At 41.9% G+C, this 144,179-nt stretch overlaps 1 protein-coding gene across 1 annotated transcript; it reads left to right on the forward strand.

Moving 5' to 3' along the window:
- Nucleotides 1-470: 470 nt before the first annotated feature.
- On the forward strand, nucleotides 471-69,435 carry LOC126252269 (lipase member H-like). The gene is made up of 7 exons (XM_049953142.1): nucleotides 471-572; nucleotides 50,111-50,268; nucleotides 52,301-52,434; nucleotides 62,682-62,930; nucleotides 65,720-65,908; nucleotides 66,576-66,732; nucleotides 69,378-69,435. Exons 1-7 carry the CDS (start codon nucleotides 471-473, stop codon nucleotides 69,433-69,435), a joined length of 1,047 nt encoding a protein of 348 aa, XP_049809099.1.
- The last annotated feature ends 74,744 nt before the right edge of the window (nucleotides 69,436-144,179 follow it).

Here is a 144,179-nt window from a genome sequence, read left to right on the forward strand (position 1 = left end):
ATCTCCGGATCTGTCCCCCATTGAGCATGTTTGGGGCTGGATTAAGCGTCGTCTCACGCGGTCTGCACGTCCAGCACGAACGCTGGTCCAACTGAGGCGCCAGGTGGAAATGGCATGGCAAGCCGTTCCACATGACTACATCCAGCATCTCTACGATCGTCTCCATGGGAGAATAGCAGCCTGAATTGCTGCGAAAGGTGGATATACACTGTACTAGTGCCGACATTGTGCATGCTCTGTTGCCTGTGTCTATGTGCCTGTGGTTCTGTCAGTGTGATCATGTGATGTATCTGACCCCAGGAATGTGTCAATAAAGTTTCCCCTTCCTGGGACAATGAATTCACGGTGTTCTTATTTCAATTTCCAGGAGTGTATAAACATGACTTATTTTGTAGACTTCATACAGTAGAAGTAATCTGTGTTCCAGTAGTGCAAATAAATCTAAGGTGGTGGTGCTCCCTTGGCTCAACATGTGGCAGCAGGTGATGGCCGCCATTGAAAAGACGCCAGTCGAGATAGGTGGCTACAGAAGGAGCCAATTTAGACCCTTGGATGTTGTGGAGCTGTGTCAGGTCTGTCAACATCAGAGAAGAAGTGGCAGCGAACTCCAGTGTAGGCCAGACATGCCGTTAGGCACAAATCCAGCGATTGGCCAGCAGCTCACAGTGAATATGGTCCAGGAGGCACGCAATCATGGATGATGAAACGAGAATCCCCAGAAGGTGCCCTGGAATATTTATGGCACTTGATCCAACTTTGTTATGATATGACTTCGCTTTTGGTCACGTAGATCACAGAAGCAGTGCAGCACTAGGCCCCAGCAGGGTGTAATTCAGGTCACTCCTATGACAGTCTGACACTCGCAACACACTTCATTATATATGTTCCAGCCCTCGTAGCAGGTGGCAGGGCCCAGTAATCATATTCACTTCTGAGCTGAATGAAGGCGTTCGTCATGTCAACTCAGCACTTTACAGCTTCTGGAGCAGAATGTGGCTGACAGCTTCTGGCTTGCCTGGCTACAGATTGTGGATGCCCATTTGGAAAGGTAGAAGCATAACACCGCGTGACACTTTGATAAACTAATGTACTGAACAGTAGTTTCAATATCTGGATTTAATAAACGTCAAAGCAATTAATCCAAACTAAACTGCTAGGCTGAACGAAATTGTAACAAATGGCCCCACATGTCACCATTTTATATTCGGCTGCAGATAATCGTCAATTTGCAGTTGTAGAGATATTTTAAACACTTTATCAGTCACATGAAGTTACGATTTTCACATGGCAGCACTTGCTCTGATATACAGAAAGGCTATGTCACCATTAAAAAATATTCAGACATAGAAAAATTAGAAACAGATGGAGAAACAACTTTTCCTTTCAAAGTCTATAATGACAGCCTGTCCTTCAGCGATTATCAGAAGAAAATTATTTTCAGATGCTACCATCTACTGGAAAGAAAGTGCATTTCTGCCAGTGGTTAATTCGAAATTTGCATGTAGTAAGTTGCTCCATGTAACAACTAGCCTGGTCTCTGAAAAGACACAAGTAGATTACCGTAAACAGATGTTTCGGGATTTTGGACAGGATAACGAATAAGAGAACGAACATTCTTTTATTAATTAATGCCTTTACATTTACACACACAAAACAACTCTTTATTTATTTTTGTTTGTTGATTACCCAGGTAGCAGCACCGCTGACCATATAACCATGACATCACTTCTGGTTATGCCTCCTACATTTACACAAGGCTACTGGGTGCTGACGATCAAGTGTGTCCTGATTTCTGCATCGCATAATCTGGGGCACCGTGTCACGTAAACCTGATACTGCATCATACTACCCTTTATGTACACCAGCATGTTTGCAATGGGGCCAAATATTAACTGGCGATGTTTGCGGAAATTTTTTACAATTTCGTTGGGGGTAGTGGTTATAGTATTTTACATTCAAACATTACAGTTAACGTTTTATTTCATCAAACCGTCATGTAGTCTCCACAGAGCAAAGCATAAGTTAGTATTATCAACAGAAGATGGCAAACATTTCCTACTGCAAGATAAAATTTTTACCCTGAGATAGGTCACTATAATGTTTGCCTGACTTTGAAAAGTAGGTGACAAGTGGGTAGTTGAAAGCAACCAAAATTAGTTTTTCCCCATATGTATGTGTAAGAAATTTAAATCTTAAAACTACTGTTCAGTATGTTATTTCATCAAAGTGTGATTCAGTTGCCACTGTGTGACAGCATACGTCAGCCAATCGTCTGTGTGTACACGTTGATACAGTCTCCAAGCATGTGATATTTTGTAAAGTCAACATACATGCATGTCTGCTTTCTCAGATAAGTCGAGACTTGCGCAGTTTCCAAACTATGTGTTACTTCGCTGAGTCAAGTGTGCTTTCTCAACTTGTAACTAGACTCTCATCTCAAAAGTGCCAATAAACGTGCCGTGTGGGTTTTGTACTCTTCTAGGACAAATATTCACGTATTTTTATAAATAATGCACACAATTTTGAGTTTATTTAAAGTCTGGTACAAATATCGAGCTATTGTTAGCAACACCTGTAGCATAACCTTCATGTCAAATCAGTAGTGCTATGTGTGTTTTGTACTGTTATAGGAGAAATATTTAGATATTTTGATAGATAATACAAATTATTTTAAGCGTTTTTTTTTGCTTTGGTGCGAAGATCGAATTTTTGTTCATGATCACAGGCTGAACTATCCTCTGTGTGGAACCTTGTCCATCATTGTCTTTGATGTATTCAAATCGAGGAGTTGCCATGTTCATCTAAGTTATTATGAAGCAAACATCTCGTATTGGTTGCTTTTCGAAGTTAAACTTGCGTATTACGAAAATATGCAGTTTAAGTGATACACTACATTAAAAACATATATCCAAAGCATAACATTTTTATACTGTCATTTTCCTAAAGTGTTGGAAATTGCGATGTCTGTGGATAAACTTGCTATGCATCTTGGTATTATTTAGTAGTTGAAAGGAGATATAGACTGTAAACTTTTTTTTTTTTTTAGAGAGCCTTCCTCGAAAGTTCATTTTTGTACAAATAGTGGAGGCATTAACCACATCTTAATATGCAAACTACACCAGTAGCATCAATATATTAATTTTGATACATAGTAAAACAATTTCCAGTAGTGGTAATAACACTGTGATACTTAAGCTGAGAGTACACAATCATGATTTGATGTCAAGTGAATCTTGATCTGTAGATTACACAATAATTGCAATCTTGTTGTACCACATCTGACACCCACTGTCATATTATGGCACATCATCTCTCACTTTATGGTTCATACACAGTCAGTCTCTGGTGTTAGAATACTTTCAGATCTGAACGCTCATTTGTTTGTTTGAAACTGTTAACTGTCATTGCCTTGCCTGATTAGAATATTACTGTAGGCAACATCTTTTTTGTACAGCTATCGAACAAAATATGTACTGACTCTTTGTTTGGAATTGTCAACTATAGCTGCTTGCCTGCTTAACATTTTATTTTAACCAACACGTGTTTTGTACAGTAATAGAACAATAATACAGAAAATTTAGATGTGGAAATGTTTACCTTGGGGGACCATTCTGCTTTCAACAACTTTCGCACAAAATGTAATGGGGTGTGAGCCGTTCTGCGGCTTGCGTTGGACCTGTTTGTAGGTTTCCGCCCTCTGTTGGCGGTCAGACCATATCCTTTAGTTGGCATGGTTGTTGTTGTTTGTCTTCTTATAGTCTTGACTGGCGCCACTCGTTTCGCAAGCATTGCCTGTCCGCTAGTGGCAGAAGCGGCGGTTATCGATATGTAGTAACTGTTGCCTACCTTTGGGGCGACGTCGTTGTTTTTCCGTGTCCTGTGAGGGTGGCAGTTCGTTTGGGGACCCAGGAGCAGCCAGGTCTGCGCAGTGGAGAACACGCCCTGACCGCTGGCGGCACGCATGAACTGCTGAATGGAAGGGCTGTGGTCACGAGGGTGCACGACCTCGTCGTGAACCAGATCCTGCAGGCTTTAAGATGAGTGCATTTCAGTTCAAGTAGATAAACCTCCACCACTGTGACATCTCGCGATTCTCCAGTGACGTGGGTTCGTGTTGCTGCTCGTGGTGTCGCCGAGGCTAAGAGCAGCGAGTGGAGTGCTTGGGGAAAGCGGATCTGATTAGCTTTCCTCAACTTCTTATTGCTATGTACTGCGTTCAGCTTTTTACTATTTAAGTTCAACCAGCGGTATTTTTCCTACCTGGTGGTCGCTAACGCCCCAGTTACCTACTGTGGGGGTTAGTGTATGTAACAGCAGTGTACGTTTCCTCGCCTTGCCACTGCTTTCAGGTAGGCGTGTAGTTTTGACAACTTTCTTTATTGTAGGCCGATTGTGATTCTTCTACTCTGGTGGTAGTGATTCCTTTCTCGTTCCGGGCGCTCTAAGCACAGTATTCTAGGGGCACAGTGCATTCCGCCGGTTCCGGCTTTGGCGTGTTGTTCCATTCTTGCATTTGGTTTATTGGACGTCAGGCACCTTCAGCAAGATTATCATTAGTCATTCGTTAGACTGCCACTAGTCTGAGTTAACATCTTGTGAAGTGAGTGCAACTCTTGGCTGCCTATCTCAGGGCTCGCGAAAGTGTTTGTTGTCGGACCTTCTCAAAGGTTGATTCCTGGAGCACCATCTGTGTGTGACTGGTCCTTGTGTTTTATTATTGTAATATTTATGACCATACCTTGTAATGCCTACATTAAAAGTTATGTATGTCTAGTTAATAGTTCCGGTCGCCTTCTGGAATAAATCTAGCAGTGTAAGGGTTGTGTTACAAGGTTACCATCTTATTTCATCCATTGAGTGGTCTGTTCCTTGTTTCTTTTAATTAATCTTTGCTTGTATTTGCTTTTTTATAAATTTTTTATATAATTTCCGTTCCTGGCGTGTAAGGCCTTCAGCCGTGATTGTGGTCATTTGTTTTGAAAAGAGTACTTTGATATTTCTATTTTAGCAGTAGGCCTTAAAACCCTATTTACTACCATTCCTGGCGTCTGATACCTTCTGCTGTGTTTGTGGCCACTTACTTTTTAATATTTTAATACCTGTAGCGAGTTCTTAAATATTTTTAATTTATTGCCAATCTTGGCGTATAAGGGCTTCAGCCATGACCACAATGGCTTGTTGTTTTTTAAACATTATCTATATCTGTATTTTATGTAACCCACTGAAAACACTATTATTTACACAGTTGTTTATTCCTTCATTAATAACGTGTGGTATTTTTTTATTTATTGTTGAGTCTGGAATTACTGTTTTAAAAATAGATGTGTGTAACTGTAAAAGGCAACCAATAGTAACCGATTATGGCCCCATCCATAATCGTAACCGAATCCTGCCTTCCTTTGACTAACAGGTATCAGGGTGGTGTTATGGCAGGGTGTGGGGAGAGGTTTTCTGCTGGATGTGGACGGAGGTGCAGACGATTTAGGCTGCCAATTTTTGCCAAAACTCTTTATTAACAATCATACAAGAACACAGAGCAGAGCGCTGTAGCAGGCTGACAGTAGACGGCACGAGGCGATGATCCAGGTGGTAGCCAGATGTAGGCGAGCCTAAGAGGTCTACCTGGCAATGAAAATGGACCTCCAGGCTGGAGAGCAGTGGCTCAATCTGAGAAATGGAGATGTGGCAGGTGTTGGCTGCCGTGAGACCGGGCAGTCAGACAGCAATCACTGCTTCATGGCCTGGAGATGGCAAACACAGTTGCATCATAAGTAAAGCGACGACTGACATCATGGTAGAACTCTATTGTGCCAACCAGGGGATTTAAATGCTGCGGCCCAGTGCTGAGTTTGCGGAAGATCTGTGTTTCTATGTCACCTGGAAACACTGGGAGTGGAGGCTGATGACTGGGATCCAGCTGTTGTTAATGTGTCAGTCGGTCAACTGCTGAAGCTTCCTGAAGACCCACTCCTAGGTCATTTGCACTCAAGTGCAGTGCAGTGGAGTACAGAAGTGTCGCTGTGTGCGAAACTGTAGTATTAGCAGGGGCACTGCGAGGCGGACTCACTAAGCCTGCGACCTGATTAGAGTTCTCGGCTGCTTTCCATGTTGCTAGATCTTTCAACTGCTGCAGATGATCGAACTTTGCTTGTTGCCAAAGGCAGTTTAACCTGTAAATTATGTCAGTAGTGCTACACATATTTCGATAAATAATAAAGACAACTCAGATGTGTAAATATTTAATTTGTGATTCTAATGTGCCTTGAACTTTGTTCATTGCCAAGTGCAGCGTAACCTGTAAGTAGTACAAATACGTGAGCCTTTGTACATTTTACTATTAAAGAACTTCAGACACGGAAATATTTAAACCGAGCATAAATTGTGCCTTGCATTTAGTGTTGTACAGTGATTGAATGTCGGTAGTTGCCAATTCGGAGGTACAGAGAACAAGGTAGGGTACATACTGGTTGAATGTTTCGTTTTAATGTCCTGTGGAATATGGGCTGTGATTGGCTGTTCACTTTAAATGACAGGTAAAATTGTGGGCTTTGATTAGGAAATCTAAATGTGTGTGGTGTGTGTGTGTGTGTGTGTGTGTGTGTGTGAGAGAGAGAGAGAGAGAGAGAGGGTGAGTGAGTGTATATGTGTGTGTGTGTGCGTGTGTGTGTGTGTGTGTGTGTGTGTGTGTGTATGTGTGTGTCTGTGTGCACGTGTGCTTGCATGTTAGCTGTAATAGGTTTTTGCAAGCTGTGTTAGTTTTTGTAAATTCAGCAAGATCGAGACAAGTCAAGACATGACTAGCCTGTGTGTTTTCTGCTGACCAAGCTGTATCAGGCTTCTGTAAAGTTAATCATATCAGAGTCAGGTTGACAGCTGACAAAGCTGACGTTCTGCTGATGAAGCTGTGTCAGATCGCTGACAAGACGGCAACTTTGGGGAACACAAATGGCAAGCAGTATACTAGGTTGTGGTTGACGCAAAAGGTCTCTGGTTGTAATATTTCCAAGAAAGTGGCGTGGTTTAAGAAGGAAATGAAAAATGTGACTTACTGACAAAAAACTAGACCGAGATTGGGAGATTAAAATGTGTGTGTGTGTGTGTGTGTGTTCTGTCTTGAAGCTCTCTGCTTGACCTACTTCCAGGAGAGGGATGTGGCTTTAGAAGGAGATGAAAAAATGACACCAAGTGACGCATACAGAACAAGATGGCGCCCTGGGGGCACATACCGATTGGCTCTCAGTGCCCGTAATAGCTGGTAAAATACAGGGTTTCGATCGGCTGTTTCGTTTTAATGCCTGATAAAATCCTGGTTTGTGATTGGATAATGGAGGAGGAATGGGTGGTGAGGAATGCATGTTAGAGGAGTGGACGAGTGAGTGGGGAGAGGAGGTAGGTGTGGATTAGAAAGGGGACTGGCTTAGAAAGGAGACATGGTTGCAACTCCTACAGTTTGAGGAACGGCCCATGTGCATATTGCGTGCAGAATGCCAACTGCTTTCCTACTGCTTACCCCTATTTTTCTCAGGATTTCGAACATCCTACGCCATCTTACATTGCCAACCACTTTTACTTGTTTGCTTTTGGAGTCATCAGTCTTCTGACTGGTTTGATGCAGCCCCCCACGAAATCCACTCCCGTGACAAACTCTTCAGCTCAGAGTAGCACTTGCAACCTACGACCTCAATTATTTACTGGATGTATTCCAATCTTCGTCATCCTCTACAGTTTTTATCCTCTACAGTTTCATCTACTACCATGGAAGTTATTCCCTGATGTCTTAACAGATGTCACACAATTCTGTCCCTTCTTCTTTTCAGTGTTTTCCGTATTTTCCATTACTCTCGATTTCTGCTGAGACCCTCCTTATAGCTTACCTTACCGGTCCACCCAATTTTCGAGATTCTTCTGTAGCACCACATCTCAAATGCTTCGATTCTCCTTTGTTCCAGTTTTCCCAAAGTCCAAGTTTCACTACGATACAATGCTGTGCTCAAAACATACATTCTTAGAATTTTCTTCCTCAAATTAAGGTGTATGTTTGATAGCATATGTTTGGTACTAGTAGACTTCTCTTGGTGAAGAATGCTGTTTTTGCCAGTGCTAATCTGCTTTTTATGTCCTCCTTGTTCCGTGAGTCATGGAGTACTATGCTGCCTAGGTAGAAGAATACCTCAACCTCATCTACTTCGTTATCACCAATTCCAATACTAAGTTTCTCGCTGTTCTTATTTCTGCCACGTCTCATTATTTTCACCTTCTTCGGTTTAGTCTCAATGCAAATTCATTAGACTGTTCACTCCATTCAGCAGATCATGTAATTCTTAACTTTCACTGAGGTTAGCAATGTCATCAGAGAATATCATCGTTCAGCTTGAATTTTAATTCCATTCTTGAATCTTCCGTTTACACCCGTATTTGCTTCTTCAGTGTATAAATTGAACAGTAAGGACGACTACATTCCTGTCTTACATCATTTTTAATCCGAGCTCTTCATTCTTGGCCTTTCACTCTTATTGCGTAGTATATTACCCTTCTTTCCCTGTAGCTTACCCTTATTTTTCTCAGAGTATCGAACATCTTGCATCATTTTATATTATCGAACGCTTTTTCTAGGTTGATGAGTCCTTTGAAGATGTCCCGATTTTTCTTTAGTCTTGCCTCCATTATCAACTGCAACGTCAGAACTGCTTCTCTGGTCCCTTTACTTTTCCTACAGTTAAATTGATTCTCGTATAACAGACTCTAAATTTTCTTTTCCTCTCTTCTGTAGAATATTCTTGTCGGTAACTTGGATGCGTGAGCTGTTAATCGGGCTGTGCAATAATTAACTCGCACTTCTCGGCTCTTGCAACCTAGGGAATTGTGTTGATAATGTTTTCCCGAAAGTTCGATGGTATATCGCCAGACTCACATTTTACACACCAAAGTGAACAGTCGTTTTGTTGCGACTTAACCAATAATCTTTGAGGTACCAATGGAATGTTATCTATCCCTTCTGCCTTATTCGATCTTAAGTCCTTCAAGCTTTCTTAAATTCTGATTCTAATACTGGATTCACTAGCTCTTCTAAATCGACTCCTGTTTCTTCTTCTATTGCATCAAACAAATCTTCCCACTTATAGAGGCCTTCAGTGTATGCTTTCCATCTATGCGCTGTCTCTTCTGCATTTAACAGTGGAATTCCCATTGCGCTCTTAAAGTTACCACCATTGCTCGTAATTTCACGAAAGGTTATTTTCACTTTCCTACATGCTGAGTCAGTCTCTCTGACAATCGTTTCGCTTTCTATTTCTTCATGTTTTTCATGCAACCATTTCACCTTTGTTTCTGTGATCGTCCTACTTGTTTCATTCCTAAGCAACTTCCATTTCTGTATACCTGAATTTTTTTTTAAATTCTAAATACCAATTTTTAATCACTCCTTCTAGTTTCACAAATTGTGATCCTGGCAGACCAATTGCCATCCGGACAGGGTCGCCATTTTTTTGACTCCATTCCTTTTTACATTCATTAGCCATCAGCAAAAAACACCCTGTGAGTACATTAGTGTCACTACAAGAAACAACAGGTTCTCTACAAGCTTTTTCTTACATATAGACAGTGAAGTACTGTCTGGGTTGTCCAATACTACATCAAATCATCTGATTCCAGGTTCTAAGTTTGGTACTATTTAGAACGACACTCAAATCTACAGAGGATGGTTAGTTTTTGTGACAAGATGTGCAAAAGATAAGGTTGCTCATGTTCACAGTGGATGCAGGCTGGTGATCCAATATTTTTACACCTCTGTGAGCGGCATTTACCTTTAGCTGCAATATGTTGTCAGCCGCCAGCTGGTGTGGCCGAGCGGTTCTAGGCGCTACAGTCTGGAACTGCGTGACGGTATGTTCGCAGTTTCGAATCCTGCCTCGGACATGGATGTGTGTGATGTCCTTAGGTTAGTTAGGTTTAAGTAGTTTTAGGTTCTAGGGGACTGATGACATCAGCAATTAAATCCCATAGTGCTCAGAGCCATTTGAACCATTTGTTGTCAGCTGTATGGCTGCCCTCGCCCTCTGAAAATCCTATAAAAAGCTAATCCAAGTCCTTACTGATTTTATCAGCTGAAAGAGCCCTAGGTTCCTCGTTAGGTGAGAAAACATGCACTCGTCCTTAGTCTGGAAAATATGGCGATACACATGCGCATGGATGGAGCTGCGTGTGTACCTCAATGCCCTCTCAGTTCTTGCAAGAACAATTAACTGTGTGGCCGTTTCGTTTCTCTACTATTAGAGCTAAATGACTCTTTAGCTAATTCCTAGCTGAATGTCAGCCAAAGTGAATGCAGTGTTCACACAAAATTTCTCTTTACGCATGCTGTTTGAGAGGAGAGTCCACGAAGTTTTCAGTATTCCGTCTTTCGTAGCAAACTGTCTCCCACCTGTGTTCTTTTGCACTTCGTGTCACGGCTTTTTAGAGCTATGGGATCGTTCCTTTCATCTCTTGGAAACTACTACGCCAATCGCAAAGGCCATACCTTCAAACTGCTCCATAATCTCGCCACCTCTACTCCTTCCAAGTTTATTTCAGCCAATTGGACATTTTGTGCCTGCCCCTGACACCTAAAAGTAACACACGTACATCACGATAGCACCACGGACCTTTCACGTGACCATAAAGGGCGACTCTATTCAAGTGCGTCTCAGGTCTGTTTGTATGCATCTGGAAATTCCTCAACGCAATTTCCTAAACAATTTCGCCATTGCAGGCAGCACTTGGTCGTCACCTGCTCCCTTCAGTGGACCGCGTGGTGTGTTCGCTGTCTCCTTCGATACAGGTCACACCAGGTTAAAAGTGTTTAACTGTATGCGGACTGTGGCTGGGCAACCCGAATCCGCCTCAGACTCGAGCGTCTCTTCCACCAGCTTTTTTTTTTCACCTTTTTCTCATTGACGTGCAGGATTTGGGTTTGGCGTGTTAATACAATCGAATCGAGTGCATTAGCTTTTTTCATTACGGACTGTATATTTTTACAGGCAAATCTGCTCACTATCACCGAAGTATGTCATGTGACATGTAAATCTACTCGTTGTGACATATAGAATCTCATGTAAGGTGCGAAATTAACATTTATTCAAGCTGTCACCCTACAATTGGACCAGTTATTATTCCAGAGTACCTTGACGGAGGAATGTACCTGGACTTCCTGCAGAGTATCTGCCTGGGTTGCTTGAGAATGTGTCTCTGGCAATGTGACAGGTTATGTGGTTTCTACACAATGGAGCACCACCCCACTTCCACATTACAGTTCACCGATAGCTCAATAACATCTTCCATGGATGTTGGATAGGATGCGGAGTCCCTGTAGCATGGCCTGCTAGATCACTGGACTTAGACCCCCTTAATTTTTACCTCTATGGAATCTGAAAAGCGTTGTGCATGGTGAATCAGTTTCTGATGTGCAAACCCTTCAACAGCCTGTTCACGAAGCCTGTGACACTATCTGGAGAGAAGCCAGAATGTGCGAAATAATGCGTCAATCCATGTCGCAACATGTGAACACATGGATTGCATCTCATGGACGCCACTTGATATCTGTTGCGACGTGCATGCGCTGCAGCTCTGTACTGTGTTCTAGGACGATTTGTTGTCGTTGCATTCACACTGTCCATTTCTGGACACATGTTTGTAAGACATTTTTTCCTCGATTTCCAGTTGGGAATCTATCCCTGCAGTTTGTTGGTTTTATTAATGATCACCCAGTACATAAAAACCTGACTGGATGTAGGAGAGTGTGGCGAAACAAGCGCTGTAACGTTTCAGAGATACAGAGGCGAGAAAGTGTGCCAGGACTTACCACAGTTCACTGCTAGTCGCGCCACGTCACCATAACGCGACTATGCGTAGCACACCAGTATTGCACCATAATTAAGAATGAAATTAAAAGTTAAAACTGCTTTTTCAAAGTTTGTCAACATATGCTTTAGTGTAATAATGTTTAAACTGTCAAGTCTCATATTGGTTAGGTCAATATTTTTAACTAAATGCATCGTTTCAAGAAAAAAAATAAGTGGCACTAAATAATAAAGCTAGGAAGCCAGACATAGGTCGTAATGTGCAGATGTATGTCAAAATTAATTGGTACAAGTCTCAACGTGGTTAAAGCAATATTTTAGTCAGAATCCACGTTTTTAAGAAAAATTAAAGGCGCTAAATATTAGAGTTAAAAATGTGAAAATTTATATGATGCTTCAGTTCAACATAAAAATAATAACTACATGACCCCATTAAGCTACCTCTAATAGTTTTCGAATAATTTAATGAAAATTAAATTTGGAACAAGAATGTCCTTATTTGTAGTAAAAAATGGTTCAAATGGCTCTGAACAGTATGGGACTCAACTTCTCAGGTCATTAGTCCCCTAGAACTTAGAACTAGTTAAACCTAACTAACCTAAGGACATCACACACATCCATGCTCGAGGCAGGATTCGAACCTGCGACCGTAGCGGTCTCGCGGTTCCAGACTTATTTGTAGTAGATTATGTATCTGTTATATTAGGACTATAAACGTTTGGTTACAACAAGTGGTGAAAGCTGGTAAATAATACAGCTATGACAAGATTTAGGACCTTGATGTTAATAACAACCAATACAAGGTCTCTTAAAGTTGTAGTTCAGAGATCATGTTCTACCGTCAGTTCCGTTCCAAAAATTCTAGTAGGCAAACTTTTAATGCTGCCGAGCTAAAACTTTTTCTGTGATTTTAACCAACTTACCTACATGCATGCAAAAATTATGGAGATTCTAAAATGATTCATAACATTGTTAGTAAATATTGTGTGTCCGAGAAAGCGGCCGATTAGAGAATGCTACCGTGTGCATAGGGCGGATGACAGCAGGTATTCCCTTGGCCGCTGCGCCACATGCATGAGTACAGCCCGAGAGGCAAGACTAAGCTTCACTTCGCTCCCAGCCACCGTAAGATGCACGTCAGTCAGACGCCGGAGTGCGCGCTGTCTCGGATGACGTCAGAGACAGGCTGTTACAAAACGCTTAGTTTCAGTTATAATAGAAAGTGAACTCGCGGGGACTGTAAACCGTCCTGGATCGCTTAGATTTCGCAAAAGTAACTGTTAGTGCGCCGCCCACAATGCCAACAAATCCGCGTGACAAGTGGTGACAGTTATTTTCCACTTTTGTGGTGGGCATTTATTTTGATTATCAGTAGTCAGGGCGAAAGACGATTTAGTAGGAACTTACCGTAGAGCTCGCCTCTGAACTGCTCACAATGCTGTTTAGGATAGAGAGGTTTACTGTCAGAATGGGCAGAATGAATATTATTTTGTTGTGCGTGTGAAACTTTGCTAAATAGATGTACCACTGAGAACTCAAAATCTTCATTTATAATCGTAGTTCTGATCCCGCAGAGGAAATAGAGAAGATGAACATTTCTTTCAGTTTGCTGGTCAAGAATGTGGACTTGCAGACTGGAAACTATGGGCAGTATGTTCTTAAATGTGTGTGAAATCTTATGGGACTTAACTGCTAAGGTCATCAGTCCCTAAGCTTACACACTACTTAACCTAAATTATCCTAAGGACAAACACATACACCCATGCCCAAGGGAGGACTCGAACCTCCGTCGGGACCAGCCGCACAGTCCATGACTGCCGCGCCTTAGACCGCTCGGCTAAACCCGCGCGTCGAGTATGTTCTCCATCGCTTTCTGGATGACCACGGAAATAGTTGCCAGGCTCTCGTAAAAGAGGCGAGCAATATTTACAACAATCCCAATTTCCTCTTATGACTATTATCATCATTATTCTCATCAATCCGCCGCCCCACAGAGGTACTGAGGGTATTAACCTGATCAGGTCAAATAAATACATAGAAAAATAAAAAGAAAACGTATATACATGCTCCATCACAAACATAAAAATAAATGTGTAACATACTTACCGTTATTGCTATAATGAACAATACTCAGTAGAGCCAAAATCGGATGGAAAGACACTGAGTCAAGAAAGCAGACTCACTGAGTGAGCTAAGAGCACAGCATGTGGAGTGACTTCTGAGTCGCTTCGTGATTCGCTCTGTGTGGGCTGTGGGGAGCAGAGTGGTTCCTAAGGCGCTTTGCGATATCTTCCATACAGTCTGGAACCGCGCGACCGCTACGGTCGCAGGTTCGAAACATGCCTCGGGCATGGATGTGTGTGATGTCCTTAGGTTAGTTAGGTTTAAGTAGTTCTAAGTTCTAGGGGACTGATGACCTCAGAAGTTAAGTCCCATAGTGCTGAGAGCCATTTGAACCATTTTTGATATCTTCCAGCCGGCCGCGGTTCTAGCCGCTTCAGTCCGGAACCGCGTGACTGCTACGGTCGCAGCTTCGAATCCTGCCTCGGGCATGGATGTGTGTGATGTCCTCAGGTTAGTTAGGTTTAAGTAGTTCTAAGTTCTAGGGGACTGATGATCTCATATGTTAAGTCCCATAGTGCCCAGAGCCATTTGAACCATTTGAACCATTTGATATCTTCCATGTGAGCAGTGGCTGTAGATTGTAGGTCGTCTGACTAATTTCTGCAACAAGATATTTCAAGTGTGACGCTACCTAAAAGGATAAGAAGTAACAACTCTATATGAATGCATGGAGTCTGTTCTTTCAGACATGTCCAAAAGAACATACATCACACGAAATCTGCAGCTGTCAAATTTGTCAAATACACACATCAAAAAAATGTTTTGCATCACCCAGAACTTCTGAAGACAGACGTGACTGTAGATAATGTATCACAGACACAGTCTCTTTGACTGTTCACAGATGTCACTAAACCCGCCCAGAAATGTAAACAACAATGCAGGAGTAGCGCCTATTAGACGGATGAGTCTGACAGCCGGTCAGTTCCAGTCATTCCACCAGGAAGGAGCGACACGGCTCGTGTCGTCTGGGGTTCAACCATGCCTAGATGGTCAATACCGCGGTTCGATCGCGTACGCATTGTTACATTTTACCAGGAAGGGCTCTGAACGAGGAAAGGGTCCAGGCGTCTCGGAGTGAACCGAAGCGATGTTGTTCGGACATGGAAGACATACAGAGGTACAGGAACTGTCAATGACATGCCTCGCTCAGACCGCCCAAGGACTACTACTGCAGTGGATGACCGCTACCTACGGATTACGGCTCGGAGGAACCCTGACAGCAACGCCACCATGTTGAATAATGCTTTTCGTGCAGCCACAGGACGTTCTGTTACGACTCAAACTGTGAGCAATGGGCTGCATGATGCGCAATTTCACTCCCGGAGTCCATGGCGAGGTCCATCGTTCAACCACGAAACCATTCAGTGCGGTACAGATGGGCCCAACAACAAGCCGAATGGACTGCTCAGGACTGGCATCACGTTCTCTTCATCGACGAGTGTCGCATATGCCTTCAACCGGACAATTGTCGGAGACGTGTTTGGAGGCAACCCGGTTAGGCTGAATGCCTTGCAGCGAGTGCGACTAGATGGAGGTTCCCTGCTGTTGTGGGGTGGCACTATGTAGGGCCGAGGTACGCCGCTGGTGGTCATGGAAGGCGCTGTAGCGGCTGGACGATACGTGAATGCCATCCTCCGATCGATAGCGCAACCATATCGGCAGCATATTGGCGAGGCATTCGTCTTCATGGACGACAATTCGCGCTCCCATCGTGCACATCTTGTGAATGACTTCCTTCAGGATAACGACATCGCTCGACTGCAGTAGCCAGCATGTTCTCCAGACGTGACTGAAAAGGGCAGTTTATGGACGACGTGACCCACCAACCACTCTGAGGGATCTACGCCGAATCGCCGTTGAGTATTGGGACAATCCGGACCAGCAGTGCCTTGATGAACTTGTGGACAGTATGCCACGACGAATACAGACATGCATCAGTACAAGAGGACGTGATACTGCGTATTAGAGGTACTGGTGTGTACAGAAACCTGGACCACCATCTCTGAAGGTCTCTCTGTACGGTGGTACAGCTTTCAATGTGTGGTTTTCAAGAGCAATAAAAAGAGCGGAAATGATGTTTATGTTGATCTCTATTCCAATTTTCTGCACAGATTCCGGAACTCTCGGAACTGAGGTGATGCAAAACTTTTTTGATGTGTGTATATTACGCAAATTGATGTAGGAGGGGGAGAGAGGAGAGGGAAGGGCTTATAGATATCTCTCTTATTAGGTAGCTGCGCGGACTATCTCGGCACTGTTTTTGGCCGATCCACATTCCCAGACAACATCCATTTATATAACTGATTCGCTGCAATGGGCAGTGGATTCACCAGATTCAGTGCGGATGCACACTTACGTGCGCCCTCCTTCGGGAATCTCTAGGTAGCAAGCATGGAGGACATGGAGAGGGACTGTATGTAAGTGGCGCTAGGTAGGAATGTAGCTCGGCCGAGAGTCATGCCGTTATGGTCCGCGCAGTTGCATTAAACATAGCGAATGGGTGGCGCTGTGGTTAACGCATCTGCATAGTAAGTGGGAAATCCCGGATCCGATTCCCAGACTAACACACATTTTTACTCCTCTCCACTGACGTTGCACAAATTCCTGATGCAGCTGATATCAATAATCCCTTCCCTTTTCTTTCCTTTCTCCTCCCTCCTTCTTCAACTTGCATAATAAGTAACTGAGCCATGTGTGGCTCACGCTCTTGCTGTTCATAAGTTGGCATCTTGTATTAGCGGTAGTGGCGTCTCGTAATAGTGGTAGTGGCGTCTTGTTTCCTCCTTGTGTTAATGACGCCACTGAGTTTACTAGTATTGTTTGTCCGCGAGTGGCAGCAGCAGCGGTTATCGATAGCCAGCACTGTGGTACTGTCTTTGGTACGACCGCTTGTATTCCCGGGTCGTCATGTGTGTCGGCTAGGTCGGTTCCAGACGGAGCAGGAAGGAGGTCCGCAGCGAGAGGGCAGGCTGGGACCGCTGGCGGCGTGCAGGCACTGTCGGACCGAGGGGCTGTAGCCGACGACCGAACCCAGGACGTTTGAAGTTGAGTGAACCATCTCCAGTACTGAAACCTCCACTGTTTGAGATCTCACTGTTGTTTGTGTATTGCTGCTCCCAGGGCCGGTGAGACCAACTGCAGCAAGTGGAGTCTGTCAGGTTGGAAGAAGCTATTAGCCGCCTTCTACTGCTTGATATTAGTTTGAATTTAGTGTTATTATTGGTGAAGTACAACCGGCGGTATCTTAGTGCCTAGTGGCTGCTAACGCCCCAGTTACCTGCCTTGGAGGTTAGCTTAATTTGCGGCAGTGTACTACCCTCATCTTGCCGATGCTCTCCGGCATGGCGTGTAATTTGACGCTTCCTTGATTGGGGTATGGATAATTGTTTTCCTTGTCTACCTTGGATATAGTGGTTCATTCTGCCTTTTAAAGTTTTAAACCTCCGATTCTGGAGGCGCGATGCTGTCTGTCACTTCACTCTCGCCTGAATTATTCCACCGTTGAACTGGTTATCTGGCGTTAGGTGGATTTGCTAAGAAGGCTGATCGGCGTTTAAACTGTGGTGACTTGGCAAGACAGCCAAGCCACTCGGAGGTAGCCGAAAGGCACGCGTTTAAGCTCACGCAGACTGGCGTGAGGTCTGGAACAGGACAATGTCTTGAGAATTGCAAATAAAGTACGAAGATCTTGGAATACTTAACTTTAATCCATAATTGGAGAACATCGCTCTTGATGATACATAATTTATAATCTCAATATAAACTGGTAATGGCGCCTTGCTAGGTCGTAGCAAATGACGTAGCTGAAGGCTATGCTAACTATCGTCTCGGCAACTGAGAGCGTATTTGTCAGTGAACCTTTCCTAGAAAAGTCGGCTGTACAACTGGGGCGAGTGCTAGGACGTCTCTCTAGACCTTCCGTGTGGCGGCGCTCGGTCTGCAATCACTGACAGTGGCGACACGCGGGTCCGACGTATACTACCGGACCGCGGCCGATTTAAAGGCTACCACCTAGCAAGTGTGGTGTCTGGCGGTGACACCACATAAACAGTCTCCAGTTTCAGCTGCCCTCCTTAGGTGAACATTACTCTTGGCTGCCTGTCTCACCGCTTACACAGCTTTAGTCACCTTCCTCATCTCGATCCAGGGAGCACTGTCTGTCCATCACTCCATCTTACTTGGTGAAGTTGTCACAATTGTTTAAAATTTACCCTACTGTTTTAACGTGTAATTGCCTTCCTCACTTGTAATTCAGGCCTTCAGCCGTTGAGTATTCTGAAATTGCTTGTGGCCTTCAGCCGACAGATAATTTTCAATACTGTCTGATAAGGTCTTCAGCCATTACTATAGCTTGTTACAGTTTTGATTGTTTAAGACGAAAATATCTTAGTATTTGTTAACGTGTAACTGCGTTCCTCACTTGTAATTCAGGCCTTCAGCTGTTGAGTATTCCGAAGTTGCTTGTGGCCGTCAGCCGACAAATAATTGTCAATTCTTTCTTAGTAAGGCCTTCAGCCGTCAGTGTAGTAAAATCTTGAAAATGATTGTTGGAAATTATTTCCTCAAATAAAGTGTATGTGTTTACTGTAACCAACGGTAGCTGATTACGGCTCCACCCTCAATCGTTGCCTTGTCCTGCCTCTCCCTGACTATCAGGTCACAGTAACAACCCACTTAAAAGTATGTAAAGTCTTATTGGGATTCCGCTATTTATTTATTTATTTCAAATCAAGATTAGAAGGAGGACGAGATTAATGTTTAATGTCCCATCGATAACGAGGTCATTAGAGACGGAGCACAGGATCGGATTAGGGAAGTATGGGGAAGGAAATCGGCCGTGCCCTTTGAAAGGAACCATCCCGGAATTTGCCTGAAATGACTTAGGGAAATCACGGAAAACCTAAATCAGAATGGTCGGAGACGGGTTTGAACCGTCGTCCTCCCGAATTCGAGTCCAGTGTGCTAACCACTGTGCCTCCTCGCTCGGTCAAGATTAGAAATACAGGGTCCAAACGATAACTGTTTACAGTGTACTACAGTGGGCTAGGAGAAGTCGAGACGAACAATTCTGTATAGGATATCTGTGGTCTATCAAATTGATAAACTACCTCAATTTGGCCAACAAAAACTACGTAGGTTGGAACTCAAATAGTGGCAACTACTTATTCGCAACCGATACAAAAGAGGTACATGTTTGCACCTGTTACTGTCCTTCAGAATAGTCACCAGCTTTGTGTAGAACCCCTTGCCAGCGATGGGGAAGGCTTAGTATACCATTAGCAGAGCCTATTCTGTTGATGGTGCGAATGGAGCGGTCTACTGCCTGTCGAATCTCTGGAACAGTTCTGAAGCGAATGTCACGAAGTGGTTCCTTCACCTTAGGAATCAAATCAAAGTCACAAGGACTTAAGTCCGGGGAGTATGGTGGATGGTACAGTACTTCTCAGTCCCATCGACCGAACAGAGTATCCATAGCTTGCGCTGTATTCGCCCGCGCATTGCCGTGCAAAATGATGAGTGGGTTGCGCAGAAAGTGTCGCCGCTTCTTTCGCAAAACTGGTCGCAGATGATGCTCCAAAACAGAACAGTAATACTATGCACTGACGGGCTGCCGCGGAGGAACGTAATGCGTTAGGATAACACCATCACAGTCGTACAAGAGAATCACCATAACTTTCACCATACTGGGGCTCCGACGCACTCTCGACTTTCGCGGCGACCCATAATGCTTCGAAAAAGAAGTGGCGACACTTACAGCGCAACCCATCCATCATTTTGCGCGACAATGCGCGGGCGCACACAGCACAAGCTGTGGCTGCTCTGTTCGGTCGATGGGACTGGGAAATACTGTACCATCCACCATACTCCCCAGACTTAAGTCCTTGTGACTTTGATTTGATTCCGAAGATGAAGGAACCACTTCGTGGCATTCGCTTCAGAACTGTTCCAGAGATTCGACAGGCAGTAGATCGCTCCTTACGCACCATTAATAGAACAGGCTCTGCTAACGGCATACTACGCCTTCCAATCGCTGGCAACGGGTTCTACACAACGCTGGTGACTACTTTGAAAGACAGCAACAGGTGCAAACATGTAACTCTTTTGAATCGGTTGTGTATAAGTTCCTACCCTCGTACATATGCCACAGCGCATGCGAGTCGTATGCGATTTTCAGTATCCTCACAATTAGCGGAATGTATTAGTCCTGGAGAAAAAATGAATAGTTCCTTTTTTGTCGGAAATTTAATGTAGTATAATTTTGTGCTAGGTTAAATTTTCGCTAATGACGCGTTTTTCGAGGTATTAAAGAAAATTGTAAATAAGGGATCTTCAAATTCACGTCCACTACCACGCCCCCTTGTCCCCCAACAGGTCGGGATCTCTCGTATGTTGTCCGTGGTAGTCCCCCCTATCACGGTACAAAAATATACGACTATACGAAAGTCTAATGCTATGTCTCCACTCACACAGGTCCTACACACTAACTTGAATAATTGGTTGGTTGCTCGTTCCACAAAGAAAGTCCAAACGAATGTTTTCTACCCCTTTTCGCTTCTTTGACCGAAAGTCTTCCAAAGTCCTGTTAAATACTGAGTCTAATGCTAGATCCCCTGCGTCTTCTATATCGACACTCATTTCTTTTTCTATCAGGTCATCAATCAAGTTACCCTCGCATTGTAGAGGACTTCATGTCCTCTTTTCATTCTGCCGCTCTCTCCTCTGCGGTTAACAGAGGAGATCCCATGGCAATCTTAATGTTGATATCCTCGCATTTACTTTCACTGAAGTTTGTTCGACTTTCCTGTAGGCTGAATCATCCCTTCCGACGCCGGTTTCTTTTTCGGTTTCTTCATATTTTTCTTGCAGCCATTTCGCCTTCGCTTCACTGCTCTTCCTGCTTCCAAGCGTAACAAAAAAAAAAAAAAAAAAAAAAAAAAAATAGAGTACACAAAAAAGTAGGGAAATCGGTCTATAATTAGAAGTCAGTTGCTTATCTCCATTTTGTGTATTGGTATCATCCCATATTCGACCTTTTTTTTGGTCTTCCTTCTCTGTCCCAATGGCTTTCAGGGAACCTTTCGAGTACGAGGTCGCAAGTTCAGTCTTCAGTAACGCTCACTTGAAAGTGTTGTGTTAACTTATGACAGGCAAAATATTAGTTGCCAATGGGGAGACAGAAAATGAATATCTGGAAGGTGCAGAGATCAACCTTCTACGAGATATATGTGTACACTTCTCAAAATGGACATAGTTGATAGTCAAGTAATGATCTAAACAAACTATTTACTTGTACCTTGAACACCGATTGAAAAGTGGTGTGCCATAGTGATCACAAATATTCGCACCATAAAGATCAAAAGTGAACTCCTTCGAAATTACAAAGGCGCGCATCCACTCTAGAAGAATGCATATAGAATCAAATCGGTGTAATTGGGTGATGAGAACTGATAGAATGTGATCGCACGCAACCGAATGCGAAACAGTCCGTCATAGAACTTATCGTGAAACTGGCTATCCTTTAAGAGAAAAACAAACACGCAGAGGCTTATTTTGTCCAGTGGTTACAGGTATATATTGCACAAGTTTCAGGAGGAATAGTTAGCTCCAAAGGAGTATGAATTTCACACACAGAGTAGGAATTAAGCTAAAGGAAGTAATTTTGACCAGATATTGGCCAAAAGTAGTGTTCATACCATAGTTCTAGTTCTCTTACGCGCATGTCCCCACACTTGATTGCTGTGAGGTAAACATTCCCTACTGCCCTTGCAAGATTACGCACACGTGAAAGAGTTGTAGTGACAGAGGTCCTCCAATTTCTCGCTGCACAATAAACAACTTTCCAGCCAATTTACCATTCAGATTAACAGTCGGCATAATTGTATACGAATGCGTTAAGCCATTGATGTTAGTTACAATTCTCTTCGTACCTCGAATTTCCAGGGTTCCTTTCACATACATTTCCTCTTCAAATCCCAATTTTCGAAGTTGAAAACAAATTCCTTACTGAACGATGGGATAAGTTTGTTTACCTCACATACAAATTTTCAGGTCTATTCCGCAGTATGCCGTGCGTCGTCAAGTTGACGTTTTGTTTGAAATTTTGTTATCTTACGGCTTCCAATTCTGTAGCACTGCTTGACGTTATGCAACCATTCACTGCTTCCCTTGAAATCGCTGTAATCTAGATGACGTGCAATATGATTTGCATAACGTAGTATGTCACTATCTTGCACATCTTGTATTATATCGAGAATCCTCGAAACGTGCAAACACGAGTTTTTGTAACAAGTGCGCCTTGCCCTCCCTTAAATATCCGTAGTTTTTTTCATACACTAAACGGTCACATAGCTGTGGACTTATTCGAAATCTCTTCACTACTGTTTTTTTACTATGCTGCGGATTATTTTACATATACGTAATTATGTTTAGTACCCGCTTCTTGGATAAGGATTGTCTTTCACTACGTTTCACTGGAGACAGGATTTGTGGCTCCATGTCCGGCAGTGTGATAAACTAAATGGTATCACTTTCACTTGTTAAGCACGTATCGTCATCATTGTTCTCCTCATGTACATTGTCCGCACAGGCGAGCGTATGTGACACCACGCATCCCGCTGACTCATCTTGCAGATACGCTAGTACTTCATCTGTCACTTCTTTCTCATTCTGCGAAATTCCTTGGATTCCTTTCGGCAACTGTTTTGTAGATGTAATGCAATGTTTGCTTTGTTTATCGTTGCCATTGCTCTGCTTTGTATCAATACTACTAGCACTACTCTAAAACTTTAATGTATTACTCTTCGACTAGGTAGTTAAACTACGATCCGTAGTCTCATACTGTGCTCACCATTGGATGCCTCCACTACCCCCCCCCCCCCCCCCCCCCCCTGCCACCCATGTTTGCTATTAGCAGTCAATATTGTGACTGCATGATAGACAATATGTCGTGCGCCGAATGCAGGAAACATCATTGACCTTTCGCGACCTCACACTCAAGGAGTTCCTTGTTAGGACTGTTTTGTTCACATTACTAATTTAAACGTTCCCGTGAGGCAAATAAAAGGAAAAAGACTTTTGTAAACATTACGAAAAAATTAATTACGTTAACAGTCCGATCTTAAGTTAACTCTTACAAGCACAGTAGCTTCGTAGTAAGAAGGCCAGAGAAACAAAACGATTTAATTTTTAGTTTTATGTTGTGAAATTCATAAAATTGTGAGGTAAAATTTACACAAACGTCAGTTTCACAATTTGAAAGTGTATGACTAAGCCAGTGGCATAATAGTCCAGTCAAAGAAGAACAAAAAGAATCGAATGTGGAAAATAATTCGTATTGTCACATATTTTCGTAGAATGGTAGGAGGGAGTGCCATGAGAAACATACTAGAAATTCTGATCGGCGGGATGATTGTGTGGGTGGGTTTGAAGTACATCAAATTTCCAAGGAAAAAGCTCCTATTCGTTTTTACTCTAGGACTGATAGTTTGTCTGCACAGAACGTGAGAATATTGAAATTCCCACACAAGTACTATAACTCTGGTAGTTTTTCTAGTCCAAATTGAGGTACTTTCACGACTTGATGGACCAAAAGTGTCCTATATCAAACGGTTTATCTACAATTTCTCTACACGATTGTGGAACGTTGTGAGCAGTTGTCGCTTGCACCCCGTACAAAGTGGCTAAGTACGTTCTGCATTAATCCAGCGATCTGATTTTTCTTCATTTCCCATTCCTTCTATGGCTGAGAAAAGCTGCACACACTTGTGAGACATGAAAATCCATATAATCACATGAATTTTTTTGCGTCTTTGAAAACGAGTGTTCCAGCATGAGGCGGGCGGCACTGTTGCAGCAGCCAGTCGCAGAATCTTTGTTACGTTCAATAATGTCAGCAGGGAGGCATGGAGACGTTTCGGATCTGCTGAGCTATCGCTCCAGAGTCACCAGTTGCTCATTCCTTAGGCTCCTTAGGATCTGGTCCTCAGAATCAGTTTAGGAGAAGATAGCCCATCTGTACTCCATACCACTAAATCATCAGTCTGGTCACAAGTTTTATTTCATATCCCATAAAGCCGCACTTTTATTAATAACTGTTGGTGTGGTAACGAGTCAAACAGTTTTAGGAAGTCAAGAAATATGGTTTCCGTCTGATTGCCATGATCTGTGCATGGCTTTCAGGAAGCCATGTGGGAAAAGCGAAAGTTGGGTTTAGCTTGACCTATGTTCTCAGATTCAGTGCTGATTGGCATGGGTGAGGTCAGTCTGTTCGAGATATCTAATTTTTTTGAGCTCAGAATATGTTCTAGGATTCTACATCAGATGAAATTTATTGAAATTGATGATGATGTTTGGTTGGTGGGACGCTCAACTGCGCGGTCATCTGCGCCCGTACAAAGTCCCAATTTTTTTACAGTCCAATTTTTTACACAGTCCAATCTAGCCAGTCACGAATGATGATGATGAAATGATGAGGACAACACAAAAACTATGATCCAGAGGCAGCAACGCTAGCCACTGGACCACGAGCTGCGGACTTTATTGAAATTGGTCGGTAGTAATGTAAGTCACTTCGGTTACTCTTTCTGTGTCTGGGTGTGGCTTGTGCTTTTTTTCTAAATAGCTGTTCACAGTTTCTTGTTCAAGGGCTCTATCTCAGAGGATAGCAGAGGATTTCTGGCAACGCGATGCACACACACCACGCGTTACCCAGAGCGTGGCGCTAAAAATCCTCACGAAATTCTATGAAACCGGCTCTGATGCAGGCAAACCGAAAGCTAGACGGTCGAAAATTGCTGTGGATGTAGTAACTGTGGTGTCACCGCCAGACACCACACTTGCTAGGTGGTAGCTTAAATCGGCCGCGGTCCATTAGTACATGTCGGACCCGCGTGTCGCCACTGTCAGGATCGCAGACCGAGCGCCACCACAAGGCAGGTCTCGAGAGACGTACTAGCACTCGCCCCAGTTGTACGACGAAGCCTTTCTCTCATTTGCCGAGAGACAGTTAGAATAGCCTTCAGCTAAGTTAATGGCTACGACCTAGCAAGGCGCCATTTGTACCATTGCATGTATCTCAAGATAGTCTCACTTGTATCATCAAGAATGCTGTATACCAAAGGACGATATAAAAGTTAAGTGTTCTAGTAGCTACGTTCTTTTCTTTATCACATTCATTACGAATCCTGTTCCAGACTTCGCGTGTGTGTACGTGTGCCCTTTCGGCTACCCGTCACTGTGGACTGGCTGCCTTGTCAGTCCACTACAGTAACATCAACAGCTATTTTGACATCGCTCATTAAAACTCCAAAGCGCTGTACCCGCCGCACTGTACAGGAACTGGGGTCAGCTGTACATCAACAATGAGAATTTTGAGCACAGGTAAATGGCATCCTTATAAAATTCCATCGTTTCCCCTATGACCTGCCGTTTACATATGAAGATAACTTCTATGGAAATGTAGAGGTTTACTAACTGAATCATAAATACTGGTCAGTTGTCATCCCTCACAACGTATGTCAATCAAAGGTAAATGGTGCACCGAAAGTTATGGAATTTGCAGAGTATGGAGTTCTTGTACAGTTGGGACTTTTTAATTCAGTGCACACTAATAGCAGCTTGTTATCTGCAGTTGTTAGTGGAGTATTTGCTGCCATTAACGCTGTCTGAAGACAGGACATGGCCAATTTTCTTCAGCACGGTGATGCTCCATCTTATTATGAGCCATCTGTCTGGATATACCTGTATATCCAATTTTCCCGGAGATGGATAGGTTTTAGATGTGTGGTGTGGCTGCAGTGTTCCCAAATTTTAAGTTCATTACATTTCTATCTGAGGGGCGTGTGAAGATCAAAACCATTGCACAACGTCAGGGAGAGGATTGTAGATGCTTGTGCTCGTGTTCAGGTACACGTATTGGTAACGACCATGAGGAATAGGTGAAGTGGATAATACGAACCGTACAACCTGCTAGACACCACTACGGGAACATCCTGTTTCCTTTACGTGTTACCATCAGCATATACTACGTTCTGTACAAAATGCGATATAGCTCGAGAACGAATAAAGTTATGCCCTAAAGAAGACACTATTGTGTTCCTCATGTAATTGTCTATCCATCTGACAGCTCTCATGAACACTTTTCCATTTCAAAATTTCGTGTTGCATCCAAGATGGCATATCCCAAAATGGTCACCATATTGCTAACATAGTCTCAAATGTCCCTTCTCGTACCAATTGGCTTTAAATTTCTGTTTATCTACATGTTTTTTGTTTTAGAAGGTTGTTCTAAGCCTACAGACCACCCTGTTTATTGCATTCATAGAAGAGCAGGAGAACCACTCACAGCTGAGTCTGTGAACTAAATAAATTAAGACACAAACTACTTCCAACGTTAGCTGCGAGTGGGCATTGATTTAAATCAATGGATAAAGTTGAAAATTTGTGCCTCCTGCTTTCTAGGCAGATGAGCTGACCAAGACACACTAGTCAGCGCAACTGTATGGAATGCCCAAGCACCCCTCGTGGCAGGTTCAAATTCTCAGGTTATCCACACACTACTAACGTAGTGCCTCTTGCCCATTATCCTCATTATTCGCGGAATTTCGCCAATTCCTGTAAGAATTCGAGCCTTGTGTGCATCTACACTGAAGAGATCGTTGGATATATATATATATATATATATATATATATATATATATATATATATATATATATATATAGTAGTGTAGTGACTTTTTGATTCAGTGTCCAGATTAAGTTTCCAAGAAATGGATCTATGGATTTACCGATCTATGGTACACGATTACTGAATGAATCACTCGTTGAAACAATGCAGAAGAGATTTTAACTGCTAATATACGAGTAGAATATATACATATTAAAAGCATGAGTTGTGCCTGTCTGTGAAATAAATGTAAAAGCACATAATAGATACATGTTTTTGCGCCAAAAAAGTCTTCCATAATATCCATACTATCCGAATAATAGTGAGAAATATCAGCCAATGAGGATTTGGTTACTTAAGCAACTCGCTGAAAAAAGTTACGGCGAACGGTGCCTGTTTGCTCCATAACTTGCTCATAAAAGTTACTTTCCAGGCAGATGCGTGACCACTTTGCCCCGTTGCTCGGTACAGGTCTTTGATAGACATAACTGGTCCTGATTTGCTGCCGAAGGTATGAAAACAGGTGATTTCTGAAACGTATCACAAAATTACTTCAGAACATGGAGACAGTTTGCATGTCAACTGCTCCATGGGTAACGTTGTTTTCACTTGTCCACATTACGTAAGTAGCTCCTCTCGTATGCGCCTACTATTAACTGTCCTTGTGTTAACGAGTCCATTACTAGCAGTAAAAATAGCTGTCTATGTAAGACGACATTAAAAACAAATTACCCGATATACAGAAAAAATTATTGATAATGAACCATCAACGATGTTGTTGATAACTACAATGAAATGACCCTGTTATCTTGCCATTAACCACGTATAGATTTTGTTGATAAGAATCCCTTTATATATATGTCGAACAACGGGGTGCAGGACAAGCCTAGGCAAGATGAAAGTCATTGCTTTGATTCTTATAGTTTCAGCAGCAGCCTCAGGTTGGTAATAACAATATTTTCATCTCTTTGCATCAAAATGTCAAATGCGTGTGAATTCCCAAGGGACCAAACTGCTGAGGTCATCGGTCCCTAGGCTTACACACTACTTAAACTAACTTATGCCAAGGACACACGCACCCATGCTCGAGGGAGGACTCGAACTTCTGGCGGGAGGGGCCGCGCAACCCGTGACATGGCGCCTCAAATAGCGAGGCCACTCCGCGCGGCTCTTTGCTTCAGTGACTTCTGAAAAAGAAACTGTCGTAATACCTGTTGTATTTATACTATTTGTTGCTGCAGTAACATAAAGTAAGTATATTTTTATTAAAAAGATTCTTGAAGCCAAATAAGAATGTTGCGTGTATAATCTGTCATGTCGTTGACCCGAGCACCAGCGCTCCGCACAGCGGTTAGACACTGGACTCGCATTCGGGAGGACGACGGTTCAATCCCGCGTCCGACCATCCTGATTTAGGTTTTCCGTGATTTCCCTAAATCACTCCAGGCAAATGCCGGGATGGTTCTTCTGAAAGGGCACGGCCGACTTCCTTCCCCATCCTTCCCTACTCCGATGAGACCGATGATCACGCTGTCTGGTCTCCTTCCCCAAAACAACCAACCAACCAGCGCTCCCATCTCTAAAAATGTACAGAGATCGATATTGTCATCAATCTGTGGCAATAGCGTCCAGACATCCACCTGAAAATCCTACATTTTGCTGTGTACTTTGACGTGAAAACAACAACTAGTAGAAACAGGTTTTGGAGCTTATTTATCAGTTGTTGTTGTGGTCTTCAGTCCAGAGACTGGTTTGATGCAGCTCTCCATGCTATTCTATACTGTGCAAGCTTCTGCATCTCCCAGTACCTACTGCAATACTAGTGCATTCATCTCTTGGTCTCCCTCTACGACTTCTACCCTCCACGCTGCCCTCCAATACTAAATTGGTAATCCCTTGATGCCTCAGAACATGTCCTACCAACCAATCCCTTCTTCTAGTCAAGTTGTGCCACAAATTTCTCTTTTCCCCAATTCTATTCAATACCTCCTCATTAGTTATGTGATCTACCCATCTAATCTTCAGCATTCTTCTGTAGCACCACATTTCGAAAGCTTCTATTCTCTTCTTGTCTAAACTATTTATCGTGCATGTTTCAATTCCATACATGGCTCCACTCAATACAAATAATTTCAGAAACGACTTACTGACACTTAAATCTAAACTCGATGTTTATAAATTTCTCTTCTTCAGAAATGCTTGCCTTGCCATTTCCTGTCTACATTCTATATCCTCTCTACTTCGACCATCATCAGTTGTTTTGCTCCCCAAATAGCAAAACTAATTTACTACTTTCAGTGTCTCATTTCCTAATCTTCAGCGTCACCCGATTTAATTCCATTGCATTGCATTATCCTCGTTTTACTTTTGTTGATGTTCATCTTATATCCTCCTTTCAAGACACTGTCCATTCCGTTCAGCTGCTCTTCCAGGTCCTTTGCTGTCTCTGACAGAATTACAATGTCATCGGCGATCCTCAAAGTTTTTATTTCTTCTCCATGGATTTTAATTCCTACTCCGAATTGATCAGTGTGGCTTTGAAATGAATCAAGTAGTTAACTTATTAGCTATATCCAACCATTGATGTCGCATGTAATACTCTGTAGCAAGTCGTCTATTATCTGAATGATATTTACTGGTGGTTTATAATCAGCACGTCTTCAAAGAGCTAGGCAGTACAACATGTGTTAATTTTACTGTAAATAATCTTTCAGTCTTGTAATTGACTAATAATATTGCAATTATGACACTATACGAATTTTATTTTCTCCATTATTCTTCATTAAAATTGAATTTTTACCGCATATGGGGCAATTACAGTACAATAAATATTGTTGACCGTAATATCAAAAAGGAAACATTTTCTTGATGTTCTGCAATTATTATTTCTTCTGCTTCCCGCGCCATTGACTTTTGACATAACCGATTTTTTATATTGTTCTCACGTTATGTAAAGCGCCGGCGGGAACTCAGTTGATTATAGTATTATTCACTTCATCAATGACGTAGCATGCCTGAGAGATGTTAAAATAAATTTAGAAAGCAACTTTTATGCAGTAATACACTCCTGGAAATGGAAAAAAGAACACATTGACACCGGTGTGTCAGACCCACCATACTTGCTCCGGACACTGCGAGAGGGCTGTACAATCAATGATCACACGCACGGCACAGCGGACACACCAGGACCCGCGGTGTTGGCCGTCGAATGGCGCTAGCTGCGCAGCATTTGTGCACCGCCGCCGTTAGTGTCAGCCAGTTTGCCGTGGCATACGGAGCTCCATCGCAGTCTTTAACACTGGTAGCATGCCGCGACAGCGTGGACGTGAGCCGTATGTGCAGTTGACGGACTTTGAGCGAGGGCGTATAGTGGGCATGCGGGAGGCCGGGTGGACGTACCGCCGAATTGCTCAACACGTGGGGCGTGAGGTCTCCACAGTACATCGATGTTGTCGTCAGTGGTCGGCGGAAGGTGCACGTGCCCGTCGACCTGGGACCGGACCGCAGCGACGCACGGATGCACGCCAAGACCGTACGATCCTACACAGTGCCGTAGGGGACCGCACCGCCACTTCCCAGCAAATTAGGGACACTGTTTCTCCTGGGGTATCGGCGAGGACCATTCGCAACCGTCTCCATGAAGCTGGGCTACGGTCCCGCACATCGTGCAGCCCGCCTCCAGTGGTGTCGCGACAGGCGTGAATGGAGGGACGAATGGAGACGTATCGTCTTCAGCGATGAGAGTCGCTTCTGCCTTGGTGCCAATGATGGTCGTATGCGTGTTTGGCGCCGTGCAGGTGAGCGCCACAATCAGGACTGCATACGACCGAGGCACACAGGGCCAACACCCGGCATCATGGTGTGGGGAGCGATCTCCTACACTGGCCGTACACCACTGGTGATCGTCGAGGGGACACTGAATAGTGCACGGTACATCCAAACCGTCATCGAACCCATCGTTCTACCATTCCTAGACCGGCAAGGGAACTTGCTGTTCCAACAGGACAATGCGCGTCCGCATGTATCCCGAGCCACCCAACGTGCTCTAGAAGGTGTAAGTCAACTACCCTGGCCAGCAAGATCACCGGATCTGTCCCCCATTGAGCATGTTTGGGACTGGATGAAGCGTCGTCTCACGCGGTCTGCACGTCCAGCACGAACGCTGGTCCAACTGAGGCGCCAGATGGAAATGGCATGGCAAGCCGTTCCACAGGACTACATCCAGCATCTCTACGATCGTCTCCATGGGAGAATAGCAGCCTGCATTGCTGCGAAAGGTGGATATACACTGTACTAGTGCCGACATTGTGCATGCTCTGTTGCCTGTGTCTATGTGCCTGTGGTTCTGTCAGTGTGATCATGTGATGTATCTGACCCCAGGAATGTGTCAATAAAGTTTCCCCTTCCTGGGACAATGAATTCACGGTGTTCTTATTTCAATTTCCAGGAGTGTATAAGACATATTTTGTGCATTAGCGTAGTGTCCATACTTCATATTTGAGATATTTTTCTTTGTTGTGTGTACTACTTTTTTTTCCTTTGTTTGTGAAGGCGATTCTAAGGCCATAGGTAATCCCTTCATAGACTGGGTTTCCATCTTCTCCCGTCAAAACGCATTCTCTTTTTCCTTCTTTTCACCTGCCCTTCTGCTGACGGTGTCTATTCTCTTGTCTGTTGCATTGCTTGTCCTTTATCGTGGTCCCTCATCATTCCCTATCGCTGATATCTTGCACATTAGTTAGTCTCGACTTATTTCTCCTTTTCTCATTTGCTTCCGTCTTGATTTACATCTCAGACCAGTCCTTCTTGGGTTCAGTAACCCATTTGATTCTTGACTTTTCTTCTCGTTTTACAAAGTTTCTCCCATTCTCTTCCACTGATTCTACTCAAGCTCATCCTGTTTACGTCTCGAGCAATATTGCCCTTTTTAGTTTGGTTTCTTCTATACATTACGTCAGATGTTTGAGTGTGAATAATTATTCTACACGTTCTCTTCCTTACTTAAATCCTTGGTTGTAGTTATGTGTTTTACACCATACTTGTTCTTCTATTCTCTTCAAGAGTAATTTCTACAGCACTTTGCAGCCAATATCTAGCAGTTCCTTCTTGTTCCCATTTTTTATGTATCACTACTAAGGTTGGATTTTTTTATCCTTCAGGTAGATTCCTCGTTCGTTCGACCTGATTAACAATCTATGTCATATTGTCTTGCACACTGCCACCTTCTCACTTTCTCATCCCAGAAACTATCTTTTTAACTTCCTATTCTTTAAGTCGCATATGCCCACTGGCATATCAACCTTGGTTATCGGTATGATTGTATCATTTCTATGACTATAGCTATGAGATACAGATCTTCTGCGGTTGGTTTGGAATTCTGTGGGTCATGGAAATACTCTGCCAGTATCCTATTGTTTTTATTTGAACTTACGGCTAAGTCCGCTTCGTTGTTTCTTATGTAAAGTTTTCTGCCTTCGTATCCTATCAGTTTCTCTTGGAATTTTTCTAAAAAGTCTCTGCTAATGTTACTTCTCAGATTATTCACGATCACATCCACTTTCTGCTTCATCCTTTGTATTTTACTTCATATTATAGTTCTCGCCGCTTTCTTCCTCTCTTCGTTAAAGATCCGTCATTTCTCTACATTCCTTTAATTCCTGCAACAGTTTCTACAAGCGTTTTTTCCTTTTCTCTGCTGCTACCTCATATTCCTTGTTGGCCTAGCAGCGCTCCTGTTTCTTTCTTACTTCCCTCATAACTCAGCCTGTTTCATGTATTGTATTCGCTTTGCTTTTCCATCTCTTCCTCATACTTTTTCCGATCGTATATTAGGTTGAACTTGGTCTGTCTTGGTGTCTCCAATTGCTATATTTGTCAATGATTGTTCCTCCAGTCCTTCCTGTTCTTGTCGCTACTCGCTACGTGTTTGGTTACTACCGTGAACGTTTTGTTCTCTGCTCCTTCATATCCTATCTGACTTACTCCTCACCTCGGTATGCGGCCATTGTATCGGTTGTCCGCAATAAACCTCCAAATACACGTAGGTATGCGGCTTTTCTTTCCCAGTCCGATTCCTGATTTTACTTTCAACATTTAGAACCTAAAGCGTATATTCCCCCATAAATGGCTATCTTCTACCAGCACATGAAAATTATTTATATTAATACCCTGTATACTGTTCCGTTTCACATCATTACTACAGAGCTATGCCATGTAAATAGCTTATGTAACATATACACTCCTGGAAATTGAAATAAGAACACCGTGAATTCATTGTCCCAGGAAGGGGAAACTTTATTGACACATTCCTGGGGTCAGATACATCACATGATCACACTGACAGAACCACAGGCACATAGACACAGGCAACAGAGCATGCACAATGTCGGCACTAGTACAGTGTATATCCACCTTTCGCAGCAATGCAGGCTGCTATTCTCCCATGGAGACGATCGTAGAGATGCTGGATGTAGTCCTGTGGAACGGCTTGCCATGCCATTTCCACCTGGCGCCTCAGTTGGACCAGCGTTCGTGCTGGACGTGCAGACTGCATGAGACGACGCTTCATCCAGTCCCAAACATGCTCAATGGGGGACAGATCCGGAGATCTTGCTGGCCAGGGTAGTTGACTTACCCCTTCTAGAGCACGTTGGGTGCACGGGATACATGCGGACGTGCATTGTCCTGTTGGAACAGCAAGTTCCCTTGCCGGTCTAGGAATGGTAGAACGATGGGTTCGATGACGGTTTGGATGTACCGTGCACTATTCAGTGTCCCCTCGACGATCACCAGTGGTGTACGGCCAGTGTAGGAGATCGCTCCCCACACCATGATGCCGGGTGTTGGCCCTGTGTGCCTCGGTCGTATGCAGTCCTGATTGTGGCGCTCACCTGCACGGCGCCAAACACGCATACGACCATCATTGGCACCAAGGCAGAAGCGACTCTCATCGCTGAAGACGACACGTCTCCATTCGTCCCTCCATTCACGCCTGTCGCGACACCACTGGAGGCGGGCTGCACGATGTTGGGGCGTGAGCGGAAGACGGCCTAACGGTGTGCGGGACCGTAGCCCAGCTTCATGGAGACGGTTGCGAATGGTCCTCGCCGATACCCCAGGAGCAACAGTGTCCCTAATTTGCTGGGAAGTGGCGGTGCGGTCCCCTACGGCACTGCGTAGGATCCTACGGTCTTGGCGTGCATCCGTGCGTCGCTGCGGTCCGGTCCCAGGTCGACGGGCACGTGCACCTTCCGCCGACCACTGGCGACAACATCGATGTACTGTGGAGACCTCACGCCCCACGTGTTGAGCAATTCGGCGGTACGTCCACCCGGCCTCCCGCATGCCCACTATACGCCCTCGCTCAAAGTCCGTCAACTGCACATACGGTTCACGTCCACGCTGTCGCGGCATGCTACCAGTGTTAAAGACTGCGATGGAGCTTCGTATGCCACGGCAAACTGGCTGACACTGACGGCGGCGGTGCACAAATGCTGCGCAGCTAGCGCCATTCGACGGCCAACACCGCGGTTCCTGGTGTGTCCGCTGTGCCGTGCGTGTGATCATTGCTTGTACAGCCCTCTCGCAGTGTCCGGAGCAAGTATGGTGGGTCTGACACACCGGTGTCAATGTGTTCTTTTTTCCATTTCCAGGAGTGTAATTACTTGGTGAACTAGCTGTTCGATCATGGAAGCAAAGTGCCGAACTGTCATGCTGCTACGAGAACATATTAATGAAATTTGGAAAGCTATGCATCTCCAAAGCCTAACTACCCCTTATTACTAGAGGCCATGCAGAGAGATATTAACGAAGTACAAAGTTTTTATTGTGACCAGCATACAGGGCAGTAAAACATCGAAGTTGAATGTGCAGGGACACTATGCTTTGACGACAAGGAAACGAGATGGTTTCTATCTGACAAAAAATTACTCATTTCCCCGCTTTGTAATAAGCAAACCACATTATTCGAAGCAGAAGCGCAGAAACTGTAATTAGGTAGAGATTTTCCGATACTGTGGAAAATAATACGAGGTTTTTGGGAAATTTATATTTTCTGAGATTCTTCAAGCATTCATTTATCTTCGAAGTTGTCATTGTTGAGTACGGATTTGGTGCGAGCGTGGTGGCGAAGCTGTCAGTACACTAAAGAAACGGATTTCAGATCCCGTTCCGTTATCCTGGTTTAGATTCTTCTCGATTTCCCTAAATCTATTCAGACAAATGTCACAGTATTTTCTTTGAAAAGTGCATTGTCGACTTAAGAGAATAAAGGTAATTTTTGTCCCATCTTATTATTACCAGCATTCTCTTCCAGCTTCGTATTACTTTGTAATGTTAGGCCCAAATACTTTACTGATGCGACATGAAACCACTAATGTTTGGTTACTGTTTAACTAACCTCTGTGATAGCGGTAATGCATCTGACGTGAACAGTTAATTTATTTTGAAAAAGGGAGCAACGTTGTGTACAGTAAATTCACAAATCTTACAATGGCGCCTTCAAAGATCTTGGAAATTTTCACTCATTTTTCTATGTATTTGCTTGTTAACAGTATTTGTGACTAGTAACAAAAGTCGCCTCCACGTGAATTCTGATTTGCATAATTACAAGCCAAAATGAAAATATGGCGCCCATGTAAAATTTGCTTTGCCTCCTTGTCTGGAGGTCAAAACTTTTTTCAGCATCCAGATGCTAAGGTCTGTATGTAACTGCCTGGAGAATGAAAGGGGCAAACGGGGAATGCTTGAAAATTCAAAAGAAATCAAAATGTTTGTTAGCAGCCATCCCTTCTACATCTTATCTGGCTATCTACACTGAAGAATTGAAAATTATTAATTCTAAATATCTTTCACTTCTTTTAGTTCATAGATAATTGTTGTCGTTTAACATTTACCAAGACATTATGTAAAAATTAACATATAAACAGTTACTATTCAATGTATGTGGGAAAAAACGTGATTTTTCTCAGATCTGCGTCCTTTCTATTAATTATATCGTGTCTAATTATAGCCTTTCTGAGCGTACAGTATAACGATCACAGTTAATGGATAAAGCTACGAAGAGAAGGAACTGGTGCGCAAAACTTAAGGACGAAAGTAACTTTCGCATGACGTGTCACTGTTAAGTAATATAGCTCAATGAAACTTGGGCCACACATAAAAAGAACATCTGCAGTATAGTAGAGAAGGTAACTGATAGAAATAAGCAATGAGACGAACAGAAATTACACTTTTATTCAAAAACAATGATTACACTGAAGTCACATCGATTTGTGATGGTCCTCGGGCAATTACAAAAGGCGGGACATGGTTCTTAAAAGAGTGTGTGATCACAACGAACAGCAGTGTATGTTCTGCAACGTGTTCCCGTGCTGGCCACAAGTTTTGTAAGGTCTTGTGCTGGTGTGTACCATTCGTCCATCAGCACTTGTGACAACTGCTGGATGGTCGTTGGTGCATGAAGACGTGTTACAATATGTCTCCCCAATGCTTTCTACACGTATCTGACGGGTTTTGTGTCTTGGAAATGGACAGGCCAGTATTCACAGAAAATCCTTTTGTTCCAAGAGCTCCTCAACCTGCGCTTCTAGAAGATGTCGCATATCGTTATCCTTAATAATGAAGTCAGAGCCGAATGCACCGCTGAAAAGACGCACATGGGGGAGGAGTACAATGGCACAATAATGTTGACCGGTGCGTACCTTATTCAAAGATATGGATGTACGACCATGACACATTATGACTCCCCATACCATGACACTGGGACCTCCAAAATGCGCATGTTAGACCATGTTCTTGGGTGCGTTACGTGTCTCCGCCTCTCGCCGTAAGGGGATACCTCCAGTATCACTACGAAGACTGAATCTGCTCTCATCCGAGAAGAACATGCGACCCTGCTACTCTTTAGTCCATCCCCCATGTTCTTGGCACCATCACAAACGGTGCCCCCGATGTCCGGGTATCAATGGAACACAGTGCACTGGTCCTCGGCCAAGGAGACCGCCCCTATGCAGTTGCCATGCCACTGTGGAGCATGAGATTACGAGCGTTGCATTTCTGTTAAATGTGACTGCAAATTTCACCCGCTGTTTGACGTGGGTCCCCCCTTTCCTGTTGCACATTATCTCGGACATCTGGTGTTGCAGTTGAGTGTTGTCGACCACCACCTCTCCAGCAGGCAGCTGTACCTATTGTTGGGAACGCTCCCCATGCACCTTGAACAATGCTGTGGGCAATACCAAACTCGTGGGCTCCAGTCTTCTTTCCAGTTTCCTGATGATTCTTCCCCATGTAAAATCATCCAGATGTTGTCTCTGGCCCATACTGTAATTAAAAACACAACCATAGTGCACAGTAACTGCACAATGTATGAAACTCGGTGTCTTTTGCTGTTCCTTCAACTGCCTCGTATTTTGGGGTGAGCCCCACTTGGTGCTGTAGTCACGCTGACTCCATACTACGTGACGTCCAGCTTTTTATGTACGACTGGGAGACCTCAGGCAACATGTTCTCGCACTTTCATTCTTTTCCAGTGTTGCTTTATCTCTCTCGTCCCCGAGTTTTACAGAGCAGTGTTATTTCCGATAGCTAGGTATTTCTGATAGCTATCTCTTTTTGTATATTTCCACCTTTAGTTGTCCTGCATAATATACGAGGGCGGTTCAGAAAGTAACCTCCGATTGGTCACAGTGCGGGTTGTGGGGGGAGTAGCGACGCCATCTGTGCGTTCGCGCGCTCAACAGGTCAGTCGGCATCAAGCCGTGGTCGAGTGAACGTCGTACCTGCGCTAGTTTAGTTTTTGTGGCAGTTTGAAATGTGTGCTGCAATAGAAAACCCCGCCAAATGTGAAGTGCGTGCTGTCATAAGGTTTTTTACAGCCAAAGGATATTCTGCAGCAGCTATTCATCGTGAGCTTTGTGCCGTGTACGGACCAAGAGTTATGAGTGAAGGAGTTGTCCGTGAATGGGTACGTTTATTTAAAAGTGGACGAGAAAACGTTCATGATGAAGAGAGGAGTGGTAGACCATCATTGGTGACTGACGAACTCGTTCAGACAGTTGATGCAAAAGTTCGTGAAAATCGACGTTTCTCAATGTCGGAGTTGTCTACTGGTTTTCCACAGATTTCTAAGACTCTCTTGTACGAGATAGTGACAGAAAGATTGGGTTACCGTAAGTTCTGTGCACGATGGGTGCCCAAAATTCTTACCGACCACCACAAAACTCAAAGAATGGCCTCTGCATTAGACTCTCTGTCACGTTATGAGGACGAAGGAGAACCATTGTTAAACAGAATCGTGACCGGTGACGAAACCTGGATTAAGTACGTGAACCCTGAGACAAAAGAACAATCAAAGATGTGGGCACATTCAAATTCGCCTACCAAACCAAGAAAAGCCTCGCAAGATTTTTCTGCCAGAAAACTGATGGCAACGGTGTTTTGGGATGCCAAAGGGGTGTTGTTGGTTGAATTCATGGAACGTGGTACGACCATTAATCAAGACGTGTACTGTGAAACAATAAAAAAGTTACGACGGGCTATACAGAACAAACGCCGTGGTATGCTGACTTCCGGTATCGTTTTTTTGCACGATAACGCCCGTCCTCACTCTGCTCGCAGAACAACGGCCCTTCTTGAGGCCTTCAAGTGGGACGTTATCAACCATCCACCTTACAGCCCAGACCTGGCGCCAAGTGATTATCACCTCTTCATGCATTTGAAGAAATGGCTCGGGTCACAGCGGTTTGATGACGACGAAGAGCTCAAAGATGCGGTCACAGGCTGGCTCCAGGCACAACCGGGTGATTTTTATGCAGAAGGAATTTCAAAGCTTGTGAAGAGATACGATAAGTGCCTCAATCGCTATGGAGACTATGTAGAAAAATAGCGCAAAGATGTAGTTGTAAGATGTATATATTAAAATATTTTTATTTAACTTGGTGTATTTTTTTAAATCAACCGGAGGTTACTTTCTGAACGGCCCTCGTAGAATGCAATCCTGTAAAAACTTTTCCCTCAAATGTGGATAATTTTGCGTCATAGAACGAAGTAGCTGTTATTCCACTCTATCTCTCACTAGATCGAGAAAATGACGCACTTGTACGTAATCCACTTAGTACCATCGTGGTGTGATGACGTTTACAGTAATTTTCTTGACACTGTAATTCTGTCAGAGACAGCAAAGGACTTAGAAGAGCAGTTGAACAGAATGGACAGTGTCTTTGAGAGGAGGATATAAGATGAACATCAACAGAAGCAAGACGAGGATAATGGAATGTAGTCGAATTAAGTCGGGTGATGCTGAGGGAATTGGATTAGGAAATGAGACACTTAAAGTAGTAAAGGAGTTTTGCTATTTGGGGAGCAAAATAACTGATGATGGTCGAAGTAGAGAGGACATAAAATGTAGACTGGCAATGGCAAGGAAAGCGTTTCTGAAGATGCGAAATTTGTTAACATCGAGTATAGATTTAAGTGTCAGGAAGTCGTTTCTGAAAGTATTTGCATGGAGTGTAGCTATGTATGGAAGTGAAACATGGACGATAAATAGTTTGGACAAGAAGAGAATAGAAGCTTTCGAAATGTGGTGCTACAGAAGAATGCTGAAGATAAGGTGGGTAGATCACATAACTAATAAGGAGGTATTGAATAGCATTGGGGAGAAGAGGAGTCTGTGGCACAACTTGACTAGAAGAAGGGATCGGTAGGTAGGACATGTTCTGAGGCATCAAGGGATCGCCAATTTAGTATTGGAGGGCAGGGTGGAGGGTAAAAATTGTAGAGGGAGACCAAGAGATGAATACACTAAGCAGATTCGGAAGGATGTAGGCTGCAGTACGTACTGGGAGATGAAGAAGCTTGCACAGGATAGGGTAGCATGGAGAGCTGAATCAAACAACAACAACAACAACAGTAATTTTCCACAACATACCTGTAAATTTACATTTTGTTGAAACATTCAGAGCCCATACACAGTTGTTTGCTGGCAGGTAGAGGGTGGTTATAGTTTAAGTGCAGCTACTCATGGTGGTTCAGTGTGAGCTGTAATTATCTTATGCCAGCGAAACTTGATCGATATGCTAATGCGTTAATGCGTGACCGATTCATGCTGGGAAACAAATTACTTTCGTTTTTGGCCACCCGTGGTCTAGGGGTAGCGTCTTTGATTCATAATCAAAACGTCTTCGGTCACGGGTTCGATCCCCGCCACTGCCTAAATTTTGATAAATAATCAGCATTGGCGGCCGAAGACTTCCGGCATAAAAGTCAGCCTCATTCTGCCAACGGCCTTGTCAAAGAGGGCGGAGGAGCGGATAGAGGTTCAGGACACTCTCTTGTCCTAGGGGTGGGAAATTGCCCCTAAAGGCGGAAGAATCAGCAATGATGAACGACATGAGGATGCAGAAGGCAATGGAAACCACTGCATTACAGACACGTAACGTGTATCCACAGGACATGTGGCCTGTAGTTGAAGAAGTGTCATGATGATCTCTCCATTGGCAAAAGATTCCGTAATAGTCCCCCATTCGGATCTCCGGGAAGAGACTGCCAAGGGGGAGGTTACCATGAGAAAAAGATTGAATAATCAACGAAAGGATAACGTTCTACGAGTCGGGGCGTGGAATGTCAGAAGCTTGAACGCGGTAGGGAAACTAGAAAATCTGAAAAGGGAAATGCAAAGGCTCAATCTAGATATAGTAGGGGTCAGTGAAGTGAAGTGGAAGGAAGACAAGAATTTCTGGTCAGATGAGATTCGGGTAATATCAACAGCAGCAGAAAATGGTATAACAGGTGTAGGATTCATTATGAATAGGAAGGTAGGGCAGAGGGTGTGTTACTGTGAACAGTTCAGTGACCGGGTTTTTCTAATCAGAATCGACAGCAGACCAACACCGACAACGATAGTTCAGGTATACATGCCGACGTCGCAAGCTGAAGATGAACAGATAGAGAAAGTGTATGAGGATATTGAAAGGGTAATGCAGTATGTAAAGGGGGACGAAAATCTAATAGTCATGGGCGACTGGAATGCAGTTGTAGGGGAAGGAGTAGAAGAAAATGTTACAGGAGAATATGGGCTTGGGACAAGGAATGACAGAGGAGAAAGACTAATCGAGTTCTGTAACAAGTTTCAGCTAGTAATAGCGAATACCCTGTTCAAGAATCGCAAGAGGAGAAGGTATACTTGGAAAAGGCCGGGAGATACGGGAAGATTTCAATTAGATTACATCATGGACAGACAGAGATTCCGAAATCAGATACTGGACTGTAAGGCGTACCCAGGAGCAGATATAGACTCAGATCACAATATAGTAGTGATGAAGAGTAGGCTGAAGTTCAAGACATTAGTCAGGAAGAATCAACACGCAAAGAAGTGGGATACGGAAGTACTAAGGAATGACGAGATACGTTTGAAGTTCTCTAACGCTATAGATACAGCAATAAGGAATAGCGCAGTAGGCAGTACAGTTGAAGAGGAATGGACATCTCTAAAAAGGGCCATCACAGAAGTTGGGAAGGAAAACATAGGCACAAAGAAGGTAGCTGCGAAGAAACCATGGGTAACAGAAGAAATACTTCAGTTGATTGATGAAAGGAGGAAGTACAAACATGTTCCGGGAAAATCAGGAATACAGAAATACAAGTCGCTGAGGAATGAAATAAATAGGAAGTGCAGGGAAGCTAAGACGAAATGGCTGCAGGAAAAATGTGAAGACATCGAAAAAGATATGATTGTCGGAAGGACAGACTCAGCATACAGGAAAGTCAAAACAACCTTTGGTGACATTAAAAGCAACGGTGGTAACATTAAGAGTGCAACGGGAATTCCACTGTTAAATGCAGAGGAGAGAGCAGATAGGTGGAAAGAATACATTGAAAGCCTCTATGAGGGTGAAGATTTGTCTGATGTGATAGAAGAAGAAACAGGAGTTGATTTAGAAGAGATAGGGGATCCAGTATTAGAATCGGAATTTAAAAGAGCTTTGGAGGACTTAGGGTCAAATAAGGTAGAATGGATAGATAACATTCCATCAGAATTTCTAAAATCATTGGGGAAAGTGGCAACAAAACGACTATTCACGTTGGTGTGAATAGGCGACATACCATCTGACTTTCGGAAAAGCATCATCCACACAATTCCGAAGACGGCAAGAGCTGACAAGTGCGAGAATTTCGCACAATCAGCTTCACAGCTCATGCATCGAAGCTGCTTACAAAAATAATATACAGAAGAATGGAAAAGAAAATTGAGAATGCGCTAGGTGATGATCAGTTTGGCTTTAGGAAAAGTAAAGGGACGAGAGAGGCAATTCTGACGTTACGGCTAATAATGGAAGCAAGGCTAAAGAAAAATCAAGACACTCTCATAGGATCTGTCGACCTGGAAAAAGCGTTCGACAATATAAAATGGTGCAAGCTGTTCGAGATTCTGAAAAAAGTAGGGGTAAGCTATAGGGAGAGACGGGTCATATACAATATGTGCAACAACCAAGAGCGATTAATAAGAGTGGACGACCAAGAACGAAGTGCTCGTATTAAGAAGGGTGTAAGACAAGGCTGTAGCCTTTCGCCCCTACTCTTCCCCAAGGTGAAAGGATATCAATGATACGATTCGCTGATGACATTGCTATCCTGAGTGAAAGTGAAGAAGAATAAAATGATCTGCTGAACGGAATGAACAGTCTAATGAGTACACAGTATGGTTTGAGAGTAAATCGGAGAAAGACGAAGGTAATGAGAAGTAGTAGAAATGAGAACAGCGAGAAACGTAACATCAGGATTGATGGTCACGAAGTCAATGAAGTTAAGGAATTCTGCTACCTAGGCAGTAAAATAACCAATGACGGACGGAGCAATGAGGACATCAAAAGCAGACTCGCTATCGCAAAAAAGGCATTTCTGGCCAAGAGAAGTCTACTAATATCAAATACCGGCCTTAATTTGAGGAAGAAATTTCTGAGGATGTACGTCTGGAGTACAGCATTGTATGGTAGTGAAACATGGACTGTGGGAAAACCGGAGCAGAAGAGAATCGAAGCATTTGAGATGTGGTGCTATAGACGAATGTCGAAAATTAGATGGACTGATAAGGTAAGGAATGAGGAGGTTCTATGCAGAATCGGAGAGGAAAGGAATATGTGGAAAACACTGATAAGGAGAAGGGACAGGATGATAGGACATCTGCTAAGACATGAGGGAATGACTTCCATGGTACTAGAGGGAGCTGTAGAGGGCAAAAACTGTAGAGGAAGACAGAGATTGGAATACGTCAAGCAAATAATTGAGGACGTAGGTTGCAAGTGCTACTCTGAGATGAAGAGGTTAGCACAGGAAAGGAATTCGTGGGCCGGCCGAAGTGGCCGCGCGGTTCTGGCGCTGCAGTCCGGAACCGCGAGACCGCTACGGTCGCAGGTTCGAATCCTGCCTCGGGCATGGATGTGTGTGATGTCCTTAGGTTAGTTAGGTTTAACTAGTTCTAAGTTCTAGGGGACTAATGACCTCAGCAGTTGAGTCCCATAGTGCTCAGAGCCATTTGAACCATTTGAAGGAATTCGTGGCGGGCCGCATCAAACCAGTCAGTAGACTGATGACCAAAAAAAAGCTGCAAATTTGGCGCTGTACTCTGTTTGTATGACGGAATGACATCCACGTTGTTATTTGACAATGGGACCTCGAAGAGGAAGGCGTCCTATCCTGTTGGAAGCTGTTGACAGGGTTGCCACTGCTGTAACTGAACATGCAGCACATGCCATGGGTAGTGCTAGGGCTCCTGCTATGTCATGGGAACTGTTCCTCCCACGGTCAACAGTACGGAATGCTTTGCGATATGTTTTACACTGACACCTGTATAAGATACAGGCGGTGCAGCAAGTGAAACCTCATGATCCGCAGCAACGTTCTGAATTTTCCTTTCAGTGTCTGGCATTGTCTGGCATTGATGTTATATGATCAGACGTGTGGAACATGTCAGCTGCTAGTGACTTGTAAAATCCTTTCAAGGGATATCATAGCAGCTAAAACGAATTCGAAAATCTTATTGGCTTTGACAAGTTGGCTCCAGATCAAATTTTCTGTATTCCCAGATTATCTGGATTTTCGATAGTTTGAACACCTTAGCTTCCAGCTAGTCCAGACCAGTGCAAAACCACTCTATCCCATATTGTCTCCTCATGTTTTATGTCTGTAGATCAAATAATCGCACGCCTCATTTAAGCAGACATTTCTTTTTTTTTTCTCACAGCCCGTCCCCGTCGTTGGGAGCTGATTCCCACGAAGGATGGCGGAGTCGAGCTTTTCGACCTGACCCAGCCTCTGCCAGAAGTACGCGTCGACGCGAGCGATGTCGTCTTCCAGCTCTACACCAAGTGAGGCAACTAACTAACTGCAGTGCGCATTCTAGTGCTGATATTTTATTCTTGCGTCTCGTCTGGGCAAATGATACGTCTAATACTGAAATCAGTGTGATATTTAACGTCTGAAACATATGCAGGGACTTGTTGAACAGTTCCCTTGGGTGTGTACATCCTATTTCTTTTCTAGTACTAGAATTGTAATATTGCTTCCTCTTTTAGGTCCTCATCACATGTAAAGGGGAGCCCTAGAATATTTTATATCTGCTTTTATTCATCCACTTGCTTCTAGTTTTAATGAGTCAACTTCTTTGGCCACATTGATATGTAACTGGAACTCTGGACTGTTACAAGTAGCAACTTTCATATTAACAGTCATCATTCTCCCAAGTGGTTTCTTATCGTCCTCCACGTATTCTTGTTCTATGGCATCTTTTCATCTAAGCATATCATCGTATATCTACAATACTCCGTGTTGCCTAATCTCTTCTTGTTTCCATTGCCCTCTAACCTTTACCTGCCGGCCGCTGTGGCCGAGCGGTTCTAGGCGATTCAGTCCGGAACCGCGCTGCTGCTACGGTCGCAGGTTCGAATCCTGCCTCGCGCACGGATGTGTGTGATGTCCTTAGGTTAGTTAGGTTTAAGTAGTTCTAAGTCTAGGGGACTGATGACCTCAGATGTTGAGTCCCATAGTGCTTAGAGCCATTTGAACCATTTGAACCTTCACCGATCCTCACCATATCTCCCGTTTGCTCCAGTGCCCATGTTGCGTTGACACCTAGAACCCGTGCCATCAGTTTAAACATTAACCTTCTAATTTCTCACATATTGCTTTCTTCATTCTCAAACTATTTTCACTTTACCTTCATTTAGTTCATAATTTTAAACACACAAAGAGTTAAACGACTCAAATATCCAAGCTTTTGAGAAGAATGGAAAATAAAATAAAGGGTATGTTATAATAGGAACAGTTTGGCTTTAGGAGAGGTAAAGAAGCCAGAGATTTAGTTCTGACGAAGAAAAAAATCCAGAATCTTACATGACGTTTATCGACTTATAACAATCTTTCGACAATGTAAAATAATGTACGATATTTGAAATTATCACAAAACAGGCGTAAGCCATAGAGATGAACAGGTATTATACAAATTGTATGGGGAAGAATCTTCGGGAAACTGAAAAGAAGACGAAGTGTGATGAGTGGAGCCCAGGAGTTTGGTCATGCTCACAGCAATGTTTCAGGTGCATGGGGAGCGTTCCCAACAATAGGCACTGCTGCCCGAATGGGAGGTGGTGATCGATCACAGTCGGAAACAACAGCAGATGACCCCGGCATTGTGCAACAGGGTATCCATGTCAAACAACATTGTTCTCCTCAGTGAAAATTCAGAAGAATTACATTACCAGTTAACTGGAATGGACTGTCTAATGAGCACATAACATTTACTGAGAGTAAATTAAAAGAAGGCAGTAGTAGGGGATAGTGTTTTACCTTTAACTTAGATATTTCCCTATCAATGGACTGTTAGAGAGTAGGGTGGTCAGTGACTTACCCAGTACGGTCGTCAGATATAATTCCCTTTGATTATTTATTTTGGCGCTGCAACAAAGACATTGAAATTCTGCAATACTATATGACATGAAATAGTTTGTGAATCATGCCAGTTGCAGGGATATTATGGACTACTCAAAATGAGTGTGCAGTCGTTCATGTGATTCTAAAATCAATCACTAGACTGAATTGCCGACCAAAAAACATCATATGTTCCTGGGTACACTATCCCTTAGATACGACAGTCTCCACTCATGAATAATATCATAAATGAGATTAATGATAAAATTATCATCAAAATGGAGGATCAAACAGTAGACAAAATGAAAGGATTCTACTGCCTTGGAATCAAAATAATGCAGGACAGATGTAGCATGCATTATACAAGAAGCAGACTATGCAATCAAAGACGGCAATCCTCACTAAAATAAGGTTGCTTATATCGAACATAAAGAAAATTCTGTGAATGTACTGCTGTAGCAGACCATTGTATGGAAGTAAGTCATGGACTGTGGGAAATCCGGAAAAGAAGTGATTCGAAACGTTTTAGTTGAAATTCTGGGAGTTAACTGAACTGATGAGGAATGAGAATGTTCTTTGCAGAATCGGTAAGGAAAGAGATATGTGGAGAACAACGGTCCGAATAAGGGACAGGATGGTGGTACATGTGGTTACGACATGAGAGGATGGTACATGTGGTTACGACATTAGAGGATAGCTTTCAGTCTACTAGAGAGAGCCACAGAAGGCAAAAATTGTAGGAAAGACAGGGATTGGAATATATCCAACAAGTACTTGAGGACAATGGGTGTAAGTGCTGCTCTGAGACAAAGAGGCTGGCACAGGATAGAGATCAGGACGGGCCTCTTCAAACTACCCAGGAGACTAGTATGGAGAAAGGTCACCTTGACCATATACAGTAAGAATGGGTTCATTTATTTAGTCCTTTGATCATATGTAATACAATGTACCATATGACACTAGACTTAACCCCAGTCATTACGAACAACAATTATCAAGATTATATGTACCTATATTTCTTACAAAGTACGAAAGTTATGGATCAATGGAGAGACGTCTACAGACGTTAAGGTAACCTCTGGCGTGCCACAGGGGAGTGTTATGGGACCATTGCTTTTCACAATATATATAAATGACCTAGTAGATAGTGTCGGAAGTTCCATGCGGCTTTTCGCGGATGATGCTGTAGTATACAGAGAAGTTGCAGCATTAGAAAATTGTAGCGAAATGCAGGAAGATCTGCAGCGGATAGGCACTTGGTGCAGGGAGTGGCAACTGTCCCTTAACATAGACAAATGTAATGTATTGCGAATACATAGAAGGAAGGATCCTTTATTTTATGATTATATGATAGCGGAACAAACACTGGTAGCAGTTACTTCTGTAAAATATCTGGGAGTATGCGTGCGGAACGATTTGAAGTGGAATGATCATATAAAATTAATTGTTGGTAAGGCGGGTACCAGGTTGAGATTCATTGGGAGAGTGCTTAGAAAATGTAGTCCAGCAACAAAGGAGGTGGCTTACAAAACACTCGTTCGACCTATACTTGAGTATTGCTCATCAGTGTGGGATCCGTACCAGATCGGGTTGACGGAGGAGATAGAGAAGATCCAAAGGAGAGCGGCGCGTTTCGTCACAGGGTTATTTGGTAAGCGTGATAGCGTTACGGAGATGTTTAATAAACTCAAGTGGCAGACCCTGCAAGAGAGGCGCTCTGCATCGCGGTGTAGCTTGCTCGCCAGGTTTCGAGAGGGTGCGTTTCTGGATGAGGTATCGAGTATATTGCTTCCCCCTACTTATACCTCCCGAGGAGATCACGAATGTAAAATTAGAGAGATTAGAGCGCGCACGGAGGCTTTCAGACAGTCGTTCTTCCCGCGAACCATACGCGACTGGAACAGGAAAGGGAGGTAATGACAGTGGCACGTAGGGTGCCCTCCGCCAAATACAGTTGGGTGGCTTGCGGAGTATGAATGTAGATGTAGATGTAGATGTAGATTTATACATCTATTATAGTTCAAGTACTCACTTATTGAATAGAAGCAGACCTACTGTAGACATTATCTAACACATCTTTCAAAAGCTTTAATATTTAGTATACATTTTACATCATTTGGTAACTTCTTAAATAGTTTTATTCCCATTTAGTATGTTGCTTTCTGAAACAAACTTGTACTTTTTAATTTAATGTTGTGAAAGTGTTAGTAATATTTTTTCTAATAGTATTATCATTTACAATTACATTTTTTAAAGTACACATTAATCTCAAGAATAAACCTGTATATTAAAAATTAGTTTACGAGACTGTCTAGCACTGGTCGCTGTAATAATCCTACTGGCTCTTTTTTGGATTCTGAATGTCCCTGGAGCTACTGGGGTATTTAGCCAGAATGTGAATCCACATTTTAAATGTGCTTTAAAATATGTATAGTAACCACACTTTAGTGCCTGCACATTTATGCATCCTTTTAGAGCCCTTAAAAAATAAAAGCCCGAATGCAGCTTGGCATTAATGGACTATATATATATGCCCCATATTCACTATGGATTGTTGGTTATATCTGGATAATGCAAGATTTTGTCTTTACAGTTATGGAAATTTAATCTTGTAGTTTTGCTGCTGATTATTATATGCTGATTATTGTTGACCATTTACATAGTTGATTTGCAATGTTTACTTCATGTTGAATCGTCATTTTTTGCTGCTTTTGATATTACTGTGTCATCAACAAAGAGAATTATGTTGTTGAATAAACATGCACATCTGGTTCATTGATATAATCAGGAGAAGAAGAGGTCCCATTACTGACCCTTGAGGTACTCCATAGGTCATTCACATTCTTCTGACAGGTGTTCTGTGACTATTTGTGCATTTTCACATGTTTGTCTGATGCCTATTTTTTGCTTGTAGTCACTGAGAAAAGAACGAATTCATTCATTTCACAATCCCCAAATGCCACAGTATTCAACCATGTGTAGAAGGCCTCTGTGGTTTACCATGTCTAAAGCTTTAGGTGAAACTAAAAATGTACCTGCTGTTTTATGTGTTTCAACAATGGCATTTAAAACAGCGACTGTGCAGTGATGAACTATCTATTCAGCTGATTTACTGCTTTGGAAAACATACTGAGAATTCGTTAATACTTCATTTTTGTTTATAAACTTTATGAAGTTACTTTACATTATGTTACAATCCTTTTGAAAAACACAGTTTTATTGTAGTGGGGCGATAGCTTACCACCTTATCTTTGGATGGTTTTAGCTAATCTGTAAAGAGCTTGTCTCTAATGAGCCGTTGCTTACATGAATGAAGGGGTCTATTAGACTTTGGAGGTTGAGCTGTAAGATTCTCGCGGGTAAACCATTAACTCCTGCTGAGTATGTTGTTTTTAGACCTGTAACACCTTTGACTGTTTCCCCCCAGTTTACATGATCCACAAACTCGGATAATCCACAGTTGTTGATCTTGTTTTATGACATTTTTTAAAATTTTTTTTTTTTTAATGAGAGTGCATATCTGCCGTGACATTATTTTCCTTGCAGATTTGGTGTAGTTCTCTTTTTTTCTGGAAAGAAGTTCTAATTCCTTTAGTAATCCAGCCATTACCTCTTGCATTATTTCTGATATTTACCATTTTTAGAGGGGAGGCTGTGGCAATATCTGTATTAGTTTTTAAAGAAATTTGTTGAATTTAGTTTCCAGGCCTTGCCTTTCATAGAAAGCAGACCAATCTTCGTTGTGTAGTAATGAATTAAAGAGGTTTATGCGTTCCTGAGGGAAGATGCTATGTTAAAACTGACATGTGTTGTTATTTGCCTGTCCTCCTTCAGTAGTGATGGTTATTATTAAAGCTTTATGGTCACTGAATCATTTATTGAATACTTTTAGAGACCACTTAAATTTGTCTTCATCAGTGAGGATTTGATCCAAGGCTGTGTGACTGGTTGGTGTTTTTCTCACTGCAAGGTTGACTGTGACAGTAAGATTATGTGATTTCGTGACGTTGTCTAGAGCAGCTCTCTGTTTACAGTTACTGAGAAAATCAACATTAAGGTCACCACAAAGTACAACATGTTCTTACATTTACTTTATTTGGGAACCATTTTATTTTGTCTAGAAATATCTCAACGTTTTCTAATAGGGAGCAGTACACTGTGACTATTATCAAATTTAATTGTAGAACTTTCATCGCTGCCCTCTCGAAGTCTATTTTCACAACTTTGTTGGGTAATGTTAGCTACATTAGTAACTTTTATGCCATTGTTGAAGAATGTGGCTACTCCCATGTAGTGACCAACAGATCTACAATAGTAGTAAACCAGATTCCAAGAGTGTTCGGAGAGGCAAATTATAGAGTCATCTTCTACTTCATGCATTATTAGTGTATTTAAATCTTCTACTTTTTTGAATAGGGACTGAACATTTGGTTGAAAGATCTTCATTACAGACAGTGAGATACCACTTATCTTCAGTTTAAATACTACTAATTGATTGGCATGTTTTGGTCTTCAAATTGTGCAGCTTACGTATTCCTTAGTGTTCCTTCTATTTCTGTTGTAGCTGCTGCTCTTGACAGTAAAACATCGTTCAGGCGACTTGGGTGTCTCATGTTCCTTCTATGCGGGCGTCGTGAATGTTCTTCAGCTGCTGGAGTGGTTGGTTCTGATGCTGAAGTGGTTGCAGCTCCTGTTGCTGGGATTGATGATGATGCTGGTGAGGTTGTTGCAGATACTGTTGAAATTTATTTTGCTGTCAGACTGATTAGTGCTGATGCTTCGGTGGTTGTTCCTATTCAGATTACAGGTCTTGCAACAGCTTAAGATTCTTCAGTCAAATGAAATAGGTTCACAGTTGCAGTGATTGACATATTGATATCTTGTTTCTTCTGTGTAGTTTGTTTGCTACAAATAATTGTTAATACCTGAGATACCTCTTTCTTTTTTTCTGTTGCTCTGAACCACATTCTGTTACCTTAAATCATAGCCAAATTGTACTTTGCATTGGTTTGATTATTTTATTTCCGAAGTCTTCCGCCTTTTTCTTTAAAATCCATTGATCAGTGGTAGTTTGTAATGTTTTAGTCATTTCTTTCTTATGCGTCGTGCTTTCCTCTTTCTTATGTCACTTTCAGAAGTTTTCTGAAGCTTAAAATTACTACTTGGTATTTTTACTCTGCTCTTGCTTAAGAGAAAAGACTGTCTTTCAGTACTCTGCTTAAGTGGAATAATTGCAAAGTAAATTTGTTTCGATTTACTCTTTCAGTTCCAAAATTAACGGCAAGAATTTAGATGTTGTACATAATGTAATTTTGGAATGCCATAGATTATTGTATGCATTTTATGAAGTGTTCTTTAACCACCTGAATGGGACTTTTAGTGTCATTTGTACTTCCTATTCCCACTAATGCATCGTCTTTTGTGAAAGTTTTTGCTAGGCTTAGCGCGTTTTTTATGATTACCTTCGAAGCTCCTCCTGGTTTGCTGGTCGTCTCTAGATCTCACTTCTACTGTAGAAGTGATCCTCACCATCGTCCCTGGGTGTCTGCTAAAATAAGTACCTCGTTTTTCTTGTGTTTCCATTGTAATAAACAAGCTCTTGGTCATTGTCACTTCACTTATTTTTGTAATCATTTCACTTTCGTTTTAACCGTTTGTTTTTGCGCGTTGTTTGTCAGATTTTTGAATGCTGTTGGATTCAAGATAGTAAGCAAACTTCTATTTTCGAATGTTTCCCATTTCCTTAGTATTTTTCTTAAGCCCAATGATATATTTTTCTGAAGATTTTTTCCCTGTCAATTCAGCTTTCTTTTTTGCAAAGAGTGTTTACAATGTCTCCTTTTTCTTTTTAATTCACTATCAAAATTCACACCATGGGTGAAAGTTAATACTTGAGTCGTTGCACGTTCACAGTCACTGTGTCTGTTGCTTCCCTTGTAACTGGCTTGGTCTCGAACTTGTTGTTACAGGACTCGTAGTTTTTACCTCTATTTCACATTTGCTACACACGCAAAAGCCTTATAAAATTATGTGGCTGCGCTTTTTGCACAGAATACTATTAAATACAGTACGTTATTTTTCTAAGCACAAGTTAAACCTAGAGATGTTTAACGCATTATGCTGGTGCATTCTGCTTCTGTGTATATCCCACAGTTATTTTACTATGAAGTGTTTTAGAAAATGAGTTATAACATGGAGAAACAGTTTTGCAGGTGTATGTCAAAACTTTCTCCTTTTCTGTGTGTGAGATATGTGTCCTCAATGTAGGGTGATAACTTTTTTTTACACTCCGTAAAGATATCGACAAATGGGCGGAAGAGGGAAGAAAACGCCAGAAGCATTGTTATGTGTACCATTAATGATATCGAACCTGCAGCAACTGTCGCTTTTGTTTTCCCATTAAGCATGACAAAACTTCATAATATTTGAGCCTTTCTTGGGAGAAATAGTGACATGGGCACATTTGAAATAATTGTTCGAAAAATCAGTTGTCATGAATTAGTAACTATCTACAATTCATGCACATGTATTTGTAGTGTGAACGAACATTGTCCATGCTGTATGATATAACAACTAATCAATTTTCAAACATTTTACAATAATAACAGCTGACTACTAAGATTACCTGTTCAAGGCGACCATTTCCATGGAAATCATGATGAGGTCTCAAATTACAATTTCAGATAACTCAACACAAAGATTTAATTGATCGGGCGGAGATATAATGTCAACAGTGACTTCTGTTTGTCAACAGAGCAAATCCAAGCGGTCCTCAAATTTTGACAGCTGGTGGTTCTTATGTTGGAAACTTCGTTGCCTCGAAACAAACAAAATTTGTTACTCATGGATGGATGAATCAAGGAGATCACATGAGTGCAATCCGTGATGGTAAGTGGTATTCTTTAAAACAATAAAGCCTGTATCTCACTCATTAAAATTTACAAAGTGATTGCACACCATGACATACATCTTTCCAGTCATTGAAAGTGAATGTTGACTGCATGTAACAAAATCTTGCCACCTACTATTATAGAATTATTTTAACATCTCACACATGTATTAATGGTGAAAGAAGACCTTCAGTTTATTCTGTAGAGGTACTACAGTGCAAAGGAATACAGTACAATCATTCAATACATTAGTAAGCAGAATCAAACATGTTAATGGAATTACCACTGCATTTATGCAGCTTATTGGGTAAACCGATTTTCAGGCGATATGTTTAACAAGCCTAAATAACACTCACTTCGTACAAACTTAGATTCATCAGTTTTATATATCAAGCAAACGAGTGAACTACACTCAGAAATATAAGGTCGTGATGTGACATACTTATTGTTTGCTTTTTTTCTATATTACATCCAATTAATCCCAGCTACAAATTTTTTATAGCAGGGAAAAGTCGCCAGATTTGTATCCCAGAGGGAAAGCGCTTCACTGCAGCAAGTCCTTGATGTAGCAGCAAATTTTCGAAATTACCCAAACACGACAAAAACTGTTATTAACTCTGATCAAACAGGTATTAAACATAAAAGTACCTGATTAATTTACATCAATTGCGCTACTATTCTTATAGACCATAAGACGCTAGTTTGTGGATGGTTGTCCTAGAGTGCCACTATCAATCACGTGATGACCAAATGCTCGCCGAACGCGAACATAGGTGGTTACTGTGCAGAGAAAGGATATGCACAAGGTGACACACTCGTACCCTGCACAGAATGCTGTCACCTTATCTGGAAAGTTACTACCAACGGTTTTCGTTTGCTTACGAGAGACCCACTGTCTTATTTGGACAGAGGGTGCAAAAAGTGGCTGATGAGTACGCACAAAAATAAGTGAGAGAACAACAATTTATTTCGCTTCTCCATTCATGGGGAGGGCAAACGAACGAAATTTGTCAAGCTAGAGAGTGACTTCCAACGTATTAAATAAATTCCTTCAAAATGTACTCCGTTGGTGCAACCCTGCGACGTTTATTTTTATAGGTAGGCGAAGAACGTTATAACGTGGCTACAAAATTGCTGGTACATCATCCAGCACAATAGAGAGAGAGATTCAAGAGAAGACTTGCATAAAAATTTAATCAATCGTACGCCAATAGTTGTCTGTAGCAATATTCTGTAATATGATTACAGGTTTCGAGAGGGTGCGTTTCTGGATGAGGTATCGAATATATTGCTTCCCCCTACTTATACCTCCCGAGGAGATCACGAATGTAAAATTAGAGAGATTAGAGCGCGCACGGAGGCTTTCAGACAGTCGTTCTTCCCGCGAACCATACGCGACTGGAACAGGAAAGGGAGGTAATGACAGTGGCACGTAAAGTGCCCTCCGCCACACACCGTTGGGTGGCTTGCGGAGTATAAATGTAGGTGTAGATTAGATATGCGTGCTACGCTGCGAAATTACGTGATGGCGTAGACCCGGAAACGATGAACCGTCTAGAATCTGAGTGAGGCTATATGAATGGCGACATAATCTACGGAACGTTTTTGCTTTGCATAGTCATCCTCTTGTCTGCCACTTAAAAATAAATGGTATATATAGCAAAACTGAAATTGCTAACGTTTAATTCAGATTTTATTGGAAAATTGTTTGTAACGTGAAACTGAGGGATGATATTCATATCGGGTCTCCAGACGGAACATAACGTCATCTTGACACAACATTTCAGCGCTCCACCTGGCTGCCATCTTCAGGTGAGTAAACCGTCGCACTAACTAGCTGGAAGTGGAATCAAACACGCCGCGGCCGCACGTTTATGCACCACCTTTTGGTCAACCGCGCGTGCGTGAAAATAAAAACTGCCCTCTCGCGCAAAGCCTAACAGCGCGCCGGTGGTGAAAACTCGCGGAAGCGATAAATCGATATCAAACACTAATGACACTTTTTGATGACCGAAACAAAGACCGTTGTTTTTTAATATCTAAGAAAATAGGGTTCCAACTCTTACTTAAAGGATACCCCTTATCTCTGTTTATAATATTGTCAGATAGCCGGATTTAAATGGCTTCTTTCACTTCACAGTCCCAATAACGCGACGCAGGGGCAACCACTCGTGTCTCATCGTACAACATTTTATGTTCTTCAGTACGGCAATGCTCCGCAACTGCAGATTTTTGTGAGTGAGATAATCGAATGTGCTCCACGCATCGATCCTACACCGTACGAATCGTTTGTCCAATATAGGATTTCACGCAGTGGCAGAGAACTCTATAGACACCGGGCTTGCTCAATGCCATATCATCTTTTACTGAGACCAATAGCGCTCTAGTCTTAACGGATGAACGGAATACACTTTTAATATCAAATCTATTTAAAATGCTTCCTATTATTGAATATACGCTTCTGGCGGAAGGTAGGAACGCCACCAATTTGCTTGTCTCTTTTTCGTTCCCGAGTAGGTCCATACTATAGAGCACGACAGATCAGATTGTCAGTATAACCATTCTGCTTAACACAGCTTTTAGATGATACAGTTCTTGTGTCAAACTATCTGCATCTGAGATGGCATAAGCTCTTTTTACCAATACACCCAGAATCTCATTGCGTTGGTACGATGGAAGACAACTTGATGCATGAATATATCAGTCCGTATGCGTGGGGTTCGATAAACATCTAAAAAAGATGATGTTTTCCATCCTTTTCAACTTCCACCATGAACTTAATTTTGCGGATGCAGACAATTGAAATGATCTCGGAAACGATACAGAGCTCCCCCCCCCCCCCCTCCCCTATGTGACCATACCATAAACGTATCGTCGACGTATCTCCAAAAATAAGCTAGTTTTAGGAACCCCATCTTCAGTGTGCCGTGTTCTCAAGATCTTCCATAAGCAAATTGGGCACTATGGGTGGTAATGGTTGGTTGGTTGGTTTGGGGAAGGAGACCAGACAGCGAGGTCATCGGTCTCATCGGATTAGGGAAGGATGGGGAAGGAAGTCGGCCGTGCCCTTTGAAAGGAACCATCCCGGCATTTGCCTGGAGCGATTTAGGGAAATCACGGAAAACCTAAATCAGGATGGCCGGACGCGGGATTGAACCGTCGTCCTCCCGAATGCGAGTCCAGTGTCTAACCACTGCGCCACCTCGCTCGGTATGGGTGGTAATGGACTCCCCATAGCCACTCCGTCAGTTTTTCAAAGTATTTCCCATTAAGTAAAAATTCGTCGACGTCAACTCATAGCGACAAAGCGTAGTTGTTTCCTCGTCCAATTTTTCACCAATTAACTGCAAAGACTCTTCAAGAGGAACTCTGGTAAAAAGAGACACAACATCAAAACTACGGGCACGTCCGTGGTATTGAAACACAAAGACTTCAAACGCTGAATAAAAACCAGAGAATTGGAAATATGATTCTCGCATTTTCCTGAATGGGGACTGAGAGTGGGTAATAAATACTTGGCTATGTTCTAAGTAGGAGCGCCCAAATTACTAACAATACACTGAGGAGGAATCCCTTGCTTGTGTGCCTTAGGCAAACGTATAATCTCGGCTGCACTGCAACACCAGGTCGAAGTTTTTTAAGAAGATCGTTAGATAATGAACGCTTCTTCAAAAGTGAAAGCGTCTTGCGTTTAACACGTTCAGTTGGGTCGATCTGTAATCTTCGGTATGCCGAGTCTGCTAGTGAAATATCCATTTTAGTAAAAAGATCCATTTTACCCAAATAATCGTATTGCGAAAGAAGACCGTTGCATTGCCCTTGTCCGCTGATAATGACTACTAAATCCTGATCTTCCCTGATGGGCCAGATCGCGGCTCTTTAAAGCGAGATGTTGCTTCGCGGGGGTGGCTCCGGACGCAATGCGTGCGAGACCTCTTGCCTAACTTCACCAGCTAGTTCGTCGGGAGACCTGGACATCGCTTATTCAATAGCGGAAATTAATTCAGTACTGGGAACATTCGTGGGTGTAGGGGCAAAATTTAATCACTTTTCCAATACTGCCAGCGTAGCATCGTCCAGTTGTTTGGTTATGAGATTAATCATAACATGTCGATGGGTGTCATCATCCATATTGCAGACTGAGAAGAAAGCCGTTGAAACTCACTACCAAACAACTGGACGTTGTGAATATCTTTATTTGATGGACCAGGAATATGTTCTGTATTACGATCGTGTTCTGTATTACGATCATATTTCTCCTTTTCTATCACCACTCTTTCCTCTTTCTCTACTCTCTCGTTAGAGAGCAATCCTGTATCATCTTTAACAGGTGACTCATCTACTAGTGGAATTTGTTAAGACTGGACATTGGTGGTAAATATATCAGGACTGAAAGGACATACCCCGAAATTGCCTTTTCCATAGTAGCCACTTTCATAAAACATTTGATACAGAGCTCTGCCAGTCCGAATGCAGAGATCTTTCGACCAATTTAGTGTGATGTATGTGGCGGAATGGTTACTAATACAGTTCCCATATTTTAGCAGTAGTTATAAATGTATAAATGTTAAGCGATAAGTGATTCATGTGGTTACCAAGAATTAGCAACAGTGGATCTTCTTTTGAAGGTTTCACGTGTTTAGCAAAATGACGAACCCATTCAAAAAGGTGTTGTTCATAACTCCAGGCGTTTTAGAACAATCGTTGATAGCTCCCAATGGTCCACCTCTAGTTAACGGAAGAGACATTCTTTGATGGTACAAGCAAACATTGGAGGAACATATATTCCTGTAGCACTGGATTCCGTAGAAATGTTGGAACACTTGAGGCAATACTAACCTTACGACTTACCTTAGAAGAAAGATTAAGAAAAGGCAAACCTACGTTTCTAGCATTTGTAGACTTAGAGAAAGCTTTTGACAACGTTAACTGGAATACTCTCTTTCAAATTCTGAAGGTGGCAGGGGTAAAATACAAGGAGCGAAAGGCTATTTACAATTTGTACAGAAACCAGATGGCAGTTATGAGAGTCGAGGGGCATGAAAGGGAAGCAGTGGTTGCGAAAGGAGTGAGACAGGGTTGTAGCCTCTCCCCGATGTTATTCAATCTGTATATTGAGCAAGCAGTAAAGGAAACAAAAGAAAAATTCGGAATAGGTATTAAAATTTATGGAGAAGATGTAAAAACATTGAGGTTCGCCGATGACATTGTAATTCTGTCAGAGACAGCAAAGGACTTGGAAGAGCAGTTGAACGGAATGGACAGTGTCTTGAAAGGAGGATATAAGATGAACATCAACAAAAGCAAAACGAGAATAATGGAATGTAGTCAAATTAAATCGGGTGATGCTGAGGGGATCAGATTAGGAAATGAGACACTTAAAGTAGTAAAGGAGTTTTGCTATTTGAGGAGCAAAATAACTGATGATGGTCGAAGTAGAGAGGATATAAAATGTAGACTGGCAATGGCAAGGAAATCGTTTCTGAAGAAGAGAAATTTGTTAACATCTAGTGTAGATTTAGGTGTCAGGAAGTCGTTTCTGAAAGTATTTGTATGGAGTGTAGCCATGTATGGAAGTGAAACATGGACGATAACCAGTTTGGACAAGAAGAGAATAGAAGCTTTCGAAATGTGGTGCTACAGAAGAATGCTGAAGATAAGGTGGGTAGATCACGTAACTAATGAGGAGGTATTGAATAGGATTGGGGAGAAGAGAAGTTTGTGGCACAACTTGACTAGAAGAAGGGATCGGTTGGTAGGACACGTTTTGAGGCATCAAGGGATCACAAATTTAGCATTGGAGGGCAGCGTGGAGGGTAAAAATCGTAGAGGGAGACCAAGAGATGAATACACTAAGCAGATTCAGAAGGATGTAGGTTGCAGTAGGTACTGGGAGATGAAGCAGCTTGCACAGGACAGAGTAGCATGGAGAGCTGCATCAAACCAGTCTCAGGACTGAAGACCACAACAACAACAACAACACTGAAAAAACAAATTATAGTGGCGGTTTTACTCCTTTCCCGTGATATTGTTACATCCAGCTGATTCCTATTGGGGCTAAGATTCTACCAGGATTATATACGGTCGGTATACCGCTGTCAACAACATTGAAAATTCCGTTTTCTGAGACGTTATATTGTTCCATAATTTGTTGCAGACTTCAAAAGTATACTTTTACATCTTTTTCGCTGAAAGCTATTATTCTATTAAATTAGTCCCTTCTGATTTTTTGCCTTGATTTCTGGATGTCCTTTAATCTTTTCCAACTAATCAAGTTGATGAGGTACGTTATTAGCCTCAGCGAACTCATAAGCGAATCTACGCAGCTCTGTGGGGGGACATACCATAGAATAATTAGCTAACTTTATTGTATGTTCAGCCAATTCGAGTTGTTGAGTAAATAAAAATGTTCCCCTTTTAACCAGTCTCGGAGGACCGAAAACGGCAGTCTTCATTTCTGTTCTGTGGGTCGCCTCATGTATTGCAAGCATCCTTGAAACTTGTCGAATTTTTCACCCTCCTTTAATGACTTTTAAAGCATTTATTAAAGTTTCTTGCGCCCACTTGCATTTTTTGGTAGTTCTTACATAGTTCTGCAGTGTCTATCAATTACTTATCGAGTAAAGAAATTAATGAAGATTGGTCGCCAGTTCTGAGGGACAATGAGCCCATGAAAGAGTAATCGCACACAGTCAACAAAAATGCGTATGATTACCCCAAACTATACTGAAATAAATTATCTATCCACAGATAATCAATGTATCTGAAAATACGATCAGTAATGTTTCAGATTTCGAGGTAGAATGGGATAGGAATGATGATGGAAATAGGATCACATTTGAGGAAGTGGAGAAAATGGTCAATAGATTGCAGTGCAATAAAGCAGCTGGGGTGGATGAAATTAAGTCGGAACTCATCAAATACGGTGGAATGTCAGGTCTTAAATGGCTACATAGGATAATTGAAATGGCCTGGGAGTCGGGACAGGTTCCATCAGACTGGACAAAAGCAGTAATCACACCAATCTTTAAACATGGAAACAGAAAAGATTGTAACAACTACAGAGGTATCTCTTTAATCAGCGTTGTGGGTAAAATCTTCTGAGGTGTTGTTGAAAGGAAAGTGCGAGTATTAGTTGAGGACCAATTGGATGAAAATCAGTGTGGGTTTAGGCCTCTTAGAGGTTGTCAGGACCAGATCTTTAGCTTACGGCAAATAATGGAGAAGTGTTATGAGTGGAACAGGGAAGATTATGGAATAGGAGGCAAACTATTGCAAGCAATTAAAGGTCTTTACATGGATAGTCAGGCAGCAGTTAGAGTTGACGGTAAATTGAGTTCATGGTTCAGAGTAGTTTCAGGGGTAAGACAAGGCTGCAACCTGTCTCCACTGTTGTTCATATTATTTATGGATCATATGTTGAAACCAATAGACTGGCTGGGTGAGATTAAGATATGAGAACACAAAATAAACAGTCTTGCATATGCGGATGACTTAGTTGTGATGGCAGATTCGATTGAAAGTTTGCGGAGTAATATTTCAGAGCTAGATCAGAAATGTAAGGACTATGGTATGAAGATTAGCATCTCCAAAACGAAAGTAATGTCAGTGGGAAAGAAATATAAACGGATTGAGTGCCAAATAGGAGGAACAAAGTTAGAACAGGTGGACGGTTTCAAGTACTTAGGATGCATATTCTCACAGGATGGCAACATAGTGAAAGAACTGGAAGCGAGGTGTAGCAAAGCTAATGCAGTGAGCGCTCAGCTACGATCTACTCTCTTCTGAAAGAAGGAAGTCAGTACCAAGACTACGTTATCTGTGCACCGTTCAATCTTTCGACCAACTTTGCTGTATGGGAGCGAAAGCTGGGTGGATTCAGGTTACCTTATCAACAAGGTTGAGGTTACGGATATGAAAGTAGCTAGGATGATTGCAGGTACTAGTAGATGGGAACAATGGCAGGAGGGTGTCCACAATGAGGAAATCAAAGAAAAACTGGGAATGAACTCTATAGATGTAGCAGTCAGGGCCGGCCGCGGTGGTCTCGCGGTTCTAGGCGCGCAGTCCGGAACCGTGCGACTGCTACGGTCGCAGGTTCGAATCCTGCCTCGGGCATGGATGTGTGTGATGTCCTTAGGTTAGTTAGGTTTAAGTAGTTCCAAGTTCTAGGGGACTGATAACCACAGCAGTTGAGTCCCATAGTGCTCAGAGCCATTTGAACCATTTTTAGCAGTCAGGGCGAACAGGCTTAGATGGTGGGGTCATGTTACACGCATGGGAGAAGCAAGGCTACCCAAGAGACTCATGGGTTCAGCAGTAGAGGGTAGGAGGAGTCGGGTCAGACCAAGAAGAAGGTACCTGGATTCGGTTAAGAATGATTTTCAAGTAATAGGTTTAACATCAGAAGAGGCACCAATGTTAGCACTGAATAGGGGATCATGGAGGTATTTTATAAGGGGGCTATGCTCCAGACTGAACGCTGAAAGGCATAATCAGTCTTAAATGATGATGATGACGATGATGATGACAAGAAAACCATGTAATCTAGCTGCCCTGAAACTCTACAAAAAGATAAACAAAATCACTGGTACACATGTGCCAGGTTAACAAGATAGATAAACTATGTAAACCAACCTTACCTTGTTCTGAATGCCCTCTCAAAATAAGAATAAAAGTAGCGAAAATTCAAACCGTTCTTTGCAAGCTTGTGAAGCAGCCTATAATGGGGAACGGTAATGCAGCGATAACTCGTGTTAGTAGTACTAGACCGCAGCACATCCTGGAGCAGCTATGACGACATTCTTACCAACAAACTGCAATGCGTGCGATTACCCGACGTGTGCCCTCCACCTTCCCACGTAGTTACAGAAATTATAAAAGTACGCTAACTGCCCAAACTGATAAGAACATTGAAATGATAACAAGAAAGCACAAGTGTGTATAAGTAATTTTATGTTCAGAGTATGGAGAATGGTTGATGTCGAAGCTGGAGTATCAAATGAGTAATGTTATAGTTAGAAGACTATGAAAGTAACCTGAACGAAGTTAAGAAGCGAAAGTATATTTTTGTATGGCGAAGAATATGTTTCATGTAATAAATAATAACTGGTTTAACTGTGGGTCTGAGGAGTTTATTAATACAGGGTGTCTCTATTAAGCGCCGTCAGGCGCAATTTCTCTAGCACTTCAGCAGATATTTGCAATTTCATTTGTGCATTACGTAGCTGGAGTCAACCCAAACAAATACTGTTCAACACGTTTTTCATACGACGCCCATTGCTGACGGAAACGGCCGGTTTATTTCCAGTTAGAAAAAAAAAAGATTTTTAAAGGCGAATTTTATGTGCCCATTCGACAAAGTGGTCTCAGATTAGTGTAGTTCGACATTTGTTTTGACGTTAGGTGTTAACAGGGACAGTAAAACACGAAGAATGGACAGCAATTCAGCACCGACTCAGTAACACAGCATGCTTGGCGGTAGCAGTCAACGAGGGCCAGGGCTGTGCTGCCGCTGTTGGAGACAGGTTATTCTTGGAGTTTTACTGTCCCTGTTAACACCTACCGACAAAACAGATGTCGCACTAGACTACTATGGGAACGCCCTGTCGAATGGGCACGGTAAATTCCAGTTTAAAAAAAAATTTGTTTGTAAGTGGAAACAAACCGATGCTTTTCGTCGACGCTGGGATTCGCACGAAGGACTTGATGGGCTGACTCCAGCTGACTCCAGTTACACAATGCAAAAACGAAATTGTAAATATCTGCTGAAACTTGCCGGCCGGTGTGGCTGTGCGGTTCTAGGCGCTTCAGTCTGGAACCGCGTGACCGCTACGGTCGCAGGTTCGAATTCTGCCTCGGGCATCGATGTGTGTGATGTCCTTAGGTTAGTTAAGTTCTAGGGGCCTGATGACCACAGATGTTAAGTCCCATAGTGCTCAGAGCCATTTGAACCATTTTTTTTCTGAAACGCCAGAGAAAAAGCACCTAACGACTCTTAGGATAATATCCTGTATAAATGACCAACAGATTGAGTGACACCTTAATTTACTGTTCGGTATCTACTTCCCAACACAGGTACCTTACATCTGGCCCACTTATACATAACTACTGTTATCTTTCTCAGGTTCAAATGATAGCATAAGTTCCCTCTCACAAGCATATTAATTTTTGCAGTTTACCCTTCCTACAATTCGGTGTTCTTACTTCTGTGACTCCAGGAATAATAATAGCTTTATCTTTCAGGGTGGCTACAAGCTGGAGATTACAATGTGATTGTCGTAGACTGGTCAGTCCACGCAGGAAATTGGAATTATGCTCAAGCAAAAGCTGCTGTATCAGGAGTTGGAGAAGTTCTGGCTGCTTTCATCAACTGGCTTGCTTCTCTTGGTGCCAGCACCAATAACATGCAGCTTGTAGGACACAGCCTAGGCGCTCATGTGTGTGGTGTTGCAGGAAATCGTGTTACTGCAGGAAGACTGAATAGAATTACAGGTAGGAACTGATCTTAAGTCATATTGTTAAGTGATTAATAATACCAGATGTAGCTGTAGAGTCACAGATTCTGTAACTTCCCGTCTCATTTGTCTGATGAATCAATTTCCTGAATGTTTAATACTTCCATTTGTTATTTACAAAAGCTAATGGCACGAGAGATTCAATTCTTACGTTGCTGTTAACAATGGAATCAAGACTAAAGAAAAACCGAGACACGCTCATAGTATTTGTCGACCTCGAAAAACCGTTCGACAATGTAAAATGGTGCAAGATGTCCTAAATTCTGAGAAAAGCAGGGGTAAGCTATAGACGGGTCATATACAATATGTACACAATATGTACAACAGTCAAGAGGGAATAATAAGAGTGGACGACCAAGATCGAAGTGCTCGTATTAAAAATGGTGTAAGATAAGGATGTAGCCTTTTGACCCTACTGTTCAATCTTTACGTCGAGGAAGCAATGATGAAAATAAAAGAAAGGTTCTGGAGTGGAATTAAAATTCAAGGTGAAAGGGTATCAATGATACGATTCAATCGTCTTGCCGTTGAAGCTCTTTTCTTCCGTGTTTGCGTCAACAATACGGATGTTTTTGGATAGGGTCCGATTTGCTGATGACATTGCTATCCTGAGTGAAAGTGAAGAAGAATTACATGATCTGCTGAACGGAATGAACAGTCTAATGAGTACAGAGTATGAACTGAGAGTAAATCGAATAAGGACGGAGGTAATTTGTGGAAGAAATTTCTGAGAATGTACGTCTGGAGTACAGCAATGTATGGTAGTGAAACATGGACTGTGGGAAAACCGGAACAGAAGAGAATCGAAGCATTTGAGATGTGGTGCTACAGACGAATGTTGAAAATTAGGTGGAATGGTAAGGTAAGGAATGATGAGGTTCTGCACAGAATTGGGGAGGAAAGGAATAGGCCTATGTGGAAAACACTCATAAGGAGAAGGGACAGGAAGATAAAACATCTGTTAAGACATGAGGGATGACTACTAGAGAGAGCTGTAGAGGGCAAAAACTGTAGAGGAAGACAGAGATTGGAATACATCCAGCAAATAACTCAAGGCGTAGGTTGCAAGTGCTGCTCTGAGATTAAGAGGTTAGCACAGGAGAGCAATTCGTGGTGGGACGCATCAAACTAGCCAGAAGACTGATGATCAAAAACAAAAAATGGTATACTACTTTATTCATTTCACATTTAATTGATCATAATATTTTATGTGGTTAACACAGCTTGCATTTGTTATGCTTTCACTTCTGTCTCAACTGTTTTATAATGCAAGTAATATCTCATTATCTGTTCACAGCGAACAGCAATAATAGCACCTACACTAGGCCTTTCAAGAAATATTGATGCTAACTTTCTTGTTTCCTATGACTTTTACTGTCTTCTCACAAACTTGAATCCATAATTTTAAATCATCAAATTTTTAGAATATTATTTTGTTATTATTATTTCACTCTTTTGCACTTTTTATGTGTGAGATGTGATTAACATTGATTAAGAACTCTAACATTCTGAGAATTTAACATCAGTCATAATAAACGCACAATGACCTGCAGAAATTCTGAAGCATCATACCACATCAACAGTAGTTACTTTAGTCACGCATAAACATTACCTTTCCATAGAATATGATGCACAAACTTAACTTGAAATGAGAGTACTGTAATTTAATTCAGAGTATTAACCAAATGACACATTTTTGTCTTTTCTCACGAAAGTTTCTTTTTTGTATAACCTAGTTTTCAGTCTGTGAGCCTATTCTCTAATAAATCAGTTGCTTGCTAGGAAATGGGCTTACAACCCAAAATATTAGCCATATAAAAATAATACAGGTTTGTGAAACAAGACAAAAAACGTGTTTCGTTTGGTACAGTACAACATACAGTACAATACACAATGTTTCACCAAGAATCCAAAGCTGAATCAACTGAAGTGATTAACCCAGAGAAAATAAAGCTTCACTAAACAAAGACTTATCTTCAAGTCACCCATCCTATGTGGAAAAAGTATAGATTCTATGGGAACATAAATAAATATTTGATATTGAAACATGATTCATGGATGAGCTATTCCACTAATGTGAAAGTAAATAAAGACTTTCTGTCGCTCTTAATGACCACTTATGATAACATTTCTTTAAAGATAAACATGTGCTTTTTTTGCTGTGTAACCAGTATGAATTTAATTGCAGAACTGTAAAGGCAGCAGAAAAGAAAGGAATTAACAATACACTGATTCAAATACCTTGATCTCTCTTGATATCACAACTCATAAGGATAAGTGAGCTTGTTAACATGGGAAGGCATGCTGGCCCCAGTTCGAATCTGCCTTGTAGATTAATGATGGAATCTGGTGTGCCAGCCTGCCTGGATGTGGTTTTTAGGTGGGTTTCCATATCCACTGAGTTAGATCCAGGTGGTTCCCAAGTCACACTTCTGATAATTGTGCACAAGTAATTTGAAAATGATGCCACATTTGACCATGCAATTACACGACATGCAAACACAAGGGATATACGAATTCCTCCTCAGGACTGTAGTTGTCAGTAGCTGTATAATGGCTTTGGGAGTGGTAACCCTGCAGTAATAATAGCTCTTACACAGGTATGGTTGGTTCTCTGGGAACATATTGGGGAGGGGGGGAGGAGGAACACCATACCAGTCCTGACATGGCACTGGCTGGATAAAGGGTACTAGAGAGAGAGGGGGAGAGAGAGAGAGAGAGACTATCAGAATTACATTCTTCAAAAACCTGATTTTATCTGCGCAGGCATGGACCCAGCAGCACCACTCTTTGGTATAGAGTCTACTGCAGACCGTCTTGATGCAAGTGATGCTAGCTTTGTACAGGTAATACACACCAGTATTGTATTTCCTGGCTGGAAGGATGCTATGGGATCAGTTGACTTCTATCCAAATGGTGGATCATCCCAGCCTGGCTGTGGCATTGATGCTGGAGGTTAGTTATTTATGAAATTGTGTATGTTAACTTTTTTGTTGCAAAAGTAGAGAGAGGTTATGTATTGACATGCAACCTGTTTCATACCAACCGAATTAATTGTGGGATGTATGATAATAATTAATGAATAACATCTCCTGCATAAAGTTAGTATTTCTTTGTGACAAACTGAAAATGTAGAGATTTTACAGTTCAATTAACGAAAATAATCAGTTATGTACAAAAATCGATTGTGAGGGAAGGAACACTTTTCAGACTTAGATATGGTGCACAAATTATATGTTTAAAAGTAAAGAGAGTATTATGTAAAGGTTTTTTTTAAATTACTGCTGCCAGTCACAAACTTTGTCAACTTTTTAAATTACCGCTACCAGTCACATATTTCTTGAGACAGTCACAGTCTAAAAATAGTCAAAATGGCTTTTAAGAGAGTGTTCACTATCTTACAACACAATTTTAGCGTATTTCTACTTTTCAAATTTTATAGTTTCTATACAGACAAAATGAAATTTCTAAATAATTGTTGTAATTTCCTTAAAATTGTAATTTTCAGCTGTTGCTCATGTGACATACAGTTCTAAATGGTAATCATGTTCTAAATTGATTCACATTTCTGTTAGCGTTTACAGTAATGATTATGTGTGCTATTTGTTCCACAAATTCACAGGTGTATGTAGCCATGGTCGCTCAACAGAATTCTTTGCTGAATCTATAACAACAGCAACCGGTTTTAAGGCACACCAGTGTGGCAGCTGGAATGACTACAATAGTGGAAGTTGTGATAGCAATCCAACAGCTCTCATGGGAGAGACTGTATCAACCAGGTAAAACATATTCAGTAATATTTAATGTAGTTTAGGAACACCTGAATAATCTACATAGATATCTAATTAATACTTCCACATAAATATAGTTCTCCTTCTATTCATTCATTCAAACATATATACATGCATTATGCTCCCAGGGTAGTCAAAAAATGATTGCACATCTTGATTACTTATGACATTGGAAGCTTATGAAAGGATTTCAGTAAAAATCTATTGTTCAATAATAAAACATACACATATTACATTAATAAAAGTGAATATGTATATACCTTCTTGCACTATCATTGTAAAAATGTACTGACTAATACTCTATATTGACATCACATGATCTATATGCACATCACTAGCAAAAATTCAGTCACACATTTCTCCATTCTGGTCAATAATACGAATTTTCAAGGGTGATAGAGGAGGGCAAATGTATCACTTTTAGTTTAGGAACTCTTCTCTGGTAACAAGTGTGATGATTAATAAGAAATTAGTCGTGGAATGACTCTGCTCTACCCATGGAACTTGAGAACTTTTAGATTGTTATCTGTTTGATGTAATAAATTGATCTTTTATAAAACACTGCTGTTCTTACTATATGATAGGCACAGCCATCCAACATGTATGCATACATCATAAAGGATGAAAATTGGAAAACCCACTAATACTATGTAGAAAGTATGATGTGTGCATCAACATGGGTAGTGCTGAAGTTAATGTATTTAAGACTGCAGATTGTGCTTACAATACGAATTGTACAGCATTAATGAAACTGTGTTGGAACCAATTACCCAATTACGAAATTCGTGTGTGGACAAGCATTTGGAAATTATAGGGAAGTTGACCGGTTGTTCTGGGTCAAGTGTCCAAGTAAGAGACATCTGAAGCACATAAATGAATCCAGACGTTTATCAATATATAAAGGAATCTAGGAAGTGATACAACAAGACAAATGTCTGAAGAGGACAATTTACTGCTTCGACTTCTAAATTGCTGGCATCAATGACAACCTTCATTCAGCACTCGATCATTCGACTATGAATTGGTGTCTTACACAGTAGTGTGTGATACAGAAACAACAGCTACACTTCTACCACACACAGAAAATCTAACCTTCGTCTTGCTGATTCAAATGGTTCAAATGGCTCTGAGCACTATGGGACTCAACTGCTGAGGTCATTAGTCCCCTAGAACTTAGAACTAGTTAAACCTAACTAACCTATGGACATCACAAACATCCATGCCCGAGGCAGGATTCGAACCTGCGACCGTAGCGGTCTTGTGGGTCCAGACTGCAGCGCCTTTAACCGCACGGCCACTTCGGCCGGCTTCGTCTTGCTGACATTAGTGTTTGTGTCTTGGAAAGTAAAATGGAAATAATACGTACACCCCTAACATTCACACAATGCAAATGTTATAGAACCTACTGACTTCCATCTCGTGTTGAGCCAATGAAAGCTGTGCCGTCAATCCTGACTTTCCAGCATAAGTACTTTTCTTGGAACAGGTCTGTTTCGTCAGGGCTAGAATGCTCAGTAATTACGAATATCACATATAGGTCATTTTAAAGCCTGTTACAGTTGTGAAGACACATGACCACTGATGGAGCTCCAGCAAACTTGCATCTCTTACTCGAGAACATCTAGTTGAGATATTTAATTGAAGGTGGACAGGATGGGGAATCTTATTTCTTTTCTTGTGAGTTTGTTCTCCTGATAATTCGATTTCTTCATATGGAGTCATGTAAAAAGTCTCATCATGTGACACCTGTAGAGGCTGAAGAGGCTAGATGATGGAAAGAAGTCTCTATTCCTGTAACAGAGACTTCTACAATGATGTCAGGCGTCATACCTGAGTAGAAGTCGAGGGATTCCACATTGGGCAATTGTTATGAAAGTAGTATCTCATATGAGGTGTTGAGATAAACGTAATTATTACAAAAATGTGTAAACTCAGATTTTCATCCACAGTAGATAAACAGTAAGGCTGACATTTAATCATTTTCACTTATTCTAGATCAAATTTCTACATATAAAATTGTTTCATTATGTCCTCCCCATCATTTGTGAAAGTTTGTGTTATCGCCACTGAAACATCTTGGCAATGAGCTGAACTTGAAACATGCAGCAAAACCAAAAAAGAAAAAGATTTCAACCTTGGAGGAATTACTGTCACTTGTCCAACTTTAAACAGCTATAGATAAGCATAACATAAAACAACCCCAAGATTGTATTGTAAGTAAACCATACTTGCTCAACAATATAAGGAGAGACACCTCCTTTGTTCAAGGAGAGAAAAGTGTTGAAGGAAAGGAGACTTGTAAGCATCAAAAATGCAGGAAAAAACCTCCCAAGATCCTGAGTCGAGGTCAACTTACTGGAAAGTATATATGGTAATGCTCCTTTGGTTTGGGATTCTATTTGACTACTCCCACAGTCTTGTGCATTACGAATCTCTTTAATTTCAATGTTTTATCTCTTCTGCTGCACAAAGAAGACCCTTACTCTGACAAAAATTTTACAGCTTTGTTTGTGTTTCTATCTGCAGTTGGATGGTGATGATGTGTTTTCTGTCTATATTATAAATATTTTCAGATTATTAATAACTAAATAGCATATTTCTGTAATACTGCATACTGTTTTTCTTTCTTTCAGTGCTTCTGGAACATACTATTTGGCAACTGCAAGTTCTTCACCATACGCTCTTGGATAGAAGTGGTGCACACTGTCTCTTTCCAAACTTCTTTATCAGTCTGGAACAATAATTTTGATGTTGATCTAATATATAACTATTATTAAAAGAATAAATTTGTTTATGGTACTTTATAAAGACTCTCTCCTAGAAAACAACAGTATTGAATATACAATTTTACTTAAATACAATGTCCTAGAAAAAAAGTGTATATGTTTTATCATTGTTGATATTATGACACTTTCTTCCTTAACAATTATGCTGGTAGTCCTTAACAGTAAAGCAACTGTGTATTTTATTGTGTTGGTTCAGTGTATTAGAAAACGAGCAAGAGCAGTAGAAGTCTGTAGATACTTCAGTAATTAAAAGAATTAAATGAGACTCCTTTATGACAATCAAACCTTTCAAATCAGGTAAAAATCTTAAACAACAAGTTCCTGGCTTTGCCCTTCTCATCAGGTTTTTTTCACTAGCCTGGAAACAGTTGACAACACCATACTGAGAACTCAATAAAATCAAATAAAACCTGATGCTGGCACAATTACAAGATGAAAATAGAAAGCAAAGAATTGAGAAGACCAAATAGTATTTCTTTCATTTAGTAGCAGGCAAAGCTACACGTCTGAGGGCTTGTAGTAGGGAATACTAGATCACCAATAATTTTAAGGTAACTGGAGACGTAAATTTGTCACCTACGGCCTCAGTTCTCCACTTAAAAATTTTAACAAAGGAAATAAATCATAAACATTGAATGTTCAGGCAATATTTTGGAATACACCCTCTATTATTGCCTGAAGCTCATAGACGAGAGATTGTAGGTGACACTGACAAGCAAGTTACCTCCTCAAATCAAAGTTTCTTTGATTTTAAATGAGGGAAACACGCATGTGAACAAACTACGGATCACCGATCGAATTTTTGCACTTCCGGATCTGCGTCGTTACTAAACAGGAACTAGGAGCGACGTACAACAATGGTGGCCATTATGCACCTGCTCACAACGAGTAGGAGCCAAAGTGAGACGAATGAACCTGGAGGAACTCGATGTAGCCGCCAGATCTCAATAGGAACCATCTGTCAGGATTCCTGATGAATAGCTGTGCGCGGTGGGTGATGACACTCATGGCCAAGTGCACCAACCCCGGTCAAAAAGCATGATTACCTAGGTCCCGCGATCATGGTTAAAAGTAAATCGCGTTTAAAATGTTTCTGCAGTGCACCAATGTTAATCGCTGTTCAGCAAACCGTTGTCAGCCAACTGTGCATGTGACCGTGGTAAACTCTCTACATTGCAATGGAATGTGCCCTGGCGATGCAAAGACGTTAGTAAACATGAAATTGCACAGATAATCGCTGGTGCCACATTCTATCTTTGCTGTTTTTTTCCGTCGACAAGCAGAATTGTGTGTACGTATCTCAGTACCTATTTCGGATCTGTTGATTTCTTTTTTGGAAAATAATGGAGAATAAAAGAAGACTACCGAATTTCTCGAAGTACGAGATAGATGTACTTCTTGAACTGGTGGGTGCAAATGCATCCGTTCTTGAAAATAAGAAAACCGACGGCTGCAGCTTAAAAGAAAAACAGGCAATGTGGTCCCAAGTGGAGGCACAATTTAATTCTACTCCTGGTAAGTTTACTCATAAATGAATAACTTTTCTAGGTTCATCGTAAGCGTAGAATACGGCATAGACTGGCTTTTAGTTTGGCGTACCACTGAAATACATGATAGGACTATGTACATTTACGGTTGGAATGGTTTTGTTAGTTTTAAATTTCAAATCCAATGCCATGCTACTGTTAACTAAATATTATGTGACTAACGGAAGCTTTTATGTTGAAAATTGTGAACATACGTTTCTCACTTAGCCCTGTGCCGTATTCTTCACATATGCCTATACCACTTTCTTTTTAATGAACTGATATGTAAACAAAAGCCATATACAGATCATAGATTTTTATTGCAGTTATAAGTTAAGAGCCTCAGAATGCAAAATGGACTTGTGAATGTAAATAATATAAGAATTAATTTATGGTACTACAAACATTTATTTAATTTCAGGTGTGGCAAAAAGATCCTGTGGCAGGCTGAAAACCTGTTATGGAAACATGAAAAGAAGACTTCGAAAAGACCTTACGGAAGAAAAGCTGGAAGTGTATAAGACAGGTGGGGGAGGCCTACCCAAAAAACCAAGATCCATGGTCGGGCTTCACTATTAGAAATTGTTGGTTCCTCAATGAAACCGTTAACAAATGCATACGATTCCGATGCACAGTTTAGCATGATTGTGGATGTTGTCAACATGGAGTGCAGTGTAGTGCAGTGAGAACACGCCACCTGCTTCAGTTGTCGAATTAGCAGAGTGCACACAACCTAGCACTTCCCACACACCTGTCGTAACACAAAGTAAAGAGACACCAAAGAATGTTCTGGTGGATGTCACCAAGGTGCAATCTGTTTCACAGTCTCCTGATCAACTCAATGAAAACATTTGCACGCCGAAAAATATATGGCATCGTCGCAGGATGCCTGCAAAACCAAGGCCATCAGGTTTGGGAAAAGTAGTCGAAAATGTGTGCAAGAAGAGAGTGGAACTACTGGAGGCCCAATTTTACATGATGAAGGCAGAGCACCAAAAGGAGCTGAGGATTAAAAATTTAAAGATTCTGGCCCTGAAAGAAAAACTAAAATACTGGAAGAAGAAAAATGCGAGTGACACGTGACTTTTTTTCCTGTGACAGTGATTTTTTGTAATTTTTGGTGCTGTGTTGTATTCTATCTAATGTATTAAAGTTGTCTCACAGTTCAAATTGTTTCTCTGTGTTTGTCCTGTTAGTGATACTGCTACTATCCTAGTTGTTGTCTGTCTAATATCTGCTTACATCTTATTTGGTCTGGACTAAGTTTCATCCAATCACTTCAAATTAGAATTACTTCATATATAAAAACAGATTACAACACTGCAGTCTACATGAGTAAGCTACATGTCAGTTGCAGGCCTGCAGCCATAACGTCAGGTGCCAATTTCTACTTAAATGACTTCACAAAGAGGTAGACTGTTAATGAAACAAAATAATAGTAATTAAGCATCCTTGTTACTCTAACTTTGGAATGAATATATGTGCTGTAACAGTTATATACATGAGGCCCAATGTTATCATGTTTTGCATTGTTTATACCAGAGATATCCTAACATATTAAATTATGAGGGAAAGTGCTCCAAATCATAATTTTGTGTGTGCCATTTTGCATCCAATACTCTGCACCTGGTAATGTTTATAAATGGAACCTATATCTTTTATGACAATACAATTTGAAGTGAGGCATTTTGAGAAATACATTGCTGTCGTGGGTTCTCTTTTCTGCAAAAGTAAGCATAGCATATGTGGCTTTCCTAGCCACACCACTTGGTATTGTGTGTGGTGGAAACCTGTAACATTTATCATAACAGTATTTGTAGAGAGGCATTATTGAATAATACGTTGCTAATACGGACAGTAGCGAGATTAGCATTGTGTGGCTTTTCTAGCAATACTCTGCACCTGTTAATGTTTATAATGTCAGCTCGTAACTTTTATCACAACAAAAAGTGTAGCAAGATATTTTCAGATATGCATTCCTATGATGGGTCACTGTTTTATGCTATAGTAATCATAGCATGTGTGGCTTCCTTAGCAATACTCTGCACCTGCTAATGTTTATGATGGCAACCCATAACTTCTGCCACAACTGTATTTGTAGTGAGGCATTTTTCTGTGGCACTATGCAATGACAAGGAATTCTTTTCTGTACAGGTGAGCATTAAATATGTGAAAAAACTGCATCAATATCAGTGACAGAGTGAGGGAGGGAGTTTCCATCAGTAATAACTTAAAGTATGACACTTCGTACTGTCAACCCACAGCATAACGGTTCTGCTTTCAAATCTTCCGAAGTAGCACACTCCTTAACTAATTATTGCTCTTGCACTGATCCCCAAAGTATTAGACATTGCTGACAAAATTCCATTGCCTTTTATAGCAATGAGAACTTGTTTTTGGTGGCAATTTCTAAACACAAATTTGTCTTCAATTTCATGTATTTTTTTATACCATACAGTTGCACATAATATTGTGTAAAGTGCTGTTACACGCATGACTGATTAGAATTAACAACGTAATTCAATTCTTTGCACAACCTTATAGCCACACACACTTTTGTTTGGAGAAAATCATATTGTAAACAAAGAGTAGTGGTTAATATGGAAACAATTTAACAAATAAACAATCCCAAACTGACATTTTATGTTATTACACAAACGATTATTTATTTTGTGACTATGTGTTTACTGCATATTCACAAGTTTAAGCTAATGTAGGTGATAAGAGTGCATTAATACTGAGCACAAGTGCAGTAAAATAATCTCTAAACTGAAATGTTCTAATAATAAAGAATGTTCTCTTTTAATATTGCAAAACTGTTGGACATTCACATATTTGTTGTTACAGTAGAAAATTTAAGAGATGTTTAGGATCTATAGTGAACATAATACAGAAATATCAATTATATTTTATTCCGCTCGCTTTTACTCTCACACTCTCTAAATGTAATGGAGTCATTTGTTCTCAAATTTAAGTACATACCCAGAAACTGAACATGTATATAAATAACAGAGTACTGCATTGCTTTCACAACCAATGTGATGCAAGAAATATATTTTTAATAATGAATCATCAACAGTTCCACACTAAAAAAATATCTCAGAAAAGCAGCAGCTGGGTAGTTGTCTGTAGGCAGCACATCCTCTCCCTGGCACTCCAAAACCTCAAATTTCGCATCACACGCCCAGTTCAGAGAGTACTTTTGTGTTCGCTAGGCAGCAGAAACAAAATAGATTACATGCTGAAATAATCTGAAAAATTGAAAATACGGCGAAATCCCATAACTATAATTTTTCATTACGAACAATGTCAGAATTTATGTTAGATTATCTGAAACGTTCATTAATTATAGCACGGCGAACTGCTCTTCCAGGTAATGTATCATCACGATACATCTGCTGTCCAGGTAGCACTGGTTCGTTGTCTTCAATGTTGGGGCCTCTCTCATCATGTAACTGATTTAAAAGTCGAGAAATTTCAGGATCTTCTGGTGGTTCTTCACTGCTTGTACTCCTCGCAATATTATGCAAGACAGCCGTATCCACAATTATTGACACTGCTTTCTGTGGATTACATCTTATTCCTACAGATAATATGGGAAATCTTCTGTTCCACATACCATATTTTCTCTCAACAGTGTTTCTAGTTTTAATATGAGATCTGTTATATCGATGCTCTGCTTCATTTTGCGGATTTAAAAGTGGAGTTAACAAGTAGGATCTACATGCATAACCACTATCTCCCAATAAGTGACCTGACCTTGTGGTATTTCTCCGTTTTCAAATTGAGCTCTGCGGGCGCAGTTGAGAAATATGGTACTGTCGTGCACAGAGCCCGGCCATCGAGCGACAATATCTCTTATTAACAAATTGTGATCACTAATGGTTTGACAGTTAATGGAAAAATTGATTTCCTATTGCGGAAAAGTTCAGCACTATGTCCTCCAGGAGACTGTTTTCTAATATGGGTACAATCCAAGGTACCAAGAACGCCAGGAAATCGGTCCAATTGACTAAAACCAAACATCACAGAGCGCACTTCTTCTCTTGAAGGAAATTTTATAAAGCGAGGAGACAGTGGTGCTATGATGTCTGATACATCACTGAAGATTCGTTGTGCTGTTGTACGATGCACATTACTGCTGTCCCCAATAAGAATGTTGAATGCACCTGTTGCATATGCCCTTAAAGTAATCAAAAGTCTGTTTATCGGAGAAACAGGGTTATTCCGATCAGTAGGAAATTCTAACCTATCATTAATTTGATTTAATAACCACCACACTGTTTCTTTTGACAGACGAAATCTCTGTTCAAACTTCCTGTCACCATAATCTTCAAAAGGGTTTCCCCTTTCCACAATCACTCCAACACGATTTCGGTCACGATTTAAATGGTCAAGGTATAACAAATCCTCCTCAATGCCATCCATAACATCAAAACGCGCCGCCATCTTAATAGCGTATGCTTCTAAAACCGCGGTTATGTCGAGAAAACCGGGAAAGAGCCACGGTTAAATATAACCGCGGTCGATTCCCTCGTTTAACTTAGATCGATGTTGGTGCACCAGAATATTGCGCTGAACAGGGTTATATATCGACTTAACCGCGGTTTACTGTTAATCGAGATTGGTACGCTCGGCCGTCAGGGTTCCAACCACAGCTGGCAGATGGCCCTGAGGTATTTGTTTCATTCGCGTTTTGGAGCAGATGCTCGCAAGGACGTTACAACATGTCCGCACCTAAACGCTGATCGTGACCTCCAGTAGGCACCACAGTTCGCGATGTGATGCAAGAACAATTACATATTAAGCGTGTGAGTCAAACGAGTTGGCCTCAATTTACCAACGACAGTGGCTGATTATACATTCCTGACAGGAATACAGGTCAGTATTTTCTCTTCAACTCGATCTCTGAAGTAAGCACACTCTCGAAATCAGCTGCTCTGTGTCATAACTCCACAGTTTCTGGTGGTGAACAACACACCTGTTACGCAGTATGGTACTACCAATTGCACAATCTATTTAGGTCTGAGCACCGCGTTTACATGGCCATTCACTGTGGCAGATGTCAACGAACCACTTTTGGGCTCAGTTTTGCTACATCACATCCATCTGTGCCCTATTTAACAGATGATACTTCGCCACAGCAACATCAGTGGTTTTTTTATCTTTCATTATCGGCAGACCACTTGTTCCTACACCTCCGCCTTTGACAGATTCCTACACCTCATGAACATGAGAGCTTCAGGACTCGTACTGTTCGCTATAAAACCAGTTGACTATGGCAGAGCAGATGTATCCAGATATCAAGATTGAAAATTCAAATTTAGTGAATGAAACGTTGGTTTTACATAAAACTTTGAGAGACAAAAGCAGCGAGCTAGCTAAGGTCAAACATTAAATGTCACAGTGAAGTATTAGCACGACTGCCAACATCGAATGACCCTCACCTTCAAACCCGTGACTCAACACAATTCCACAAGGTGCGGAAAAACTAAAGTGCATGACAAATTTAGTCGCTCTTCGTGATAGGATAAAGAATTCATTTACATGGATGTGAAACTAGCCCAGACCATGTTGGGGCTATATGCTGTGGACACAAGTGCTTGAGTGGACGTAAAACAGTTACGTAGATATGCGATATAAAACATTTGCAAACGTATTTACCAGGTGGAATCGTCAGCGACCATCCCTAATCACACCAAGCGCCTATTTCGAGAGCTAACTATGACCCAATTACAGGTCAGTGACAGTGGTATCAGCGAATCAGCACTTCCTATATATCGCCCCCAAACGAAAGGACAGGATGTGTGATTTTACAATTTTTCACGATCTTTTTCTTGTGAGAAATTTGCACAGCAAAGTGAAATCTGAATACAAAACCGAATAACAGTGAAATGCGAATAAAAGGTCTGTGCACTCAACATTATAACTATGTGTATGAAATATTATCTCTGGAAAAGGCATTGTGTAATATTATCTTTTTCACTGTACTATAAACACAGTCTAATATATACAGTCGCGACACTTACTGCTGTGAAAGTTGTTACCATTTGACAGTTCAAGTGACACTAGAGCCCCCAGCGGCCAGAAAGCTTGCCTTCCTCTGACGGCAGATGCGACGTAAAAATAATGTTTGTTTTTAATTAGTTTTGTTCGTAATTTACAAAATAATTAGTATATTTTTTGCGTCACAAGTGTTAAGAGAACAGCGAGAGACATTTATGATCGTGAAATATAAGTAAACAGAGCACGAACTATTGAATGAAGTGACATAAGATGCAACATATTCTTGAAAAAATAATTAAGAAGTAGCATACAATCGCACTTATTCCACTGAAAGTAAGAGAATATACACCGTGTATCCCACATATGAAGTATATAGATGCTCTTCCTTATGTAAAAAATGAAGCGACACATCACTTTTCATTACGTTCTGCTTTGCAGGAAGCCTGCTTACAAAAATACAATTTCCATCTTATCCTTTGTGGTATCAGGTTATCTCAAGAAAAAGCATGACTGTTTTAAAACTTTATTATATCCCATTGATATATTTAACGAAAATAAAATTAAATGAATCAGTCAGTCCTAACACTTTAGCAACCCAAATGAGCCAGCTTCATCATTTTTTTATTTCTTCTCTTGCTCCTACAGACTACGTCTTGATTCCTGAATTTAATAATGTAAAAGAGCCTCACTTTCACAAACAGTCTTATTAACAGCAACTTGGTTGCAGCACAGGACCCAGGTGGAAAATTGGGAATGTCCATCAACATGTTCACAAAGAAAGTACCACAATTACTTATGTGAGCATATTCATCAAAAGTAGAAGTCATCTTAGTCTCACAATGAGTTAAAAATTCTTTGACATCTTCTGTACAAGTAAATAGGTTTCCAAAGTTGCCTTCGTAACTTTTAAAATGACAATAAACTTTGTCATTTGCGTCTAAGTCTTGGCTGCCATCTACAAGTACTGTCCTACATTTATAACAGTCATGAATTGTAAGCAGTTTCTTTAATACATAACCAAACACGTATCTAATGCTGTTTGCCTCTCCGAGGTCTGTTTCGACTTCCACATTTGGTAGTCTGATCACTAAACTCGTGTCGCTGATGTCCAACAGTGGTGAAACAAGTAATTTGGGCGCTGCTTTCATATCCACTATTGTCTGACCTCACTTGATCCCCTCACAATTGGAGGTAGCTACACTGTGTGTGTTCATTAATTTGCTTAAAGCACAATTATGGAATGCAGCACAAAACTGTCGTGGTGATGGGTTGCTACAAAAACCACCTTTATGCCTTATCACTGAGAAAAAGTTTTCCAGTGGTTCTTGATTAATTTTGCGCGTTAACAAATATAACTTGGTTTCATCCAAAACACCATCAACAAACATGTTCAAAGCGCTTTTGTTACCCAGAAGTCCTTCAACACGCTTAATCCTAGATGAAAAATCTTTCCCATCAACATCTACAAATTTTCATGACAGTATCCATGGCTTGAGTGCCTTTAATATTTCCAAATGTCTTGAGGCACTTGTAATGCAGTTCCTTAAGGATACAGGCCCTTTAACACTATATGCATTAAATATGTCCAAAATATCGTTTACTTTTTGGTAAAAATCTGCAGTAGTTGTAGCAGATGATGATATGGTGCCACAAGTAACAAGTGTCTCAATGCCTGCTGCTACTGTATGACTCAACACAGGAACTGCAGTGCTTACCTTCATTTTTGAAAATGCTGGCAGTTGGACAGCTCTTTTAGTGAGCTTGGGGGCCAACTTGTACTTTCTTTCACAATCACTTGAGTACAACTGACAAATGTCCTTCCATGAAGCAGTGCAAATCCCTCCTTCATCTGTTGTGTGGATAATATTATATCTGAATAAATTATTACGTATGCTTTTTATCAAGTGTGGGGTATCATAAAAAAGTAGATCTTACTACCTTCGTGTACTAAGCATGGATTAACTGGAATGATACCCAGTCTGTGCCTCCACTCCACAAAATTCTAGCCTTGGTCAGTCACACATGTTTTTACAACCAAACCAATCTCTGTGAGTTTTTTGACAACTTCAAAAAATGTGCGTGTCAGATGGGTGGCTCCTACTGGTCCTTTGGAGAAATAATATACTAATGGCTGCTTAAAATTTGAGAAGATGCCGTTAATCATTATAACTAATTCAGTATTGGCAACCACAGATGTATGTATGAAACCCATGTCTTCAAATCCAATAACACGATACCTAGAGCTGTCATATATCTCGTCCATAAACAAATTAACAATTATATCAGTTTCTGGTAACTGCTGCACTTTCTGCTTTAAAAGATGAAATATGCTATTATTTATTCCACAATTTAATCGTATATCTTCCACATACCTTTGTAAGGTACGTACTGATGGAAGGCTGAAAGTGTGATAAAAAACTGTATGTCTGAGTACTATAATACGACAAATTAAGTGCAAATACTTTAGTTTCATCTTTCCATCTCGCACCACGTTTTCCATTCAATGGTATACTGATTTGGCTTATTAATAAATCGAGAGCATCTTTTTTCAAGTACTTGGAACCAATACTTTTTAAAATGAGCTTGTCCTTTTGTACGTGTGTCCTGTGACGTTGTGGTTGCAGTTTATTCTTACGATGGGCACTTTCCTTGTCACGTAGTAATTTTGTACGAAATCTAATGATTTGCACGTTTTTACATTTCACACGATTTTCCAACACGCGAATAATTTCACGTAATCTAAGCATTTCAACTTCAAATGATGTCTGTGTTGCAGATTCCGTTGTTAGTGATTTTATTTGTGCCTCTCGTGTAGTAACACTTGTGGTAGCTGTTTCTTCTGTGTCAGGAGACAGTTTTATTGTTTTTGCAGTAACACTCTCACGTTTGTATGGCAATTTTCTCATCATCGTCACTAGTTGTGGCTTATTCGGCACGTCAAATAACGTAGGAACTGCATTCCATACCAACGTCTTCTTTTCCCCGCTCATGAACTGGTTTGACTCGAAATGTAACGCACAAAACTTCACGTTATTGTGCAAATAAAGGACATCATTTTGCAGCAGGTCCTGTCTTCTACTGTTTATTAACCATTTCTTGCTTCTAAAAAAGAAAAAGAAATTTAGTAATTCAATACAGTTTAGAAAAAAATCGTAAATGAAGAGCGCTCTAATGTGATGTTTCATACCTCTCAGGGTCCTTAGGAAACCTGAAGAATGACAAATGTGGTGTCTTCTTCCTATTATTACTGCAAATGATTGCGCTACATACGCTGCCTTTCGTAAAAACCATCTTAAAAATGAATATAAACTATACTGTTTACATTTACTAAATACCGTATTCAGCAGCGTAGCTTCTCCACCGCTTGGAGCGCTGTTGTCGCGGTGTATAACAAAAATCAGCGAGAGTGTCGCGATTGTATATATTAGATTGTGCTATAAAGAAGCAGGATCAGTAGCCGCCATCTTTTTATTACGTTTTGTTTCGTGTCGAATGCAGTCCCTGTATTTGACGAAGTGAGATTAAGGTGTAAAATTGTATAATTAAAGGTTAATATATGCATCATATATTAATTTAGTTGTCATTTATAGAAACTTGCACCCTCCATGCCGTGATTTTAATTATTTCAGCATTTCTAGCATTTTCTAACTGCACCGCCGCCAGTGAACAGAGCATCGCTGGTGGAGACAGTACGCCACATTTACGTGGCAAATTCAAATTTTAGTCAAATATTGCATTTCGCCTTTTTCAGTAATAGCAAGAAACTATCTACAATTATTTCACTTAAGGGTGTCTACCAGAGCATCAAGATATTTTTTCAGGTTTTCTCAGTCCTTAACGTTTTTTGATACCCAAGGTACAAACAGCAGCTTTGGCCTGTACTAGTCGTAGGAATTCAATTAATATAAATTATGTTCGGCTCTGTAAATCGTTCTTATTTTGTTCTTGTCCTAAGGAACCTAGAGCACAATAGAAAGTTATTTTTCGCAAATATTAGGCAGGCTTTCATTCCGACTAATACTTTACAGACCCATACGGCGAAAGACGAAATAACTCTCAGTGTTACAAGCGCGTGTTCCCATTTTCTTACCGATGTGGCATTAGGACGATCCATAGAATAAAAATTTCCCCAGGACCCTCTGTCTTTCATAAAGCCCGATATCTAGAACCAGCAAAGCTACATGTCACTAAAGCAAATATTGAAGAACTTTTATCTTCGGATATAGTGTGGAAATTGGGTAGTACATTGGCTTTTCTCATCCACATGGTGCCTAAAACGGATGGCACATACCGAACGTACAGTGCCTACAATTTTAGCTCGTTCACACTGAATCGAGACAACACAATGAATTATAGGAATGAATATTAAATATCATACAAAGTCTCTGCTCTTGAGCATTCCTTTTTTTTTGTGAAAGGTTCTTTCACGTATTTTTTACCGTATTTCTTATTTCTGTGTTTTGATTAAAATCGGACTTCTTAATAAGACAGCACCCGAAGACGACATGATCCTAAGAGTAGATTTCTTGCATCAACCCATGCCAAAATTGACCTTGGACAACGAACTGTGGAACTTGCTGGAATGTTATTTCCGCTAGGGAAAACTCTGGTCAATGCAGAACTGTCGCGAATGCCGTTCAACGTAATGAACAAACCAACTGAACCGCGTACATTAGTATTAAGACTTAATTCGCATGAGTGTGTGTCTAGTGGCACCGGGAAGTCGCTTTCGGTAAGTGTGGAGTCGAATCTACCCGTGGTTACAGTATGTGTTACTGAACCATTGGAGGATAATGAAGATTTGGGTTCACTGGGTTGTTTTGTGAAACGTAGTGTTGTAGTTCCCGCGGACATAGATAATTTTAGCGCTATAGACGCGAATTTGAGGAAAGGAGTTTTAGTAGCAAATTTGGATGTGCCAGATGACGAAGACTGGTGTTAGAGAGTTAGGCGAAGCGATCAACCACTAACTGCCGATAGAACTGCATTGCTTGACAAAATTAAGCATTTGAAAGGAGGAAAAAGGGAGCATATGGAAGAATTATTATGGGAATTTAAGGATTTGTTTTTTCCACAAGGGCCGTTACCAGCAACTCCATTAGTTTAACACAGGATACCAACAGGGAATGAAGCACCTGTTTACCGGAAACCATATAGAATACCGAGGTATTTCAGCCGATTGTGGAGGATTTCATTGCGGACGGTATTATAGAGCATATTAATTGTTGTCGTTGTGCCGATACCTCAATAATAAGACAGTAACGGACGCATACCCCATTCCAAACATATCGGAGACTTTGGATCACTCAGGTCAGAGCCAGTACTTTTCTACGATGGATTTGACAAGCTAGACAAAGCTAGACGTGGCTCCAGAGGATCGGCAAAAAACTGCTGGAGGCCATTACCAGTACATTAGAATGCCATTCGGATTGAAAAACGCTCCGGCAACATTTCAGAGGTTGCTAGACAGTGTCTTGAGGGGTTTGAAACCACGGCAGTGTCATGTCTATTTGGATGACATTACAGTGTTTTCAAGTAGTATGGAGCAACATAGACAGCGATTAAAGGAAGTCTTTATGAGATTAAGAGCAGCTTGTTTGACGTTGAGCCTGGAGAAGAATCATTTCGCATTAGAAGAAGTAAAATATTTGGGTCATATTATCAGTAAGGACGGAGTGCGAACAGATCCGAGGTTGGTACAGGCTGTAAGGGATTTTCGGGAACCGAAAACAGTTAAGGAAGTGCAGTCATTCATCGGAATTTGCAGTTTCTATCGAAAGTTCGTGAAGGGTTTTGCAGATATAGCACAGCCATTGACACGATTGTTTCGGAAGGATGTGAAATTTGAGTGGACAGAAGAGTGTCAGAAAGCGTTTGACAAACTGAAAGAAGTGTTAACAGCAAGTCCGGTTCTTGTGTTTCCAGATTTTGAAAAGGAGTTTATACTAGCATGCGATGCAGCGAATCAAGCATTAGGGTGTGTTCTTAGTCAGGAAATTGATGGGAAAGAACATCCTGGAGCCTATGCATCTAGGCAATTGAATGCAGCAGATAAGAATTACTCAACAACAGACAGGGAAATGCTTAGCGTAATCTATGGAATCACATATTTTAAATGTTATTTATATGGGAGAAGATTTCGGGTAGCTTCGGATCATGCTGCGTTGAAGTGGTTCTTGGGTTTGAAGGATCCGTCCACTAGACTCGCTAGATGGGCTGTGAGGCTTAGTGAATTCGCCTACGAGGTGGTACACAAGCCTGGGAAGAAGCACGGTAATGCGGATGCACCAATAGGAAGGTGGCAAAAGTAGAGGTCATAGGTTATGACCTAGCAGTATGGTAAAAATTACAGGACGCGTGCAACAATTGTAAATTGTATCGGACACAGCCACAATTTGATACGTACGACGGTCTTCTATGCTGGGAAACGAAGTTGGGGCCAAGGGTAGTAGTGCCAGCGAAGTTGAGGGATGACGTTTTAAAGGAAGCTGATCATCACGTATTATCCGATCATGGACGGGTAGAGCGACGAATAGGAGAGTGGCGGAGAGGTACTGGTGGAGAGGTATGAAAGTGGATGTGGATTTTCATCACCGTCTGTGGAACGAGTATTTGAAGCATATTGTATGCGCGTACATTGCAAAAGTCCATGCAAATACCGGTGTGTCTCCATATGATGTAGTGTACGGGCGAAAAATGCCGTCACCGTTTGGTTTAGTGAAGCTACAGAAAGGAAGAACTGATGAATCTGTATGTCAATTCGCGAGAACAATTCGGGATGTTTGGAAACGGGTACAAAAGGCGAATACAAGGGTTTTGGAAAGGCAGGTAGACGCAGTAAAGCGGAAAGGAAGTATAAAGTGGGGCAATGGGTAATGCTGTCCAGTCCCTGTGCGCAAAAAGGGAAAACGAAGAAGTTCCTGACGAGGTATTAAGGGTCATACCAAGTTGCTGAAACCACATCTCCCGTTAATTTTTAGCTTCAGCTGACAAGTAGAATGACGATAGTGCACATTGGGCGGTTACGGTCATTTAAGAGTTGTCCAGATGTGATTCCAGGCGTGTGACTGGAAGGAAAGAGGAAGAAAGAGAGAGTGAAGAAAGGTGCTAAGCGCAGAGAAAACCAGGAAGATAGAGTACAGCATGAAGTACCGTATGCTTTGCGATCTAGAAAGTAGTAGAGTATTTGTAGATTCTTTATTTTGTTTCTTGTTATGTATGATTGGGCTTGCGTAGAATAATTAGGCATTGTATTTTCGTATATGTGTTTTAGAGTATTGTGAGCCTGCTAGGGGCAGAGGAAGGGTGACGGTGATCCCTGTCCTCAGGTCACTGAAAACGGAAGTGTAGCGTCTGACGTATGTGGAGTGTTGTTGGAGGAGAAATCAAACGCAGTTCTGGAGAAGTAAATGCGTCGGAGTAAGTTTTGCGGCAAAGCAGTAATAAATGTGTGTTGAATGAACTCAGAGTCGTACGATTTCTTGTTTACTTTTTTAGTTATAGACAGTGCTGGGTCACAAAAGTCTTGTTTATTGCACCAGTTCACATAATGTAAATTAAAGAATGAATGTAGTCACACGGTCAGTGTTGAGTTTGGATCAAGAATAGTGGATGTTGGACAAAAATCTGTGAAGCTACAGATATGGGTCACATGCACGGTGCAGTTATTTTTAGCCAAGAGGGATAGACTGTCCAAAGGACATCATGGAGCCAAAATTGAGCTTACAAGTGGTCGGGATGCATTGGATCTTCTGCACCTATGAGAATTTGGTAGTAATTGAAAATGGCTAAAATAGTTCTGAGCACTATGGGACTTAACTTCTGAGGCCATCAGTCCCCTAGAACTTAGAACTACTTAAACCAAACTAACCTAAGGACATGACACACATCCATGCCCGAGGCAGGATTCGAACCTGCGACCGTAGCGGTCGCGCGGTTCCCGACTGTACCGCCTAAAACCGCTCGGCCACCCCAGCCAGCAAATGTTGGTAGTAGCAAGTTGTTTTGAGCGAAGAGTATTTGCAGAAGCGAAACGTATAGAGCTCGATGGAAATGGAATTTTAATCAATGGAACTAAGTGTAACATAATAGGACCAACCTTCCTTCTGCCAGCGTCAGTTTCAGGAGTCACACAACTGAATGTTATGCAGCCACAGCTGTACTGGCCAGAAGCCACTAGAGTTTTCGCCAAGGCACAATCTGACCTCGTTAAATCAAACTCTGGAGCCAGGTCTGTTGAGATCTGTAAACCAATTCATTTTAGAGCAAGAGGGGCGCATATCAGCTGAACAGCTTGTTCCACATGTCGCTCAGTATAGGAAAAGGCAACGGAAAATAACGATCATTTTGAGCACCTCTGTGCCAAGTGTCATCGCAGCCTTAACTTTGTTATGTGTTGTCTTCTTCTGATCAGGCGGAGAGCTAATTCCAAGAAGGAACCAAGGGTAGTCCAAGTCCCAGTGGATGGGATACCAAGGGCATGAGACAAGTAGGTAAGGGGATGATCGAGCAGTGGTCGTCCAGTAAGGAATTTTTACGTTTTCTTTCATGTCATGGTTTTAAGATGGCACTAGACCACATTTAAGTTTGCTAATAGTAAGGAAATATGCCACAGGTGCCGACCCAAATGAGTTAAGAGGTAGTTAAGGGTCGACCTGGGGACCGGGTCTTTCCAAAGAGGGGAATAATGTTTCGGCACCACAGTTTAAGATAGGAAAGTTAGATTCAGTGCAACATTCCTGAGCGCAGAAGTTACAGCAAGGTGTGAGCCTGTTGACAGTAAGTTATGCTGACCAGCGGTTGATAAGTAGAATGGATTCAAATTCAATTGGCTCTGAGCACTATGGAACTTAACTTCTGAGGTCATCATTCCCCTAGAACTTAGAACTACTTAAACCTAACTAACCTAAGGACATCACACACATCTATGTCCGAGTCAGGATTCGAACCTGCGACTGTAGCGGTCTCACTGTTCCAGACTGTAGCGCCTAGACCCGCTCGGCCACCCAGACTGGCGAAGTAGAATGGAGGCCACAGGGCCTTCGAACCACTGAAAAGAGTAAATGCAGCGGTTTGCCAGTCTCAAGTTGCAGGCAGAAGGGGCCCACTGACATAACCTGATTGTTGGGAGTACATGACTTGGAGCAGTGCATTAGCGAAACAGTGGCGCTTAACAAGTATAAATAGGTGCCATTTTCTATCAAGATTCATTGAAGTGTGACAGCTCTCCTGGACGGTGGAGCGTGTCACACAAACAGCTACACACAACAGCAGATGGGGCGCCAGCATCCCAGTCTATGGCGGGTCATCGGTTCGACCCCCTGAGGCCCACGCGGGGTCCATAGCCAGCCAGCCAGCGGCGGGCCACTCCACGGCTCGCTACCGCCAGCTATGCCAGCGAGGAAGGACGCAGCGGGCCGCTCAGTGGCTCCCAGTGGAGCAGCGTTGAGTCAACGAGGGAAGAAGACCGCTGAGGCGGCTGTTGGCGCAGCCCTGACGATGCGGTCCTACAAGGCCGACACATAGCAGCACGCTGCTCTGGGTCGCTGGGGGGTGGCCTCAGCATTGCAGGACCCTGTGACGTGGACCAAGGTGAACAGAGCACTGAAGTGGAAACAAATAAATCATTTGGAAAGTTCTCTCCGAGTTTTAATATGGCACCTCCTGGCTCCCATACACTACACTTGGTGTCTTCACGGAACATTTGGTCATCCTGATACATTCAGTGGCAGAAGTCACCATTACAGTGTAAGTATTGATAATGAAATATGTGCATGGATAATATGAATCACTAGTAGGATTTATTGCATCTATTTGTGGCATGTTTGACTATTATGAAAATAAATCCATGGAGATTGTGACTGATATAGACCATGAATGCAGCTATAAAAGATCACAAAAATGCAAACTTCATGATGGCGAAGAAACGGACTGTGAAGAGGTATTTCTGACTGGAAGGGAAAAATTTGGAGTCTCACCATTTCTCAAAGTACTCAACAACTTGTACGCCGAATTAGTGAGGAGGAAGGAAAGCTATAGAACACTGTTGGACTCCTTCACAATTTTCACTAACCTTAAGAACAGTTCTCCTGACGATATTCCTAAACTACAAAAGTCATATGACACAGATTTTGAGCCTTCCTACCCTAGTGAATGGGTACATTCCGCGGAACTTTTGAAATCTTCTGAGATTAGTGATATACCAGTCGAAATGAGTAAATTTTTAAGAAAAGAGAGGTTACAGTCCGTGTTTCCGAATTTTGACATTGCTCTTAGAATATTTCAATGTACGGCACTTACAAATTGTTCAGCAGAATGCTCGTTTGCGGCTCTTAAAAGACTGAAATCATACCTACAGTCCACGTTGTCTGAGGAGAGAATGAACGCCTTGTCCATTCTTCACATCGAAGCTGACCTCCTAACTGATAATTGTCTGAACTATGAAGATACGATCAACGAGTTTTCTGCCGTGAAAGCCGGACACAAACTTTGCTGACTGGTGAGTTTGTTTATTTATTCAAATTAGTTTTAAAAATTTAAGATTATAATGTGATTTTTATTATAGTTTAGAGCATATTCATTGGATTTACAAAATACGTATTACCTGTTTATTCTACAATTGCCGATGGCAGAACGCGGAACTAAACCATATTTACGTGCAGACGTGACCGAAGGCGCCCGACAATACTAATCATCGTCATCAGTTTTCTGATATATTTGCAGGTCTTTTGTCTCTCTCTTTTGAGGTTTTCTAGTTTTCCTGCTTGTAGCAGAGTTCTAACATTCCAGGTACCAATTCTCGTTTTGATTTTTTGCGTCCCTTCAAGTTGTCCCCCCACCCCTCCCTGGAGATCCGAATGGGAGACTATTTTACCTCCAGATACTGATTTAACATGAGAGGAACCCATTTTTGTACATAAAATTGAGACAATACTAAACAATACCCGAATGACCGAGGCCGCTCGGAGCTATACAGTCACGACATTCTGATACTGTAGTATATTACAACTGATGCGTATTCTCGGCGTCTGCTGAAATGTATAGTTATCGCGCAAATATACGTTTTCGGAGAGTACGCTCAGATGAAAAAGTGTTAATAATAATGAAGTTCAATTCTGTCGATAAATACGTAAAAGCTTTGCTAATACCGTTAGAAAGAGCTATGGTGAGAGCAGTTGCTGCTGTACAAAACTGTTCAGCCCTTACATTGATTAAAGGTATTCTGTACACTTATTATGCAGCATCTAGCTACACAGACCCTAATGCTTTACACGTTAGCTACTAGATTATAAAACAAATTTGATTTTTCCACACTAGTCTGTAAAATTATGTAATAGCAAATCCAGTTCTGTGTTTATTAGTCCGTATTTAGTTATTAGTTCGTGCACTGAAATCTCTATTTCATTTTCATTTCTTACGCGTTGCTATAGATTCACGTATTAATACCGAACGTGTTTTTTCTATGTGCTACACATTCAAGTTTAACCCATCTCTGTAAAAGTACGTATTAATTTCTAATGTATGACACGTTCGCATCAATTTTTAGATCGTAACACAACTTTTTCATTTTCGTTTTCAACGGTTTCGTGGAAAAGAACCTATTAAAAGTGAATGTATAATAAAAATCCGTTGTCTCTTGCTGGCTCTGCTGAATTTTTAGGCCATAAAAGAAAAGCTATTTTCCTTGTGATCGTTTCTGTTGCCTTTCGACAGAAGAATGTGTTAACAAAATGCAGTTTGAAGTTTCCAGAATGAGATTTTCACTCTGCAGCGGAGTGTGCGCTGATATGAAACTTCCTGGCAGATTAAAACTGTGTGCCCGACCGAGACTCGAACTCGTGACCTTTGCCTTTCGCGGGCAAGTGCTCTACCATCTGAGCACTTGCCCGCGAAAGGCAAAGGTCCCGAGTTCGAGTCTCGGTCGGGCACACAGTTTTATTCTGCCAGGAAGTTTCAGTTTTAGGTTTGTTTTATCCGTTGTCGTACACCAAGTACAAAACTTGTTGCAACCCTTGCCTTGTTGCAACCCCTGCTCACTCAAGTACGAGCAGCCCTTAGCGGCTCGCCATCTTATTTACAATTATTCATGACGTCGCCTTTCCGGCTTAGATCTATTTAAAATGTGACTTGTAAGTACTGTATCTCTTTCCAGTCAGTACAAACTTTAATTTTATTAATGTATTATATACGTAATATGTTTTAGAACAGTTAGTTTAATTCTGAAGACGACGCTCATGGTAGCGTCGAAACCTGGTCAATTTTGACTTAATATTTGTGACCGAGGGCTTATTTGTTCTAATATAACACTATAAAGGAGTTGGGTTGGGAAATCAATCTACGCCACCTTGTTGTCCTGATCTTGCACCCTCAGATTTTCTGTCACCTTTTCCGCTCTCCAACGAACAACCTCCAAGGAACTTCCTTTCTGGATGAAAATGCTCTCCGAACATGGCTCGACCAGTTCTTCGCCTCAAAACCATGTGGTTTCTACAGTCACCGAGTCGAAAAATTACCCCAACGTAGGCAGACTGTTGTAAATAGTGAAGAAGAATATATCATTGATGACAAAAATCTCTATTATGTGTATCTGTTGTGTTTATTAAAAGTTATGCAAAACTCTACCAACTCATGCATCAGTAACAAATACTTACTTTTCAGGCAACGAAAAGAGAAATCTCCATATGCATCACAAGGCAAGTTTTTGTTTGTTTGTTTGATCATTTAACTAAGCAGTCATCACCTTTCTTTTATTCGTAACTTAAGTTTCATCTGCTTGATATAACTACTTTTTAGGATAACTTACTTATTTTTTTAAACTGTGTGTAAGAAAGTTTATATAAAACTTGAGATTTTCGAATTTCTACTAAAAATAAAACATTCTTAGGGAAGCTCTTATTTTTCAGGTCTGGTTTTTTCTTTGTGCTACCACCTAGTTTGTTTTATTTGTTAAAAAGATAGTTGTGCACGATTTTGGCTCAGTGGGGAAAGAGAATGGAGTGTCTCTCCATTTACAAAATCGCAGAATGGCATAAAACTGTGTTTAATTTTTAGCTCAAACAATATTGTTCAGAAGTGTCTTTCTAAGATTTTTTTTTACTTTCAACTTAATTTTTCTTTACTTTCAACTTAATTATAAATACCTTTAGTTTGGTAACCAGGTGTAGAGTGCTGATGACATCTTCATTTTCCGTGTGCTCTTCAAACCCGCCTCCGGTCATCGAAATTTAGGTCTTCCGTTATTTCCCTAAATCGCTCCAGGCAAATGCCGTGATGTTTCCTTTGAAAGGACACGGCAGCTTGCCGGGCGCGGTAGCCGCGTGGTTCTAGGTGCTTCAGTCTGGAACCGCCCGGCTGCTACGGTCGCAGGTTCGAATCCTGCCTCGGGCATGGATGTGTGTGACGTCCTTAGGTTAGTTAGGTTTAAGTAGTTTTAAGTTCTAGGGGACTGATGACCTCAGATGTTAAGTCACATAGTGCTCAAAGCTATTTGAACCATTTTGAACACGGCAGATTTTCTTCCCCATCGCTGCAACATTCCGAGCCTATTCTCCGTCTCTAATTACCTCGCTGTTGACGGGACGTTAAATACTAATATTCCTTCCTTCTTCCGTAAAATGGAAATGCCGTGTGGCTAGGGCCTCCCGTCGGGTAGACTGTTCGCCTGGAGCAAGTCTTTCGAGTTAACGGAGAAAATCTCTGACCCAGCCGGGAACCGAACCCGGGCCGTTAGGCATGACATTCCGTCGCGTTGACCACTCAGCTACCAGTGGCGAACTCCTTCCCTGTGCGCCACAGAGAATTGTGCGAGTCTCTTTTTGGAAAGAGGGAGGCCACTGACCAAGAATTACGGTATACAAAAAGGGGAGACATGTGCTAAATCAGCTCAAAAAATTGAAATTTCTTTTTTTGTCATTTCAAATATTCAGCAGTTTTCATTGTAAAATGAGCTTTTGTTTCATGCAAATCTGATGATTATTTTCCGAGATACTGACAATTTTCAATACGTTACACAAGAAGCGCCACGCTAATTTTGGTGTTACCGTAAGCTTTCAGACGCATGACTTCGTGCTGTCACCACGTGATGCAAGCAACTTCGATTTATATTTCAATGCGACCGCTACGGTCGCAGGTTCGAATCCTGCCTTGGCCATGGATGTGTGTGATGTCCTTAAGTTAGGTAGATTTACGTGGTTCTAAGTTCTAGGGGACTGATGACCTCAGATGTTAAGTCCCATAGTGCTCAGATCCATTTGAACCATTTTTTTTTATATTTCATTGGTTTCCCAGTCACTAGCATAGCTGACAACTGAATGTCGTTTGTCGATACGAAATCAAGACGTGTTTCTTTTCGTTATTTGGAAATATTGGAGGGAATGGACGTCTCGCAAATTCCGAAACAGACAAGCTGCAAACTTATTATGGATTAGCCATAAGAAGGAACTGTAATGGTTAAGAAAGTATGAGAAGAGCTCCATGAGGTATCAAGTGATGAATACCCACGGAACACCCTTTGCCCAAGCGGTCCTGAAATTTGGTGCAAATATTAAGGACCATTCTGTTTTGGCGAAAATTATGAGCATAAACACTCTTTATCACTGGTGGTTATGACCACAATAAAACCTGTATTTAGGGAACATGCTAATAATGATCTACCCAAGAAGTACTTGCATGGTAAAACTCAAAATCTGAATGAAAGTTTGAACTGTATAATTTTGAATTTTTACCAGAAGCGGTGTTCGTTCGCTGTAAAATTTGGTGTATTAGACGCTGTATTATGTTTTAACGATGGTGTACCAGAAAAAATTGAAGTACTGGAGAGGCCAGAAGTCAATGCAGCTGCTACCACAAGACTCGCTTTACGACATAATTATTCATCAAGAATTCGTAAAACAGACGTAGTTGCACTTAATTGCACAAAAGAGGTGAGAAAATAAAGACGAGCCAAAAATGAAAGAAGAGAACATGCCCACGATTCAGATGATGCTGAATATGGTGCAGGAAAATATTAATTGTAAAAACTGTTACTACTAAAATTGGTAAATAACACACAAATAAAGGTTTAAACCAAGTTTTCCCAAAACAACATTTTTTGTCTTGTAGGTCCCATTCTTCCAGTACTGTGTGTGTCACAGAAACTCCAAGTGTTCTACAGCTGAGCAAACCGAAGCACATTGGGTTTTGTAAAAATTCTAAGTATATTTCTTTTGATTCAGTTTCAAAAAGGAGATTCATTTTTTAAAATTGTAACCACGTTTTTTAAAAATATGTTAACCGAGCTCACAAGCTCAATTTGCCTGAATCTGCACTAGATTGGAAATTTCCGTTTCATGTCTCAGAGTTTGTCTTTTATAGTTTGTTCAGAAATGGTACCTAAATGCATTGAAACTTTGCGTTGCTGGCATAAGGGAAATGTATATCACCTGTCTCTCCCTTAAAAAAAGTGCGATTTCATTCAAATATATTTACGTAAGCATTACAATACAAAGATTTTCATTGCATGTTCCTTTTTTGAAACTCTTCAGGGTGGACTGATTCCATCCTCATTTCACTCAAATTTTCTACAAATGAATAACTGTCATAATCAAAATCGTTGTCAACAAAATCAGTCTCACTCTCATTTCTCTGAAAGCTCTACAATCTCTTCCTCAGAAAGGACTGTGTGTGGAGAACTAGTATTTTGCGCCTGCTGACTTGAACGTAATAATTAAAATCTTTCTTTCAACACAACTGCTGCAGTTCGACACCGAGTTAACACAGTCTTCCCTAGATGGCAGTACCATGCAGCGTTGATGCCTAGCACAATCAGATTCGAGAATGAAGCATGTGAGAGCTACAAATAACCGTCTCGAATGAGGCTCGACATAGGAGTGTAAAACAAAAGTCGCAATGTCGAGCGCCACTTTCCATTAAAGCGGAAAGGGTTAAGGAAGTTGTCACTCAAATCAAATCTATTTAAAGATACTAGTATTTTATTGGAAAGAAACTGTTCAGTCACATTAGACTTAATTTTTGTGATTTCCTACTTGAATTCTTATATATTTACGACAGTTGGTTCTGCTTAACGATTCTGTGTGGTGCTTGTCTTCATTTTTTATTTGGAAGATTAAGGCGACGGGACAGGAGACATGAACCATAAACGATTTTTCAGTTTTTGTAAAGCCGCACACGGGGTGTCACTGCCGACGATCTGATACACAAATGTAAAGTTTTGAAAGAATTCTGAGATACAAATATGGTGCTTTGGCTTCTGAAGAAGCACAAGATCATGCTGCGACTTACATACTGGTAAGGAAAATACGAATAGAATAAAGTGCAATCTCTCAGTGTGGTCGTAACTCAACTTCACCATGAAATATAAAGTTTTTCTTACATATATGACTTTCGCCATCCACCTCGTGTGATGGATCTCTTCGGAGTAGTCAAATATAGCCTAAGAAATGGTTCTTCGAGAAGAGAGTTTGCAATTAATTAAAAAACTATCAATATAGTTCATTTCATACGTTTTATACCTTCAAGATAAATACAAACGTTCATTTTCCAAAAAAATATTTTCAATCAAAACACACAAACCTCTAAAAGCGGTCGTATTTTATGCTGTTGTAAAAGAAACTGATGATTTAACTAGAAAAGCATTCGGTGCGAGTTTCATGGACAAGTTTTTCCTGTCGATTTCCGTAAGAATTTCAGTGACCAAAATATGCGTGAAATTATCAGCATTTAACTGGTAATGAACTATAATTTTCATTTACTTTCAAATGCGTTTGTGTGTAAAAGTTATATTTTAAGTAATCATTTAATTAATTTTTGAATTTCATACTCGTTTGCTCTCTTCTGTTAATGGCTGCCTGCTCTCGCTCAGAAGTTCTCTTTCTCAAATGCCTGATGTGTGATTCCACCCATGAATCTTGTTGCCCCTTTCAACTAGTGATTGGTTATCTTTTTCAAAGCAATGACGTGAACCGTGTCGCGAAAGTTTGGAGAAAAAGGCTTTGTTTCTTTTCACTTGGGAAGTTTCGACGATCTCTGAGCATGTTTATGTAGCTGTCCCCTTTGCTGACACATAGCTTCTAATTTTAGTACTAAATTTTATTGCTTCTGTGTCGTTTTTCCAAATAAATCTTCGCTTCCCACACAGATAGTCAGGCACTTTGATGTGCAGTTAAGTTACACATCCGCACATCGTAAAAGGAAACTATAAGTGTTGGATTGACAGATGATAGTGATTCAGTTATTTCAGGCTAGTAAAGCAGACACGAGTGTTCATTATCTTCTGTAAACGAACGGAAAACGAAGACACTGTTCTTGCTGTAGCTACGTGTTTGGCTGCAAAGTGAATGACGGCTGCGGTGGTTCGCACTGGGACGTAAACAGGTTCCGTAATCCGTACTTCCATTCAGACTGCTCTGGCCTCTCTTTACTGACTTGTGGTCAGTGGCCCGTCAGGTCAGCCGAGTAATATGATACTTTCTAAAGACGGATTCAGTTAAGGAAATCGAAGTTCAAAATGGTTGAAATGGCTCTGAGCACTAATGGGACCCAACTTCTGAGGTCATCAGTCCCCTAGAACTTAGAACTACTTAAACCTAACTAATCTAAGGACATCACACACATCCATGCCCGAGGCAGGATTCGAATCTGCGACGGTAGCGGTCGCGCGATTCCAGTCTGTAGCGCCTAGAACCGCTCGGCCACTACGGCCGGCGGAAATCGAAGTGCGCAACCTGTCTACATACGGGTAATAATGTAGATGTTAAAGTACAAGGACTGTCGGTGGCTGTACATACGGCAATGGAGGCATCGATACCTGTCATCCTTGCAACTGGACCGATACACTGCAGAAATTAAGATGCAAAACAAGAAGTGCCCGGAAGCTCGCTTTCGACAACCCTTGTGGCCGTCTTCCTTTGGTCGTCTTATGGATTTGGAGCGCCCAGGAGCGCTGCATAATTACCTGAGACATTATAGCACGGGCGACGTCCTTCTTTAACAAGTCCAGGGAAGAAAATAACCAAGACAATATTAAAAGGCTGTCCGCAGAGGTCAGTGTATGGTCCGGAGTTTTGGGCTGCACCACTGACGCCCATACTACAGAAGTCCATGACAGCCGTAACATAAGCGACTGGTGGCATTTGCAGATGACTTGCTGTTCGTTGTAAGTGGTGACTCCAGAAAAATTACGGAAGAAAAATGTCGAACTGTTAAATTGTCACTAGCACCTCACAAAAAAACCTACCTCCTGCTGAAAGAAAACCCTTTAAGAAACCTTTAAACAAAGCTAAATGATGTAACGATCAGAAGTGCAGTAAGGATATATCTAGGGGTATTTCTGGACGAACGTCGTAACTTTGCATATCATTTAGAGGAAGCAGGCAGGAAAGTTACTCACCTGATGAATAAGACTATAGCCATTCCAGATAGGCAATTTCGGCTTCCTTTGAAGACAATTAGAGTATACCACCAACCTACACTACTGGCCATTAAAATTGCTACACCAAGAAGAAATGCACATGATAAAAGGGTATTGATTGGACAAATTTATTATACTAGAACTGACATCTGATTACATTTTCACGCAATTTGGGTGCATAGATCCTGAGAAATCAGTACTCAGAACAACCACCTCTGACTGTAATAACGGCCTTGATACGCCTGGGCATTGAGTCAAACAGAGCGTGGATGGTGTGTATAGGTACAGCTGCCAGTGCAGCTTCAAAGCGATACCACAGTTCGTCAAGAGTAGTGACTGGCGTATTGTGACGAGCCAGTTGCTCGGCCACCATTGACCAGACGTTTTCAATTGGTGAGAGATCTGGAGAATGTGCTGGCCAGGGCAGCAGTCGAACATTTTCTGTATCCAGAAAGGCGCGTACAGGACCTGCAAGATGCGGTCGTGCATTATCCTGCTGAAATGTAGGTTTTCGCAGGAATCGAATGAAGGGTAGAGCCATGGGTCGTAACACATCTGGAATGTAACGTTCACTGTTCAAAGTAGCGTCAATGCAAACAAGAGCTGACCGAGACGTGTAACCAGTGGTACCACATACCATCACGACGGGTGGTACTCCAGCATGGCGATGGCGAATACACGCTTCCAATATGCGTTCACCGTGATGTCGTCAAACACGGATGCGACCATCATGATGCTGTAAACAGAACCTGGATTCATAAGAAAAAATGATGTTCTGCCATTCGTGCACCCAAGTTCGTCATTGAGTACATCATCGCAGGCGCTCCTGTCTGTGATGTAGCGTCAAGGGTAACCGCAGCCATGGTCTCTGAGCTGATAGTCTATGCTGCTGCAAACGTCGTCGAACTGTTCGTGCAGATGGTTGTTGTCTTGCAAACGTCCCCATCTGTTGACTCAGGGATCGAGACGTGGCTGCACGATCCGTTACAGCCATGCGGATAAGATGCCTGTCATCTCGACTGCTAGTGATACGAGGCCGTTGGGATCCAGCACGGCGTTCCGTATTACCTTCCTGAACCCACCAATTCCATATTCTGCTAACAGTCATTGGATCTCTACCAACGCGAGCAGCAATGTCGCGATACGATAAACCGCAATCGCGATAGGCGACAATCCGACCTTTATCAAAGTCGGAAACGTGATGGTACACATTTCTCCTCCTTACACGAGGCATCACAACAACGTTTCACCAGGCAACGCCAGTCAACTGCGACAATAAAGTAATGAGACTGATTTTCTTTGCATGATGTGGCAAGCCTGGAGGCTACAATATCTGTGACCTTGGTCTATAAGCTGCTTCTAGTCCAAGCGGCAGATCGATGCAACTGCTCAGTCATGAGTTGTGCTGTAATACGTTAACACGTGTTTCTGTCTCTCGTCACGGAAACGGAACCGCATAATATTGCGCAACGGTATGCCATTTCTTTTTCCGTTAAATTGGGTAAGCTTCAGAAGGCTTTTGGAGAGGAGGTTATGTCAAGAGTTCAAGTTTTTCGTTGGTATAAAATGTTTAGTGAAGGCAGAATGAGTGTTGAAGATGAAGACCGCAGTGGACGACCATCAACCTCACGGACGGATGTCAACTGCAGAAGAACTGAACATCAATCGAGAAACTATTCGTCTAATAATAATCGCATTCTGCATCACGATAATGCGCCAGCCCATACTGCTCTGTCAGTACAGCAATTTTTAATCCAAAAACAAATTTCAGTACTATCACAGCCACTTTATTCGCCAGATATCACTCCGTGCGACCTTTTTCTATTTCCAAGAGTCAAAACGGTGGTCAAGGGACACCATTTTCGAACAACACACGATGTCCAAAAATCTGTGACGAGGGTCTTGGTGGATATTACAGAAGACGAGTTCCAGAAATGTTACCATCAATGGCAGGAGCGCTGGAAAAAGTGTGTGCAATCAGAGGGGAACTACTTTGAAGGAGACAACACTAAACTTGACTAGAACGGTTTTTTTACATCAGTCTCATTACTTTATTGTCGCACCTCGTATGAAGATGCAGCGCGTAATGGACGTCAGGTATTAAGGATATTGGACCCTAAAGCAGCTCTAAGGAGTGAGTCGACCTGGCGCATCTTGGTCAATACTGCAACCGCAGTATCCAGTAAGGCCAAGGAAGACTTCACGAGGCATTCAATCATAAGTCAACAAGCTGCCATCCACGCTAGACAACATACTCTGCAGATGGAGAGAAGATAACTGATGTAGACGAGCACCGAGTGAAATACTGTCACAAAGACCAACATAGCGGTGGTGCAAATGATGATGGAAGTGTGGAGTTAAAGAAGTAACAGTGATGGATGGAATTACTTGCAGCAATCGAAACGCTGCTGACGTACTGCCAGACGCCCAAGGAATCCAGCAGACTGTAGCTGTTGACTGGGTTAGTATGAGGGCGGATTCAGTAGTGGAAACAACCATCTACCAAAATAAATGAACAAACAGAGGACAAATTCTGTAGTGTTCGTAGTAGATTAGTAACTGGGCAACTGGTTAAGGGTTTAAGGTTGTTTGGTAGTAACTATCAGAAGTAAATAATTAATACATGATTTATTACTATCCAAGGAAGTGTGATTTGTATGGCCTATTGTAGCTTTTCAGATAGTAGGCTGTAATTATGAAGAATAAATAAGAAAAATGACTACATAAGGCAATCAATGAATTTATCATGCAGAAGTAATAATTGCGCATACTTGATATTTTGTCTGGAAGTTTGTCTAAAACCTATGAGGCGCCCACAATAATGTAATAAAGGAACGTTGAACGAGTAAAAACGAACGATTCCGAAAAAGGAACCAGTGAACTACAGGGTAGGGCAAATAAAAGTGACACGGACAACAGAGTTCCTGAGTAAAAAGGGACACATCAGAGGAAAGGAAATACATTACTAACCTGAGCAGACGTTGGCAGTGACGACCATCCACTTCTTGGCACTTTTGGGCTCTGGTCAGCTGGTTTCTGGGAGCAGATCGAAGCTGGACTGCTGGAATCGCTGCTCTCTCATCTTAGACCTGAGGGCTCCGCACACAAAGTAATTGCACACTGACACATCAGGTGATCTGTTTGGCCAGCTAGGGCCGTGACCGGACTGAGCCCTGCTAACAACTCTGCCGTGCTCCAGGGTTCGGCCTGCTGTATGGACAGTTGCTCCATCCTGTTGGAAGTAAGCCAAGATCAACCAATCATCAGCGCCCACACGACATGTAGAACTATATACTTGAAGGTGGGTGCATGATGCTTTGTAATTAAATTCATTTGAACTGTAGAACTTATAGATTCTTTCTTCGCATCAATTGTGTGAAACCGTGACTTTGAGGGAATGTTTGTATTTTTCCATGATATTACCGATTCTCCGTTTCGATGCTTCATGTTCGTCTTTCCGTTGGCGTCTTGCTGTTCTGTATTATTTAGTCTCTAGGCCTGATGGCGGTAGTTTGATATTTTTAAATGTGCCTTTTCGAACGGCGCTATTCGTTAAGTCGATGACTATTTAATTACGTTTAACGTCAGCGGGTCCCTTGATCAACACAATTTTACCTCTTTCCGAGAGTTTCATTTTTCTTGGTGGCTTTCATAATGTCCATTATCTGTGGATTAGTTTTTTTGAGAAGTGATGGTGTCTGGTTCTACAATCCGTTATAATCATAATATGTTTTATTACGACGTCGTGTATGAAAAATGAAAACTCCCACCTCAAACCAAATTCAAGTATTGTTGTCCATGTCCGAATACAGGAAAGTACATCTATATCTACGTGCATCTACATATACATCTACATCTACGTGATTACTCTGCTATTCACAATAAAGTGCCTGGCAGAGGGTCCAATGAACCACCTTCAAGCTGTCTCTCTATCGTCCCACTCTCGAATGGCGCTCGGGAAGAACGAGCACTTAAATTTTTCTGTGCGAGCCCTGATTTCTCTTATTTTATTCTGTCATACCAGTGGTCCTGGAGACTTCCGTTCAAGCATTACATATTGTTCCCCTTCTTTCTCTAATTTTCCTTAGTTAATTAGTGGTATGATAATGTTTAGTATGAGAAAATATTTTTATTTGTACGGAAATGAACTTCACTTGTCTTCTACCTGTTCTCCCGCCTCTTGTTCTTACGAGCTATGGCACAGCAGATGCAAGTTTGGTAACTGTAACATATTTGCTCGATAAAGGTTACTTAAATTTGTCAGTTGTGTAGGCTTCATCATTGACTGAAGCCAACACCTTACTCATAATCATTTATTCCATTTATGTTGCGATGTATATATGTTTCAGGGAAAAAGCAGAAGAGGCTGCCGGCAAATTGTCCGGACACAGACGATCGGACACTGTTCGTGTTCTTTCGTGAATTGATTTTAAGGACCGGAACCCCCGGAGATATATAAGCAGATCATATCTCTTCTGTACAAAATATTGTATAGCAAAAATTACGCAAGTTTGATCGGTTTCTGTTTCCGAACAATGACACCCGTCAACCTACACACTGGCCTGATGAAACAGAAAACGACTGAATAAATAAGAGGTTGGTCTCCAGTAAGGTAATCTGGGTTGTGTGGAAACTTCAACATGCTGTACTGCAGCTTGCAATTTGTGCACACGATAGCCATGTTCAATGAGGGCTGCATCCACGTCGCGACTGTTGTGTATATTGAACTGCATCATTTACAGGACATTAACTTAAAGTCGCTTCTTTGAGTAACGCATTCTTTTATCACATCACTGCTGAGACGGGAGGTAACGCCACATAGTGCTTATCTCGAAAAACTCTTGGAAGTTATCAGCAATTCAGCTTCTTACTAACTGATCAGAGAATGTTTTTGTTGGAAAGTAGAAAACGTTTGTTAGAATTAAAGAAATTAGTGCTGACCAGTATAGATATTCGTCAGTGAAAATACCTTCGAATAATTAACCACTCCACGACAAACGTTTTTAAGAATAGTTTACAAAGGATGACCAGAGATGAAATTTATATCGAGCCAGATGTTAACATAATACGAGGGGCGTTCAGAAAGTAAGCTCCGATCGGTCGCGAAATGGAAACGACTATGAAAATCCGATAAAGCTTTGCACAGATGTGTTGGGTAGTGTCTCTAGTATAACCCCAGTTAGCATCACGTCGCTCTTCTCATTTCTGAGCTCGCAGTGAGTGCGTAAAGATGTCTAGAAAATAGTGTCTGCCGCCAAGTACGAGGGCCTGGTGAGAAATTTCGCCTGAAGCTATGCAGCTAACATTACATAACAGTCGTGCTGTTTCTTCTTCAAGACAATTCTCAGCCGCATTCTGCAGGGGCAATGAAGATGCTCCTGCATCGTTTTCAAATGGAAATGTGAGATTACCCACAATACAGTCCGCAATTGTCTCCCCCTGAGTTTCATCTCTGGTCACATGAACCGCTGTCTTTGAAGACAACATTTTGACACAGACAACGAGGTGTAGGCCAGCGTGGAGAATTGGCGGAAAGCACTGGCGGCTGCCTTCTATGATGAGGCTATTGAAAAGTTGGTACAACGCTATGACAAAAGTCTAAGTCAGAACGGCGACTACGTAGAGAAGTAGCTGAAAGGTGTAGCTAATTGTTACATGTAAAACATTTCTGATGTTCACTGTGGTTTCAATTTGGCAATCAATCGGAGCTTACTTTCTGAACAGGCTTCGTATTTTATCTATTCCACGATAAATTCATGTCATTATTTGATAATAGCCTTCTGCATAAGCTAATCAGAAAGGACATTAAACAGCAATGTAGAAACGCCATCGATCACCAAAGGGATTAAAGTACCTTGTGAAAGGGAAAGGGTAATGTATCTGTTGGCAAGAACAAGCAGTATCCTGCAGCAGTTGCACACTGCACAAATTACGCAAAAATACTAAAAAATTATTAGCAACTGAAGGAAAGTGCACATTATACCAGAAATTAGTCATTCTGACAACAGACTTATGTTCATATTGAATGTAGTCAGAGGCAGGACAACAGGCAACTGAACAGGATAACATCACTGTTGAATCGTATGGTTGGGGTGTGAATGATTAGTAACAGCTAGCAGTTATGTTTCGTAACCATTTCTTAAATGTAGTAGAGAATTTAGGGACAAACAGTTAAAATTAAAATACGATGAAAAAAATAACTAACATACAATTCAATCATGCGGATGTCTCACCCATTTCTCCTTCTGAAATTAAGAAAGTTATACATTGTTTTCCAGGAGGTATTGACAATATTAGGGGATATGGCAGCAACGATCATTCGAAACAAAAATGACTAGTAAAAATAGACTCTAAAATGCTTACCTTAAGATCTATGAACCCTTCTTCATCTTCGATACCGTGAAACAAATGTCTTCTACTGCAAGTTATTAGCTTTCTACCCTGAAGAGCTAAAGAAACTGCTACACCTACTTAACATCGTGTAGGGCCCCGCAGAAGTACCGCAACATGACGCGGCGTGGACTCGACCAATGTCTGATCTAGTGCTAGAGGGAATTGTCATTGTGAATCCTGCAGGGTTGTCCATAAATCCGTAAAAGTACAAGGGGATGGAGGCATCCCACATATGCTCAGTTATGTTCATGTCTGGGGTGTTTGGTGGTCAGCGGCCAGAAGAGTGTTCCTGGAGCCACTCTGTAGCAATTCTGTACGTGTGGGGTATCGCATTGTCCAGCTGGAATTTCCCAAGTTCGTCGGAATGTACAGTGGACATGAATGGATGCAGATGATCAGACAGGATGCTTAAGTACATGTCACCTGTGAGAGTCATATTGAAAGGTGGCCACACTGAGCCACAGCGCCAGAGATCGCGCTAGAGAGTATTGTTCCGCCGCCTCCACTGGCAGTGATTATTGAGATGTCGTAGTAGTCAGTGCTTGGGGAGAGCTCGTGGTAGTCAGTGCTTGTTAAGAACTCGTAGCAGAGAGTGTTTGTTGAGATGTGCTAGTAGGGAGTGCTTGCTGAGATGTGATACTGAAAAGTTCTTGTTGAGGTGTGGTAATAGCGAGTCGGTGTGGAGATATATTGTAATGATTAGAGTGATTTTGGTCAATATATGAAGGTAACGAAACTTGATTTATTTTTCATTATTTAATGTCGTAAATAATGCTTCATTACAGGTTCAGTCAACAAAGCATCTGGCTTGTGTTCTTGTATTAGAGTGTAATCCTGGTTTTCTTGCGCAATTGTAGTATTTCTATTTTCTTTAATTAATTCAGTATAAATGATATTTAAAATTTCTTGTGTTGTTGAAGAAGAACCGTGCCAGATGCGTACGTTGAGTCATACTTCCACACACAGAACAGTTACACTTGTGCTTTGGTTTCGTAGGTTTTATAGTTGCTGGGGACTTAATTAATTAATTGTGTTAATGAAAATTTCCATTTCATTCTTTGTTGTTGTTCTATGCAGTCAGATTGCGTAATAATACTAGTCAGGGCCAACCGTTACGAGACTTCGTAACCGAACAGACAGCTACTGAAGCAAAAAATTAAAAGTATTTGCATTTTATTTTAATTAAGCCACCATGCACGTGGCGACCGCTGTTTCGGATCGTCCCTTGGAATCTTCTGATTGTAAAAATAGTAGACAGTAGTATTGTTGTAGTAATTTGTAGTTTAGTAATTGTAGTCTATTTTGCATGTGTAATTTGGTAATTGTCATTCTTCTAATGGTATTTTTATTTTGCAAAATTTAATTTTGTTTTCTTGTATACGGGTTTGACAATTTTGTGCAGTTAGGAAGATTTCAATTGTTTGTTAATCGTGTTTGAGGGAAACAGTTCGTGTGAATGGTATTGTTGGAGATAAAGTGTCATTGTGTGTAATTTTCATATAGTGACGAGTTTTGTATATTTTGTAAATGTTTACGCGATCGATGAAAAAGGCAAAAATGATGGATAGTCAGAATGACGAAATTGTTGACATGACGAACTCGCCAACACAGGAGAACAGTATAATGAATAATGAAGTGGAAAACAATTTAATAAGTCGGGAAAATAGGCCGGAAACAGTTCAAAATTTTTCACAATCGAAAAATTTTCAGAATACGAGATTAACGACAGAAGAGATGGAGCAGTTGATGGGTCCTATATTAAATTTGGGATCACAAATAAGAAGATTTAACACGGAGATGGAAACTTTGACAATACAGTTAGGCTCACAAATAGAAACATTTGGAACTGAGATGAAAGCTGAGATGGGAACAATTAGAACTGAGATGAAAGCAATGACAACACGGTTATGCTCACGAATAGGGACATGTTTCAAAAATACGAATGATGAATCAAACAAAGAAATTAGAGAAGAAGCACAACCGATTTTGAATGCTCACAATAATAGTTTAATTTCAACAGAAATCAGACAAGAGGAACAGGACAGAGAACGGGAAGAAAAAGATCGCGTCATAGTACAAAAATTTTCAGAGTTAAATTTACAACGCGCACACGATAAGGAAGAAATATTTGAGAAAATCGAGGAATCCGTACCAAATGACAGAATAAATAACTTAACGCAACAGTGTGAACAGTTAACTACTAAATGTGACAATACCGAAACCCGAGTCGCGACACTTACGGAAGACGTAAATAATCAGAAAGAACAATTAGGTGACTCATCGGAAAGAGTTGAGATTTCAGATAAACTGACAAGTCTTAGTTTAAATGGGGACACAGATTCGGATGATACAGCTCCATTGCCATGTGCAGAAACCGAAGAGTACCAGAACATAAATAAGCATATTGAAAATCAGGGAAAATTTAATGAACGCGTTAAAAGGGAAGTTGAGGCATTACGAAAGCAAGTCAAACAAATCGAAGGCGAAATTATAGAAAAGGACAGTAGAAGAAATTTAGAATCACAGATAGCAGAAGGGTTTGAAGAAAATAATTTGTTTCATTTACGGGATGCAACAAGAGAGCGCCAGGCGCGCGAACTTGACAATAATCGACATTCGGACTGGGACAGACGCGGTACGTCTTTGTCGCCACGAGGCGAAAACTTTGTCTATAAACACTTTTTGACTGTTCGGAAATTTAAGATCTTTCGTAATTCTAAGAATGACATACATCCATGTTCATGGCTAGATCAATTTACGTACGCACTTCCGCCAAATTTGCCACTAAGTCACAAACTGAAATTTATGTGCAGCTATTAATGTCCTCAGGGGATTCACTACACTAAGTGAATATGTGCCGTAGCGATCACAGGGCCCCGAGCTGTAGTGGTGCTATTTCCCTTTTAGTTTTCTGCACCGCTGCCTACTCTTTCACTATTCTTTGCATCTATAAAAAACAACTCTTCTACTATCCATCTATCTAGACAGTAGGTAAACAATAACCGGATTTGACTGTTTTACCCAAAAGTGACTTCGGAAATTACCGTTTGGACTTACTATATTTTCTGCTGCATTCAGTCGTAGTTTAAACGAAATCTTACCTGTTTATCTTCGTGACAATATTACTTCATATGTTGACGATATTCCTATTGCTAAACGTTCGTGGAGTGAGCATAACAAAATTTTGGATTCATTATTACGTATTTTTGCAAGAGTTGGCATTACAGTGAACTTGGAAAAATCTGAATTTGGTCGTTCACAGGTGAAATTTCTCGGTCACATTATTTCTACAGAAGGTATTCTTCCTGATCCAGAGAAACTAGACGCTATTCGTAATTATGCTGTTCCTTCCACAAAACGTGATGTTTGTAGTTTCCTTGGTGTCTGTAATTTTCTTAGACGCTTTGTTAGATTGGATGATTTGGCCACACCTCGTTTACACATTTCAGTTATGCGCACTTTGGTCCCAGAAAATGCTTTCATAAATTGCGAGAAAATTGCTACTTCAGCAATATGGAAAAACGTATTCGATCTGTTCTTGCCAAATGCAAATTATGTCAAAAGGCTAAGCCGCCAACTGTTTCTCACAGAGCACCGTTGTTTCCTATCATTCCAGCGAAATTAAAGGACATGGCTGCAGTCGATTTGTTCGGTCCAGTGGTTCGTTCTACTAATGGTTTTGCGTACATTTTCGTAGCAGTGGAATTGACATCAAAATATGTGTGTTTTACACCTTTACGCAAAGCAACAGCTCGTTCAGTATCTAATGCTTTCATCAAACATTTTCTTAAAGAAGTTGGTCATGTTGATAAGGTTATATCAGATAATGGATCACAGTTTCGTTTTAAAATTTGGCTTCGTACTCTACGGCGTTGTAAGATTAAACCAATTTTTATTTCACTTTTTCACCCTCAATCTAATGCTTCAGAGAGATGGATGAAGGAAATCAATAAATTGTGCCGTCTTTATTGTCATCAGAATCACAGAACTTGGGATCAGTATCTTCATATTTTTCAAAACATTCTGAATGAACTTCCTAATGACTCAACTTCTTTACCGCCTCTATTGATATTAAAAAACAAAGCACCGTCAAATCGCATTTCTGAAATCGTTCCTTTTCCGCCTTCACGGAAACTGCGGCATTCTGAAGTTGTCAACCTGGCTCTACAAAATATTGCATCTACGGCTGCTAGAAGAGAGAAATCAGCTAAACGTCCTGGTCGTGTAAAAATCTTGTCAGTTGGTCAGAAGGTGTTAATTAAATCTCATCGTTTGTCTCATAAAGGAAAAGGCTTGTGTCGCAAATTTTTTCTGCTTTATAACGGTCCATATAGGATTCGCAAAATTATACATTATAATACTGTTGAAGTAGAAACTCTTAAATCTCGACGCTCCAAGGGAATACATCATATATCGAACGTAAAAATTTTTGTGGAATGACACACTTTTGAGAAACCAACAGTTATACGTAAACAGGTGGAGAATGCAAGGATACCGCGCCGTGTTCCGGCGGCGGCAGATACTCAAAGCAACAGTGAAGTCTGCGCGCCGCACAAGGCAGTCGTTGACCGCAATCACTTTCTACGTCACGCGTCGACAGCTGATCGAGCGCTCAGTGCGAATGCACTGACAGCCGTAAACAAATACACAGTCTAATTTCTCCGATTAAATTCTGTACAAGCTATGGTGACTTGATAAATTATATTATTAACGTTCAGTATTTTTCAGGATACGTTTGTATAAAATATTTAAGACCTTCAGGTAAATTCTGTGCGTGTCCGACGTTAAGACGACCTGCTACGGAGAAAATTTCAGAAAGAATGTAATTTCGAAGAAGAAACTAATACACTAAAAAGGGTAACTATTAATTGAGTTTATTTTTCAGGTAACATATTTCCACTTAGGTACGTACTTTAGACGTAATTTGCTGCTTGCGATTACGTGATTCATACTTTGTGCTAAATGTCATGTTCTATGAATTTACTTGTGAAGCGACGTGCTTACGCACATTAACTGATTTTGACGATGATTGATTAATGAACAGGCTTGTTATTTGTATATATTATGCATCGCTTGGCTGAACTGCTTTTCCACTGATGTCACATTATTTTTTATTATGTACCTGCTGTGCTTATTTATTTAAATCATAATTGTCACCTGATTAGTTGTGCTGTTATGTATGTAAGTTACACTTTGTGATTTATCTGCTTGCGCCTTCATGTTTACTTAATAAGATTACATATGAACATTTATTTGCTTATGCTGATATGATGCTAATGACCTGTTTATTATATAAGATATGTACTTGCTGCTTTGCGTATGGATTGCATATTTACACATTTCTGTTTTGTTGTCATAACTACTCTTTAATTTGGTATATAGCAATGCTGATATACTGTGTACGAACATAGAGTTTAGATTACACTGTGGTATTAATTATAGTTTGTTCGCTTGGCAGAGCCTCGTTGTAGGGATTGTGCTGCACCCATTTGTTGACATTCTGTTCTCTACTGGTATATTTACTCGCTATTGCATGTTTTGCTTACCCTCAGTGCCTTATACTTTTAAGATAAGAAAATGAACTGCTATAATTCGACGAACGACATTAGTACAAGAAACTTCATTGAAGTCACATGAGTTGGAGGTTTTATGGAAGCTGTATACATTTATGCTAATAGGAAGGAAGCTAACGACATGACATACCAACACTAGGTTTAGACCATTGACAGTTATTACACTGCATTCTTCGTGAGCAATTGAAATAGGAAGTGACACTTGACACAAGAAATACTCCACATGTTTGCTTCTGTTTGCCATAATTTTTGAAGTGGTGTACACACTGAAATATCACGATCATTAACACTTCGTAATCGTACTTAATTACTGAGAGTTATTCGAACTAAGTCTGTTAGAGGTCGTGTATGCATTTCTTTTATTTAATGATGGACAAGGTAAACAAAATGTATCTTATAATTTATAATGAGTAGCAGATTTGGATCAGATGGATTACACGAGAGGTTGTGTGTTGACATTGTGTCTTCGGATTGTATGAGATGATGAATTGAGGTTTGCATTAGGATTTTGTCTGCACTTGTTCGAGGAGACTGACTAGAGGAAAGAGTTGTTATGGAAGTGAAATGATATTGGCAATGAGGTTATATATATCGACGTATTGAAGAGGTATGATTGAGGTATTGAGATTATGTGAAGTTGTTGATTATTGGAGTTTTCGTGGACAAGAGGTAAGGTAAATGATATTGATGATCGACGTATTGAAGAGGTATTATTGAAGTATTGAGATTATGTGATGCTGATGATTATTGGAGTTTTGGTGGATAAGAGGTGAAGTAAGTGAGGAGCATATTTTTTTTTGTTGGTCTATATGGAACAAGGAGGATAAAGATGGCAGACTAGAACACTCAAGTAGAAGGAAGATTGTCTACACACACACTTTGTTAAATCACTAAGCAGTATATACTTTTTTTGAAGAGAGGAAGTATTTGCATATCTTGGCTCACTGACAGTTGTTCAGCAACCGTACATTTTGATCTGGCTTGGCAAACATTGGTCTTGACATGATGACTATGACTTTGACTAACTATTATTGACTGTTATACATTGCTGCCACTACTACTTGATACACATGATGAACATAAAATTTTGACAGAATTGCATTTACACAGTTAACACTATTCAATTACACAGTAGCACTAATGTGGATGAAAGATGAGTGAGTGTGTTTTGTGTGTTTTCCTCTTCCTATCCCCAATTGGTACCAACCTATCTCCTAAATATTATTTTACTTGTTTGTTGTGGCTTGCACTGACACCCATAAATATTATAGGTTTACTGGTATTTGTGTATTGTAATAGTTAATAGGACAATTATCTGATATCATTTGTGTGTTTATTATTATTTGTATGATGAACTGTCTAATTAGTGATAGGGAATATTTTGGACTGTTTTTTGCACTTTTTCTACATGATTGGTGCCACTAGGACATGTTTAATTTCTGCTGATGAACAGTGTGATTAGTGATAGTGAATTTTATGGACTGCGGTCAGCACCTGGTCAACATTACTGGGTGCCACTGATGGACTGCTTCTACCGAAATGATGTCACTTGTTGGTGTCGGCACCTGTTCAACATTGCTGGTGCCACTAATGGAACTGCTTCTACTGAAAAGATGTCACCTGTTGATATCGGCACCTGTTCAACATTGCTGGTGCCACTGATGGAACTGCTTATACTGAAATGGTGTTACTTGTTGATGTCTGCACCTGCTCAACATTGCTGGTGCCACTAATGGAACTGCTTATACTGAAATGGTGTTACTTGTTGATGTCTGCACCTGCTCAACATTGCTGGGTGCCACTGATGGACTGCTTCTACTGAAAAGATGTCACCTGTTGCTGTGTGCACCTGCTCAACATTGCTGGTGCCACTAATGAAACTGCTTATACTGAAATGGTGTTACTTGTTGGTGTCTGCACCTATTCAACATTACTGGGTGCCACTGATGGACTGTTTCTACTGAAAAAATGTCACTTGTTGGTTTTTGCACCTGTTGACCATTGCTGGGTGCTACTGCTGGAACTGTCAACTACTTGTTTCTTGGACTATGGAAAGCGTTTATGTGAATATTTGTATAAACTGATTTTTTTTTGTGTATTACTGTTGGTGAAAAGTTATGAGACTCTTACCTGCACATATTCGTCATTGCTGACGCTATTAATTGAACTGTTTAACCACATAATACTTGTGTAAACTGTTATGTAAAGTCACATGTATGAAAGAATTTGTATTGCTTACTGTATTTTATATATTAGGTTATTGAAAGGTCAGTGCAAAGCCAAAATTTTATCTAGTTATATGATATTTACGCATTAATATTATCTTTTATTTTTGTCTGTATTTTTTTGACGAATTTGGTGGTATTTTCACCACCAATGCTGGCAAAAATACCATCAAATTCTAGCCCGTGGAGGAAGGGCATATGAACGGTGGCTACACTGAGCCACAGCGCCAGAGATCGCGCTAGAGAGTATTGTTCCGCCGCCTCCACTGGCAGTGATTATTGAGATGTCGTAGTAGTCAGTGCTTGGGGAGAGCTCGTGGTAGTCAGTGCTTGTTAAGAACTCGTAGCAGAGAGTGTTTGTTGAGATGTGCTAGTAGGGAGTGCTTGCTGAGATGTGATACTGAAAAGTTCTTGTTGAGGTGTGGTAATAGCGAGTCGGTGTGGAGATATATTGTAATGATTAGAGTGATTTTGGTCAATATATGAAGGTAACGAAACTTGATTTATTTTTCATTATTTAATGTCGTAAATAATGCTTCATTACAGGTTCAGTCAACAAAGCATCTGGCTTGTGTTCTTGTATTAGAGTGTAATCCTGGTTTTCTTGCGCAATTGTAGTATTTCTATTTTCTTTAATTAATTCAGTATAAATGATATTTAAAATTTCTTGTGTTGTTGAAGAAGAACCGTGCCAGATGCGTACGTTGAGTCATACTTCCACACACAGAACAGTTACACTTGTGCTTTGGTTTCGTAGGTTTTATAGTTGCTGGGGACTTAATTAATTAATTGTGTTAATGAAAATTTCCATTTCATTCTTTGTTGTTGTTCTATGCAGTCGGATTGCGTAATAATACTAGTCAGGGCCAACCGTTACGAGACTTCGTAACCGAACAGACAGCTACTGAAGCAAAAAATTAAAATTATTTGCATTCTATATTTTAATTAAGCCCCCATGCAATATGTAGACGTATAGGGGGTCTCATATCACTCCAACTTCACACGCCCCACACCATTACAGAGCCTCCACCAGCTGACAAGCAGTGTCCATGGATTCATGAGGTTGTCTCCATCCCCGTACACGTCTATCCGCTTGATACAATTTGAAACGAGACTCCTCCGACTGGCAGCATGTTCCCACTCATCAATAGTCCGATGTCGGTGTTGACGATCCTAGGCGAGGTTTTGTGTCGTGAATTGATCAAGGGTTTACGAATGGGCCGTCGGCTCCGAAAGCCCATATCGATGATGATTCGTTAAATGGTTCGCACACTGTCATTTGTTGATGGCCCAACATTGAAATCTGCAGCAATTTGCAGAAGGGTAACACTCCTGTCACGTTGAACGATTATCTTCAGTCGTCATTGGTCCCGTTCTTGCAGGATGTTTTTCCTGCAGCAGCGATGACGGAGATTTTATGGTTTACCGGATTCCTGATATTCACGGTACACTCGTGAAATGGTCGTACGCGGATATCCCCACTTCATCGCTACCTCGGAGATGCTGTGTCTCATTGCATGTGCGCCGACTATAGCACCGCGTTCAAACTTGCTGAAATCTTGATAACCTGCTATTATAGCAGCAGTAAGCGATCTGACAACTGCACCAAACACTTGTTATCTACACCGCAGCGCCTTAGTCTGCCTGTTTACATATGTCTGTAATTGAATACGCTTCCGTATACCACTTTCTTTGGCGCTTCAATGTAGATTCACTCCGAGTTACTGGGCGGTGCAAGGCCGAGGACGTTAGTTGACCTGCTACGCTTTGAATAAGCAGCATCTACTGAGGACACCACCGTGGCCGCTGTGGAGCGGTCTGGTAGCCTACGCCACATCGCCAGCGGTCAATGAGAGCACACCGAGAAGAAATGCAGATGATAAACGGGTATTCATTGGACAAATATGTTATTCTAGAACTGACATGTGATTACATTTTCACGCAATTTGGGTGCATAGATCCTAAGAAGTCGGTACCCAGAACAACCACCTCTGGCCGTAATAACGGCCTTGATACGCCTGGGCATTGAGTCAAACAGAGTTTGGATGGCGTGTACAGGTACAGCTGCCCATGCAGCTTCAACACGATACCACAGTTCATCAAGAGTAGTGACTGGCGTATTGTGACGAGCCAGTTCCTCGGCCACCATTGAGCAGACGTTTTCAATTGGTGAGAGATCTGGAGAATGTGCTGGCCAGACCACCAGTCGAACATTTTCTGTATCCAGAAAGGCGCGTACAGGACCTGCAAGATGCGGTCGTGCATTATCCTGCTGAAATGTAGGTTTTCGCAGGGATCGAATGAAGGGTAGAGCCACGGATCGTAACACATCTGAAATGTAACGTCCACTGTTCAAAGTGCCGTCAATGCGAACAAGAGGTGACCGAGACGTGTAACCAATGGCACCCCATACCATCACGCCTGGTGATACGCCAGTATGGCGATGGCGAATACACACTTCCAATGTGCGTTTACCGCGATGTCGCCAAATACGGATGCGACCATCATGATGCTGTAAACGGAACCTGGATTCATCCGAAAAAATGACATTTTGCCATTCGTGTACCCAGGTTCGTCGTTGAGTACACCATCGCAGGCACTCCTGTCTGTGATGCAGCGTCAAGGATAACCGCAGACATGGTCTCCGAGCTGACAGTCCATGCTGCTGCAAACGTCGTCGAACTGTTCGTGCAGATGGTTGTTGTCTTTCAAGCGTCCCCATCTGTTGACTCAGGGATCGAGACGTGGCTGCACGATCCGTTACAGCCTTGCGGATAAGATGCCTGTCATCTCGACTGCTAGTGATACGAGGCCGTTGGGACCCAGTGCGGCGTTCCTATTACCCCCCTGAACCCACCGATTCCATTTCTGCTGACAGTCATTGGATCTCGACCAACGCGAGCAGCAAGGTCGCGATACGATAAACCGCAATCGCGATAGGCTACAATCCGACCTTTATCAAAGTCGGAAACGTGATGGTACGCATTTCTCCTCCTTACTCGAGGCATCGCAACAACGTTTCACCAGTCAACGCCGGTCAATTGTTGTTTGTGTATGAGAAATCGGTTGGAAACTTTCCTCATGTCAGCACGTTGTAGGTGTCGCCACCGGCGCCAACCTTGTGTGAATGCTCTCAAAAGGTAATCATTCGCATATCACAGCATCTCCTTCCTGTCGGTTAAATTTCGCGTCTGGCGTACGTCATCTTCATGGTGTAGCAATTTTAATGGCCAGTGGTGTATATTACACATAGTGTTCACCATCGATGCCGAGAACACCGGCGTTGCAGTCGGCAATGTACCTAACAAGTCGGCAGTCGCACAGCACTATCTGGAGTAGGAACGTACCAGGATTTTAGCGCAGACTTACAAATACTGGGACAGTGTCGTTAGTAAAATCATCGAAATTCGCAGCTTGTCAGTAGGAACTGCAGCTATAATCTTCGCAAGGCATGGGGACCAGCACTGGTTCTGATTAAGAAGACGCTTAGCAAACAACGATGTGGCGACGAGGGCGGACACAGCAACTACATCGACGCTGTCACACACTCCGACGCAAGCGTCTCCACGACTGCCGATGCGCGCTCTCGGGCGCGGACCGTGGAGGGAACGGTTTGCGGTGGGAAGGGATATACGAGTAAGTCGCCCGCGCGTCTTCAGGAGCTCCATTCATCGACACACCTGACGATGGCGACATGTGCGATCACCGAAATATTGCGCCCAGACCGGCAGTATACGAGTGGACTGCTCGATCTACTAATAAGCCGCGAGACACTGAAGAATCACAATTTAAACTATAGTTGCAAGGGATACCCGTCTCGTGGCTACTTAATTTTTTTTCTAAGTAACATAGATATTGGATTAATCTTTTGTCTTCTCTTTTTTTCATCGAATCGATCTTTGCTACATCTTCTGTATTCGTTGAGGCCTCAGATGCACCAACTACACATTAATATCGGTATGCAAAACCACAGTTAAGAAAGCATAAAAGAAAGTAGCTCCTGTGAACACCCTGACCGCGTAACTTCACAACAACAAACGCCACGGAATGTTTCCGATCGTTGCCAACCGTAGCTACGTAACATTACTGTGCACCATAGCAATAAGAAGACATTGTGTAATTGGCATAAGCTGACTGCCCTATGGGAAGGTGGCGGGACTTGTCCCAGCAGCCACTATGCTACCAGCCGATCGCAAGTTTTCGCTCCCAGTATTCTCCGCAAAACGCTCACCTAGTACTGTGCGATTAGTTCAGGTATAATTTCTCCGTGCTAGTGTTGCACGTAAAATTCAAACGCTTCCTTTAGCACATTATCGTCTTTGCGTTGCCCTGTGCTTAAGAAACAAATAACATTCTTAATTCGTAGCAGGTTTTGAGTACAAGCCAAGCAATTAATATTTTTACTAATTTCTTCTTTTTAGTAGATAACCTCTCCCATCAACCATCGACCTTGCCGTTGGTGGGGAGGCTTGCGTGCCTCAGCGATACTGATAGCCGTACGGTAGGTGCAACCACAACGGAGGGGTACCTGTTGAGAGGCCAGACAAACGTGTGGTTCTTGAAGAGGGGTAGCACCTTTTTCAGTAGTTTCAGGGGCAGTAGTCTGGATGATTGACTGATTCGGCATTGTAACATCAACCAAAACGGCCTTGCTGTGCTGGTACTGTGAACATGCAGCTTTACTGTATGATTAGGTATGGAAAGCTGCATTAAACCAGTCTCTGCACTGAAGACCACAACAACAACAACAACAACAGTGGATTTTAAAAAAACGTAGTTTTGCTCACATGGTGCAATGTCAGCTTCGTCAGTCTCTTTCCTTTTTTATAATCAGTTTATTAACTGCTGGTCTCTGGCTCAGTCTAAAGTCCCAATAGAGATTACACCAGTTAAAATTAATATTTATTCTGTGTATTTTAAGAATTATATAAAAAGTAAATCCGAAGAAAACTCTGTGTGACTAAGTTACACTATTTCAGTCGAGACTGCTTTGACAGTAATAGTGCAGTAATTTTGGTAATGTATTGCTTGGAGCCACGTAATTTAGTTTAACATAACTAATGGCTTTAAACACGTATGCTAGCCATTTACCAACTGCGTGAAAGAATTATGAGAAGTTAGTACTTTCTGCAATAAATTCTCAGGTACTTTTTTGTGGCTTTAACTTATCATATCAGTGACTTTACCAGAAGTAAAATTAAAACGAGTTGTTGAGTAAAACCACTCGTACTTGTTTCTTAAGATAATACTCATTCGTTTTTTATTTATGTTGGTCAACAGCATACAAGTAAGGATGTTTTACTGAGTAATGCTGTTCATTTATTATGCCCTCCGTCGAAATTCCAAACAAAAATAAAACTAACGCCTAGAGGTTTATTTTTCCAGTGAACACAATACATTTCAGCTACTCCAAAATTACAAATGAATCCCATCTATTACATTGGCGTTGACTGACCTGCGTTACCGCTAATTCTGGAAATATCTATAACACTTCTGCGCTCAGCAAAGATCAACTATTTTATTGGCCGACAAAAAGCGGTTTCAGTTAACTCAGACCATAATTACAGAAAAGGGTGAAAGTGGTACACTTCCTATCTTTCTACGTTACCAGAGCATGAACGTCTACTTCAAACCAGCTCTAAGCGGGAGCTGAGACAATTTGTAGGCGCTCTTCGGATCATCCCAATGTTAACAATAAGATACATTGCCGTGGGCCAGTTCTGTCCGGGCTCCACCGTAGATATTCTTTACAGTTGAGGTTTGGTATTCACTAGCAAAAGACGCTGATCTATCCACACACATTGATGTCAGGAATAATACGGCAGTGGCTCTCCAAAACACTGGAAGGGTGAGAACGCTCCACAGGTGACAACCATACACGCCGACGACGGTCATCCAGGGTAGTGTTGAATTAGGATTCATCGATGGACACAGCACGACACCATTCATCAGCAGTCCACGCATCCTAGCCACGACATCCTTCCAGTTGCGATCGTTTGTGTTGTGAATGGCAACCTATGCATGGGACGGTAGTTGAAAGAATGGTTCAAATTGCTCTAAACACTACGGGACTTGACATCTGAGGTCATCAGTCCCCTAGACTTAGAACTACTTAAACCTAACTAACCTAAGGACATCACACACATCCATCCTCGAGGCAGGATTCGAACCAGCGATCGTAGCAGCAGCGAGGTTCCGGACTGAAGCGTCTAGAACCGCTCGGTCACAGCGGCCGGCGACGGTAATTCCTCGTCCAAAAACTGCTAGTCTCCGACCAATTTTGCGGAATGATACAGAATATTGTAGGGAGTCCATTACTTTATCTCTAATGGCAGACTCAGACGTGAAGGACTTACGATGTACTTGGTGCACAATATAGCCATGCTCCCTTGAGGCAGTCAGACGTGTTAGAGAAGAGCTCTGACGATAAGAATGCCTGCCAAAGCGTTCCCACATAGACCAGCTTCGGTCCACTGTCAATATAGCACGATTAGACTAGGCGACCAAACGGAGACCCATGACAGTACCTCTTTCAAACTGTCCGGTGCTGACACGACTACGTGGCATCTACGTGTCCTTCACAATGACTACTAAACATATGACGCTGTTCACACCACTGCTATATACCCTACCAGGCCTGGTAACAACACTAAACACGAACAACACGCATATACTCTGGTGGCTATCCTACCTGACACAGAGAACTGCAGTTCTAATCATTTTTTTGCTCCCTGATGGTATGTACCTGTACAACATCACATTGACATTCAACCATGTCTTCTGTGTGCTTCACCTTTTTGTCATACAGTTTATTTGGTGGTCTAGCACTCAACCGTGCCAGGTGCTGTGCTCTTTAGGAATGCCAGGTTTATACATATCATGAATCTATGAACACATTAATGAGAAACCGATTGATACTGTACAATTATTACTTCGTACCTGCCACCGTACATATACCATGTCTTAACGAGCTCAAATACCAGCTCCCAAAGAAAATTTTGAACTAACCTGTTGCATGGGGGCTTAATTAAATTGAATGCAAATATTTTTAGTTTTAGTAGCTGACTGTCCGGTTACGCAGTCTAGTAACCGGTTCGCCCTGACTAGTATTACTCCGCAATCTGACTGCATAGAATAACAACAAAGAATGAAACGAAATTTCCGTTAACACAATTAATTAATTAACTCCCCAGCAACTATAGAAGCTACGAAACAACAAAGCACAAGTGTAACTGTTCTGTGTGTGGAAGTGTGATTCAACCTGCACATCTGGCACGGTTCTTCCTCAATACGACAAGATGCTTTAAACGCCATTTACAATGAAGTAATTTAAAAAAACCAGAAATACTATGATTGCACATAGAAACCAGAATTACACTCTAATACATGAACACAAGCCAGATGCTTTGTTGACTGAACCTGTGACCAAGAAGCATTGTTAGTTAGGAAACTCGAAATAAACAAAAATTTTTTTACCTCCATATATATTGACGAAAAATACACTCTGATCATTACAATATCCCCGTTCGAACAGCATCGGCTGTCTAGCCCATCAGAACAACTGCACACGACATGCTCACAACTAGTACTGCTATCGACATCCTCTCAACAAGCACTGACCACTGCAACCTCAGAACTACTACTGCCCACAGCAACTTCTGAACAAGCACTGCCAATGGGGGCGGCGGAAAAAAAACTCTTTGGCGCAATCTCTGGCGCTGTGACTCAGTGCAGCCACCTTTCACTGTATGCAACACTCTGCGGTGAGAATCATTTATTGCTGGTACAAAGTTCCACATATCCTCAGATTTTGGATTTATTCAGAGGAAATCGAAGATTAGCGTCTAACACACCAGGGATGGGGAATGGGCGACGGTTAGACAAGGATGCGGATATTGTCTGTATTTTTGTGTCACCCTTCGGCTTAGGTTACTTAAGCGAATGATGGAAAAACTAAACCTGTACGGCTGGACGGGGCTTTGAACTCAGCTCCTCCAGAATGTCAGAGATTGATTTGGGTCATTTTTCCCGCGTCTTTCCATTTTCAGAAACGTTGTTGTAGTTCACTGATCTTACCTTTTAATTTCTTTTTGTGATTATACTGCCTTTGGCCTTACAACTTCCCCAACGTTTTCACTTGACAGTAAGATCGCTAACACTGAACGTGGGCTTATTTAATTCATGCGAATTCTCTGACAGGATGTCCACGACTGGCAGTCCTTACGATCACGCTTCATTCCTACTTCAGTCACATCTCTCTCGTGACTTGCTCTGGTGTAGCATGTGTCTATGTTGCTTCATTGCACGTGAAATTAATATCCTCGGACGACCAGCGCGAGAGCACATAGAGCGAGATCAGTGAGCTTTCCGAAAATTTATAACCACTTAGTGTGAGTTGATAAAGGTGTACTAGGATAAGGCGGAAAAAATTTTTGTGATTTCTTTACAGCTCTTTAGGCCATTTCTCGCAACCTTGTATCCAAAAGGTTACTCTACATCTATACTCCACAAGCCATCTTAAGACAATGGACTCGGATTCGAGAGGACGACGATTCAATCCCGCGTCCGGCCGTCCTGATTTAGGTTTTCCGTGATTTCCGTAATTCGTTCCAGGCTAATGCCGGGATGGTTTCTTTGAAAGGACACGGCCGACTTCCTTCCCAGTCCTTTCTTAATCCGATGAGACCGATGATCTCGCAGTTTGGTCTCTTCCCCCAAACAACCCAACCCATCTTAAGACGTTTGGCGCACAGTACTTTTTGTACCAGCCTCACCTCCCCCGCCGGCCGGAGTGGCCGTGCGGTTCTAGGCGCTACAGTCTGGAGCCGAGCGACGGCTACGGTCGCAGGTTAAATCCTGCCTCGGGCATGGATGTGTGTGATGTCCTTAGGTTAATTAGGTTTAATTAGTTCTAAGTTCTGGGCGACTGATGACCTCAGAAGTTAAGTCGCATAGTGCTCAGAGCCATTTGAACCATTTCACCTCCCCCTTTTCCTGTTCCAGTCGCGAACAGTACATAGGATGAACGATGTGGGCGCTCCAATCTCTCTGATTTTATATTCATGGTATTTTTGGAAGATATACTTACGTGGAAGTAATACATTGGTTCACTGTTCTAGAAACGTACGCTTTGGAACTTCAACAGTAAATCACACCGTGATGTAGAATACTTCTAGAAGCGTCTGCCACTGGAGTTTGTTGATCATCTCGCGCTTACTAAACGAACTTGTGACGAAAAGCACTGCCCTTCTTTGGATCTCCTCTATGCCGTGTATCAGCCCCACCTGGTACGGATCGGAGACTGACGAGCAATAATCAAGTATTGGTCAAACGAGAGATTTTGAAATCTACTTCTTTTGTTGATTGTCTACATGTCCTGAGGATACTTCCAGTGAATCTCAGTCTGGTATCTGTCATACCTGCGATTAGTTTCCTGTAGTCGTTCCACTTTAAATCGCTCCATCCGCATACTCCTATATACTTTTGGTAGTAATTGCTTCCATTGATTGTTATGCAATCACGTAATCATGCAATAATAGGTCTTTCTGTACATGTATACGCAATATGTTACCCTGGTTTACATCGACGGTCAATTGCCACTCCCTGCACCTAGCGTCCAGAACGTCTTTCTGCATTTCGCTACAATTTTCTCGTAACTTCTCTGGATACATCATCATCCGCGAGAAGCCTCATTGTGGAAAGTGTAGCTCCTATAATACTCCCGTGGATTATGCCCGAAGTTACTTTTACGTCTGTAGACTTCTCTCCGTTGAGAGTGACACTCTGTGCTCTGTTAGCTAGAAATTCTTCAAGCCACAATTGCACTCATATTCAGTACGCTCGTATCTTATTACTTACGTGGTAGAGCGCAACAGCATCCAAAGCCTTCAGGCAGTCAAGAAGCACAGTATTTACGTAGGGGCCTGTGACTACAGGTATCTGCGTCTCGCGGACGAACAGAGCGAGTTGGGTTTCACACGATTGTTGTTTCCGAAAGCCAAGTTTCTTACAGAGAAGAATTTCGGTCTCCAGGAATTTCACAATACGCGAACATAAAACATGTTACAAAATTTTGCAATAGACCGACGTCAGAGATATAGGCCTTTAATTTTGTGCGTCTTTTCGACGACCCTTCCACAAAACGGGAATGATCTGTGCTTTTTTTCCAATCATTAGGAACACTTCGCTCCTCCAAAGACCCTATGGTTTACTGCTGTTAGAATAGGGGCTCTTCCGCTTACTTTGTGTGTAATTGTGTGTAATTAGTGTTTGCTCTGTTGTGTGAGTTCAGTTGATTATCTATCTCATGCTCATTTCGATATCTGTCATTTGTGCGACGATTTACGGGAGGAAATACAGTGCGATCCTCCTCTGTGAAACAGTTTTGGGAAAAGACGTTTAGCATTTCGACCTTTTCTCTGCCGTCTTCCGTTTCAGTGCTATTATGGTCACCACTTTTCTGGACAGATGACTTCGGTCCGTTGTCTGGTTTAAGATAAGCCCAAAATATTTTAGCATTTTCTGTCAAGTTGGTAGACAGAATTTTACTTCCTAATTCGTACACTGCTTCACATGGCCCTCCTTACTCTAATTTGGGCCGGCCGCGGTGGTCTCGCGGTTCTAGGAGCGCAGTCCGGAACCGTGAGACTGCTACGGTCGCAGGTTCGAATCCTGCCTCGGGCATGGATGTGTGTGATGTCCTTAGGTTAGTTAGGTTTAAGTAGTTCTAAGTTCTAGGGGACTAATGACCACAGCAGTTGAGTCCCATAGTGCTCAGAGCCTTCTAATTTGACAGTTTTGTAACACGGTTGTCGAACCACAACGACTCTTTTCAATCTCGTGCAAATCTGATCGCTACATACTTGTCTGAAGTGTACTGTAAAGTGTTCTTGAACTTTGTCATTGATATTCGGCTTTGTCAGTGGTGGAGATGAAAGTTTTATGTAAACCACTCAGGTGATCTGAGATGTTCCTTATCGTTCTTATTAAGCAGAAATATCTTCCTAACTCCCTTTGTTTTCGTATTTACAGCAATATTCAGTAACAATGTTAACGGCATCAGTCTCTGTTCCACGTTGAGTCGAAAAGTTCTGCTCTGTTTGTCACCAGCAGACTTAGTATGTTACCTTCACGAGCTGCTTCTCTGATTAATTGCTCAAGGTTATTTTCGGATAAGGTTTTTAGAAGAATTTTACATATTCTTTGTTCCTACTACTCTTGAGTCTCCAATTATATAGCTGGTAAGTCGAAATCTCGACCTAAAACTATACCATATCCACGAAACTTGGGCGAAATAAATTTACAAGTTCCCCCTGAAATGTTCCACCGCTACTATTGCTGAGGCAGTGAGTCTATAAATGTTCCATAAGTTTGATCCACAATATGACCATACGATGGAATTCAGCTTAATGATGGTTTGTTTAGCTTCTGTTGGCTTCTGCCTTATTTCATGTTCACTGGAACCCTGATCTAACAGTTTAACTTCCAGATATTTATACATCTGACACGCCTTAATACTGTTTCTAGCTATGATACTGATATACTGTTTACTTCCTATCGCGAGATGTTTTGTTTTGGAAAAAATTATACTTAGTCCTGCTTTACTGCATGTTTCTAAGATTATTTTCATCATGAACTCTATATCACAGTCATCTGCAACCAATATTATTTGTTCACCGGTGAGTAGTAAATTCGATAGGTAATTCCCGTCTATAGGCCTATTTTTCCACACTTCTTCATCCACTCTTTCAGAATTTCGTTCAGATGGTACCTAAACAGAGTAGGTGCTATACAGAACCCTTGTGTAAGGCTCTTGGTTGGTCGCACTAATCGGGAGTATTCCGCCCAATTTTAATTCTTGTCTCTAGTGTCTCGCAGACTATTTGAATTGTTGCAACATACATCTTATTTATTGTGCTCTCGTCAAGGTACTGATAAAGACTATTTATAGTAAATGCATAAAAATCATGCGCGTGTCTCTTCCCCTGGCTCTTTTTTTTCAGTTGTTTAACTTATAGCAAATATATTTTCTATACAGGATTAGCCGGTGGTGAAGCCACTCTGTGCATCTCCTACTATATTTCGTTCTTCATACGTTCTTTTATAATTCGACCATACAGCCTTTGAGTGACGCGATTGTGATAACGCCCCTATAACTGTCACAATCTTTTGTTGATCCTTTCTTATGAAATGGTGTCAGGTATGCTTTTCTCCACTGTGTTGGAGAGGGGGCGGTTTCTTGTTTGATCAAACACTTGATGAAGATACGTTGGATTACTTTTAGGACATCTTCTGTCGCATTTTTATGGGCTCAGTGGGACATGGAGATTTTCCATTTTTTATTTTTGCAAACTGGTTATTGTAATTCTTTCAGGGACTCACATGGCACTATCTCCTCCTTGATCATATATGGTTTTATCTGTAGCAACTCTTCTCAATATCCATATTATTTCATACTTCTTCTGTCTTTATCAGTAGTATAATTGTACCGTTCTTCCCCTCGTTTCTTAGATATTTAATGTATGTAATTCTGGCAGAGGAAAAGGGGAAATTGGAATTGGTAAGAGCTTCGTAACTGAGCGTCAACGTGCGCCACGTCCCACATTAGTGCAACAGGCTTATTTTAATTATCGGCCCATGTTTACACCTGGCATGTCAGATATGGCGAATTATTGTCCTCAATAAATCCTACTCTTAATTTGAAAATTGCTTCCACTAGCTATCTATAAGCGGCGATCAAAAAGTTTCCGGTTGAATGTGTTGGTGCAGCGTATATGTACACTATGTGATGAAAAGTACCAGGACACCCCCAAAAACATACGCTCTTCTTATTAGGTGCATTTTGCTGCCACCTACTCCCAGGTACTCCATATCAACGAGCTCCGTAGTCATTAGACATCGTGAGAGAGTAGAATGGAGCGCTGCGCGAAACTCACAGACTTTGAAAGTGGTCATGTGATTGGGTGTCACTTATGTCATACGTCTGTACGTGAGATTTCCACACTCCTAAACATCCCTAGGTCCACTGGTTCCGATGTGATAGTGAATTGGAAACGTGAAGGGACACGTACAGCACAAAAGCGTATAGGCCGACCTCTTCTGTTGGCTGACAAGAGACCGCCGACAGTTGAAGAGTGTCGTAATGTGTAATAGGCAGACATCTATCCAGGCCATCAATTCATGATTTTCAGACTGCATCAGTATCCACTGCAAGTACTATGACAGTTTTGCGGGAGGTGAGAAAACTTGGATTTCATGGTCGAGCAGCTGCTCATAAGCCACACATCACGCCGGTAAATGCCAAACGGCGCCTCGCTTGGTGTAAGGAGCGTAAACATTGGTCGATTGAACAGTGGGAAAACATTGTGTGGAGTGACGACTCACAATGTGGCGATCCGATGGCAGGGTGGGTATGGCGAATGCCCGGTGAACGTCATCTGCCAGCGTGTGTACTGCCAACAGAAAAATTCGGAGGCGGTGGTGTTACGGTGTGGTCGTGTTTTTCATGGAGGGGGCTTGCACCCCTATTCGTTTTGCGTGGCACTATCACAGCACAGGTGTACATTGATGTTTTAAACACCCTCTTGCTGACCACTGTTGAAGAGCAATTCGGGGATGGCGATTGCATCTTTCAACACGATCGAGCACCTGTTCATAATGCACAGCCTGTGGCGGAGAGGTTACACGACAATAACATCCCTGTAATGAGCTGGGCTGCACAGTCCTGACCCGAATCCTATAGAACATCTATGGGATGTTTTGGAACGCCGGCTTCGTGCCAGGCCTCACCGACCGATGTCGATACCTCTCCTCAGTGTAACACTCTGTGAACAATGGCCTGCCATTCCCCAATAAACTTTCCAGCACCTGATTGAATGTATGCCTGCGGGAGGTGAAGCTGTCATCAAGGCTAAGGGTCAGCCAACACCATGTTGAATTCCAGCATTACCGATGGAGGGCTCTATGAACTTATAAGACATTTTCAGCCAGGTGTCCGGATACTTTTGATCAGATAGTATATGTGACGGTTAATATCGAGTTTTTCGGCGATATTTTGTTCCATTGTTGTCATTATCAGTGACAGTGGAAATGAGAGCGCAAAATCCGGTTCCAGCAGATAGCACACCTGAAATAATACCAGGAGGGCTGAGACGCTTAATGAAGGTATCTGACTGACGGATCTCCATCAACCGTATTACATCCCCTCACTCTATGACAGCCTACAGAGCCTTCACATCGCCTGATTTTTCAGGATTACCACACCACCACATTTACGCTCCGTATTGCCCAGATACTAGTGACCAACGTCTTACATTTTATTCTCCTGCTAGTTGCTGAAATTTTGTTAATATTTCCATACTCTTGTAGCACATCTGAAGGAAAGCCTATCATTTGCCTTCCAAACAAAGCACTCGAATTGTGCACTGAAATTGAAGTAGATAATATAGACAGCGTTAGTACGCTTCCCAGAAGTGCGATCAAGGTACGGTAGAAGAGTAAGAGATAGGCAAGGAGATGGAATTCCTCATGTCTTATGTAACTCACAAAGCCCTCTTCACAAGTCTCAAGTTATCGCTAAGTATCACGGCTATGCTCAGTGCTGAAGAAAACCCCAGAATTCCTGTACTGATCGCTACATACTTGTCTGAAGTGTACTGTAAAGTGTTCTTGAACTTTGTCATTGATATTCGGCTTTGTCAGTGGTGGAGATGAAAGTTATATGTAAACCACTCAGGTGATCTGAGATGTTCCTTATCGTTCTTATTAAGCACAAATATCTTCCTAACTCCCTTTGTATTAGTATTTACAGCCATATTCAGTAACAATGTTAACGGCCTCAGCTGCCGACAGGTGTTGTTGATACACCTCAATGCGGACAGCTGAAAATGTGTGCCCCGACTCACATTCCCAACTGTCCACAATTCTAGGCTACCCAGCCATTGACCTTCGTCTGTGCGAATGCGCACAGGTTGCCCAAACTCTTACGGGAATCGCCAAAGCGTGCGCGAGTAATGAGTGGGTGGGCAAATGTCTATAAGGTACAATACTTATATAGAATTGTGGAAAGTTGGGAAAGTCTCACGGGAAGCGTGCAAGGGATAAGTCACTGCAGTCGCGCTATTCGTCTGTGTCCTCGGTGGCTCAGATGGATAGAGCGTCTGCCATGTAAGCAGGAGATCCCGGGTTCGAGTCCCGGTCGGGGCACACATTTTCAGCTGTCCGCATCGAGGTATATCAACAACACCTGTCGGCAGCTGAGGTTGTCAGTTAGTCATCATTTATTCCAGGGTAAAGCTGCACTGTCATCAACAGTAACAGTTTTTTCGAGAACAAGTTACTGTCTTCGTATATAATGTTAACTGCATCAGTCTCTGTTCCACGTTGAGTCGAAAAGTTCTGCTCTGTTTTTCACCACTACTATTGCTGAGGCAGTGAGTCTATAAAAGTTCCTAAAAGTTTGATCCACAATATGACCATACAATGGAATTCAGCTTAATGATGGTTTGTTCAGCTTCTGTTGGCTTCTGCCTTATTTCATGTTCACTGGAACCCTGATCTAACAGTTTAACTTCCAGATATTTATACCTCTGACACGCCTTAATAGCGTTTCTAGCTATGATACTGACATACTGTTTACTTCCTATCGCGAGATATTTTGTTTTGGAAAAACTTATACTTAGTCCTGCTTTACTGCATGTTTCTAAGATTCTTTTCATCATGTCATCTGCAACCAATATTATTTGTTCACCGGTGAGTAGTAAATTCGATAGGTAATTCCCGTCTATAGGCCTATTTTTCCACACTTCTTCATCCACTCTTTCAGAATTTCGTTCAGATGTTACCTAAACAGAGTAGGTGCTATACAGCACCCTTGTGTAAGGCTCTTGGTTGGTCGCACTAATCGGGAGTATTCCGCCTAATTTTAATTCTTGTCTCTAGTGTCTCGTAAACTATTTGAATTGTTGCAACATACATCTTATTTATTGTGCTCTCGTCAAGGTACTGATAAAGACTACGAGGTGTGGCTAGAAAAAAACCGGACTAGTACTGGTGAAACAATAAAACGAATGCAATAAGGCTGAAAGTCGCGTGGCCTGTCACGTGACTCTCGCTCCGCCTACTGCTCGAGTTTCATCTGCCTCCTGCACTCAGTCTGCCCGTGGCGTCTGTTTTAAGTAGTTGACGTTTTGTCTGTGCGTCGGAAAATGTTGAGTGTACAGAAAGAACAGCGTGTTAACATCAAATTTTGTTTCAAACTAGGAAAATCTGCAAGTGAAACGTTTGTAATGTTACAACAAGTGTACGGCGATGATTGTTTATCGCGAACACAAATGTTTGAGTGGTTTAAACGATTTAAAGATGGCCACGAAGACACCAGTGATGACACTCCCACTGGCAGACCATTTTCAGCAAAAACTGATGCAAACATTGAAAAAATCGGTAAACTTGTTCGACAAGATCGCCGTTTAACAATCAGAGCAGTGTCTGAGTTAACAGGAGTTGACAAGGAAAGTGTTAGGCAGATTCTTCATGAAAGTTTCAACATGAACAAAGTGTGTTCAAAAATGGTTCCAAAGTGTCTCACAATTGAACAGAAGGAACGCCGAAGAATGATTTGTTCTGACATCCTAGAAAACATTGAAAGTGATCCCACCTTCTTACAAAATGTTATTACTTGCGATGAATCGTGGTTTTTTACTTACGATCCCGAAACTAAACGCCAATCGATGCATTGGAAAACACCTGGTTCTCCACGACAAAAAAAAGCACGAATGTCAAAATCGAAATTCAAGGCAATGATGATTGTTTTTTTTTTTTTGACATCAAAGGGATTGTGCACATTGATTGGGTACCAGAGGGACAAACAGTGAATCAGCATTACTACATTAGCGTCCTGGCTACCCTACGTGAGCGAGTACGGAGAAAACGGAACGATTTGTGGAGAAAAAAGTCATGGATCCGTCACCAAGACAATGCCCCAGCTCACAGTGCGTTGTCAGTGAAGACGTTTTTGGCAAAACACAACATCCCCATCTTAGATCATCCACCCTACTCACCTGATTTGGCCCCCTGTGACTTTTTTCTTTTCCCTAAAGTCAAGTCAGCTTTGAAAGGAACTAGATTTGAGACTGTTGAAGCAGTAAAAGAAAAAGCGACGGAAGTAATGTATGGACTTACCGAAAATGATCTGCAGCATTGCTATGAACAGTGGAAAATTCGTATGGAGCGGTGTAGAGACCGAGGAGGAGAGTACATTGAAGGAGATAACATGAAATTGTAAATAATTGTAAATAAATGTTTTTCCAGCATCAGTCCGGTTTTTTCTAGCCGCACCTCGTATTTATAGTAAATGCATAAAAATCATGCGCGTGTCTCTTCCCCTGGCTCTTTTTTTTCAGTTGTTTAACTTATAGCAAATATATTTTCTATACAGGATTAGCCGGTGGTGAAGCCACTCTGTGCATCTCCTACTATATTTCGTTCTTCATACGTTCTTTTATAATTCGACCATACAGCCTTTGAGTGACGCGATTGTGATAACGCCCCTATAACTGTCACAATCTTTTGTTGATCCTTTCTTATGAAATGGTGTCAAGTATGCTTTTCTCCACTGTGTTGGGGAGGGGGCGGTTTCTTGTTTGATCAAACACTTGATGAAGATACGTTGGATTACTTTTAGTACGCTTCCCAGAAGTGCGATCAAGGTTCGGTAGAAGAGTAAGAGATAGGCAAGGACATGGAATTCCTCATGTTTTATGTAACTCAAGAAGCCCTCTTCACAAGTCTCAAGTTATCGCTAAGTATCACGGCTATGCTCAGTGCTGAAGAAAACCCCAGAATTTCTGTACTGTACGAGTACTAGTGAACTGAGACTCTGGGGTTTCCTCGCCTGACACACTATCATCATATCTCTTTAATAAATTCTGCATAAAATGTAAATTTACACTCATTGTACATAAAGAAAACCCGTTAACGTTTTGATACGGCTATGCCGACGAATCACCGGAAACAGTAAATTAACAACATTAAAATATTTAGGAGTATGTGTTTTGAGCAACTTACTCTATAACCACCGTAAAACTACAGAAAACCACATACCAGGCTGAAAGTTATTAGAAGAACTTTAACGAAATATGCATTTCCAACAGATAGCGTGGTGGTTAGCTACCATAGTGCCATGTGCTCACAGCCAGACCGCTCAGTGTTGTGCAAATGCGTCAGGCAAACAAGTAACCATGCCATGAAGATGCACTCGTGCTTCCTACAGCCAACTGAATGCGTTTGAAGGGGGTCGAATTGTGGCTTTCCGACTGGCAGCATGGTCCTTTCGGGGAATTTCGACACAGGTTGGATGTGCTCCGTCACTTGTGCAACGTAGCAGACATCAGTGGTGACGTGAACAATCTCACACTGTAGGTGAGGTTCTGGACGTCCACGCAGCACAGACACCCACCAGGATCGTCGTATTGTAAGGGCGCCAACGGCAGAGCTTACAGTTACCACAACACAGATAAAAGGCGTTGTGAGCCTAGATGTGCCAACATGAACTGTTGTGAAATGGTTATTAACAGTGGGGCTACGGGCACTAATGCCACAGCGTCGACATGCGTGGCTCGATTTGTGCCGTCAGAGACTGAGTGGCTGCGCCGTAGTATGCAGTGATGAAAACAGTTTCTGCCTGCACACAAGTGATGGTCGTTTGGATGTTCGGTGTAGACCTGGTGAGCCCTGTCTAGTAGAGTGAATTCGTCCAAGACACCCCATGACTTATCGTCTGAGGTGCGATAAACTACAACTCTCGTTCACCTTTAGCGTTTCTGGAGAGGACGCTAACCAGCGCTCTGTACATGGAGAATGTTGTTAGACCCGTTCCTTTGCCGTTGCAATATGAGGGTGTTGTGTTGTGCAGCATATTCCCTGGCCAGCACGATCTCCAAACTTGGCTCCAATCGCGCACGTGTGAGGTGTGATGGGACTATAAGTGATTTATCAAACATCAGTTCTTATATATGTAAGTGAAAAGGCCGAGCAGACATGGTATAACGTATCCCAAGACAGTATTCGCCGTCTGTATGATCAAGTGGATGCCAGAGTCAGTGCCTGCACTGCCACCCATGGAGGCTACACCATATACTAACATGGGTGTTTCGGCATGGGTTAGTACCTGGTACCTCAGAACCGCTTGAGCTATTGATCTGTATGTACTACATAACGCATTCCTGCAACAATAAATCTTGAGTGAATTGGAAACCTCTAAACGGGTGTACTAGTTTCTTTCCAGCTGTGGAATATACGAGGGGCGTTCAGAAAGTAAGCTCCGATCGGTCGCGAAATGGAAACGACTATGAAAATCCGATAAAGCTTTGCACAGATGTGTTGGGTAGTGTCTCTAGTATAACTCCAGTTAGCATCACGTCGCTCTTCTCATTTCTGAGCTCGCAGTGAGTGCGTAAAGATGTCTAGAAAATAGTGTCTGCCGCCAAGTACGAGGGCCTGGTGAGAAATTTCGCCTGAAGCTATGCAGCTAACATTACATAACTGTCGTGCTGTTTCGTCTTCAAGACAATTCTCAGCCGCATTCTGCAGGGGCAATGAAGATGCTCCTGCATCGTTTTCAAATGGAAATGTTAGATTACCCACAATACAGTCCGCAATTGTCTCCCCCTGAGTTTCATCTCTGGTCACATGAACCGCTGTCTTTGAAGACAACATTTTGACACAGACAACGAGGTGTAGGCCAGCGTGGAGAATTGGCGGAAAGCACTGGCGGCTGCCTTCTATGATGAGGCTATTGAAAAGTTGGTACAACGCTATGACAAAAGTCTAAGTCAGAACGGCGACTACGTAGAGAAGTAGCTGAAAGGTGTAGCTAATTGTTACAAGTAAAACATTTCTGATGTTCACTGTGGTTTCAATTTGGCAATCAATCGGAGCTTACTTTCTGAACAGGCCTCGTATATCACTCATCAGAAGACAATTGATCCTTGTACAGAGAAACAACGCAAGTGTCATCCAAACGACATTTGTAATGTAACAGAACAGGACAACATTTAACGAAATCCAAAATTCCGACCATAACGGAAAGTATGACTCTATCTCACAAAGTTTGTGCGAATTCACGTCAATACAAGAACTTGAATTATAACATTATTGGAATACTGAATTCATGAAAATAAGTCAACTTAGTATGAACCGCGATCAGTTACGATGAACTGTAATTAAGTTATAGAGCTATCCAACTACATTTAAGAATGTCAAAAAATATGTATAAATAAGAGTCCTGTTTATTAGTAATGGAATTTGCACATAGAAAAGTGACAGAACTTACGATTCAACGGACTGTAAAGACACAGTATTTATGTATCTAAAACAAAACTGTATTTGTAAACTAATCATCAAAAATAATTAAGATGTTATTATGGACTTACATTTCACGTAATTTTGATATGAGAATTGTAATATTTAGTCATGCTAACAGTTTCATAAACTCCAAAGTGAGTTGTAATGTGAAATTCCATAGCTTGTTTTGTAAATGCATTGAAATCTTAATTGTAAATTCACTCCGAGGAGTGTAGGGGACAATGCGGGAGACCCGCACCACTGTGCCAGGCAAGGTCCTAGTGGAGGTGGCTTGCCATTGCTTTCCTCCGACCGCAATGCGGATGAATGATGATGATGATGAAGACGACACACCCAGTCATCTCGAGGCAGGAAAAATCCCTGACCCCGCCGGGAATCGAATCCGGGACCCCGTGCGCGGGAAGCGAGAACACTACCGCAAGACCACGAGCTGCGGACAGTTTAATTGAAACAATGTATAATTAAACTTATAGTTGTTGGAATCCATGTAAGCAGCAACAGCAGTATCTGAATGGAGTAGGTGATGTGTCATTCTTACAAGAGTCTTACATCACGTTTTAGGCAGTAAACCCAAGTCAGTTTGTGATACAATAACAATTTTTAACAATATTTTGACTCTTTCAGCTGTGTTACTTATTTTCTTAAACCAACATCAACTTTTACATATGTAAAAGTGGATCCACATGATATTCAGGTGGAGGAAAGGCTACAAATCTAGTTACACACATCACCGAAGATCGTCAGTTATTTACAAGTTAAGTAGCTGAATTCTAGCCACGAAAGCTGGTTAATTTTTAATGTACTTGGAGTAGCTGAGATAAAACAAATACGTTTTACGTGCATGGTCCTTCACGCACAGTCAATTTACACTTTTGCAGATCACATATCGCAGGGTTTCCACGAATAAATATTTTCATACGTGACTATGCACCAACAAGCTTGTGCATCAACAATACTATCTTAGTTGTGATTGTCAGCTGGAGGTTGTGCTGAGTATGTTGGCTCACATACCATATCACAATCCATGTGTACAAAGACCTGTAAGTGTTCTCCACTCTTCATTGACGTGTGTTCATGGATCTACATCACCAATCACGTGTAAGATCTATGAACCTACATCACCGCATTACTAGTACAAGATAAGTGAACGATTCACGATTTTCAGTTTGAGCAGATTGATCAACACAGTGCGGATCAATCAGTCCCCTCTATATGCACTACTGGTTGACATCGTACTTATATGAATGTGAATCTTCAGCACACACAATCAATTTACTCAATTTTTCTTCCATTATTTACAACAGATCAGGCTGTCCCTGAATTGTATAAGAATTCAGCACATACTTAATAAACTTTATTACCAGGGACATATAATACCACAGAATTGTTAGAATATAGTCAGATATAACGAAACTAACCTCTGATCCTGGGGTAATATTTGATTCAGTCCCTTGCCTGACATTCCTGCTCAATACATTTGCTCTTTCAGTAGAATACCCAGCAGCATTGTGTGATCATATTTTTGCCTATTCCCAAGGTTGCTACCAGGACTGGATCAAGTTCTCCATAACTTACATGGCAACAGAGATAAAAACCGCTAACTAATAATAAATCATCAATAAATATATACCTATACTTATTCATTAACTCAGAAGAATTGAAACTATCTGAAATGACAGACCCAAAAACTTCAGTGTTCGCAGTTCACTTGTTTACTCTTGAGGACTATAATTTTTGAAGAATTCATTAACATAAGTATGCTACTAAATCATGCTTACTACAAAGGGACAGAAAACGCCATTTAATTCATTTGCAAGACATAAAAATCTCAAATGTGGGTAAGACATTTTCTCTTACTGCCACACAAAAAACACAAAATAGCTATATACACAAAAGACACAAATAATAATGTGCTGTGAACCTCACAGAACTATTCCTTAATAACTAACTGTAGGAAAAACACATTATTTAGACAATAACAAAATTAATCTACTCACATCTTTAAATACACATGCTTAAATTACTATCTCCTCAGATCTTGGTGCAGACAAATTCATTCAATCCTGGGACAAAACTCCTAGATAAGGAATTCTTATAAAAATTAATGTATCTATACATAGTAATTATCATTTTTTTATTTATCTTATTGAACAAAGAGGATATAGGGTGGTCTCTGATTAAAACATTATCCCCACAATCAAACTTTTGCATCTTGGACATTTTACTGGCAACGACTTTCACAAGCTCTTTCTCTTAAAGAAACGACAACTTATCACATCTTTTCATACCAACAATTCTCATTCCTGAGGATTTGCGGGAGTATATTTACTCACTCAGTTTTTCTGCAACACCAGTTCTGTATGTGTACAATTGGTGGATGTAGGTTGCAGCCTGTAAATAAGCTCTTAAAAAGATCCTATGTAGTTAACCCATGTGGTCTGTCTGTCATCACAGTATGTCCTAATAAATCTGTTCAGTTTGCTGGACATGTACGCAATGGGATTAGCATCTGGATGATATTTTGAGGTATGGATTTGCTTACTCCATTGGCGTGCCAGGGAATTTTGACAGCAGTAACTGATTAAGTTGCTTGTGTTTGTAAACAGCAGAGCAAGTGTCCTTCACACTCTTGGAATGCATTCCGCTACTAACGTTTGGATTATGGCCACACTGGTAACACTTTTAATAGGATACAGCTCAGGTATTCAATAATTAAATCATAAAAGGGATAAAATGCACTGAACCCTGGATCATGCTCTTGGAAGGGATCCAAAGACATCTGTTGAAAATACTGATAACGGTTTTGTGGTCAGAATGATTTGCAATTCATTTTTACATCATCCAATAGATTTTTAGATTTTTCGACAGGTAGTGCTGGAGCTTAGCACGCTTTACACCGTTCTGTGTACATTAGGAAGTCAGCAATATGTCACTGTCTTATGTTCACATTTAATGACATCAAAGTGTCCCCAGCCTTAGTGGGTGCACTATATAAAGTTATTTTCGCAGTATGCCAGGACATACATGCACCAACAGTCAGGCTGCGTATTTCGACAATAGAACAGAACACCCCTGACTATGGTACGCTGTTTGGTGTGCTTTTGACTCAGGTTTTGTTATAATTGTTGTTTTACAATAACCCACTGAGAATATGCGCTGTGTAACTTGGCCACATTCCTGCACAGGTCTAGATAATGTATTTCTTATGTGCTTTGTCGTTCATCAATAACATTTTTAAATCTGCACGTTGCTCAGTAACTTCCTGGGTTTTGTCCAAACCTTCAGGCAGACTCAACGAGGTGTCTGCTACTGTGTTGCCCTTTCTTTTTAGGTGTATTACCTTGAAATTGTACTCCTGGAGAGCTAAAGAGCGCTTTGCTAAACGTGTGTATAAACGTCTGCATGTCACTAGAAAACTCAGGCCCTATGTCGCAATATACTTTCAGGTGGGTTCCAACCACGCAGTAATGAAATTTTCGAAGTGCCCACTCAAATACAAGAACCTCCAACTGCCAAGCCCCAGCCCGGTGCGTGATGCATCTGTCACCACGCAGAAACCATTTATATTAGGATGGTAAAGCATTTTAGAATTTACAAGTGCCTCTTTAACGTTGTCAAATGCCCACTGGGAGCCCTGAAACCAGTGCCACAGCATTCTCTTTCCTGACAGATTCAGAGATGTTTCTGTATTGCGTAACTGACTTGATATGAACCTTCGATAAAAAGCTGAGAGTCCTATGAATTCTTTTAATTGCTTCCTTGTACGAGGAGCAGAAAAATTAGCCACTGCATTTATTTATTCTCTGTCCCGTAATATGTTGTTGTTGTTGTGGTCTTCAGTCCTGAGACTGGTTTGATGCAGCTCTCCATGCTACTCTATCCGGTGCAAGCTTCTTCATCTCCCAGTACCTACTGCAACCTACATCCTTCTGAATCTGCTTAGTGCATTCATCTCTTGGTCTCCCCCTACGATTCTTACCCTCCACGCTGCCCTCCAATACTAAATTGGTGATCCCTTGATGCCTCAGAACATGTCCTACCAACCGATCCCTTCTTCTAGTCAAGTTGTGCAACAAACTCCTCTTCTCCCCAATCCTATTCAGTACCTTCTCATTAGTTATGTGATCTACCCATCTAATCTTCAGCATTCTTCTGTAGCACCACATTTCGAAAGCTTCTATTCTCTTCTTGTCCAAACTATTTACCGTCCATGTTTCACTTCCATACATGGCTACACTCCATACAAATACTTTCAGAAATGACTTCCTGACACTTAAATCTATACTCGATGTTAACAAATTTCTCTTCTTCAGAAACGCTTTCCTTGCCATTGCCAGTCTACATTTTATATCCTCTCTACTTCGACCATCATCAGTTATTTTGCTCCCCAAATAGCAAAACTCCTTTAGTACTTTAAGTGTCTCATTTCCTAATCTAATACCCTCAACATCACCCGACTTAATTCGACTACATTCCATTATCCTTGTTTTGCTTTTGTTGATGTTCATCTTATATCCTCCATTCAAGACACCATCCATTCCGTTCAACTGCTCTTCCAAGTCCTTTGCTGTCTCTGACAGAATTACAATGTCATCGGCGAACCTCAAAGTTTTTATTTCTTCTCCATGGATTTTAATACCTACTCCGAATTTTTCTTTTGTTTCCTTTACTGCTCGCTCAATATACAGATTGAATAACATCGGGGAGAGGCTACAACCCTGTCTTACTCCCTTCCCAACCACTGCTTCCCTTTCATGTCCCTCGACTCTTATAACTGCCATCTGGTTTCTGTACAAATTGTAAATAGCCTTTCGCTCCCTGTATTTTACCCCTGCCACCTTTAGAATTTGAAAGAGAGTATTCCAGTCAACGTTGTCAAAAGCTTTCTCTAAGTCTACAAATGCTAGAAACGTAGGTTTGCCTTTCCTTAATCTTTCTTCTAAGATAAGTCGTAAGGTCAGTATTGCCTCACGTGTTCCAGTATTTCTACGGAATCCAAACTGATCTTCCCCGAGGTCGGCTTCTACTAGTTTTTCCATTCGTCTGTGAAGAATTCGAGGTAGTATTTTGCAGCTGTGGCTTATTAAACTGATAGTACGGTTATTCTCACATCTGTCAACACCTGCTTTCTTTGGGATTGGAATTATTATATTCTTCTTGAAGTATGAGGGTATTTCGCCTGTTTCATACATCTTGCTCACCAGATGGTAGAGTTTTGTCAGGACTGGCTCTCCCAAGGCCGCCAGTAGTTCCAATGGAATGTTGTCTACTCCGGGGGCCTTGTTTCGACTCAGGTCTTTCAGTGCTCTGTCAAACTCTTCACGCAGTATCGTATCTCCCATTTCATCTTCATCTACATCCTCTTCCATTTCCATTATATTGTCCTCAAGTACATCGCCCTTGTATAGACCCTCTATATACTCCTTCCACCATTCTGCTTTCCCTTCTTTGCTTAGAACTTGGTTTCCATCTGAGCTCTTGATGTTCATACAAGTGGTTCTCTTATCTCCAAAGGTCTCTTTAATTTTCCTGTAGGCAGTATCTATCTTACCCCTAGTAAGATAAGCCTCTACATCCTTACATTTGTCCTCTAGCCATCCCTGCTTAGCCATTTTGCACTTCCTGTCGATCTCATTTTTGAGACGTTTGTATTCCTTTTTGCCTGCTTCATTTACTGCATTTTTATATTTTCTCCTTTCATCAATTAAATTCAATATTTCTTCTGTTACCCAAGGATTTCTACCAGCCCTCGTCTTTTTACCTACTTGATCCTCTGCTGCCTTCACTACTTCATCCCTCAAAGCTACCCATTCTTCTTCTACTGTATTTCTTTCCCCCATTCCTGTCAATTGTTCCCAAGGGATCCTCACATCCGTGAAGCCAAGAGTAACAGCCCCGCGCCTCTCCAAAACACGGGAAGAACAGGACAACTCCCAAGGTCGCTGCCATATTCACCGATGATGGTCATCTGGCGTAGTACTGAAGACAGTACCGTAAATATCTCTCGTGCAGCGCAATGGAGAAAATCTGATGGCAGGAGAACATGAAACATTCGAAAAACAATATGAAGTGAAGTCACTGACAAACTTCCTGGAAGAAACTAGCTTAAACATGAAATCTGAAAAAAGCAGAGGAAGGGAAAATGCGTCAATATCATTTGCCCTTTGGAATTAGGAGAGATTAGGATTTAGACAGTTTGAGATCAGTGCTACGTGACGTCATCGCTGTCAGGTATTATATATTCATGAGCAGACGAGTGCGCCGGCCGCGGTGGTCTAGCGGTTCTAGGCGCTCAGTCCGGAACCGCGCGACTGCTACGGTCGCAGGTTCGAATCCTGCCTCGGGCATGGATGTGTGTGATGTCCTTAGGTTAGTTAGGATTAAGTACGAGAGTTCTGGGGGACTGATGACCACAGATGACCACAGCAGACGAGTGATCCTTGTGCAAAGATAACATACTCCTCCTATCCTAAAGTGTTTCCTAAAACCTGTTCGTAGTCACACATGTGCAGTCACTGAGCGTCTTTGCTAATCGCCTATCACAGAGGTTTGCCAAATAAATAGTTTCGAATCTGGCTACGCACCAGCAAAGCATCCGCATCAACCACTTCGTTTATTACTAAAATTCCGAAAACGTACGTTTCAGCGAGAGTTGGGCAGCGTCATACCATTTGCTCTCACCTACTTTTCGCGAAATGACCACGCTGTGAAACCAGAAAAACCAGAGTTCACACAGAAACTTTCCGACAGCCATTTTCCGCATGCGTGATTAGAACAAGAAAGTTGATGAATGATAGCGGTACCAGAAACACCTGCATCCCCGAACCAGCAAATAGCTTACCGGATAATGTGATCAAAAGTATCGGGACACCCCAAAAAAACATACGTTTTTCACATTAGGTGCATTTTGCTGCAACCTACTGCTAGGTATTCCATATCAGCGACCTCAGTAGTCATTAGACATCGTGAGACAGCAGAATGGGGAGCTCCGTGGAACTCAGGGACTTCGAACGTGGTTAGGTGATTGGGTGAGACTTGTCTCATATGTCTGTGCACGAGATTTCTACACTCCTAAACATCCCTAAGTCCACTGTTTCCGATGTGATAGTGAAGTCTGAACGTGAAGGGACACGTACAGCACAAAGGCATACAGTCCGACCTCGTCTGTTGACTGACAGAGACCGCCGACAGTTGAAGAGGGTCGTAATATACACTCCTGGAAATGGAAAAAAGAACACATTGACACCGGTGTGTCAGACCCACCATACCTGCTCCGGACACTGCGAGAGGGCTGTACAAGCAATGATCACACGCACGGCACAGCGGACACACCAGGAACCGCGGTGTTGGCCGTCGAATGGCGCTAGCTGCGCAGCATTTATGCACCGCCGCCGTCAGTGTCAGCCAGTTTGCCGTGGCATACGGAGCTCCATCGCAGTCTTTAACACTGGTAGCATGCCGCGACAGCGTGGACGTGAACCTTATGTGCAGTTGACGGACTTTGAGCGAGGGCGTATAGTGGGCATGCGGGAGGCCGGGTGGACGTACCGCCGAATTGCTCAACACGTGGGGCGTGAGGTCTCCACAGTACATCGATGTTGTCGCCAGTGGTCGGCGGAAGGTGCACGTGCCCGTCGACCTGGGACCGGACCGCAGCGACGCACGGATGCACGCCAAGACCGTAGGATCCTACGCAGTGCCGTAGGGGACCGCACCGCCACTTCCCAGCAAATTAGGGACACTGTTGCTCCTGGGGTATCGGCGAGGACCATTCGCAACCGTCTCCATGATGCTGGGCTACGGTCCCGCACACCGTTAGGCCGTCTTCCGCTCACGCCCCAACATCGTGCAGCCCGCCTCCAGTGGTGTCGCGACAGGCGTGAATGGAGGGACGAATGGAGACGTGTCGTCTTCAGCGATGAGAGTCGCTTCTGCCTTGGTGCCAATGATGGTCGTATGCGTGTTTGGCGCCGTGCAGGTGAGCGCCATTATCAGGACTGCATACGACCGAGGCACACAGGGCCAACACCCGGTATCATGGTGTGGGGAGCGATCTCCTACACTGGCCGTACACCACTGGTGATCGTCGAGGGGACACTGAATAGTGCACGGTACATCCAAACCGTCATCGAACCCATCGTTCTACCATTCCTAGACCGGCAAGGGAACTTGCTGTTCCAACAGGACAATGCACGTCCGCATGTATCCCGTGCCACCCAACGTGCTCTAGAAGGTGTAAGTCAACTACCCTGGCCAACAAGATCTCCGGATCTGTCCCCCATTGAGCATGTTTGGGACTGGATGAAGCGTCGTCTCACGCGGTCTGCACGTCCAGCACGCACGCTGGTCCAACTGAGGCGCCAGGTGGAAATGGCATGGCAAGCCGTTCCACAGGACTACATCCAGCATCTCTACGATCGTCTCCATGGGAGAATAGCAGCCTGCATTGCTGCGAAAGGTGGATATACACTGTACTAGTGCCGACATTGTGCATGCTCTGTTGCCTGTGTCTATGTGCCTGTGGTTCTGTCAGTGTGATCATGTGATGTATCTGACCCCAGGAATGTGTCAATAAAGTTTCCCCTTCCTGGGACAATGAATTCACGGTGTTCTTATTTCAATTTCCAGGAGTGTATAATAGAATGACATCTATCAAGACCATCACACAGGAATTCCAAATTGCATCAGGATCCACTGCAAGTACTATGATAGTTAAACGGTAGGTGGGAAAATTTGGATCTCTTGTCGAGCGGCTGCTCATAAGCCACACATCACGCCTGAAAATGCCAAACGATGCCTCGCGTGGTGTAAGGAGCGTAAACATTGGACGATTGAACAGTGGAAAGACGTTGTGCGGCGTGACGAATAACGGTACACAATGTGGCGATCAGACGGCATGGTGTGGGTATGGCGAATGCCTGGTGAACGTCATCTATGTAGCGCCAACAGTACAATTCGGAGGCGGTGGTGTTACGGTGTGGTTGTGTTTTTCGTGGAGGGGGCTTGCAACACTTGTTGTTTTGCATGGCACTACCACAGCACAGGCCCCCATTGATGTTTTAAGCACCTTCTTGCTTCCAACTGTTGAAGAGCAATTCGGGGATGGCGATTGCATCTTTCAACACGATCGAGCACCTGTTCATAAGCCACGGCCTGTGGCGGAGTGGTTACACGACAATAACATCCCTGTAATGGACTGGCCTGCACAGAGTCCTGACCTGAATTCTATAGAACACCTTTGGGATGTTTTGGAACGCCAACTTCGTGCCAGGCCTCACCGACTGACATCGACACCTCTCTTCAGTGCCGCACTCCGTGAAGAATTGGCTGCCGTTCCCCAAGAAACCTTCCAGCACCTGATTGAACGTATACCTGCGAGGGTGGAAGCTGTCATGAAGGCTACGGGTGGGTCAACACCATCCTGAATTCCAGAATTACCAATGGAAGGCGCCACGAACTTGTAAGATATTTTCAGCCAGGTGTCCGGATACCTTTGATCACATAGTTCATATAGGTGGAGAGCGTAATTTTAATAACATCCAAACACTAATTCTTTAAACATTATGTTGTGATTCTTCATACTTAACTTTCGTGTATTACAGTGAGACGCGAATGTGAAACCAGTCAGCAGAGAAGTAAATGCATGCGGAAGACTTCTTGAAAACAACAGCTGGTGTAGTTTGTCATACCAAGCAAACGGTCTATCATCGAAAGCATGGACTCGAGCTCGATGTGGTTCCTTTCTCTTTCTCACAAGTACAGCGTATCAGATATAGCATAGGAGTAAAAGCACAAGGGAAAGCGATACCAATGTTAATATTGCAGATAACAATGATCTTGTGGTTAGAAGTATATAAGGAAGGAAAGAAATGATTCAAATGGCTCTGAGCACTATGGGACTTAACTTCTGAGGTCATCAGTCCCCTAGAACTTAGAACTACTTAAACCTAACTAAGAACATCACACACATCCATGCCCGAGGCAGGATTCGAACCTGCGACTGTAGCGCCTAGAAGCGCTCGGCCACCCCGGCCGGCAAGGGAGGAAAACAAGGTACGATGGTTACAGATAGTATTATGACGAATTAAGTCATTAGTTATTTCTTTCACTAACAATTCCATTTTTTTCGTAGTGAAATACATTACTGTATGGCTATTTTAGGTAATATAGTTGGTGGTGGTGGTTAGTGTTTAACGTCCCGTCGACAACGAGGTCATTAGAGACGGAGCGCAAGCTCGGGTTAGGGAAGGATTGGGAAGGAAATCGGCCGTGCCCTTTCACGGGAACCATCCTGGCATTTGCCTGAAACGATTTAGGGAAATCACGGAAAACCTAAATCAGGATGGCCGGAGACGGGATTGAACCGTCGTCCTCCCGAATGCGAGTCCAGTGTGCTAACCACTGCGCCACCTCGCTCGGTGTAATATAGTAATCGTAAGCAGCAATGTGAAAAAAATGTTGCCCGCCATTTCGTTTTTTAATGCAGGGAGGGGTGTGACAGAAGAGATTATTCATAAGTAACCTCAAGATTTCAGGAGAGAAGAGCACAAAAACTACAAGAAATATAAAAAAAACAGACGCATATCAGCGGATAAGCATCTCTCCAAGTTTTTAACTCACATTACAGGTATTCAATATGGGCAAAATATTACACCTTGCATTGCCCGCAGATAGAAATATATACTGCCAGAAAATCATTAGTACACCCGGAAAGATGACATCGATTTTAATCCGATGACGGCATGTGCCACATTGGGGATAGTAGATGTACTGATAATTGTGTCAACGCCGTACTTCAACAGATAGCGTAGTGGCATAGCTAGAGAGCACCATCTGTATCTGGCATTTAAGGAATGTTCACAGCCAGGAGGCTGAGTGTGCTGGTGTGAAGCAAGCAAGTAACCACGCCACGGAGACACACTTGTGCTCCCAACCGAGGGTCGAATTGGCTTTTTAGAAGGCAATCAGGCAGGGTGAGGACGCAGTTGGTACATTAAGCCAACCGGATATCTGATTTAAGGGCATTAAAATTAGAGGGTCGTGATAAGGAATCAACCTCTGAATTGGGGTCCTTGGTTAATGAACTGCAGTTTAAGGTCAAATGTTTAGAGCTTGACGGGAAGAGAACTGGAGAGCAGGATTTGTTACCTTCCGGGCGGTGCGTTAGCGAACCCGGAAATAACGCCCTTATGTTGTCCTAGGGGTTAGAACGGGCGTTTGCTAATTTACCTAATCCCGTGTTGCATCTGTTTCGAGACATCTTAGAATTAGTTATAGGCAGACTAGAGCAAATTGAAAGGTTGTTATGCTTGGTGGTTCGCTTTGAGCAACATCCTGATGCGTTTGGTGTTTCCCATCAAGTAGTTTTGTCTCTATTGTATCCTTTAACTAGAGGCGAATTGAGGACCCTGGTATCCAGGGCCATGGCAGAAGGGTTGTCCTTGCAGCAATTTACGGAACTTGTGATTAGTGAAAGATTGGCCACGGGAGTTAGCAAACAACTCGAATGTCGCTATATTTGGCAGATGCAGCAAGATAAAGAGGAGTTACATCAATACGCGGATAGAGTTAAGACGGCCTGCTTGGCGTTGTTAGTTGATTTGCTAGAGCGGGTGTTAGTTTCAACTGACCTGAGGGGAATGCGTGCGGAGGGTAAGTCACACTTTGTTTTTCGCGGTCGTCCCTCTACTTGGGAAGAACCTCGTGCCGCCGTTGTAGCGATATCCGCGTTGCCGCTCTCCGACGATGGATACCGTGAAGTTAGGGTTCAGACCGCGGGCGTTATTGAGGGGAACATCAGCTGAGTCTGTTAAAGAGGAATCGCGGCGTTGTTTTAGGTGTAGTAGACCTAGGTATTTAGCTCGTACTTACGTTCAGCCTTCTGAGTGGCGACATGGTCCTTTTGGAGAACTGCCAAGCAAGTTGGACGTTTTTCGTCAGTTGTGTAACGATGCTGGTATCAGTGGCCACGTGAACATTCTCACACTTGTAAACGAGGTTCTGGACGTCCACGCAGCACAGACGCCAGCCAGGATCGTCGTATTGTAAGGGCAGCAGTGGCAGATCGTACAGCTACCACAGCACATCTAAGAGGGTTTGTGAGCCCAGACGTGTCCACACGAGCTGTTGAAAACCGGTTATTAGCAGTGAGACTACGGGCACGTCTTCCACTCACGCCACAGCATCGTCTTGCTTGACTGGTGCAGTCGGAGAATCACACCGAAGATGGACTGGCACGCTGTGGTCTTCAGCGATCAAAGTAGATTCTGCATCGCGAGAGTGGTGGACGTTCGTGCGTACGACGTAGGCCTGGTGTGTGGTCTCATAGAGTGCATTCGTCCAAGACACACTGGCCTCACCCTACGCCTTGTAGTTTGGGGTGCGATAGTCTACAGCTCTCGTTCACCTTTGGTGTTTCTGGAGGTTACTCTAACCAGCGCTCTGTATGTGCAGAATATTTTTATATCCATTCTTTTGCCGTTCTTGCAACAGGAAGGTGATGTGTTGTTCTGACAGGATAATGCTCGCCTACACACTGCCCCTGAAACTAAACAAGCTCTGCAAGACGTGCAGCAACTTCCTTGGCCAGCACTGTCTCCGATCTCCTCTCCAGTGGAGCGTGTAGGATACAACGGGACGAGAAGTGACTCGCGCGACTCGTCACCAATATTTTTAAGGTGTCTGTCGTTTATCTAAAGTAAGTCAACGAACAGGTCTCACAGGCGTGGCATAACGTAGTCCAGGACAGTATTCACCATCTGTACGATCGACTGGATGCCAGAGTCAACATCTGCATTGCCGCCGATGGAGGTCACACTGTGTGCTAATGTGGGTGTTTCAGCATGGGTAGATACCTTGTATCTCAGAACGGCTTATGTTATTGATCCGTAAATGTACTCATTTCGTGTACTCATTATGCACTGTTCAACAATTACTCTTGAGGGGATCGGTAACCTCTAAAACAGTGTACTAATTTTTTTACGACAGTTTATTTGGAATAGCCTTTCAGCATGCGCTCTCTGCGGCGCCACGTGCGAAGCCGTTGCTAAGTAACAGTCAAAGAGTCTAACCACACCCAATGCCTATAGGAGCTACATGGCTCAGTTCCAGTAGTAGTAAGATGGTTTAAAAAGAAAGGCTGGTTGCGGTTTCTTCTTCAGTGTGAGCTCCATGTCGATGGGACTATAATTGTTGAGATCATTGCAAGTGAAAGGCAAGGTTCTGGCTTCCACTCCACGTCTGACAAACAGTTTTAATTTGACAGGAAGTTTCAAACAGCCCATACTCCGATGCGGGGTGAAAGATTCGTAAAATAGAGTTACTCAACCTATGGCAAATGTGCAAGGCCTCTACCTCTTCCCAGTGCAGGAGGTTCAAATATCTGGGACTCATCGACGACCAATTATTAACACGGAAGACGCATTCGCCTGGTTCAAACCCCAGTTAGGCCACGCAGATTTAGCCTTTCCGTGGTTTCCCTATATCGCTTAAGGCAAATACTGGGAAGTTTCCTTTGAAAAGAACAGATCCACATCCTTTCACAATTCGAGATAGTCTCTAATGGTCTTGTCGTCGACGAGACAATGAACACTAATATTCCTTCTAATTAACAGATTCCGCCAGCCGCTGTGACCGAGCGGTTCTAGGCCCTTCAGTCCGGAACCGCGTTGGTGCTACGGTCGCAGGTTCGAATCGGACATGTATGTGTGTGATGTCCTTAGGTTAGTTAGGTTTAAGTAGTTCTAACTTTAGGGGACTGATGACCTCAGATGTTAAGTCCCACAGTGCTTATGGCCAATTGAACCATTTTGAGTTAACAGATTCCATAACAGATGGGTACCAAGATCCGTACCAGTTTCTTGACCTTCACATTCTTCGGAACTAAACCCATTAGACTTTTATTCGTATGGGCATTCGAAAGCTCATTTTTATCTAATCCATGTGCAATATAGAGAACGTCCTTGTAACCATGTTGTGGAAGACTCCGAAACAATAAGCAGTTTGGGTTGAACGTGGTTTAACAATTTCTTCTACCATCGTGAATTAAGCTGTCTGTCGTTTATATAAAGTAAATCAGTGAACAAGAAAGACATACGTTTTAATAACCCAGGGGTATTCCTTTGCAAATTGTAACGATAAAAGCCTCTAGTCCAGTTATT

This window comes from Schistocerca nitens, chromosome 4, assembly GCF_023898315.1.
Source record: "Schistocerca nitens isolate TAMUIC-IGC-003100 chromosome 4, iqSchNite1.1, whole genome shotgun sequence".
Taxonomy (NCBI): domain Eukaryota; kingdom Metazoa; phylum Arthropoda; class Insecta; order Orthoptera; family Acrididae; genus Schistocerca; species Schistocerca nitens.

Excerpts from the sequence above, each read along its gene's own strand:
- LOC126252269 (XM_049953142.1), top strand. The coding sequence starts at position 471 with ATGTGGCAGCAGGTGATGGCCGCCATTGAAAAGACGCCAGTCGAGATA. Across the intron at positions 50,269-52,300 it reads TTGATGATGATGCTGGTGAG|AGCAAATCCAAGCGGTCCTC; the intron begins GTTGTTGCAGAT and ends GTTTGTCAACAG. Across the intron at positions 65,909-66,575 it reads CTGTGGCATTGATGCTGGAG|GTGTATGTAGCCATGGTCGC; the intron begins GTTAGTTATTTA and ends ACAAATTCACAG.